General features: G+C 38.4%; 10 protein-coding genes across 22 annotated transcripts; 5 read left to right on the top strand and 5 right to left on the bottom strand.

The window, feature by feature from the left end:
• Nucleotides 1–52,309: 52,309 nt before the first annotated feature.
• On the bottom strand, nucleotides 52,310–55,918 carry LOC141907490 (uncharacterized). The gene is made up of 6 exons (XM_074797151.1): nucleotides 55,731–55,918; nucleotides 54,906–55,099; nucleotides 54,035–54,672; nucleotides 53,401–53,552; nucleotides 53,125–53,306; nucleotides 52,310–52,539 (listed from the first exon to the last, which is right to left on the bottom strand). The coding sequence occupies exons 1-6, from the start codon at nucleotides 55,847–55,849 to the stop codon at nucleotides 52,364–52,366; spliced, it is 1,461 nt and encodes a 486-aa protein (XP_074653252.1). The 5' UTR covers nucleotides 55,850–55,918; the 3' UTR covers nucleotides 52,310–52,363.
• A 9-nt stretch (nucleotides 55,919–55,927) lies between these two features.
• Nucleotides 55,928–63,390, top strand: LOC141907495 (putative oxidoreductase YjmC). The gene is made up of 12 exons (XM_074797159.1): nucleotides 55,928–56,131; nucleotides 56,819–56,926; nucleotides 57,015–57,095; nucleotides 57,217–57,278; nucleotides 57,733–57,786; nucleotides 58,175–58,273; nucleotides 58,394–58,459; nucleotides 58,531–58,600; nucleotides 58,679–58,797; nucleotides 61,593–61,688; nucleotides 62,167–62,280; nucleotides 62,368–63,390. The coding sequence occupies exons 1-12, from the start codon at nucleotides 55,960–55,962 to the stop codon at nucleotides 62,416–62,418; spliced, it is 1,092 nt and encodes a 363-aa protein (XP_074653260.1). The 5' UTR covers nucleotides 55,928–55,959; the 3' UTR covers nucleotides 62,419–63,390.
• On the bottom strand, nucleotides 59,278–60,699 carry LOC141907499 (angiopoietin-related protein 2-like). Its single transcript, XM_074797163.1, has 3 exons — nucleotides 60,663–60,699; nucleotides 60,226–60,468; nucleotides 59,278–59,748 (listed from the first exon to the last, which is right to left on the bottom strand). The coding sequence occupies exons 1-3, from the start codon at nucleotides 60,691–60,693 to the stop codon at nucleotides 59,414–59,416; spliced, it is 609 nt and encodes a 202-aa protein (XP_074653264.1). The 5' UTR covers nucleotides 60,694–60,699; the 3' UTR covers nucleotides 59,278–59,413.
• A 506-nt stretch (nucleotides 63,391–63,896) lies between the features above and the next one.
• On the bottom strand, nucleotides 63,897–68,012 carry LOC141907496 (protein lifeguard 3-like). The gene is made up of 11 exons (XM_074797160.1): nucleotides 67,857–68,012; nucleotides 67,562–67,732; nucleotides 67,279–67,412; nucleotides 67,134–67,198; nucleotides 67,002–67,055; nucleotides 66,854–66,904; nucleotides 66,714–66,753; nucleotides 66,289–66,414; nucleotides 65,953–66,057; nucleotides 65,635–65,682; nucleotides 63,897–65,540 (listed from the first exon to the last, which is right to left on the bottom strand). Exons 1-11 carry the CDS (start codon nucleotides 67,921–67,923, stop codon nucleotides 65,391–65,393), a joined length of 1,011 nt encoding a protein of 336 aa, XP_074653261.1. The 5' UTR covers nucleotides 67,924–68,012; the 3' UTR covers nucleotides 63,897–65,390.
• A 5,919-nt stretch (nucleotides 68,013–73,931) lies between these two features.
• LOC141906924 (uridine phosphorylase 1-like) lies at nucleotides 73,932–83,545 on the top strand. Of its 2 annotated transcripts, XM_074796417.1 has the most exons (9): nucleotides 73,932–74,315; nucleotides 74,733–74,847; nucleotides 75,213–75,374; nucleotides 76,467–76,581; nucleotides 78,662–78,732; nucleotides 78,924–79,062; nucleotides 79,153–79,299; nucleotides 79,912–80,118; nucleotides 81,273–81,411. In XM_074796417.1, exons 1-8 carry the CDS (start codon nucleotides 74,254–74,256, stop codon nucleotides 80,088–80,090), a joined length of 990 nt encoding a protein of 329 aa, XP_074652518.1. In that variant the 5' UTR covers nucleotides 73,932–74,253; the 3' UTR covers nucleotides 80,091–80,118; nucleotides 81,273–81,411. The 2 variants fall into 2 exon arrangements, with proteins under 2 accessions (XP_074652518.1, XP_074652519.1); XM_074796418.1 differs by lacking the exon at nucleotides 79,912–80,118 and having other exon boundaries at nucleotides 81,273–83,545.
• A 631-nt stretch (nucleotides 83,546–84,176) lies between these two features.
• On the bottom strand, nucleotides 84,177–88,875 carry LOC141906659 (KAT8 regulatory NSL complex subunit 2-like). 2 transcript variants are annotated; one of them, XM_074795934.1, is made up of 10 exons: nucleotides 88,745–88,875; nucleotides 87,600–87,902; nucleotides 86,827–87,038; nucleotides 86,635–86,752; nucleotides 86,161–86,324; nucleotides 85,881–85,972; nucleotides 85,539–85,692; nucleotides 84,907–85,064; nucleotides 84,412–84,534; nucleotides 84,177–84,320 (listed from the first exon to the last, which is right to left on the bottom strand). In XM_074795934.1, exons 2-10 carry the CDS (start codon nucleotides 87,881–87,883, stop codon nucleotides 84,288–84,290), a joined length of 1,338 nt encoding a protein of 445 aa, XP_074652035.1. In that variant the 5' UTR covers nucleotides 87,884–87,902; nucleotides 88,745–88,875; the 3' UTR covers nucleotides 84,177–84,287. The 2 variants fall into 2 exon arrangements, with proteins under 2 accessions (XP_074652035.1, XP_074652036.1); XM_074795935.1 differs by lacking the exon at nucleotides 88,745–88,875 and adding an exon at nucleotides 88,266–88,337.
• On the top strand, nucleotides 88,455–100,960 carry LOC141907222 (uncharacterized). The gene is made up of 9 exons (XM_074796802.1): nucleotides 88,455–88,597; nucleotides 89,151–89,232; nucleotides 89,871–89,999; nucleotides 90,560–90,620; nucleotides 91,335–91,397; nucleotides 92,618–92,663; nucleotides 93,851–93,941; nucleotides 94,725–94,880; nucleotides 95,334–100,960. Exons 1-9 carry the CDS (start codon nucleotides 88,455–88,457, stop codon nucleotides 97,503–97,505), a joined length of 2,943 nt encoding a protein of 980 aa, XP_074652903.1. The 3' UTR covers nucleotides 97,506–100,960.
• Nucleotides 100,961–102,909: 1,949 nt separating this feature from the next.
• LOC141906917 (TBC1 domain family member 5-like) lies at nucleotides 102,910–119,776 on the top strand. 7 transcript variants are annotated; one of them, XM_074796394.1, is made up of 23 exons: nucleotides 102,910–103,013; nucleotides 103,577–103,762; nucleotides 107,123–107,309; nucleotides 107,620–107,728; nucleotides 108,173–108,262; nucleotides 108,355–108,429; nucleotides 109,076–109,143; nucleotides 110,679–110,781; nucleotides 111,574–111,662; nucleotides 111,800–111,820; nucleotides 112,383–112,433; nucleotides 112,803–112,875; nucleotides 112,973–113,142; nucleotides 113,540–113,682; nucleotides 114,053–114,159; nucleotides 114,273–114,336; nucleotides 114,508–114,603; nucleotides 115,020–115,064; nucleotides 115,839–116,033; nucleotides 116,836–117,188; nucleotides 117,410–117,509; nucleotides 117,738–117,820; nucleotides 117,959–119,776. In XM_074796394.1, exons 2-23 carry the CDS (start codon nucleotides 103,651–103,653, stop codon nucleotides 118,388–118,390), a joined length of 2,766 nt encoding a protein of 921 aa, XP_074652495.1. In that variant the 5' UTR covers nucleotides 102,910–103,013; nucleotides 103,577–103,650; the 3' UTR covers nucleotides 118,391–119,776. The 7 variants fall into 7 exon arrangements, with proteins under 7 accessions (XP_074652495.1, XP_074652496.1, XP_074652497.1 ...); XM_074796395.1 differs by lacking the exon at nucleotides 111,800–111,820; XM_074796396.1 differs by lacking the exon at nucleotides 115,020–115,064.
• Nucleotides 119,777–122,842: 3,066 nt separating this feature from the next.
• Nucleotides 122,843–127,916, top strand: LOC141906918 (centrosomal AT-AC splicing factor-like). Of its 5 annotated transcripts, none has more exons than XM_074796405.1 (11): nucleotides 122,890–122,945; nucleotides 123,947–124,063; nucleotides 124,136–124,246; nucleotides 125,427–125,590; nucleotides 125,690–125,788; nucleotides 125,874–125,940; nucleotides 126,093–126,197; nucleotides 126,548–126,610; nucleotides 127,002–127,113; nucleotides 127,516–127,627; nucleotides 127,720–127,915. In XM_074796405.1, exons 3-11 carry the CDS (start codon nucleotides 124,223–124,225, stop codon nucleotides 127,874–127,876), a joined length of 903 nt encoding a protein of 300 aa, XP_074652506.1. In that variant the 5' UTR covers nucleotides 122,890–122,945; nucleotides 123,947–124,063; nucleotides 124,136–124,222; the 3' UTR covers nucleotides 127,877–127,915. The 5 variants fall into 5 exon arrangements, with proteins under 5 accessions (XP_074652505.1, XP_074652506.1, XP_074652507.1 ...); XM_074796406.1 differs by having other exon boundaries at nucleotides 122,895–122,917; XM_074796404.1 differs by having other exon boundaries at nucleotides 122,843–124,063.
• A 592-nt stretch (nucleotides 127,917–128,508) lies between these two features.
• Nucleotides 128,509–131,067, bottom strand: LOC141906915 (uncharacterized). Its single transcript, XM_074796393.1, has 2 exons — nucleotides 130,869–131,067; nucleotides 128,509–130,618 (listed from the first exon to the last, which is right to left on the bottom strand). Exons 1-2 carry the CDS (start codon nucleotides 130,953–130,955, stop codon nucleotides 129,848–129,850), a joined length of 858 nt encoding a protein of 285 aa, XP_074652494.1. The 5' UTR covers nucleotides 130,956–131,067; the 3' UTR covers nucleotides 128,509–129,847.
• Between the last annotated feature and the right edge of the window lie 6,669 nt (nucleotides 131,068–137,736).

The following is a 137,736-nucleotide window of genomic DNA, read 5'->3' as shown; positions in this document are numbered from 1 at the left end:
CGACGATTATCAGTCCCCCTATGATTTACTGTTTTCAATATTCCGTATGCACACCGAACCAGATGACAACTGGAAAAGGTTTTTGATTAAGAAGTTCAATAAACACATGAAGCAAAGAAATACATAACCACATAACCACGGCCGTTTGGCTTGGATAGTGTCCATAATTTATCACAAACGTACAGAAAAAAAAACTACCAGATCGTATTGATATCAGCAACGACAAATCACACCAGTTAAGCGTATAACGTATAGTAATATCATCATATATATTGAGTTCAATACGTGCATACAGGTTTTTGCCCTCTTCGAGTCAAAGAAAATTCATTCTTGAGAAAAAGAAATGTCGATCAGGTGACCTGCATAATTTTCGTAGGTTAATCTAGAGATTTACGAAGATGAACAACACGTGTATAAACAAAACGTGGCAGACCAGTTACCCGGCAGAGAGAGAGAGAGAGATAGATAGATTTTGAACATATGTAACCACTCGAATCAATAACTTGATTTATCAGTAACGGATATCAATTATAGATTAGTCACGTTTGCCTAAAAATCTGTCATTGAAATACTGGCGCGTCTAACGTCCTGACTTCAGTTTGGAAAATTGATGAAACTACTTGGTTGTTAGGGGTAAAAATGTCTAAATACCTAAAGGTGACGATAATCTCTACAAGACTGACAGATGTGACGGAACTAGTGGACTCAATATCATTCGTCAATCTTAGAGAGAGAGAGAGAGAGAGAGAGAGAGAGAGAGAGAGAGAGAGAGAGAGAGAGAGAGATGCACGTGTCCGTCCACTGGTCGGGGAATAAGTCCTCTAGCTTCAGTCATCACCTTATGGGAATACGCCCCCATCAGCCTTCATCACCGGCGGTGTATATTTCTTGTCTATTCCAGACAAATTGATCGAACTAAGTTTAGGTGAATTAGGACCTCAATATGTTCGAACGTAATGACGTGTGCCTACATCATTCTATATACACTACGTCATGTACAGAGTTGATAGGGAAGTCTTAATGAGTAGCTATCAAACCGCCAAGAACGGAAGGTGACATTATGTGTTCGTACGCCCGATGAATACTAATTTCGAGCGGAATCACATCAATTCTGTGTTTTGTGAGGACGGGGAATTGGCGAGCCGATCCGACCGTATCTGCTCTTACAAGGTTGACAGGATAAACAGACAGACAGGCAGACAGACAGACGACAGATGGATAGATTTCTGGAGATTCTCACGACATCTATACAGCGTGCATCAACGTCATTGTGTCCGCCGTGTGTTCATCGACATTTCTCGAATACCCCCGGTAACATACGTAACAATTTCAATTGTGTCTTGAACTCAAATATCAAACGAATACCAATAATATTGCACAATCTACCTTGAGGCACAAACAAAGATTATTATACCAGTCTTAAATAGATATGTGTACATGCGTAAGAGCATGTGACGCAACGATGTTCAGAAACCGTTTCAGTATTTGATGCGAATATGATTGGACGTAGTTCATAGGAACACGGGCCGTAAAAAGAGTAATTTAGAGTAAAATCGCCTGATTTCTATACGCATATAGCCTTGTCTTATTAGCAAACACGTTGTATTTCCGTCGAGGTATACAGCCGTAATCGACCAGCGCATACGGATTCACCCCGAAGCGTAAATCAGTGATGCCGCAAATTGGCCTGCCTTACTAGCTAATTACTCTTGCGATAGCGGGCGTGATGTCGGAAGACCTAAACCGTCCAATCATCTCATTTTGTCGGTTACAACATAGAGGCACCAGAAATGCGTTGAACGCGGCAAAAATCGTTTAGTACGTGCCGAGATGTTCCGGTATAATCTAAACCAGCGGAAATGTATAGATGGCTGTCGTATTCTTTCTTCAGAAATGTGTACGTTCATAACTTATAATCCGCGTTCTAATTCTATCTTAAGGCTAATCTGATAAAAGCCTTAAAACATACACCCTACTACAAAACGTGTGTCATTTTTACTGGATACGTATCATCCCGCAATGGGTTGAAACGGATGCACTACCGTAGGAAATCACCTTCGAAAGGCCAAGGTCGTACGGAATAATATCTCGAAGGTTTTGCCGTAAACGGGCGCTGTTCAAACACAAGAGGCTTAGAGAATAGAATTAGACATCGATGCGAAATGGGCAAATAAATCAAATTGGGTAACGTTATATAACATAATTCTATTCAGAATTTATGTACCTTGGTCTTGTTTGACGAACACGCTAAAGATTTAAGCGGTTTAAGTTTGAATGATTTTTCTCCTAATTGAAAACGCGAAAAAAATCAATAGCAGTTACACCAAAAATTGAGCTGTACTTTTTCATGGTATTTCAGTAAATAAGTTACTGCTCATTGTTTTAAGTAACGGTTGGTGCACTTCCGGAAAAGATTCGAACATGCGCAGATAAAGGTCACTAGGAGATGAACGGATTTCGCATCGAAAGAGAGAGAGAATCAAAGGAGCTAATTTGAAAAGCGCGCCCAAGATTTAGATTTTCCCGTTCGCTGCTTCCACACACGACAGGTTGATGCAGACTCGAAAGAAAAAAAATATCTTGAAGCGCATCTTCTCCCACGCGTAGGAATACACCATTGTCATATTTGTGCAGGTTCCATCAAAAGAGAGACGTACATCGTTGATATAGCGTAAGATAATCTCGTACCGAAATACCATCTTTGAAGTTAGGTCGTTACGTGATTCGGCGATGAAAACTGGGTAATGTCTATTGGCATTAATGTTTCCTAGGCCCGATACATTTTCAGCATTTTATTACTTCGAATTCACAAAGCAACGCTCTTAATTAGCCTCGTGCGTACCATAAAGCGAGCAGAATTTCCTCTAAGTGTTTGATGATAAACCCGTTTGATCGCAGACGGGCAACAATTGATATAATCAAATTGTGCGGTTTTCATTTCCTTGTGAAGGAAATTAATAAGAGGCATGCTACAATTATTATCCCCTTTATATGGGAAGAGTAGGGGCTGTCTGTTTGTGAGATACATAAGCCACATACGCCATTGCTGCGGACGCAAACACAAATTACGAAACTGAATGAAAATGTGCTCTAAAAACTGAAACACTTCGGCAGCACATTTGATTGCATTTGATGTAACAATATTGACAATGACATTCTTAATTCATTGAAAATCCACTTTCTGCCTGTTTGGATAAAACTTTAAGGGTTTAGATTTTAACGTTGTTAGATATTCTGTCAATATCACGTCGGCAAATCTGGAAAACACGCGCTTCGAGTCAGTGACACGTTTCTTTTTACGTTCGATATGTTTTAAATTGCATACGTAATGCCGCAGTTATACCATCGCCATGTTGCCTTCAGTTGTCTGTTTTCGTCGACGAACAAGCTCACCGTACCAAGAAAGTGTCGCCCTCGGGTTCGAGCGACTTCAAACGTGTTTGATTGAATTATGGTAAGACGATTCGTGGCCGGTAAACGCATGCGCAACAGGCTGTTTATGAGAACTGAGAGCCGACTCAAATTAGCCGCGTAAAACGCATTGAATATGACGTTTTTTAAGTGGTAAATTACGCAACTCGACTCTTATTGAAAATAAAAATCGCATTTTCGCGACAAACAATTCCCCCGGGCCACGGCGGTGCAAATCTTCACCTGCGCGGTGGGAGTAAAAAATGCGATTTTCTATAATTCAATAACGAGTTCTTGGAGACTTGGATGCTGTACGCGGTCTGATGGTGTCGCGCGTTTTTCACCTTAGCTTTGATTAAGTTTACATGGTAACGACTGTAGCGCGATGGGGATAAGCTATAGAACGGTTAGACGCACTGAGAGAGAGAGAACCACCCCGGTGGCTATCGAGGCATTAAATAAAACACGATTATACCGTAACGTAGTAACATTACCGTTGCGAGAGATGTGACACAAAATAAGCCATTTACCTCGCGTGACCATTCACTCTTAATTACTCGTATCAGTGTACAAAGAGCTTTTACATAACTCAAACCAATGGATACTGTTCGTGTCGCGGAATATTTTCTCCGTAGCGTTCTAAAGGGTTATTCCTTATGCTGTTCAATGACCGTTTCCGAGTGTCGTGTTCCAAATTAACGTGTTCTTTCTCATTGCATGCAGACGACAGTTTCTCGAGCCGTCTGTCTGTGATGAACCGCCGCCACACCGCCATCCGCGGTTCCGTATAAATCTCCCGGGGAACCACACGGAAAATAATCATGGAATAATTCCGTGCTTATCGACCTGGAACAACATTCCCGCACATTTCCCTGTGATCTCTACCGGCATACCTGAATCAAAATATGAATCTTCAAAATAAAAATGCCAAAAATAGATCAATGTGTAAGACTTTAGTGTTGGTCCAGATAAATAATATCGTATTTTCGCATCTCACATTTCTATGGCGGTGTCCCAAGATGGACAAAATAGTAATTCAGTCTCAAGAGCACAACCGTATCTTATCGACTGATGGGTTTCTCTTTCAATAAGCTGGTTCGAATAAGTCCCCGGGGTAGCGTGGTACTGATATGATGAGTAGCGAGTTTACAATCAATTTTCTGTCGCAGAAATAACAAATGACCCAGCTTGGCTCGATTGATCTCGTAAAAAATGGAGAAATCAACGAAGAGACATTGATCGGTTGTGTGGAAGGTGTCCCCAGCTACCTCACACACACACGCGCGCGCCTTCACGCTCAGCAAATCAATTATGTGTAGTAGTTGCTAGTGCCAGTTTATTCAAGGCGGGGACAAATTCGTTTCAGATGAGATATCGGTTCTTAAACACTGAAGCGATTGATGGCCTAATGATGCACCATGCAGATATATATATACGATATATAAGATTTACTCGCGTACATACGACACTGTGGTTAATATATACGGCATGTTTTATCAAACGTTCACAACAACGTATGAATAATGTGATGATAAAAAAGGGGAGCGAGCTTTAAAAATCAGACATCAGATCAAATGATCTTGTTCCTGTTGTCGGTAAACGGATATTCGTCATTTGTATGCGTGGCTTTGCCCGGCCTGGCTCAGAAGCAATGTCTTCACGAGTAATGTAAATAAATGGGCTACTTAGACAGAGGTTCGTCTGACATTTGTTGTTACAGGATTGTTTTTTTTTTCTCTTCCGAAGAATGATCCGAAAACCTGAAGGAAGTTGGAAGGTCGTTGGAAGAAATGGCTGACGCGTTTACAACTACGGAAAGAGTAACCCATAATGAAAGACTTGTAGATACGTGGATAGAAAAACGAAATCTTGGCTGATGCCATGAATGATTTAATCAGTATCAAAAATCAAAGCTGGTCGTTACGATCATCTTATACTATTTGTAAATTATGTAGCACTATGAGATGCAGAGCCTTGGATAAAGGGCCCGGAGCACTAGGATACGTGTTCCCCCTAAAAGTGTTATGAAAAAAGATCTAGACCAACAGTTTCAGCGCATTGTGTCTCAAAACATCACGATGCCTCTAAAATGCAACTAGTGGGCTTCATTTTTTAGAATTTTCTGAGGGAAGACCTCCGGACCTTCCTGTCCGACCAATGAAACTGGACCTTGACTTAATAAAGGAGTGTCCAGTTTCTAGGCCCCCATAAATCCACTCCTGGATCTAGAGCATTTTTACATAGGAATGTTTGTGATTTTTTTACGCCAGAAATGACAGTTATCGAATTAAATTCTCGACGCTGTTGTACACCATGACAACGAGAACAAAACCAGACAGTATCCACATTTTATTAGCTATTGTCTCTGCGTGCAGGTGAATTTGCGCACGCGGTTTCACGCTGACAATACGTCAGCCCAATCAGCCAAAGTTTATGATGTGTTGTTACGCATCATTCTACGAGATCATATAACGTATAAACTATAAAATCTATTCTTTAGTTTATACGTCCATCATTACGTATATTCGAAATGATTTCACTAGAACTACGGCAACGTTTGATTCATTTCTATCATGGAAGATAGTCTCTAGATCAGTCCCTATTCTATAAGAAAGCTAAGGAAAAAAGCAAAGCATATAAATTTCCCTAATTGACGCGATATGCTGTCGTAATGACGACTGCCAATCATCACGAGCGTTAGATAAAATGATAATTGAAATTGACGTTAGTTAAAATTCGATTGCTATTTCTTATTACAATCTGTCAGATCATATATCGTCGTATCTTACAATAAATACTAATCATATCGAAGTCTCGGTAACGTTTAGAATTTCTAACAGAATTATTCGATCGACCTGTCGTCCAATAAAGAGCTAAGACCGACTGCTCCGGGCTATTAAGAGTGGCAAATATTTTTGATGTTTGACACCAACTGCGTGTTTTAATAAGATATTTAGATATAACCGAGTACGATCTATTTACAATTCCAGTGGCTGAGTGCGTTTCAGTTGACATTACACCCCGTAACACTAAGTTTTTACTCTTTTGACCAAATTCAACTGCTAGTCAAATGACTTGCAATATTACGACCGCAAGCAACAGGACATACACTTTCATTTGATCAGCAGAAAATTTAAAACCCTGTTGAAATTACGATTTTTAGCAATTTCTACATGCGAGTCCATAACTCCACATAGCTTTCAACGTTACGTTATCTTTATGGGGGCCTTTTAACTTCACTAATATCCCGTAAATCCAAAGGTTCTGCATATGAATTGTCAAATAATTTTCAATAGGACCGCCACATTGTCCTGACGATTTTCCGTTGTTGATTGGAAGTTCTTGTGTATGTTTCGCTATAGCCGGTGATAGCCGTTGAGTTATGTACCAAATGCAAGATGCTGTTTCATATCATATTTAAAATGCCGTATGATATGATTTACGCGACTACTTTTCATACGATCGAGATATCGTATCGTGTACTTATGATGGCGTCGTCAGCGGTAGAGAACGACGTTCAGCGACTTAGGTACACGATTTGCTAATACTTCCATCGGTATCAATATGCGGCAACGGTACCTCTTCACATGCGAAGATACAGTAATAGGAAAATTGAATAAGCGCCTTCTCCGCGACTGGTATTACTACAAATTGTCAATTTATAGCGAAGCTATCTCAATCAGCCCCTGGACCGTTTGCCGCAGATAAAATTGGCATCTCGCTAAGGCGGACAAATCTGTTTCTGCGGTTTGACAGGACGAATTTGCGCTATCTGCCCGCCGAGTGCCTCCGGGGCGCGCAACGAGCAATTAATTTCAATTTATGCGTCTTATCATCAACCACCGATCCGATGGCCTTTAACGAACGTTCGAATTGATCTTTTTTAAACAATTCACCGATGAGAGAATTATTGTGAATTATTCAAAAGACGACGTTATTGCCGTGAAGTAAATCCACGCCCCGAGACTATGTGTCAAACAACATAAGCATTTCACCGGGAGAAAAATCAGGAGATAAAAAGATGGCTTGCATGAATACTGAGATCTTCTCGTTTTATCAAAAAGTGAAAGTTCAATGAATGCTGTTTTATGTTACGAAGAGCCCAAGTTAGCGAGTGAAACTTGGCCCGTTTCCGAGCCTTTTATCAATATTTGATACAAAATCACCGTGGCTTATATATGGGTTAAATCTAAATTCGGATCTAAAAATGGCCGTTCCCACCTGATGGAGTCTGACAAAGGCATGGATTCGTACCCTATGACAACGAGACTCGCCATGTCACGAACACTAGCCCGAGTGCGCGGGTACATGCGCAGCTTAGATGATGTCATCATTAGCCAATCATAAATCCCGATTTGTCTTAGCCCGACTTTATAAAAAATCAGGCGAGTTCGATTTAGAAATTGAATAAGAAACTCGAATACAATACTAAATAAAAACAAGAAAACAAACAAACAAGCACGCACTAACACAGCGCGATAGCTGTGCGCGAAGAGAAACCGATTAATATAAATGGCTCGTAAAATCTACTTTGATTTATGTCTGATTTGATAGGATTTAATGAAGCGTTTAAAGGTAAGATCAATAATGATAATAAAGTCTACTGACAATACCCTCAAAACGCTATTATACGTTAAACAACTGTGTCCTACATTCTAAATCTAGATTATTTGTCTCGCTCGTTTTTAATCTTACTGTTTTACACTTAATTTTGCAACTTCCTATTTGATAGATTGACTAGAGCAGCATCACTGATTCATGTTCAATTCCAATCAACGAATAATCATATATACTGTATGTGAATATTATATGAAAACGTCGACATATGTTTTGCAAAGGAGGAAAAATACTTTTAGAATAACATCAAACAGACTTTAGATCAACAATGAATTACAGTAATTCACACTTTCATATGAGTCGATTTTCGGAAAATACAATATCCACCTTTTTGATCTAAAAACTATTTCAAACACTGATTGGAATTAACGTAATGTAAATCAACTGCCTATCAGATTAAGTAGAGGATCGAAGGTAGTTTCGGGTTGAGATTTTTTTCCATGTCGCGCACGAGTCATTTTTCTGTTTCTCATCTCTCTGCTCTACGTGTTACCAGCCCTGGGACGAGCGCATACAGCTTCATCAATTAGTTAACGAGGCAACTTCATCACCGTCATGACGTGATTCTCATTTATATCTGTTTGATTCCCTCGGTGTATGGCTGATGGTGTTTTACAAGGGATACCGCCAAGTACGAGGAGTGTCCCTGGTTTAAGCATAGACTCTTCCGTGGTTAGTTTAACCACCGATGTTATGAAATATTGTCGGCTCGGTGGAGGCGCAAAGGGATAACATGTTTAGTCACATGGCTTTATATGTAGGTGTCATGTTTCCACAGTGACCTTTATCGCGAGAGACCTGTCTTGGAAATTATGTACACGTAGAGGCCGCTAGCATCCTCAAAGACGTTGCATCAAAGACCACATGAATTATTAAACATTTTTCCCATCTAGGAGCATAATAAGACATTACCGCTGTGTTAAAGGCTGGCAAATGCAAGTCAAGTTCCAGGATAGAATCGATGAATTCGCAACTTTATGGCTTAGAGAATGGGCAATTATTGTATTGGGACATACCAATTTGAAATTCTAAATAGCGTAGGCCTAGTCTTGCATGTATGCATCAGCCCTTTGAATGGGACTGGAAAAATATTCTTCAACGGTGCGTACTTCCGAATGTACTCTACAAGAAGCTCCTTCGAGAGAATGCAATAATTTGAGGACCCACGGTGTCTACAGCACCAAGGGCCGATATGTTTACAATTGAGACCAGTCTAACGACAATCTTTGCTATGTAGACAATCTCACAACCTAAGACCAGTCCTATAAGACAACTTTTAATCGGACTCAAGTTTCATCTGGCCCCGAGAGTCAGTTATTATATCAGATGAGCAATGCATTAGTGGTATAACGGTTAGAAAGTACTAGAAAAATAGGTATACCTTCTTCTTGAATGCTAGACTTCTTAAAATGCATACGTTTAATGTTTTATTTTTGTCGTCTTGTAACGTTAACGCTAACAAATTGATATCAATTTACTGTAACATACACCTATCGAAGAATACGACGTGTATTCCCATGGATTATAGATTTTGTTATTTCATTTCGTTTTGATCGACGGTCAATACTGATCATCAGTTTTGTGTTACCCGCAGATATACCGCGTCTCTTCACTTTGATCCGGTGCGCGTTTGTCTATTTCTGAACCGTAGCTAAACGTATCGGCAGATATGCATCTATAAGTTCGCCGTTTGCGACGAGATTTGTCGTTGTTTTCTGATTATGAACTAATACCCCGTAGCGCCATTGCCAGTGCTGTCATCAAGAAATATCTACGCACGTGATCTAACATGTTATAAAATAATGATCAATTGAATGCAATTCTTTGGATTTCTTTTTAAGAGCAGAAAAGAAAAGAAATGAATAATTTCTACGCACTAGCTATCTAACAATATCGGTGCAATTATCATCACTAATCACTCCTCTGGTTACATGGACATCGGGTGCTTGCATGGACCACTGTCCGGTTTCAAATTCTGAAGGGGTTGGCTCAAGCCGATTAAACATAATGCATAATGACACTTCTCAATGAAAGAGTTCTCAATGACAGTTTTTATGGAATTTTAACTTAATGTATGTAACAAGTTGATAGGATGTCACTAAAGGTGGTTGAAGAAATACGTAAGATAGAATATGTCAGGATAATAAGAATTTCGTCTTATCGATGTGTAACAAAAAAGCACGCACAGCTCAGCACTTAATTAAGAACCGTCAATCACACATAGAATCGTGTTCTACATGAATCAATCCATCATTAGTACAATGAATCGTCGCAGTCAACACCTACTTATATTTCATGAACTCGAAATGTTGTTTTTTTCCGATGAAAGCTGTCGCAGCCGAGGATAAAGACATTTTCAGAAAAATTGTGCAAACATGCCATATGTTGCATTTTAGTCCGAAAACGATTGTAGTAGATATGGAAAAATGTATTTTATCGCGTTATCAGGTTTTCAATGGGTTAACTCAATAGGTTCGACTCTAGGTTTGACCTGGCAACTTACTGACGTAGCCACACTCGTTAGTGAGAGAAGTGCTGTGATATGATACATATCTTAATCGAGATGAACAGCTGCTAAAAATGTGACGTCACATCCGGCAGGATCTCTGTTTCATTTCCGGATTTGATCGCGCATCAATCGTTGTCATCAGGTCACCGGTACGTGAATGTAGGCTTCGTGAAGGATGTTCTCCCGGTCGCTCAATGGCAACCTGCCATGTTTTAACAAAAACATAAAGTTTTTCTTCGACAACGATAGTCGTTAAACATAAGCCTCCCTGCTAAGGACTGATGGATAGTGATCGCTATCTCAGAAACTGCCAAAGCCAGCATATTTTGGAGACCAACAAGGGAAAATGGGTTTTCTTGGAATCTTGAAAATTGATAGCCATAAAACAAATGTTCACAAATTCTAGTTTATGAATCTACTATGCTACTCTAGACTCATCTTAACACGAATCGTTTTTTTAATAGTTGAGACACGTTGACAACTGGCGTGAGGCAACTCGTTCTAATGCTGTATTCCGTATATGAATTATGAAGGGATTCCGATATACCATCGACAGACACACGTGAATATTGTTTGGTTCGGATAGGAATTCATGATCACGCGAACAAAATAATAATACCCCACCCGCTCGAACTTATCTGGGTCACATTTAACGCAACTGCAAAAATCTTTAATATTTCATAATCGTCGGAAACAACAGCGTAAAACCGATTTAAAGATGTACGCGTAAGTCCAATATTCTGTCGTATTCGGTCGGGTTACAGAGTGCGTTGGAATACATCGGTCGCGAATTGATATTCAAATTTACCAGATAATCCGAATAAATTAAAATAAACGTAAAAAATTTCGTGGTTCATAAACGTGTGGATATACGTGTACCCGGATTGTCCTTAGCGAACTCAAAATCGACACAATTTGCATATTCAATTATCAACGAAAACCGATCAGACTCGAGAAAAAGAGAGGTTTTTTGTAGTATCGATCTTCATTTTTACGAATTATCTTACGCCACGACAAGTTGAAAGAAAAACGGGTGACAACGTCGTCGTATGAATACCGTCAGTGATATTGACAATTCATGAATAATTAAACATACGTAGACTGCTGTAAACTATCATAGATGAGCGGGATGATCGTATTGTATACATGTGATAAACGGGATATTTATTTGTTTGATATACTCTCGAACAGAAAGGTCCCCTTAATGGAAATCTTTCGTAATGTTTTCAAGGGCTACGTCCCAATAGTGAAATTTCCAAATTGCTGAATCCTCATCACAAAATGCTATGGCCGCCTAAAAGTTGGTTTATAATATGGACTTCAGTTTCCTGTGTCATGCAAAGTACAGACGACATTGAAAAAAGTAATAGATACATTTCTTAACCGTGATTATTAAAAAGTCAGATTGCAGCTGTGTGTGGCACCACGTGCCCAGAATCATTCTGAAGCACGTCTTTAATTTACGAGATTAAAACTTCGACGGTAATTCAGTATTCACGATTAGAATACGTTTAGGATTGGAATTTGCAAATTTAAATCATTTTTCTATCTTTCCAAACGATTTCTTATCGGAAACTTCAATGTCGTTATCGACTTCGAGAATAGAAGAAAGTGCGTATTGCATATTGAACGTTTCGACGACAAGTTTTGTTCGTGCATACACGTATTCGTATGTGATGATACATGTTATATTCTACATCGTTCTTTATCTTGATCAATAAGCTGAGACACGACATTCTTACAGATGCAAGAAAAACAATTACTAATTGTTACTGTGGTGATGAAGCCGTTGATATCAACTACCCGTTAGCCATGTGTATATATATTTGTAGATATTGCACAGGATGTATTCTCCTTCGATTTAGAAGTTCGACGATAGGTATTTTAGTCGATTCTCACAAAGAACAGCATGCATTTCACAGGGGAATTTAGTAGTCGCAAAAACATACCGGTAGTAGAAAATAGAAAGAACTTTTCAACCGCATGCAATTATTTAGTGTAACTTTATAAAGGTGCCAGTCACCGGCACAAAATCGTATATGATTCTTTTTTGAAGGGATAAACATAGAAAATGTGACGGTTACATGTCATTCTTAGAGTAATCATCTTCAGAATTATTACTGCAAGCATCAAGCATATACCATGCAGTTTCTACCTGTGAAAATGTCAAATGTATATTTTCAGTTACCCCCCTATATTATCAAAAACCCTCCAATTGCGAGTGTGTATACATATAATACAAAGTATGAAGTGTTAATATATACGCATATGTTGCATAATTCTGATACATTACTTATAATGCAGGCCTACCGCATAAATAAAACGAAGGATTCGTTAATCTGTTCTGAAATCAATGGTAGATAGTTGTATCCGTGAGACACCGCTAAGTGTTATGTTTGAGATTATGTTGTTTAGAACTGACATATACCTGTATGTAGCCGATTTCAGCGATCTATCGAATCTTCACCCAACGAAACTAACAAAACATTGCAACAGCAAATTAATTACTTATCGATTTATCGGATTGTATCGTCTGCGCAAAAAGTTGCCCATTACATCACCGGTCTTCGGCATAGGTCAATTAGCGATGGAGTCGATATCGCTAAATATATGAAAGGGGCAAAGAGTTTCGTTTCCAGTACAGATATGAGGCGGTGTCATGTTAGGCGTGTCCGTGATTTCGACATGAATTTCTAATTCATTTTCCCTGAATGCTAAATCTGGCAAAGCGTCACTCAATTCTGTTTTCAACGGGGGCCATTCATTCATTACGTATACGCATTAGGGGAGGAAAAGGGTAAGTGCAATTGCGTACTCTAATGCTGAATTTATATGAAAAATGGCCGATTTTGCGTATGGGGAAAGAGGGGGTTGAAAGACTCAAATTTTATGCGTACATAATAAATGAATGATCCACATCCTTTGAATCAGATATTTGCGCAGGTTTAGTTCTATACCAAGCTTATTTCATAAATTGGAATATAATTCCTTCGCAAATAATGAATAACGAATATTACTTTTTACAACTAACAATCTATTATTATGAAATTTACTCTGGCTTTAAAATGAATATTTCTAATAACAATCCTATATCTACGTGGTTGATATGATTCTATCGTAATATAAATCAGAGTTTAAAAAAAAAAAACATCCATCATAAACTGTACCAATACCATCTGACGCTATCTGAATCCGAGGTCGATTTTTCACTAGTTTCTAAATAGCAACGACCGCTTTGACTTACGACAAAGAAGCGCCGTCAAAACAAATGCCATTTTGAGCCGCGTTTAATGACGGTGAACTGGAAATTGCGATAAAACACAATCACCGTCAAACGTATCCGTCGGAATGCAAATTAGCAACTAGATTAAAAAACGTGCTTACCTTCTAAATTAGGTAATAACCGTCGCTGGTCTGGAGAGAAGTGTTATAGCGAAACGTTGTTGTAGATCCAGAATCAGAGAGAAAGAATGAACGAAGTTAACGCGGCCGGTGAAACCAGTCGTCGATTCTCACTCTAGTGTGTGAACTGAATATTGAGCCGGTGTAATATCCGTTCGGGACTTCGCTGAAAGAAAGGCGCAAAAACGTTTCTTTGCGACGGACGCGGTAAAGGTTTATTGAATGTTTTCTACGAGTGTTTGCGATGAGATTGAACGATTTTACGGATGTAGTTGTAGTGTGTGTGTGGCACCGATGTGTCGTTCGTTACTATAGAGCGGCGACGAATGAGATAGATAGATAGAGAGGCGGTTGAACAGACTAACCACCTGAGTTAAGCAGACGTTACCTGACGTCATGACAACAGCCGCTACAAATGTATATTTCAATTGTTACTGAAACGTAAAACTCAATTATTGAAAACAATAAAGCTAAATTATGTGATATTACGCCAGAATGTGCCTGTCTGTTTTATGCGAACAATAATGTGTATAATACGTAACCTGCCAAGGGTTAAATGCATGGACAGTTTTAATCAGCATCCATAACGAGCAATACGTGGCTTATATAGTTTATCAGTGTATACCGTTTTATTTATTCGGGCTTGATTTCAAGGTAACTGTCGCAACAAAATGATGAGCGACGGGCGTGTGTAACTTCGAAATATCTTAATAGAATATTACTCAGTCGACTACAACCTATCATGTGAAAACATATCTAAATGCTTTAAATGTATCGTTTCATTTCTCAAACATCTTCCGAGTACCGATGTTGAGTTGATCATTCATTAAAATTCTGATGAGCTCCGTTGTCGATAAGGGAAAATCGAACGGAATCGTAGCGGGGGCGGCGAGTGAAGCCCCTAAGTGAGTTAACGTTAGCCGTGTGCTAGGGTCCCTCGTCACTCAATCCGAGACGGAAGCGACTAATTGAAATTCGACTAATCGCAACCAATCGATGATTTATATTCTTGGCTTGTATAAACGGATCAAGGTAATTCGATTCATTATGTATACGTAAGGTACACATAGCTGATAGTTTACATAAGTTGCAATAGTTAATAACTCGAAAATGTACCTACACCTAAACCACCTCATCACTGAAATACACGTGGCGCCCGGTCACGACGTTGAAATTTGTGTCGGTTTCTTTGATATATACACCACAATAGCTGCCAGCAGTTTAATCGAATGGAGAGGAATCTAAAGCGATATTTCAATGGTATCTTTTTGTCGTGATATTTTTCTCAAACATGCTTCAAAAACGCTTCGAATTATTTGGGAGTGCCATGAACCGAGTTCGGTACGGTTGTATTCAGGGCGCTCTGCCGAATATCAGATCGTATATCTTTACGTGTCGCCCAAAGCGGCACAAAAGATTTGTTCCTCTTGAAGCTCTCCACCTCCGTGAATTATTGCGACGGCATGGTAATGGCCGTCGATCTCAGAAACCCATTAGGTAAGCATGTCGGAAATCTCCCCTATAAGTTGACTTAATAACTTACTCAATCATTGCTCAGTCGGTCATCCGTACTATAGTTATTCTCGTCAGTCAAAGTTAACGCGCAGATAATCGTTAACGGGACAGCTTATGACGCTGCATAATAGGAGACGGTCTCGTGGACTGAGTACGGGAGCCAGTTCATGATATATCCGACGTTTCCCCATCGGCCGGATATTATCTATCGATACGGTTACAGAAATTAGACACGCATCGCTGGCGGTAAGCCTTGCATCTTTGGCTTGATCCGTCACAGAGTCAGTCACTCGTACGATGAAGAATGGCCAGTGCTTATCGGTCATAGTGGCTGCGTTTATATACGTCGTGTATATACGCCGATAGATGCAAATGGCGTTTCTCCTAAAATATCTCATTTGCCGGCGATGTACGGAAGTTGCGGCATGGACAGCAGAAACAAGCGTGGAAGCGATTTTCTCAAAGGCCTCATAAATTCAAGATACGCTCATTTTTGCATTAGTGTAATGATAATGATGATGATGATGATATGAGAGAGAAAGAGAAAAATAATTCAAATATGTTTACGATATACATTAATTCGTCTCTTTGGAATAACTTGAGATAAATGCAAAGACTTGCGACACGGTAGTTGACAAGTAACGACGTTTTGTCTTATCGGGAGGAAATGTTACCGTCCTGAATATGTAAATGTTAGAGATTTAAGAACAAACTGATCTATTCCCCGTGACAAAGACTTACAGCAAAATATGCGAGAAAAAGAGAGACGGGATGCTTTCGCCAGTTCAATGGTGTGAAATATAATTCATAATTCATCGATAAAAAGCTGCGATGAATTATTTAGAAACTAGATAAATATTTTTTACACTTGGAACACGTCGAGAAAAAGTTTATCAGCCACTCGGGTTTTACGCCCGCGAAGAAGGCGCTGCTTAGAATGATCGATTTTTCGAGACGAATCATCTCTTCCAGAGATTTATGTCGGCAGAATTTTCTAGCTTGGCGACTGATCCCCGGTTCGTCGGTTCAACGTGTCAAATACAAGCCGATTCTAATTGAATTCTTGTTGAATCCCGTGTCGTATCTATTTATAGGAGGAAAGAATACCGGGTACAGCGTCGGTGCGAGTGTCTTGTCGGCGCGGATTACGGGGGCTTCGAATCGTCGAGCTAATAAATTTGAGATTTTATAACCACCGCATAGCTGAAGACACCTGCGGCCGAACCTGCACGTTCTGTGTATTTCCTGCATAGTACGTGCGCAATTTCTGTACTCAGGTGCTATTAGCTTACACCTTCCTATGAATATTTCACTAGTGGAAATCTGAGAGAATTTGCAAAATTTCGCTCGCTTTGAAAAGTATTTGCAAAACCAACGGTTTCTAAAAAAATATGGGCAAAACAGTCGGATTTGATGTAACCTAAATTTAAGTGTTAAGCTTTTTAGTAATGTGGATTTGCGCGTAATTTCGTATGTGAAAGTACGACGTTAACTCGAATTTGGTCAAATAAAAGCGTTTATGAACATATCGCAAAACAGCTTTCCCTATCTCCTCCGGGTTCTTCATTGAGCAAAAAACTCATAGCTATTCCGGACACAGTCGCGGCATAGTTTTCTATTAGGCTACTAGCCGCCAAAGATAGCGACTCGTAATTTCCATAATTGTATTTTGTGTAGTCTGCGATTCGTAGAACGAGAATGAAGGGCTCATCGGGAGCGACACTCTGATAGATCCACGGACACAAACTCGCACGTAATTTCACTGACTACAGCTATCAAGGGTATAATGAATTGTAGAAAATATGCTAATCGTAATTGTATTCTCAGTCCTGCGGGTCCATGATTAATGAAACTTAAATGTTCTTTGTATAATTAGGGATGCATTAATTCCCGTTTCTCCACATCGGAGATAATTTTACGAGTCGACAACCGAGCCGACCTAAAATAAGAATAAGGGTTAAAAATTAATTCAAGAGAAAAGTGCAAATGTGTGCAGTCGGCGTTCCGGAATGACACGGCGAGCTCTAATTAACACTGACGAGCTTCCACGAAAAGGAAATCTAACATCTTTAGCATGACATCATCGAAAATCGGTGAACTGACTGAACCATGGTTGCATACGCACTTAACCAAATACATCACAAAGTGCACCTAATGCACCACACTCCAATAAAAGCCAATCGCATATATTAGTCAAATTAGCAACGAACTTGTTAATCAAGATTCTGTCTCCGTGTTTATAATTAATAGCCGAAGATTTCAGTCAATCTATCCCGTTATTTCATGGAGTGACGTCACGTCACTGACCTGTCATTCAGTTGGATAGGTTCTCCATCTAATCAAGGTGTGAGGAATGGACAAAATCGATTCTAATTTGAAGGATTCCTCGAAAATGAGTGTATCGGTAGATTGATTTGGGAACACTATATCGTCTGCAGGTTTCTGCGATCACCTTGATATGAGATTTTCTCTGTCCTTGTACAGTCTCAGATTTTCTCTGTCATTTGATTATCAAACAGTTCATTTCACTCGTACTTCTGCTACATGACGTCTGTCGGTATGGTTGGCTGAAGAGAAGCCTCATACAGTCGGGTGTCATTGGGAGGTGAACGCTCGTTTTCTACCATATCTTATCTTACAAGTCAAACGAGAATGGAAGTGACACGCCGTTCGCGGAAACCGGTAAATAGATTTTCAGTGTTATTTTAGGCCGGGTAACGACGTTACCGTCAATTTGTCCGCCAAAAGATCAGCATCGCTATTGAAATGAACGCCTCGTTTGGTACGCGCTGCCATGAGCGCAATCCACCGTTATGCGCCGACAACATGACACCGGATGAAGCTTTTCAAAACGAAATGAAGTTCATCTCGAATTTGACAGCGTCCAAATAGCCGTATCGAAAGGCACCAGTCGAGCTTCACTAATATTACGCCTGTCAGGTCCATCTTGATATATATATTACCGTGTTGATGTGATGAAATTGTGTATCGTAGTATAAAGTTCTACAAACGAAAGAAAATGCAAATGCCTCTCATGGTAAATTCGTCAAGTAATAATGACAAACTGTGTTGATATGAAAAAAAAATCTTCGTGTTATTCTTCTATTACAGAAGAGGTTCTGTCGTCGTTATCCTTAGTCTGAAAATACTTTTTATTTCTACCTTTTTCTGCCCGTCTTATCGCCTCTACTCGCGTGGTATAAAAAAAGATCGTTATTTTTCAACGAATATCCATTACACAGAAAAGCCGTTGTTTGTTATAATTTCATTATTAAGTACCTCGTATCAAAGGCTCGACGAACATCAATCATGGGAAAGAAATGAAGTCGGTAAATACTGTCCTGTTGAAATTGCCATTACAGTCGTGTTCTGAACGTCCATCAGTGGGATCAGTATATTTGTCGACAGATGCACTCGTTCTCTTGACGGTTCGACGGTTCTTGCAACACGAATTCTATCCCGATATACGTCGCTGAGATCGCTGAGTGCAGGTTTGCAAAATTCGCATTCGAAAATTTGTTTCCAGTGAGAAACGTCATCGTTATTGATATCGTAGCAAAAATTGAAACGCATATTTCAAACTGATATATACAACGATAGATTTATCAGGACCCTGTGATCCGCAGAGTAATTAGAATGTACGCTTAATGGAAAATTTAATCCCCAAACTAGAACATCGTCACATCGTACAGTTTAACCCCTTCAAATATATCTCAATAAACTTAATTGGTTGATAATGATGTCTGTAAAAAGATATGAGATGAAACAAACGAAACTAATGAAATGTAAATAATCTCGTTTCAGTAAGGCTCCACAGACTAGATAATCAACCCGCAGGTTTAAGTTAGTGTCTGTATCGTTGTGGTTGCGTTCTCTTTTATCATCTCCGCAGTGAATAAATTGACTGTAGAGTTGACCATTTCGGCCCCTTGTTAATCGCCGGTTATCTGCAAATGTACGACCAGTTTATGACTTACTCGGGAAATAGAATGTATAAACCCCGACCGATTTTACAACGTATTTTCTCTCGGCATCGCTCTGTATGCCTCGAACATTTATTTATTTATGGGGTGATTGATTTATGGTGGTTTTTGCCACTGATGGATCGCGAAAAGTTACGATATACGGTTGGTTTGATTACGTTGTAGAATACTAAAGGTATAGGCCTTGAACCTCGGGTTAATATCTAAATCGTTGTACTATATACATAGTGTACTATTTTAGATAGCCATTGGGGAGTTTGTAATCAGGGCTATCGGGAAGTAAATCTTTCCGAATCATCCTATCCAAGCACGACCTTGGCCTGAGACCTATTAGCCAGACGATAGCTATTAGGGATAATTTGACTTGAGCATAATCGACGAAAGACTAATCTCGATATGGTCCGTCCCCGGAGAGATAAAAACATCAGTGTAGGTCCAATCGACTAATTACATGTTCAGCACAATGCGGTCGGTTACTGTTTTCGACGGAAAATCAGAGTTCCGTCCACTTATCGAGCTTCCATCTGTACGAGAGCAAACCATTGTTAAATCAGCATCGAAGCCGTAAACATTCGAATCCAAGTAGAGAATGGACAAAACTTCGTAATGCGCAAAAAGAAGTCTTACATATGTGTTTACGATTCGTATCACGTAAATGGACTAGCAAAAGATCGGGGTCAAAATAAATTGCATGATATGCAAACAGATGGAAATCAGGCCTTTCGCCTTCCAAGACCGTAAAATTCAATTTACGAGTAGTTCTATGCGCTGTCGAAGTCTCAGACGAACGAAGTCTGCAATGAAAGGTATGATGTATTATGAATACCGAATTCAGCTGTAAACCAAGCGCGTCTTGACGACTGTGACCTTGAATTTCGAAATAAGATCGCAGCGTTTCATTACTCGTCGTTTTTCCGAATCTTGCACGCGAACTATAGAATTAATTGGCTGCGAAAGCAGTTCCGTGGCAATTATACACACCGATCGCGTTCTTTTAAGGTTATTATGAAAAATGATTTAGACTGCATCGAATGAAAATTACATTCCGATGAAAAAGTCACTTGCGAATCACGCGACTCGTCTCGTGCATGAGCGCCGTGTTGTAGATGAATCTTAACTAACTCCGAAAATGAATAAGCCTTTCTGAATCATTTCTATATCTACAGTCAACCGGTGCAGAACAATTTTGGCGGTATAGAGCGTATGGCGGTATAGCGGGGATGTTTTATTATGTATTTCTATAGAGATGTACATTGAGAAAACCTGGCGGTAGGCGGGGGTGGCGGCTGTCGGGTGGTATATCGGGATTTGACTGTACGTATATTATCTTTATCTATAGATCACGGCGAATTGGTGAATATATAACTCGTATGATCAGGTGTTTATGAATACCCATAACCGTTTCGCTTTCTCACTAAAGTTGAGTCTTACACGATGTCTATAATGAATCATAGATCGGCATGCGAACATAAGATTTGATATAAACCACGTAATCTGGTGTTCTTACGCCATTAGAAATCTAACATCGTTGCTATCTGAGAAAGAATTTTCACTTGAGAGTATGATATTAGCGCGGGAATCGAGCCGGGCTGAAACGGCATATCGTTCTTAACTTCTTCGAAACTTTCACTCTCATGATTAGCTTTTGATTTATTTACTGGCGATAAAATTCCGACGATGATTCATAAAGAGCCAAAAGAATTTCATTGCATCTTTATCTATCGGTAGGTGTTTGGTTTCAGTTTACGCAAGGTCTGGGTCTGCGTCGGCGAAAATCGCTTCGTTTGAATTATTTGATTTAATATTAATCAGTAATATTATTATGATATTAACCTTTAAAGCTGCATTCACACCAACAATATACTATCAACAACTACTCAGATACTTTCATTGTATTCTACTTTTTTCCTACTATGGAATTTGGTCTGCCATCTTTGTACACTTAACATTTTCCTTTACACTTGGCAATGCATATAATACATTTCAAATGCTGTTTGCAAGTCAATTATGTAAGTTTAATGTACTGATGTAAATTATGGCAGATGAAGTTCTTGTTAAAAAAAAATGATCGACAACAGATTGACGGAAAACAATCTATGAAATGATTCATGGTCATCTTTTTCTCGTATTATCTCGTATTATGTAATGTTACGGTGTAAATGTTGTTTCGGGTTGATCAGAAGTGTGGCGGCAAATCGGCTTAATTCGCTTCGCGTCGTTGCTCCTTTGGCGTCTGACGAAAGAAAGTCGTGGTGTACATTGTAAACAAAGTCAACTCGGAGTGTAAAAAATGTAATCGAAAGTACCATAAAAGCCAGAATTCCTGTAACACCTGCTCGTTTTTCTGGGCTCGCTAAGAGCTTTTGGTCGCCTTCAAAGGAATTGTGTACGCGCGTACGTGGTAACATTTGTTTAACAAATCACTCAAATGCTTTACCTCTCAAACATAGCGCTCCGCAGCGACATTGTAATCTTGAGCAAATTGCTTTCAAGCTCTCTCGACATCGACGCAACGCGCTGTAAACGACAAGGTAAAACATTAGGCCGCGGGTAAAAGAAGGATTTCTGTTTGTCTCTGGCATATGACGCTATGGGGCTAGTCACCATTAACTCGCGACTACTCTATCTAAAAGGCGTATCCATTTTCCATCCATTTTCATCTTCGTTTCGGCACGAATCTTATCGACTTGCCTTCAAACCCAGACGCATGACGTGCTGCTCGGCGAGCCGGTGAACCGTTTCGGTTCGTTTTTAGGTGCCTTTTTCCGTCTGTTTCTAATAGCTCGAAACCTTCCGGCTTTGAATAAGCAGAAACATGACGGTCCATGAGACTGTGAGATCAGAGTTTTATCGTGACGTTCCGTTGATGGTGAACATCACGGAGTTTGCCGAGTCTATTCTAACACGGAGTAACGAGACGCGGCTAGCCAACGAAGCGTCAGTGCTGCAGGCACGAACCCGTATAAAATTGACTATTTTTGTCCGATACGTCAAAGAGTGAGTGATGAAAAGACTTCTTGACAGGATGAAGCTATTTTCAGCTGAAACCGCCATTATAATTAACAAGAGTGGAAATGTCATAGATGCCGGTCACAAACATCGTGATATAATAAAGGCAAAAATGTCGAAGCGCCAAAAGCGTCTACGAAATTTTCTATGAAAATAAGGTCAAAGTTGGAATTACCTGCAAAAACAAACTACTTGAAAAATTCTATGGCTAATTTCATTGCTAGATTTGAGAGTTTTCTCTGAGAAAGTGCGACGCTTTTTCCACACGAATTGGATTAGAGGGAATCAAAGAGGCCGCCAAGAATCATTAGGATCCGGCTTCCTTGGTCGCTCACAACATTAGTTTAACAAAAATCTAAAAATGGACTCTATCATAATAACGAGTAAAGACGCCGTAAAAACGGTTACGGTAATGTTTTTATACAACATCACTACTATGCGTTATTTGAGGGGTTATGTGTGAGTCAATGTGCAATACGTCATCAATGTCGGCGTTTCAAAATACAGTGTGAATTTGGGCGTTTATTTTTATGAACATATCTCATGGCTATTTTTTTATTCGATGTCTTTTTTGACTATTCATTTTCAGAGGACGTGCACTACGTCGTCAATATATCGGGGTTAGACTGGTTACCGCTCAATTCAATTCAAGTATCGGTATCGTTAAATTCCAAATAACTTTATTGATATTTTATCTATATTTCCAACACATCATCTATTGTCGACAATATTAAGCAATATATGCGCTATTTTTCAAGGCGTCAAAAAAAAACTTTCAAGTTAGTTTTCTTGTTTATCGTTCATCATCGTCAAAAAAATCGTTCGCAAAAGGAAAAGCCAATGATCCTGTTTGGTGACGACGGATCTCAACAAAATGCATTGGAAAAAATATAATTGAAATCTATTTGCACATCGTGGGTGTATAAACGGGATAGACAGCGCGATAATCGAGAAATTCCGCAAACAAAACCAGACGTAACGAGTTTAAGATAACGTCGAGAAATAAACATAAATCTGGCATTTATTCACTCTTTCAAATTACGACGTTGAAAACACGAATAGTAGTAAACTTTGGGAGATATTTCATTCCGAAAAATGAGTAAGCCTATTCGTTGAATTCCTCAGGCAAATAAGGCTGTTAGTCGATGATAACGGCTCCTGTCGAAACTTTTGACGAAGCCAGTTAAGCTCAATTCTATAACCAGACTAACAAATTGAAATATTCGATAGAACAAGAATCTAAATGAAATCCAATTTTCTGTTTGACTCTGAAGCAGAACAAATCATCAAGTTGCATGCTGTAAGCCAACATCCACCAATGATCGTTTATTTTAAGGCTACTTAATAGACAGACTAGGTGTTTTGAATCTGAAACATTTCAGTTCATGATTAGGAGCAGCTTTTCTCTTCGTATTAGTGTGGTAGTACGTTGGTTGAAAAAAAGCGAAAAACCATGGACGGCCTTTGGATGAACCCAGTATGCCTCCACGCGCAGAGAGGACCAATAAATGTGGACTTAAGTCGGGAGTTAATGAAAAAATCGGAAAAAAATCTTAGGCGAGGAAGACAAGAGAATCTTAGACAAGAAGTTGATATATGAAGGAAATCATTGAGTCTACAAGAACAAGAAAAACCAGAACATTTTCTTTCAGTGGCACATCTTCTTCCTAACTCCTGGACTATGCATTAATCCGAGGCACGATTGCATATTGCAGCAATATACATCTATGAAAATCAGATTAACATGTGCCGGAAAGCATTTTAACTGAATAAAAGAATCTAATCGTTTTAATATTACATAGGATGGAAGTAATATATACAGGTCCCGCGTGGTTAGTGCATGATGATGCACTATCTAAAAAATGTTTCTGGCACATAATCTTCAAAAGGGATCACATTTTGCCACACAATTTTCATATTTTGGAGCCGAGGTGGATTGAATATTTACGTAACTCAATAACGTTTCATAAAGATCAGAAAGAATGATGTATGTTTTCAGCTTTCTTAATGATATTCTTATTCAATATCGTCCTATCGTTTATTGTACAGATCACGATCCATGATGTGTCGACCATCTTAGATAATCGTTAATCGTTTTCAATCTCATAAAATGAGCACAGAAACAATAATAACCTTTCAGGGAGAACTTCTATGGAAATTTCGTAATCATGCTTTTTCGATGCTTCTATGAAATCTACTCGTATTTAGTGTGAAATTCATTACATTTTTTCTTACCTTATTTCTTATTGAAGTTCGCTTTTTGTTCTCTGGAAATCTTTGATATCCGATTACAGATTGAGCGTACGTAAGTGGACGAGAAGCCTCACCTCTATGCTGGCTATTGAAGCATTACCGGGAGAGACTGGCGCCTCGAGACACGGGGAGAAACCTCTTCCTCCAGTTTCCAATTGAATTTATTTACAATCTCGCGCGGAGAGTTAGTAAAAAACCCACGAGCAAATGGCAATAATGCAGAGAATGAGTATCATTCGGGAACGCTGTTGTTGATGATGGACCGCTAGTCAGCGAGACGTGACTAAACTGCTGGATAATTATTCCCTAGACACGAAATCAAATCCTTATAATGTAGTTAAACACAAGCGGCATGAGAGAGCTCGACCATACGCACTTCCCTAGATTCACCACCCGGTATAGTTAGCGAAGATTTCGGTTGAACGAAACGTTCGGCCTCACAGTGATAGCTATCTGCCAGAGAAACGTATCTTTCTCCGGGGTTTCTTGGCGATATACGAAAGGGGCGGAACGGATTAACACGTGTAGTACATATTAGAAGAGGGGAAACACTGATCGAGAGAGATCAGTGGTTCGGTTATCAATGTATCCAGACTAGACTACCGTCAATGTATCATATATTGCCGTATATATTGGCTAGGTTATTGGCATCGGCTTAGAATTTTAGAAATTAACGCGTGGTCAAAGATCCTATACAAGATGCTTTTGTTCCGCTCCGCAAAATGAAATAGAATCTTAGGCTGCAGTTAGTTGCTGTTTTAGAAATGGAAACTATGATGACGAGCATGTATCACAGGGAACCGGATGAGTAATTCGAGCTACTAGGTTTGCTGAATACAGAATCCATGTGCGTACGTTTTTCCTGTTGCAGAATGAAAGGCGACTTGAACGGCGAATTATTTACAACAAGGTTTAAATCCTCTGTCAAGAATGAGATCTTGAATGTTCGTGCATTTGTGAATAAAGAGCTTGCTCAAAATTTCTTAAGATATAAAGATGAAGTCCAGCATTTATAGATATAGGCATTGACTGGTCAAGCTTCCAAACAAAATCGACTAAATGATTTCTAAGAACTATGGGGCAATAATGGAATTGGATATTTGCCGTACACAAATAAATTGTAATCTCGATCGTCAGTCCGCGGGTTTTTCGTTATCAAAACTAAAATAAACCAAAAGGACGATGGAGTTATCTATTTGATTTACTAGTGCACATTAAAAGATCCACCCAGCGAAGTAATTTATTGCGCGTAACGATTATTACTGGGTTTACAGTAGTGATTATGGAACGGGTTTTACGTGAAACATTTAGCACTTTATACGACCGTTATCGTCGTTTCAGTAATCCCGACATCAAAAACTCAAACAAATTACACGCGATTTATCACTTTATTGTCTAGTCCGTTAACAGAGTTATATATTACTGTATATGTAACGACGTCGTTATGTATATTGCCGGATTACGTGGAAACTAGAAATCAGACCATGTAACACAAAAAATGTATCCAAAGAAAAAAGCAATATCGATGTGATAGGACTCTTCTTTTATTTTCATAATCATCTGGTCAGTAGTGATTAGGTTGCGTCGTGTTTGATTTAAGACAGTCCGTTAGTGAATAGTATATTTTGCTTGTAGGTAATAGTTTCTGGCATTTTGAGGAGAATGCCCGATACTACGTAAACCATCGATTTGATATCTAAAGACATCGTAGTCATTTGGCAGCGTGTCGTATCTAGAATAGCCGTCGTAGAGGGATATATAGACTCATCCTTGGAGATAAAGTTGTCCAACTGTGTTTTCTCGGACATTTGAAGCGAAGGCCCGCGGGCAACGACAGAGCTCAGCAGCTCGCGTTCATTAATAAAGCATATCTGATCTGTCCCTCTGGTCAGAAGTGACGGTGGCAATAGTGTAATGGTCGCTTACAGTAATGTGTAGGTATATGGTTCATTAATTCATATATAGAGAAGAACAACCCGAACGCCCGAGATATCTGTCAGTACACGAATCGGCCGGCAAGACAAAACACGATGAATTATTCAGCATCAACGGGATAAATTTGTGCATCCAATCATTGGAGAATGGAAACCTAATTGCCGGTGACCACGAGAATGTTGTCCCCGAAAGAAAAAACGCCGGCTCATGAGTGATTCATTTGGTTTGAGTCCTTTTTGCAAAGATCAAATTCGTTATAGATAGTAAAATGACGTCATCAGGGTATCCTATATTTGATTATTGCACGATGTTGTAGAATAATTCATATGAAGCCTTGTAAATTTATTAACCAGATTTTGAAATTTTGATATACAGAACAAACGTGGATTCATTCATTCGTATACGTAGTTTAAAATACGAAGCATGAAATTATGTGAACCACAATCGTGTGAATGGTAGAATTACTACATCACGTATGCAGTACCGAGTGTTGTTTCGTTTAAATTTTCCATCGATGAAATGCAACTGATGATCGACGTTCGATGCAACAATAAACACGAAGTCGCAATTTGTGAATGAAAATCAAATGGGTTTCTCTATACAAACTCTGTTCGCCGACTGGCAATTTTATTTTCCATTTTGCTGCGTCTGAATTGTGTGATTCACCGATAACTGAACGGATTTATAGTAAACGTCAAATAAACTAATGCGTCGTCGCTATCCAAAGTAAACTTAATTGATTTAATGCGTGTGTCGAATTAAGAGATTTATATCTCACTTTATACGATATAGGCTTACTCTGTTTACTTCATGCTTATTTGGTAAAAGAGAGCTAATCGTAAAAAATTATTCGTTCTTTGAAAAACTGGTATTGACGCCATATTAGCGAGGTACATCCTCCCTCTGCAGGGACTCGAACCTGATGGCATCGCTACACTCAGCCACGGCACGAACCCCTGCATCAGTAGACCGGGTGCGCAGGTACATGCGCAGCTTTCCGAACGAAAACTGGCGGCACCAATCAGATTGCTCGTTGTATAATCGTTGAGGCAAATTTCAAGGAAGAACTATAAATGGGAAAACCCGGGCTAACATAAAACGGGATTTCTGATTGGCTAAAAATCACATGATCTGAACTGCGCATGTATCTGCGCACACGGTCGATTATGGCAGGGTTTCGTGCCGTGGCAATCTTGATGCCATCAGGTTCGAATCCCTGCCGGGGGAGGATGAGCGAGGTATGGCATATTCGGGGTTTCTGTTTATCCTCGTAGCGACGGTGCGTATGCACCCTATAGGAACAGATATAATTGAATCGCAACATTTTTCGATGAGAAATCTGCTGCACACTTGGTCTGCGGCGGCGTATTACTATCATTATCTATGAATTGGGCAATTTTGCGGCGCATCGCTCGTGATTACCACGCGTTAATACTGCGGTTGTGATTCGAGAATTGGCCCGAAGGACCTATGGGATATCGTAGTAACCGCATTAACCGGGTATATCATATACGCTGAACCATCCGAATGAAGGACGACGAGCAATGATAGATGTAGCTGGAAGTATACATAGCGTTACTACACACTCGATATTTCACCAAGAACCTTAGTGCCTGATGTGGGTAAACTGGGATCATAGATCGGCGTAGATCGCTGTGGAAACAACCACTTCCAGGACTGGGTGAAACTCGATACACACGAATCTGTTCAATAGGTATCACGGAGAAAATAAAAGCTAAATTGAAAAATTTCTTGGATATATTTATGCCCCTATGACGGCTACTTTATGACGCTCTCCGTTAATTTTTTTTGTGGATAGGAAATTTGACAGATCGACTCTTTAGAATCGCCAAAATATCAACGCAACGTTTAACGTTCTCGCTTCTATGCATTCGAGCACTACGCCTCTAAACCTACGACCGTACCTCAGAATACATGACATTTCACAAATAGTTTCATCGTAGAAACTATTTATAATTTCTTCCTACGTGATTTTCCTCATGTTCGAATAATGCTGATCATTGACTCTTGGACGTGTTATTGAGTATGGGCGATTAAAAGAATGTGTCGGTGAAAAATTCAATCCGACAAGATTTGCCGAGGAATCTCGAGAATACGCGTGCGTATATTGATTAAACATGAGCGATAAAATCCGACTCTAAAAGTAGTAGAATCTTGCTTATTTTACCGACGATGGTGAACGTAAATCTCGATGCGCATTCCTGACGTTTTGCAGGTGTAAGGCGCTAGTTATCGTCTATTTACTGTTGCGTACTCTCTCGCCGTATCATCACAACATTTAAATTGCAACAAACAGGTGAATCGGCGGCAGTAGTAAGTTAGCATTAATACGTTGTACGCATCGTTGCGTCATAGTTATGTTACAAAATGAACAGAGTGACGTGTGTGTCTTATATCAGGTGATTCTCGTTCACTAAATCTTGACTAGGGCTACTCCCGTGACGGGATAATGGTGCTAATTGGTTTTTCAACAGAAAAAAAACCGATAATGTTAAAAACTCTGAAATTTGAAAAGAAATAAATTTCATATTCTTGTTGGAAATTTGGAGTTTTTAATATGTTTCTAAATGTGTGTAAATATGGAATTGTTTCGCGAAGTTCAGCGAGTAGAGTACAATCAGAAAGAAAATATAATTCATCTCCATTAACATTGTAAGTTGGACACGAATACGAATGTGGACACGATTACGATTACGATTACGATTACGATTACGATTACGATTTTATTTACACTTCAACCAATTCCATGGTTTATGGAGGAAAACTATTACACATGTATATACAAATATTTACAAAACAACACTGAAGTGATTAAAATTTTGAGAATGAAAACGTAACAAAATATATATACATCAACTATTTACAATACTATATATACTATTGGATACATATATATACATCTAAGCCGGTCTTAATGAATTTAGCTAATTGGACCGTTGGGTTTTTCAGAATATCAAGGTTATTAAAGGACACATTCACAACGAGTAGCGCCACCTGTTTCCGCATCGTGTTCTTCGTCTGCGCACAGTTCTTCAATGTTGTTGAAACGTATTTCAAGGTTATCGTGGATAAATCGTCCGACGAAATCTATGATCGTAAGCCGGCTCGTCAATCATCGATGCCTTACCGGAGCAATATAGAGAAGAGTATCGTTTATGGCTTGGGTTTATTGGCTGTATTATTGACCGTAAATATGCGTATAAACGGGCATTCTTTCGTTCCAATGAATCAGTTGGCTGCGTTTGAGGATAGAAACGATAAACCGAGACGGGCGTTTGCGAGAGAACATTTAAGATATAAACCGACATCAGAGCAAAGTAATGGATGTCCTGACCGTTAAAAACCCGTTATCCTCAGAATTATTCGATATAAAACGCCAATCAAATCTTCAGTTGCCGGATGAAGTTGTAAATATGTTGTCCCCCGTAAAGCGGGTATCTATCCATTCTCGTACGGAAATAGCAAAAGAAAATAGTGCGTCGTTTTCTTCTTTTTTTTTACACAAAAAAGCTATTTTCATTCTCTTGAAGCTCGTTCGAATGGACTCATCGTGATAAGCTGGTAACTTGTAATTTATTAGAGCACTCGATTATATCTGGATACTATTCTCGCTCTGTGGAGAAGAATAATGGACATACGCATGGAGAAAGAGAAAATGAACACTAGCTGAAACCCTTGAAGTGAAGATGGATGACCGAGAGTAAATATAAGATTGTATATTAACTAATGGATGGACGGTTGCCTCCGGTGTAAGCGCTTTGATAAACGTATCAAACTTAGCGCTAATTAGCCGAAACATTAACATCAAATCAGTAAGATCCTCGCCAACATTCGTTGCGTTATGCATGATCCGGATTCATCGAGCGGAACTGACTATCCACTCCGATGAATCGCTATTTTTCTCCGGGATGATTTATCTTTTGCAGTCTCTCTCACCTGTTTTCAATAAGCAGTTCGTGCGTGCGTGCGTGTGATGTCAATCACAATGACCATTAACCATTTCGATCTTTTATCAAAGTAGAATAAATTTCTTTTTAAATTTTCGTTACTCGAAACCGTCGTTCCAAACTTGTGTTCATTCCATGTATCGGTGCACTGAACCGATAGACCGGTTTTTACACCAACGATGCCCACCTCACGAGTATATAAATGACGAAGAAAGTTGTGATATATTATGAATACATTACTCGATATATTCTATTTTATCTTTAAACGCATCGAAACAATATTGCTTAATTACTGATATTGATCGGTCTAATTTCGAATACCTAAAAAAGAAAATGGGAGTATAACTGACTAAGCTATTCGCGATTCCATGGCATACGAAAAAATATACTTGCCCTATTTCGAAAACTTACTGGACAGAGCGGCTTCCTTTGCCACCTTCGCCGTGTCCTGTCGATTTTTTTAGCCCTGCGACATCATTAACTGCCTTTGCGGTTTAATTTGCATCATGAAGTTGTTTATGCTTGTCTTTGGCTGTCATTGCCATTTTAGCCGCTTCTGCGGCTTCCTTTTTCGATTGTGCATTTGCACTTATTCCATCGACGATCAATAAAACGACGATTACAACGGCCATGTTCTTTAAGTAATTTATTATTTTCATACCGATGGGATCGTGTCTGTAAATAATGGCAATTTGAATAAATATGTCGTTGATAATTTCTTTACGAAACACTTATATATTTATATTCTTAATGTATTGCAATAGACTGAAATCTCCGGTTTTGTATTTGATTTCCTTCACGCCTTAATCATCGTTTATACGGATTTTTCTCTGGCTTGTATCGCCACCTTGTTCCCATGGTACTACATTTCCTATGTAATCGTTTTTCTATTCTTTTCTTTTTCTAATGTTGTAATCATTTTCTGTTTGTACTGTTTCCCTGTAATGTCATTGCATGTATTCGTCCGATGAAAGCTTGTTTTATAAGGAGAAATCAAATTCAAGTTCAAGTTCGTGCAAAAATATATACAAAAGAAATTCAATACGCGGCCTTCAACGTGACAGGTGCACGTTGAACGATCAATAGCTTTCGATTTTAACGATTTTTCCACGCGGTTCCATTTACATAAAAATATCGTTGTGAACAATCGAGATCGATGGGCTACTCCAAAGTTTCAATCCGAGTTTCAAACACGTAGTTTTTATATAAAAAGGTTATCTTCCCACCCAACTAAATGTATAGCGTATTTTATTCTTTTTTTAGAGATGTTAAGACAGTTATTGATTCCTTTTCTGTTGAACATGTGCTCTCCTTTCTCACTGTACCATCTAACAACAGTTTGTGTCCACGTTTGCACTGCAATTTGACAGTCATCTGGGATGGGAGTACGCGTTGGAACTTTCATCGGCAGCTTGTGGTATCTTTTTGGCCTCAAAAAGTAAGTTTATATCTTATACAATATATTGGCCTACGCCTATAATTATATTTCTTTATAACCCCCCCCCCCCCCCTAGATCTCATGATCGCCCTAACCATCGTCTGACATTTACGTACATGTATTTGGAATAGAAGAGACACATTCGTACCAACCTGTCAAATTTATGATGAACAATTTATGCTGGCTAAAATGTAAAATAGATCGTATATTCGACCCGCTTTCTCCGTGTTCAGTTGGGACAAACGAATTTCCTTCTCACTATCATCGATTGAATAAACTCCAGGGAACGAGTTGAGAATGACAGGCAGTACAAATAAGTGACTGGCGCAGCTGCAACACACTTCACACTGGGAGATTTAAACAGCTGCTTGCGTTTCGACTTGCCGATTTTTTAATTCTATGAACATGTCCTAACTATGCATCTATTTTGTACCTGTTTTAATTATTTATTAGGATAAATCCAATGTTTCCCCTATTGCAAAGAATTGCAAAACCGCCATACACTGGATATTCAAAACGTATTTTCGATTCAGTTTCCCACATCCCGCTGTCCAAAACAGGGTATCGTTTTAACAAACAGGAGCCACCTCACAAACTATATGAACGATAAGAATTTTGTGATTTTTATAACTTTATACTTTATCTCATCTTGGACACATTGAATCGCTAATCAGATCCGCTCCCATCTTCAATTCCTTGATTTATATTAAGTATATTATCTTGCAATTCCATAATTGCGTCATTGACCTTACTTTGTATGTTCTTTCCAGTATCTTTAAAAGCTATTTTTATGTTTTTAACCTCTTCTTTCGCCTGCCGTGCGGCTTCCTTTTCAGCTAACTTTTTCAGCTTTTCAGCTTCTTTAGCTGCCTTGGCAGCTTCTTTTGCTGCTATCTTCGCCGCCTTTTCGGCTTCTTTTGCGGCTAACTTCTCGGCCTTTTCGGCTTCTTTTGCGGCTAACTTCTCGGCCTTTTCGGCTTCTTTTGCGGCTAACTTCTCGGCCTTTTCGGCTGCTTTAGCTGCCTTAGCGGCTTCTTTCGCGGCTAACTTTTCTAACTTTTCGATTTCTTTTGCTTCTTTTGCAGCTAACTTTGCCGCTTTCTTATCTACCTGGGCATCGGCATTTTTTTCATTGACGATCAACAAAACGACACAAATAACGGTCAAGATTTTGAAGCAATTCATTTTAGATTTGCAGCACTGCTAGAGAATTAATCGTATCTATATGGAGAAGTAAAACAAGAATACAAAAAAGCTTAAATCCAACATTGGACATTCTCTACTCGATAGATTTCCTCGATCACCACAGCGATTGTCAAAAATTTTCTTTAATAAATCTAAGATATATAAAATTGACATAACTTACCTAACTGATGCGTCGGATTAGAAGTGAATGTAATATCTGCTTGTGTGGGGCTTCTTTTATAGCGAAACTTTCACATATTGTATGGGTAACCATGCGTAGATAATCATCACAAATTTGGTAACAGTTGTACTTGATAATGTTTGCAAGACTGACTTATCTTAGTTTGTACCGTACACACTTATACATATACAGAATTTGTATAAACATATCATTTTGTAAGCGTTTATTTTCATTTATACAGCCAAATATTGCTTAATATATGATTTCCAGTGTTAGCGTCATAACAACATAATTGTGTATTCGTACAACATGTAAAATACACGATGCATTTCAAGAAACAGTGGCATGTGCACAGTGTGCGTTATAAAAATGTGCTTTATATACCTCGTCTCGTAATGAACTTTATCTATCAACAACTATTTACACATCAAATTCATTTGTTTATTAAAACCGTCGATGAATGGGAATCGCTCGTGAGCATCAAATGTTCAAATTTGTGCCGGGATCCCATTCAGCTCCAACCATGTTAATGACGGACCCATCCACGTATTCCCCACACTGCTGGCCTTAGTGTAATAAATATTACAGTAGATCATCTTTAATCATTTTTCTTCGTCCTTTAATTTCGCTCTGAACCGGATTATGTGAAACGGAAGAAAAGTCTGGTTAACTTCGATTAGATATTTCCATTAGTTTGGAAAACTCAAATCATCCGAATAACATTACATGTGTCGACTGTGTAACATCAGTTTATGATTTCAGCTCGAATAAACCGATTATTCTTTGCCTGAATTTTGCAGTTATATTTCAGTGGCAGTACTATTTCAAGAAAAAGGTTGCACTCACTTTTTTACAGTGACTAGGGGCACTTTCCTAAGGGCAGATCTCAGGTACTTGACTTTTTGAAGGGCATTTTAGGGGGTAGGTCACTGCCACCGAACTCCACCCCAGCCTGGGACACAATGGGCTGAATACTTAGAACGTTGCGATATATCTGCTGTAATCAACATTGCTTTATTTTGATTGCCTTTTTTGATTGAATGTGTAATCGTTACCCGCAATTTGTCACAAATTGCTGGAATTCGAATCAACCATTGGAAAAAAATAGGATAATAATTGATCGGTGGGGTATAGTTACTGATTCCTTTCTAGGGACAAATACTCGATTCCGCTCAGTATACGGCGTCGTATAGCGCATAGTACAAAAGAGAAACACCTGATTTTGTGCAGCTAAGTAGACAGAGAGATAATTATGGGCTTCCCGTCAACGTATTTGGTTTTCCTCCGAGGCTACTCAGTAAGCCATTAGCGAGTCAATTAATAAAATATGCACATCTCATCCGTTGTTGCGGATCACAGAATTACGTTGTACCTTATCACTTCGTCTTCACCATAACCAGACGAGGCTTACTGGTAAAAAAGAACATAAACTCCCCATCTTGTGAGTTTTATGGGCTTCGTATAATTCGTTAAACTGCTTGCGCGCTGTCCTGTTTTAATTCGCTAATGGGAATTGTGCGTCGTCTTGCCATCTTCGGCGGCTGTGCTGGAATTGAGACGATGCGATTTTCTCGTCTGCACAAATAGGAATTGTCAAGTTAGTTCACGAGCGAGCGAGCAGCACCGGGTTAATCAACGAATTGCCACGTCGATATTTTGTCTATAGGCCTCGCTAAACACTCATATTCCTGGCTACAAGGGTAAGAATGGTGATACAATATATGCATTTATCATCAAATGAATCCGATCAACGAATGGAGTTTGGATTACACCACGACGTTCGTTCGTTCGTCTCGAGCCTTCGTTTTCTAGCAACGTAATTCAACCAGAAACAACAAAAAATGAGACGCAACAGTAAATTGTCGACGGTAATAGATGTATTATTGCGTCGATACCGCTCGACTGGAATTTCCCTTTGAGGGGTTTTAATATCCTATACAATAAATCCCCCCCCCCCCAGTTCATTACGAACGGTATATCTACTCATTTAGCCCCGTCGACAATCGCCGACAACAACCGACAACCGCCGACAATCGCCGACAGCGAATTACGCGCAAGAATCCCGTTCCACGTCATTTATAGAATACCAAGACGGGTCATGGATACTGGAACATAGGTTTTTCATTGATGATTATCGCGGGGATAGTGGTTATGGCGTTGAACAGGAGAGTATTGAAATTAAAGTCATCACCAGCTGTTGTTGCAGGTTTTATCGAACTAATTGCACCGCTATGAATGAACAGATGAGTTTCCAGTTGCGACAATGACTTTGAACTGTTTTATACTTAAGTAAGCAGCCAATAAAGTTATTTCGATATTTGCTTTCTCCGTAGAACTGCGCTCAATGGCCCCGGTAGTTGCCCAGCATTCATTTTAACGAATCATTTGTCCCTGACAACGCGAGTCCTGATGGGATACTCGAGCAAGTCTGTACAACGCTACGATTAAGTGTCGAGGTATTCAATGCTGTATTATCCATAAATCTACCGTCAAGGCAATTTCCAAACATATCCTCGGGGATAAATATATTAATCGAAAGAAATTAAAAACATCCATTCCAGATTATACAAAGTCAAGCGTGTTATATAGACGATCAATCATTCGCACGTTATAGATCATATAGACAATTTCAAATATATGAAGTAGTTTCTATCGCCAGAAGGATTTTCTCAGAAGTCTCGGCATACAGGTTTAACTGAAAAAGAAATTTAAAGTAGATTTTGCGAAGCTCAAAATAAAAGGCGTTCATTTACCACCTGCCTAATCATCAACGCATGCAATGCGTGGACGAAAGGGCTATACAGAAGTCTATATTTTTTAATCCGGCCTCAATTAACTCTTATCTTGTAGGAACGTATACGTCTGTCATCTTGTCGATGTTTATTCAGGCTGTCTGTATACCCACAATTCCAAATATAGACTAGCCACCACCATTCAATCATCAGCAACGATTTCTAAAACGACTATTTAATGAAATGAGCAAACGTTGACTTATATATGCGCTGACACGACCATACGTGACATTCTGGACGATAATCCGCCCAGCTATCTTCAAATGGATGAAACATCCATATTTTGGAGTGGCTGCTGTCACTATTTCGATAAGCCTTGCCGAGTTATTAACTTAGGACATATCGATGAAACACCGTCGCATAAAAACGTAGAAAAAAACCTGCCACGCATGAGCCCGACTACGTATCTACACGCAATGATAGATATCGACGGTACCGTTGTTGTTACAGAACAAACAATATCCTCAATCTAGTTTGATGGACACAAAATCGTATATCTCATTATAAGCTCATCAAGCCGGTAATCACTGCTAACCATATAGCGCTCGTTAGTAACAAACGCGTCCTTCCTCTGTATGTTCCATGCGCGGCATAAAATCTCCGCTCGAAAGTTCAAAAAATTTCAATCGCACGACTTCGCGCGAAAATCATTAAAACCCAATACAAAATAAAAACGACAGGAACGATTTCATGGAGTACGCGGTTCCATTTGATTAACAACTTTTAGTTCGTCTTCGATATCCTGCATCTATCTTCTCAACAGCTGAACAGCGTATACCAACGTGCCAAGCATCTTCTTGCAGGTCATCCAACTCGCTCGGACGCAGCACCATTCTTACGGAACCGACTATAGACGTTGTCGTTATTACTGTCATTTCCGCCAGCGACGGACAGTTCATTTTCCGCGTTCGTAACGAATTCCCACAAATTTGACGTCGCGATGTCTTAAAGTAATTAGTTTATCAACGAATTGCATCTCGACTGCGACACTAACGATGTAATCATATTACTGTGTGTTGCTGAAACACTTTTTCATTGACATCACCACAATAACACGTACGTCCACTCAACGATATGTGCTAACCTTATAGTGGTTAGCCTGAAATCTTGCAAAAAAACTGAAACTATTTTCCATTAGTTATTTATTTAATTGTACGAAGTGTTTTGAACTTTTTCTGCGATGTCAATACAACAGTTTACAAACACATTCTATTATCATTCCGCAATTCAAACTATTTCTTCCTAGGAATGCATTTGAATTTTGCATAACGCATGGGATGTGCGCTTTGTGTAAAATCATCATTGTTTTTAAAGTTGAAGTTAACACTTTAAAAGCTCATACATAAGCTTTATTATGAAATGATTGCTCTCATATAGATATTTAACGGAGCCGGCGAAATATCAGCTGAATATGGATTCATTTGAATATTGCACGGGAAATGATTTGGGTCGTTCGATGAAACCAAGCAAAGAAATCACTAGCACAGAGATGCCGCCAGTTTCCGGAGCCTTTAACCAGCGTCGGCGCGCGTTTTTGTTTAATAAACAGGGTTCATTTCCTCGCGGGAATGGAATTCTTATCAAATCCTGCTAACCGGGAATTATAGGAGCCATAGAAACGATATACCGATCGGGTTTTTATGAAATGTCGCCGAGGATGCATGATATAATTTCCTCCAGTGTAGCGGTAGTCGATCCGGTGTCTCGATGAGGTACACAAATGTCTGATCTACACACGAACTTAAAAGGCTCACAGCCTCTCAAACAAAAGTTAAGCCTACATAGACGAAGGCCTGCACGAATGACGATCTATCAAGGTCAGATCTAAGAGGGGGATAGGGTACGTGAAAACTTGCCAAAATTTGTTCGTCCGTTGTTTTTCGAATTTTTACAGCGACTCGAAAAAAAGGGATAAATCAAATAAGAAACAACGTGTTGAATTAACCCCCATTGGACATGCTCCCTCTCCCCCCTCCCCCCGGGAGACCGCGCGAATGAATTATTGGCGATATATAGCGAGGAAAATTCTGTTTCCAGCGCTTCATCTATATTCAAATTTAATCGTCGCCTGACTGTGATTCCCAAGAGCTAGCAGCCAATTTGCCCGTTTCGCGGCGGATTCGCGTTCAATGTCGCATTGTTCGATTATGAGTTGTCAACTAATGTTTTGAGTGATTGCCTTTCGAAAGAAGTCAACACACCACATAGAACGCCTATGGTGCGTCGTCGGAGTTGGCAATATTTTATTCAATTCGATTATATCGAGACACGATTTTATTTTTCATTTTCAATGCAATTGAATTTTGCTTTGAAATCTGTTCTAGCTAGAGGATTCTTAAGGCCAGTAAACTATTCATTTTCAGCGGTCTGCCACCTCACTGTGTCAAGGTCGTTTGTCCTGCAATCCAATGCTCCAAATACGCCATGTTAACAAAAAAACAAAACAAACAAAAAACATATTTATGTCGAAAATTAAAACCCATATTTTTAATCTATAGATTAATCTCTTCCGGCGGTATCGATTTTGTAGATGATATAGACATTCTCCACAGTAGAATATTCACGTTTTAAAGTTTCGATCTGTTTACAAAACGTAAACGATAAGATATTCGCGCTTCATTCAGACCGATCCGTTATCGGTACAAAACCGTGATCGTGCATGCTTGAATTTTACTACGTGCAAAAGTGGGAAAATAGAACGAGCGTATAGTATCGAGTGGTGAGTATTTTTACTACGTCCGTGAAAAATGATCAGTTTTACGAGGTTGGTTTTATCGCAGCTTTGAGTGCTAAGCCGCCGCCGCCGCAAGACGTTCAGGCGACCGTTCTCCGATACATCAAAAACAAACAAGCAAACAATCTCGAGCGTGTTTCGGCTAAGTTTTTATCGCATTTTATCTCTACTACGTGCGGCGAATCGGAATTCCGCGGTTCAATCGAGTGAAAGTGATTTTGTAGCAGTTTTTCGTGTAACGTAAATGCCTATCGGTGTGCAGTTACACAAAAAACTGCGTGACGTATTTCCATCCTCGTCAGATCCCGTTGTGCAAGTACTGATCATTTTCATTCGCGCTCAAATATTTTAACGAAATCGGGTCTGATGTCATTACCGCCAATTGGGTCGAAAAAACCAACGAGTACAGGTATATATTTGACAGCTGGATTTCCCCTATTTCCAGGGGAAATTTTTTTATTTTTGCATATTTCCACGTATCGATTTAACAATAAAATGTCATATGATTCAATGTATATATATAACAATTTTATCGAGCATCTATCATTTAACCTGATTTAAATAAAAAACGTTACATTCGAAATGTTCTCTTGTAAATGTTCTCATTTTGCAACGATTGTTCTATGATTATTACCCAAACTAGCCTCATGCTGTCACAGCCTGGGAACGAAGATGATTATAGTAATAAATATGTAAAAGCGTTTTCTTAGCGAGGTACAGGAGATGTCTATGGTGGCTGATAAGGGCCATAGCGTAAAATTCCTGATATGTAAATGAGGGCGCCAGAACGCCAGAACGCCAAAACGAAGTTCGTTTTTTCGAAAAACGTCGAAATTTCTCTAAAAGTTCGTTTTGGCGCGCCAAAGTTGCTGACCTGTGGCGTATCGTCGTGTATCTCTTTTAGGTTTAACGTTTTTATGAAAAGAAACATTTGTTATGTACGTATATCGTTGTGAACAATCGAGACCGATGGGCTACTCCAAAGTTTCAATCCGAGTTTCAAACACGTAGTTTTTATATAAAAAGGTTATCTTCCCACCCAACTAAATGTATAGCGTATTTTATTCTTTTTTTAGAGATGTTAAGACAGTTATTGATTCCTTTTCTGTTGAACATGTGCTCTCCTTTCTCACTGTACCATCTAACAACAGTTTGTGTCCACGTTTGCACTGCAATTTGACAGTCATCTGGGATGGGAGTACGCGTTGGAACTTTCATCGGCAGCTTGTGGTATCTTTTTGGCCTCAAAAAGTAAGTTTATATCTTATACAATATATTGGCCTACGCCTATAATTATATTTCTTTATAACCCCCCCCCCCCTAGATCTCATGATCGCCCTAACCATCGTCTGACATTTACATACATGTATTTGGAATAGAAGAGACACATTCGTACCAACCTGTCAAATTTATGATGAACAATTTATGCTGGCTAAAATGTAAAATAGATCGTATATTCGACCCGCTTTCTCCGTGTTCAGTTGGGACAAACGAATTTCCTTCTATCATCGATTGAATAAACTCCAGGGAACGAGTTGAGAATGACAGGCAGTACAAATAAGTGACTGGCGCAGCTGCAACACACTTCACACTGGGAGATTTAAACAGCTGCTTGCGTTTCGACTTGCCGATTTATTAATTCTATGAACATGTCCTAACTATGCATCTATTTTGTACCTGTTTTAATTATTTATTAGGATAAATCCAATGTTTCCCCTATTGCAAAGAATTGCAAAACCGCCATACACTGGATATTCAAAACGTATTTTCGATTCAGTTTCCCACATCCCGCTGTCCAAAACAGGGTATCGTTTTAACAAACAGGAGCCACCTCACAAACTATATGAACGATAAGAATTTTGTGATTTTTATAACTTTATACTTTATCTCATCTTGGACACATTGAATCGCTAATCAGATCCGCTCCCATCTTCAATTCCTTGATTTATATTAAGTATATTATCTTGCAATTCCATAATTGCGTCATTGACCTTACTTTGTATGTTCTTTCCAGTATCTTTAAAAGCTATTTTTATGTTTTTAACCTCTTCTTTCGCCTGCCGTGCGGCTTCCTTTTCAGCTAACTTATTCAGCTTTTCAGCTTCTTTAGCTGCCTTGGCAGCTTCTTTTGCTGCTATCTTCGCCGCCTTTTCGGCTTCTTTTGCGGCTAACTTCTCGGCCTTTTCGGCTTCTTTTGCGGCTAACTTCTCGGCCTTTTCGGCTGCTTTAGCTGCCTTAGCGGCTTCTTTCGCGGCTAACTTTTCTAACTTTTCGATTTCTTTTGCTTCTTTTGCAGCTAACTTTGCCGCTTTCTTATCTACCTGGGCATCGGCATTTTTTTCATTGACGATCAACAAAACGACACAAATAACGGTCAAGATTTTGAAGCAATTCATTTTAGATTTGCAGCACTGCTAGAGAATTAATCGTATCTATATGGAGAAGTAAAACAAGAATACAAAAAAGCTTAAATCCAACATTGGACATTCTCTACTCGATAGATTTCCTCGATCACCACAGCGATTGTCAAAAATTTTCTTTAATAAATCTAAGATATATAAAATTGACATAACTTACCTAACTGATGCGTCGGATTAGAAGTGAATGTAATATCTGCTTGTGTGGGGCTTCTTTTATAGCGAAACTTTCACATATTGTATGGGTAACCATGCGTAGATAATCATCACAAATTTGGTAACAGTTGTACTTGATAATGTTTGCAAGACTGACTTATCTTAGTTTGTACCGTACAGACTTATACATATACAGGATTTGTATAAACATATCATTTTGTAAGCGTTTATTTTCATTTATACAGCCAAATATTGCTTAATACATGATTTCCAGTGTTAGCGTCATAACAACATAATTGTGTATTCGTACAACATGTAAAATACACGATGCATTTCAAGAAACAGTGGCATGTGCACAGTGTGCGTTATAAAAATGTGCTTTATATACCTCGTCTCGTAATGAACTTTATCTATCAACAACTATTTACACATCAAATTCATTTGTTTATTAAAACCGTCGATGAATGGGAATCGCTCGTGAGCATCAAATGTTCAAATTTGTGCCGGGATCCCATTCAGCTCCAACCATGTTAATGACGGACCCATCCACGTATTCCCCACACTGCTGGCCTTAGTGTAATAAATATTACAGTAGATCATCTTTAATCATTTTTCTTCGTCCTTTAATTTTGCTCTGAACCGGATTATGTGAAACGGAAGAAAAGTCTGGTTAACTTCGATTAGATATTTCCATTAGTTTGGAAAACTCAAATCATCCGAATAACATTACATGTGTCGACTGTGTAACAGATACGATAGTTTATGATTTCAGCTCGAATAAACCGATTATTCTTTGCCTGAATTTTGCAGTTATATTTCAGTGGCAGTACTATTTCAAGAAAAAGGTTGCACTCACTTTTTTACAGTGACTTGGGGCACTTTCCTAAGGGCAGATCTCAGGTACTTGACTTTTTGAAGGGCATTTTAGGGGGTAGGTCACTGCCACCGAACTCCACCCCAGCCTGGGACACAATGGGCTGAATACTTAGAACGTTGCGATATATCTGCTGTAATCAACATTGCTTTATTTTGATTGCCTTTTTTGATTGAATGTGTAATCGTTACCCGCAATTTGTCACAAATTGCTGGAATTCGAATCAACCATTGGAAAAAAATAGGATAATAATTGATCGGTGGGGTATAGTTACTGATTCCTTTCTAGGGACAAATACTCGATTCCGCTCAGTATACGGCGTCGTATAGCGCATAGTACAAAAGAGAAACACCTGATTTTGTGCAGCTAAGTAGACAGAGAGATAATTATGGGCTTCCCGTCAACGTATTTGGTTTTCCTCCGAGGCTACTCAGTAAGCCATTAGCGAGTCAATTAATAAAATATGCACATCTCATCCGTTGTTGCGGATCACAGAATTACGTTGTACCTTATCACTTCGTCTTCACCATAACCAGACGAGGCTTACTGGTAAAAAAGAACATAAACTCCCCATCTTGTGAGTTTTATGGGCTTCGTATAATTCGTTAAACTGCTTGCGCGCTGTCCTGTTTTAATTCGCTAATGGGAATTGTGCGTCGTCTTGCCATCTTCGGCGGCTGTGCTGGAATTGAGACGATGCGATTTTCTCGTCTGCACAAATAGGAATTGTCAAGTTAGTTCACGAGCGAGCGAGCAGCACCGGGTTAATCAACGAATTGCCACGTCGATATTTAGTCTATAGCTAGCTTCGCTAAACACTCATATTCCTGGCTACAAGGGTAAGAATGGTGATACAATATATGCATTTATCATCAAATGAATCCGATCAACGAATGGAGTTTGGATTACACGACGTTCGTTCGTTCGTCTCGAGCCTTCGTTTTCTAGCAACGTAATTCAACCAGAAACAACAAAAAATGAGACGCAACAGTAAATTGTCGACGGTAATAGATGTATTATTGCGTCGATACCGCTCGACTGGAATTTCCCTTTGAGGGGTTTTAATATCCTATACAATAAATTCCCCCCCCCCCCCCCCAGTTCATTACGAACGGTATATCTACTCATTTAGCCCCGTCGACAATCGCCGACAACAACCGACAACCGCCGACAATCGCCGACAGCGAATTACGCGCAAGAATCCCGTTCCACGTCATTTATAGAATACCAAGACGGGTCATGGATACTGGAACATAGGTTTTTCATTGATGATTATCGCGGGGATAGTGGTTATGGCGTTGAACAGGAGAGTATTGAAATTAAAGTCATCACCAGCTGTTGTTGCAGGTTTTATCGAACTAATTGCACCGCTATGAATGAACAGATGAGTTTCCAGTTGCGACAATGACTTTGAACTGTTTTATACTTAAGTAAGCAGCCAATAAAGTTATTTCGATATTTGCTTTCTCCGTAGAACTGCGCTCAATGGCCCCGGTAGTTGCCCAGCATTCATTTTAACGAATCATTTGTTCCTGACAACGCGAGTCCTGATGGGATACTCGAGCAAGTCAGTACAACGCTACGATTAAGTGTCGAGGTATTCAATGCTGTATTATCCATAAATCTACCGTCAAGGCAATTTCCAAACATATCCTGGGGGATAAATATATTAATCGAAAGAAATTAAAAACATCCATTCCAGATTATACAAAGTCAAGCGTGTTATATAGACGATCAATCATTCGCACGTTATAGATCATATAGACAATTTCAAATATATGAAGTAGTTTCTATCGCCAGACGGATTTTCTCAGAAGTCTCGGCATACAGGTTTAACTGAAAAAGAAATTTAAAGTAGATTTTGCGAAGCTCAAAATAAAAGGCGTTCATTTACCACCTGCCTAATCATCAACGCATGCAATGCGTGGACGAAAGGGCAATACAGAAGTCTATATTTTTTAATCCGGCCTCAATTAACTCTTATCTTGTAGGAACGTATACGTCTGTCATCTTGTCGATGTTTATTCAGGCTGTCTGTATACCCACAATTCCAAATATAGACTAGCCACCACCATTCAATCATCAGCAACGATTTCTAAAACGACTATTTAATGAAATGAGCAAACGTTGACTTATATATGCGCTGACACGACCATACGTGACATTCTGGACGATAATCCGCCCAGCTATCTTCAAATGGATGAAACATCCATATTTTGGAGTGGCTGCTGTCACTATTTCGATAAGCCTTGCCGAGTTATTAACTTAGGACATATCGATGAAACACCGTCGCATAAAAACGTAGAAAAAAACCTGCCACGCATGAGCCCGACTACGTATCTACACGCAATGATAGATATCGACGGCACCGTTGTTGTTACAGAACAAACAATATCCTCAATCTAGTTTGATGGACACAAAATCGTATATCTCATTATAAGCTCATCAAGCCGGTAATCACTGCTAACCATATAGCGCTCGTTAGTAACAAACGCGTCCTTCCTCTGTATGTTCCATGCGCGGCATAAAATCTCTGCTCGAAAGTTCAAAAAATTTCAATCGCACGACTTCGCGCGAAAATCATTAAAACCCAATACAAAATAAAAACGACAGGAACGATTTCATGGAGTACGCGGTTCCATTTGATTAACAACTTTTAGTTCGTCTTCGATATCCTGCATCTATCTTCTCAACAGCTGAACAGCGTATACCAACGTGCCAAGCATCTTCTTGCAGGTCATCCAACTCGCTCGGACGCAGCACCATTCTTACGGAACCGACTATAGACGTTGTCGTTATTACTGTCATTTCCGCCAGCGACGGACAGTTCATTTTCCGCGTTCGTAACGAATTCCCACAAATTTGACGTCGCGATGTCTTAAAGTAATTAGTTTATCAACGAATTGCATCTCGACTGCGACACTAACGATGTAATCATATTACTGTGTGTTGCTGAAACACTTTTTCATTGACATCACCACAATAACACGTACGTCCACTCAACGATATGTGCTAACCTTATAGTGGTAAGCCTGAAATCTTGCAAAAAAAACTGAAACCATTTTCCATTAGTTATTTATGTAATTGTACGAAGTGTTTTGAACTTTTTCTGCGATGTCAATACAACAGTTTACAAACACATTCTATTATCATTCCGCAATTCAAACTATTTCTTCCTAGGAATGCATTTGAATTTTGCATAACGCATTGGATGTGCGCTTTGTGTAAAATCATCATTGTTTCTAAAGTTGAAATTAACACTTTAAAAGCTCATACATAAGCTAAGCTTTATTATGAAATGATTGCTCTCATAGAGATATTTAACGGAGCCGGCGAAATATCAGCTGAATATGGATTCATTTGAATATTGCACGGGAAATGATTTGGGTCGTTCGATGAAACCAAGCAAAGAAATCACTAGCACAGAGATGCCGCCAGTTTCCGGAGCCTTTAACCAGCGTCGGCGCGCGTTTTTGTTTAATAAACAGGGTTCATTTCCTCGCGGGAATGGAATTCTTATCAAATCCTGCTAACCGGGAATTATAGGAGCCATAGAAACGATATGCCGATCGGGTTTTTATGAAATGTCGCCGAGGATGCATGATATAATTTCCTCCAGTGTAGCGGTAGTCGATCCGGTGTCTCGATGAGGTACACAAATGTCTGATCTACACACGAACTTAAAAGGCTCACAGCCTCTCAAACAAAAGTTAAGCCTACATAGACGAAGGCCTGCACGAATGACGATCTATCAGGGTCAGATCTAAGAGGGGGATAGGGTACGTGAAAACTTGCCAAAATTTGTTCGTCCGTTGTTTTTCGAATTTTTACAGCGACTCGAAAAAAGGAATAAATCAAATAAGAAACAACGTGTTGAATTAACCCCCATTGGACATGCTCCCTCTCCCCCCTCCCCCCGGGAGACCGCGCGAATGAATTATTGGCGATATATAGCGAGGAAAATTCTGTTTCCAGCGCTTCATCTATATTCAAATTTAATCGTCGCCTGACTGTGATTCCCAAGAGCTAGCAGCCAATTTGCCCGTTTCGCGGCGGATTCGCGTTCAATGTCGCATTGTTCGATTATGAGTTGTCAACTAATGTTTTGAGTGATTGCCTTTCGAAAGAAGTCAACACACCACATAGAACGCCTATGGTGCGTCGTCGGAGTTGGCAATATTTTATTCAATTCGATTATATCGAGACACGATTTTATTTTTCATTTTCAATGCAATTTTGCTTTGAAATCTGTTCTAGCTAGAGGATTTTTAAGGCCAGTAAACTATTCATTTTCAGCGGTCTGCCATCTCACTGTGTCAAGGTCGTTTGTCCTGCAATCCAATGCTCCAAATACGCCATGTTAACAAAAAAACAAAACAAAAAAAAAACATATTTATGTCGAAAATTAAAACCCATATTTTTAATCTATAGATTAATCTCTTCCGGCGGTATCGATTTTGTAGATGATATAGACATTCTCCACAGTAGAATATTCACGTTTTAAAGTTTCGATCTGTTTACAAAACGTAAACGATAAGATATTCGCGCTTCATTCAGACCGATCCGTTATCGGTACAAAACCGTGATCGTGCATGCTTGAATTTTACTACGTGCAAAAGTGGGAAAATAGAACGAGCGTATAGTATCGAGTGGTGAGTATTTTTACTACGTCCGTGAAAAATGATCAGTTTTACGAGGTTGGTTTTATCGCAGCTTTGAGTGCTAAGCCGCCGCCGCCGCAAGACGTTCAGGCGACCGTTCTCCGATACATCAAAAACAAACAAGCAAACAATCTCGAGCGTGTTTCGGCTAAGTTTTTATCGCATTTTATCTCTACTACGTGCGGCGAATCGGAATTCCGCGGTTCAATCGAGTGAAAGTGATTTTGTAGCAGTTTTTCGTGTAACGTAAATGCCTATCGGTGTGCAGTTACACAAAAAAACTGCGTGACGTATTTCCATCCTCGTCTGATCCCGTTGTGCAAGTACTGATCATTTTCATTCGCGCTCAAATATTTTAACGAAATCGGGTCTGATGTCATTACCGCCAATTGGGTCGAAAAAACCAACGAGTACAGATATATATTTGACAACTGGATTTCCCCTATTTCCACAAAGGATTGCCGTGAGAAAGCTTATTTTAGTCGTAAACCTTATTAAGAGTTAAATTTTATTACTTTATTGCATTACTATAAAATCCGTCACAATTTTCTGCAGGACTTTCCATCCTCTCTCCAGGTTTAACAAGTTCAGCGTATCAAGAATCATGGCGAATTATCATGCATATTTCCACGTAGCGATTTAACAATAAAATGTCATATGATTCAATGTATATATATAACAATTTTATCGAGCATCTATCATTTAACCTGATTTAAATAAAAAACGTTACATTCGAAATGTTCTCTTGTAAATGTTCTCATTTTGCAACGATTGTTCTATGATTATTACCCAAACTAGCCTCATGCTGTCACAGCCTGGGAACGAAGATGATTATAGTAATAAATATGTAAAAGCGTTTTCTTAGCGAGGTACAGGAGATGTCTATGGTGGCTGATAAGGGCCATAGCGTAAAATTCCTGGTATGTAAATGAGGGCGCCAGAACGCCAGAACGCCAAAACGAAAAAAACGTCCAATTTTCTCTGAAAGTTCGTTTTTTCGAAAAACGTCGAAATTTCTCTAAAAGTTCGTTTTGGCGCGCCAAAGTTGCTGACCTGTGGCGTATCGTCGTGTATCTCTTTTAGGTTTAACGTTTTTATGAAAAGAAACATTTGTTATGTACTATGATTTTACTTTTTTAACGTTCGTTCGTGAATGTTGTCGGAACGCGCTATCGTTCCTCGTATTGAGAAGTGAAAGGTCCGAAACGAGCCTTTTTCACATGACAAGTCTAGCCGTCGTCGATTGGTTCGTTTGCGCTTCGTACATAACATTCGACAGTCACACACGTTACAACGTCATGGCGCCACTGTACGTTTGCGACATTTTCATGTATTTGGAATAAAAAAGACATCCGTACCAACATGTCAAATTTATGATGAACAATTCATACTGGCTAAAATGTAAAATAAGATCGTATGGTCGACCCGCTTTCTCCGTGTTCGGTTGGGACAAACGAATTTCTTCTCACTATCATCAATTGAATAAACTCCAGGGAACTTCACACTGGAAGATTTACTCAGCTGCTTGCGTTTCGACTCACCGATTTTTTAAATTCTATGTTGATTACGTAATATATCCTAACTACGTATGCATCCATTCCTGTTTTGATTCTGTATTAGGATGAATCCAATATTTTCCCCATTACACTGCAGATATTTAAAACATATTTTCGATTAAGTTTCATCCTGCTGTCCAGAACAGTAGATCGTTTTCTTAACATTTGAACGAACAGTAGCCACCTCATAAACTATATACATGAGCAATAAGAATTTTGTGATATTCATGACTTAAGATTTTATTTCATCTTTGAAACATTGAATCGCTAATCAGATCCGCTTCCATCTTCATTTCCTTGATGTATTTCAATATATCATCTTGTTATTCCACGATAAAGTCTTTTACTGCGATTCGTATTCTTTTGCAGCTAACCTCTGCGCGTTTTTGGCTTCATCTGCTGCCTTGGTGGCATTTTTGAGCTAACTTCTCTGCTTTCTCAGCTTCTTTTGCGGCTAACTTCTCCGCCTTTTCGGCTTCTTTAGCTTCCTTGGTGGCATTTTTTTGAGCTAACCTCTCCGCTTTCTCAGCTTCTTTTTCGGCTAACTTCTCCGCCTTTTCGGCTTCTTTAGCTTCCTTGGTGGCATTTCTTTTCTTTAATAAATCAGGAATATATCAGATAGCCTACCTAACCTACCATAACCATACCCAACGACATAACCTACCTACCTACAGTACTGATGTGCTGGATGAGAAGTGATTGGTGCCTCTTTTATACATATTGCGAAATGTCGTATGCGTAACCATGCGTAATCATCACAAATTTGGTAACAGTTGCTTTCGATTGTGTTTGCAAGACTAACGACAAGAGACTTTGTATAAACATATCATTTTGTAAGCGTTTAGATTCATTTATACGGCAAAATATTGCTTAATACATGATTTCCAGTATTAGCGTCATTACGACATAATTGTGTATTCGTACAACATGTAAAATACATGTACAACATGATGTATTTCATGAAACAGTGGCATGAGAACAGTGTGCGTTATAGAAATATGCTTTATCAGATTCTACGAGAATTATACCTCGTCTTGTAATGAACTGTATCTATCACCTCATAATCAGATGCAAAATCTATATTATCTTAAATCCCTTTTGGGAAAGACGTTGTCGGCGTATGCAATTCAGTTCAAACGCAAGGTCCGTATAGCATCCCCCCCCCCCCCCCATTCGCACGCGCGCGCACATACACACGCATACACGCGTGCACACACGCATATATCAAATTGCTTTGTATTTTTGCCCATCTTCATACTTTCATATTTTACTTTAGTTCTGAACCGGATTATGTGAAACGGAAGAAAAGTCTGGTTAACTTCGATTAGATATTTCCATTAGTTTGGGAGAAAACTCAAATCATCCGAATAACAAAACATGTGTCGACTGTGTAACAGATACGATTTATCAGTTTATGATTTCAGTTTGAATAAACCGATTATTCTTTGCCTGAATGAATTTTGATGCCTATCAAAGCTGCTGCAAATTTGTACGTGGCGTCTTTCTTGGAGTCTACATTCACATTTGACAACTGTTCAGACGTCAGAATCATCAGATTTTCGGTGAAGGATCATAGAGTGACTTTGCGCCTAGCCCATCATGAGGAGGGGCGCTAGATTCATTTGTTAGAAAGTTGCCAAAAAGGGGCCCCTAAGATCATTTTATCTCTACTACGTCTGGCGAGTCGGAATTCCGCGGTTCAATCGAGTGAAAGTGATTTTGTAGCAGTTTTTCGTGTAACGTAAATGCCTATCGGTGTGCAGTTACACAAAAAACTGCGTGACGTATTTCCATCCTCGTCAGATCCCGTTGTGCAAGTACTGATCATTTTCATTCGCGCTCAAATATTTCAACGAAATCGAGTCTGATGTTTTCATTAACGCCAATTGGATCGAAAGAACCAACGAGTATAGGTATTTATTTAAAAGCTGGATTTCCCCTATTTCCACAAAGGATTGCCGTGAGAAAGCTTATTTAGTCGTAAAGGTTATTACCTTATTTTAAGAGTTAAACTGTATTACTTTATTGCATTACTATAAAATATTTCCTGTAAGACTCTCCATTCTCTCTCCAGGTTTACAACGTTCTGAGTATCGGGAATCATGGCGAATAACCATGCATATTTTCACGTATGGATTTAACAATGAAAGAGCATATAATTCAATGAGTACCGGTACATAACAATTTCGTAAATCATTTTTCATCTCGATGTGGAAACAATTTCAAAAAATCGTTACAATCGAAAAATCGTTACAATTCTCTTCAACATTTCGTAACGATTGTTCTATGATTATTACCCAAACTAGCCTCATGCTGTCACAGCCTGGGAACAAAGATGATCGGTATCGTAGAAACCACAGCAATTCTAACCAGTTCAGAGTAAAAACAACGACAATCAGGTGCTGCCTCTGCGTACATCGTTAACGGTGAATACGTGAACTATCTCAAACACACGATATTCCTACTGTGGAATGCGAGTAATAAATTAGTTCGCACATTTACCGTCAACGATGTGCATAGAGGCAGCACTTAACGGTTGAGATTTCACAGCGATCAGTATTCCTGCTATGGCATGCGAGTAATGTTATCATATATTTTTTAATTTCCCAAATTAACGTCGGGCTAAACAATTTGTTTGTTACCATTTTGCTTGAAAATTATGCTAAAGCTCTATTTGATATTAGTTAATTGTTATGGGTATCGAGCCACTTTTCGTAGAACCGTTTTATCCCAGCGACTCGGTCAATCACGCCGGCGAAGCGCGTCCTGGGTTCGAATCTTAAAGTTGTTGCGATCACGAAAGAATATTCCTTTAAATCTCGTCATGCTCATGGGAAATGGCTCCGTTACAAGTTTGCCAGATCACTCATGTATCTATATCCCTTTGAAATCTATAGTAAATAACATTGTATTTTGGAGCTACGATGAAAATATCTTACAATCGTTTCTTCTGCATACGTTGGCATGCAGAAGGAACGCATCATTGACATTGTATCGGGCCGGATTATCGGCGTTAGTCAAAACTTCTTCGTTGAATAAACAGAGACTTCACTCAAGTTAGATCCTTTGAGATCGTGAAAAAATTCCTGACCTAAGTATCTGAGTTAGCCATAGTTAGTTACCTAATCCTTGGTGGTAAGCTCATAATCCAATCGGATGTGGTTTGTGAAAATATCCGATCGTGAAACTAAACCACAGACAGGTTACTGGGCTTCAAACATCTAAAACTTCAAGGTTCAAGGTACAACCAGAGTAGATGTAGTTAGTAACCTGTCTGGTTGTTTTCACGATCGGATATTTTCGCAAACAACATATTAGGCTAAACAAAAATGATACCTTGTTTCTCCGCAGCGGCCGGGTCATTTTTGTAAAATATGATAAAATTTATAAACAGTTCATTTCGATAGCGGCCGGGTCTGTTATGGTAAAATTGATCACGATTTTAAAAAAAGTAATGTATAGGGTAGATAGGCGGCCGGCCGGGTCAACATTTAAGCTCAGCAGAGTGGAGAAACAAGGTATCAATTTTTTTTAGCCTTAGTATAATCCCATCCGATTATAAAAGCTTACCACCAAGGATTAGGTAACTAAGTTAGATGTCACATAGTCGATACAGTCTACTGCAATACGATAGGCACTCAGTTGGCAAAACAAAATTATTGAAAATTTAAAATTTCATGTATTTTGAATAACAAATTACATATGTACACGGTACATATAAAGCATAATGAATTGTTACATATATACTCCAAGAAAAACCTCAATTTTCACATGTCTTCAATCGACCATTTATACGCTTGTTCTCGATTGGCTTTTTTCTCGGCCTGTTTGGCGTAGAACGATTTCTCGAAGCCGTTTGATCTATTGACGCCGTCCCATCGATAACCGGGCATCATGTTAAATCTGTTCGGTGGTGGAGCTGGACCACTATACCGCGGAAACGCTGCAACACAATAACACAATATAGAAATCGGTAACATAAAATGAAAAAGGAATATTTCATTGTAATCTGTTATAAATTTCTTGATTTTCTTTCCATCAACCACCGTGTATGAATGAATGAATCTATTTTATATTTCAAAATTACTATATTACTATACATTGTATTTCAGTTTAAAACAACTTTTATCAATCAGATAATTGTGTACAATTTTAGGCATAACCAGTCTTAGACAGTCAAACTTGCATAAGTCCAGATCACAAGCAATCTCCATTTTGACTCCTAGAGTTAAGTCTATACGTCCATGATCATATACTTAATAATATCCTTGTATTCTTTTTATATAGTTTTGTTTGTAAAATATTGTTGAAATTTGATATCAAAAAATAAAGTTACTGTTACTATTATGATTACCGTATTACATGTTCGGGTATATATTTTAGAAGTGTAAGTCTCATTTGATTAAATCATCAAAAATGTAATAATGTTTTATTCTACATAGCAGGTGTGAGAAGGGACAAATTTCAAAATGTATATATGTATATATATATATATATATATATATATCAATCAAATTTTGAGCCGAACCTGGTTTTTTCGTTTTCGCCGACTTTTTCTTCTTCAGGAATGCTAACATCGGATCCCCGTCGCGTTCTTGGTTCTTTAACATTTCATCGAGGTCCGCGTCGTCTTTATAACGAGCTAACGGCTTCGACATTTCGTGTAGAGTATCCTGTACGTTCTGTTCTTTAAACTCGGTTTGTTTTAATCTGTATGAAAACGGCATTCATGAAACCAAAAAGTCATGAATCAATTTTCGAGTTCATGTTTTGTAGTTAGTCTCAAGAAACATGTCATACATACCCTTTTCCCCACTGATTGTATTTTTCAGCTTGTTTCGCTTTTTTTGCCTCTTCCTCAGCTTCTTCAGCGCGTTCCGCTTCTAAATTCCTACGCTTGCCAGATTTATCTCGTACGACCGTGGCAGCATTTTTTCCGAGAACTTCGTCATCGATCTGTGGATAACAATATTCTATCATTTTCACATATAAGCTATTTCAGGCATACGTCATCTACCTAGATGGTTCAAATTTCGTATTCAATTGAGATATTTTTACAATCAATCGAAAATAACCTGACAAATGAACTATAACTACTATTTTATAACTACACTTTCAAAATCTGATCATCGCCACTACACATCGTTCAGAACTTGAGACAATTCTAATCCAAAATGAACTACGAACACCAGATATCTTATCAGCATGCTTTCTAAAGCCGGGCGTAGGTCGACCTTGCGACGCGACGCGATTGTTGCGTCACAAGTGGGAGCGTAAGTCGGTTGCGGTCGCAGTGAGTCACGTCGCAGTGAGTCGCAAGCCGTCGCAAGGCCGACCTACGCCCGCCTTAAGTAAAGAGTGATCAGCAACAATGATACCAAACAGGAAATGCATGAGGCTGCCGGACAGGTACTATTTTGTTAATTAGTTCATCTCACCTTTGAAAATGCTTTATTTTCCCGGGTGCGCAGAGCCTCCAGTTCTTCCTTCATATCCTTCGCCGATTGTAAACCGGCTTTGGCACCAGCTAGAGTTTTTTTCATTTTTTCAGCCGACTTTTTACTTGTAGGCGGAGGTGACTCAGCCGGTTCGAAGCGGCTCCGCTTCACACGAGATTTCTGCGACAGTTTTTCTTTTCCACGCGAAGGATCCAAATCGGGACTGTAATCTGACCTTCGACGTCGCGATGAATTATCACTGTCTTTACGATCGGATTTCCTCGGTGGGGAATTGTCAGAATCCGTATCTTTTCTATGTGTTTTCGATTTTGCGGATGATCTACTACCATTTCTTGACTCTTCTTTACTCTTATTGGATGATGAAAAAGACTTTTTCCTAGGAGGTGACGCGCCGGAGTCAGAGTCATGCCTCTTTTTCCTAGGAGGTGACGCGTCGGAGTCAGAGTCATGCCTCTTTTTCCTAGGAGGTGAAGCGTCTGAGTCGGAGTCATGCCTCATTTTCCTAGGAGGGGAAGCATCCGAGTCAGAGTCATGCCTCTTTTTCCTAGGAGGTGAAGCGTCTGAGTCGGAGTCATGCCTAGTATTTCTTGGTCCTGAATTCTTCCCATTTTCATCGTCTATTTTGCAAATAACAAAAAATCAACTCTGAACAAAAATAATGAATATCATCAATAATCAAGCATCATTTTAATTCACAACGAACTAAATATTTGTAATCATACTTCCAAAATTTAGGAGGAAAACACAAGGCGGGCGGCAAATAATTAAAAGTTGACTGTATCAGAGATTGAAGCGCATCTAAAGGCCTAATCCTTGCATCAGTATAGTACCAGTATCACATTGAACTTACCTGAAATATTTTCCATAGTTTTCCACTTGTTGCTAGTGCGGTATTGTTCTAATTGTTTGATATGCTCCGGCCGCTCATCGATGACTTCAGCGATGGTCGGCGCCTGGTCGTCGTATAAATCTTCTTCTTTTGCATTGTCGATGTTTTCCGGTAAAAGCGAGTCGAAATCAACATCATCATCAACTATTCTCAGACTGAAAGGAAGTTTATAAAATTATGGTTGAACCAAGCCTAGTACCTAGCCGTCGTTCACAAAAAAAAAAGAACCCATAACAACGACTGGTTTTCAGACTAGTTGACAGTCTAGACCGTCTAGGGAGCGAATGCAGTTTAGGTGTCCCTAATGGTTATGTACCTAACCTTACCATAACACTATTCTTTCTAACACTAGCGCCACCCAGTGGATAGGTGACCCAAACTGCAGTCCTAGTACCTAGCCGGGTAAAGTGCAGATCTGCACCTCTCCGCGTAAATAAACGGTTCAATCAATTACATTAAATATCATTGTTTCAGATTCAAAATGTCATCAGCAATTTCATGCCATTGGTTAATTTCAAGATATCTTCACTAGAAAGATTTTAGCCTGGATGCTGTCATTCAGTAGATTGCGTCAATCACGAGAGGTGCGGATATGCACTTTTACCCCGAGCCGTCGTTCTACAACAAACAGCTAGGTTGTAGGGAACTGTATCAACGACTGGTATTCAGACTATGTACGTGTGTGTAGTCAAGTCGTAAGTAAAAGAATTAAAGATTTAAGTTTGTTTGCTTTAGTTTTTGCTTTCAATTTGTTTTTATCTGCAAGCCAGGATGAAATTAAATTACCCCGAAACTTTTTTCACATTTGGTGCTTTCAGTTTTTTCCTCTTCTTCTTTTGAGGTTTTTGATCAGCGTCTTCTGACATATAACGTTTTAAATACTCGGCTTTGCTGGAGGCTGCCATATTGAAATTCTAGTCAGGGGTTCGAATCCCATTCATACTACGCTTCAATTCAATTCAAATCTTTATTGTCCCCTTTAGGCGTCGATGTCACATGACCAGACCTGGACAAAATGGCGGACGACCAGCTAGAAGGAAAAATAATTCCAGTGAGTGACGTGAAGGCATTTGTCGAACGATGTATGGTAGCAGCCGGTAGTAAATCCGACCACGCTGAAGTCTTGGCTGAATTATTGGTAAAAGCTGATTACAGAGGGCATTTTAGCCATGGTCTCAACAGACTAGGTGAGGATTTACGTACCACGGTACCACACACAGGGGCTCGTATCAGCAGAGTTGTAGGTAATGTAAAAACGATAATCTGTTAATCCAATGTATATAGTATATATAAAATAACATATATACTATATAGATTGGATTAACAGATTATCGTTTTTACATTACCTACAACTCTGATACGAGCCCCTGTGTACACAACCATGGTCGATACACGACCATGTTCGTTGTTGACCACTTTAGACATTTAATAAATCGACCTTTTTGTGAAGTCGTCTCCTTTTTTGAATATTTTGAATTAATCTTCTTTTTGTACTGTTACTGCTTCTTAACAGCCAATTGTTTATCTTCTCAGCAAACACTGGACTATATATAGGCCTAGTATAAGCCAATCAGATGGGTGGTATTGATAGAGCAAATTTCCGGGTGAAACATAACAATGATTGGCTTAAAATACATAGACTTGTGGCCGCTGAGTGACAACTTGTCCCTGTGTAATAGACCAATGAAGAGTCTGTTGTCAGGGTTTGTGTTGTCTTGAGCTTTGAGGCATGATTCAAGTGAACAAGTATAATGAGTAAAACACTGGAGGCAAAACAAAAATTAATTGTCAAAAAAGTTAAGGCAAAAGAGTCAAATCGAAACGAGTTGTCTCTAATACATCAATCATTTTATGTGTAATATTCTTTGTTATAGATATGTACGTATTTGACATTGAATCTGGAACAACTGTAAGCGATGCTGAACCAGAAATCCTCAGTGAAACTCCTGCTTGCGCGTGGGTCGATGGAAAAAATATCCTTGGTCAGTAGTAGTTGGCCTAACAGGTCACCTGATATAATGAATTCATGTTAATTGGCTTTAACCTTTATTGGCGTGATTTCATTTGTAGGCCCGGTTGTTGGTAGGTTCTGCACTGACTTAGCTGTGAAGAAAGCAAAAGACATGGGAATCGGCTGGGTCGTCGCTAAAGGTACTTCATGATACTTGAACATTGTAGGCCCTATTTTAATTCAATATACAACAGTCATTCTTCTTAATGAGCTTAATCCACGTACGAAACATTTGCTAGAACTGTTAATGTTTATTGACAGGGTCAAATCATTTTGGTATTGCTGGTTGGTATAGCCTGCGAGCTATGGAACATGGAATGATAGTAAGTGTCCTTCAAATTCAATATTTTGACAATCATCATGGATAGATGTCACAGGTTCTTTATAAACTCCTTCAAAGCAGAAAATGCTTTTAAACGTGGTTAAAACTTCTTTACTTGAATGCCTTAGATTCCTTCAATTTTGAGGAAAAGGCAGTTAGAAATGTTTTTCGTTGTATAGTAGACTACCCCTAAATTGATACTGTAGGGACCTCGATTGATTTTTACCCAATTAGGCAGTTACCGAATATTAGAAACCAAGTTCTGGTAGTAGAGGATAAAATTTTGCTTACAAAATCAACAAATTGATAATGGTTTACCGAGATAAACAGTACCGATTAGGAGGAGTCTACTGTTATTGGGATATGTGTACGAAATTGACTCCTTTAAACTCCTTATATCCAGGGATGAATGATCTGTTGGGACCCTGCCTCAAATTTTAATTGATTCTCTCTAGGGTATGGCTTTTACAAACACGTCTCCACTTGTAGTGCCAACAAGATCTAAGCAGGTGAGGATATAATTACTGCAGGTTTAAGATCCAATTACAGGGCCGTCGGAACAGGGGCGGCAGCAGCGGCCTAAGCCCCCCCACTTTTTTGCTTAACAAAAATTTTTTCAAAAGCACGCTGTACCGCGTAGCAGCTCGTCATTCTCTGTACTAGGTGGTTGGCTCACGGCTTCTCATGCTTCTGTGAATGAGACCGTGAAATAGCCCCAAAACGCATCCCCGGCGATTGAATTTTCAAAATTTTTCTAGGGTTGGGCCCCCAGACCACCCTTCAGAAATAAGCCTCGCCACTGAAAAATTCCTTCCGACGGCTCTGAATTATATACCTTTTTTTGCAAAAAATAACTGATGTTGATTGAAAATGGATGTCATATTGCTATTTGACTAGGCAACTCTTGGAACAAACCCACTCACAGTAGCAGCCCCCGGTAAAGAGGGCGATAGTTTTGTGCTGGATATGGCAACATCGACTGCAGCGTTAGGGAAGGTATGTATTACACATTGCTGAAATAACTGATACAATCCATCTTGCAAAGTTCTAGGAGTTAGCTCCTAGTGCTGGTAGTAAACGTATACTTCTCTTAAAGATGATTGTCATGACTTTTAGGTTGAGTTCTGTGATCGCAAAAATACAGATGTGCCAAATGGTTGGGCAGTTGATTCAAAGGGACATGTAAGACATATGAAAGAAGAATGGATATAATCTGTAAAGAACAGCATTCATAGAATTGTATTTCCTTTTAGCAAACAAACAGCCCTAAGGAGATGTTAGCAGATGGTGGGTTAATGCCTCTCGGTGGCAGTGAAGAATGCGGTAAGCAATTTCAATAATCTTTACATGTTGTAATATTAAGAATCAATTTAGGTGCTAGAATTAATTGATCTCCTGCAGGTGGATATAAAGGTTATGGTTTGGGTATGATGGTTGAAGTGTTCTGCGGACTTTTGGCTGGATCTCAGTTCGGACCTAATATAAGAAAATGGCGTAGCACGCATGCGTTGGCTAATTTGGTAAGCACACAAAAAAACGATTTTATAAAAATGAGAAAATTGCAGTTGAATTCGAAATATTTTTATTTGACATCACGATGTGCCAGTGAATGGCAAATGCAGAATTGGACTAAAGGATAATAAAGCTCATCTAGTTGAATAGATGATAACCAATACAGTTAGGAAGGACACTCTAGATAGATGGCTATTCGCGTATATAGTTCATAATTCGCATATCTTATTTATGCACTTTTCAACAATAGACGTATTACAATAGAAATATGCATATTGTTTTAACCCTTTCCAGTAGCTTTGACCTCCAGCCAAGCATTTGTCACCTTAAGACAGAACTTCTAATGTAATCAGTTAACGCATTTAAGATAGAATATTTCATTTTCATGCAAAAAGAATAATTTTCTTTTGTCCAGTGTCGTATAGCACCGCAGCATTCAAATCAAACTAATTTGTCAAGTCGAAAATTTACCTGTGAGAAAACTGTACACAGTACTATAGGTGCAGGCTTTTCAATACACTGACTGTAAAAAAACTTTGTCTTTGAAGTTCACAAGCAGCCTTTTAAAATATAGCCCATACATGATACAACTACAAAGTGTTAACAGGGTTACCCATCGTGTTTCTAATTGGAAACGACTGGTTTGATTTTAAGCTCGATGTGCACTATTTTTCCTCTATTTTGATAAGCTTGATCCTGTTCCGGGCTCAATGCAAATTTTGCCCAGTGCGCATCCGGAAAAGGGGAGTGTAAATCATTGTAATAATTGTTAGCGGAATACCAGAATGCTGATTTTCGTAATCTTGCACGGTTGGCTTGAGGACCGCGATTAGGCGTTGAGAACTCGACTCCAGTTTGTTCAGGATCATCCCAACCAGCGATAGAACCGATCCGACGTTTTCCAATATTTATTCTGTAGTTGGTTCCTTCAGGTTCAATCTTGAAAGTTTCATAGATAGCTGCAAATAATGAATATTAATTTGGGTCATTTGTTAAGGTGGCATAGGCATTGGTTTCATTGCTACACCAAACCTCTGTTGGTAGGAAAATTCGGGGCTGACCACATAATTAGGGACAATCACTGAAATGTTTCGACTTCAAAATCCAAATTGAACCTACTTTCTATAAGGCTATCTATAGGACTACCTTCCTGGGAAAAACTAATGAATCAGGCAACTATGTGACGCTCTCAAGCCTTTGTCTTAGATGATGTCATTCTTAAACTTAAACTAGTTAAAACTTAAAGCTTTTGGGGATAAAATATATTTACTTAGACGAGTATCTGAAATAACTTAGACAAGTATCTAATTTATAAAATCTGGTTAAGGGAAAGATTTTTATAGGAAAATGAACTGGAAAATTTCTCCTGCCTTAAGGAAGTTCACTGTACAAACCAAAAATTGATGAAGGATATGAAATCCGAAAATAATACTTACTCATTTCTCCTTTGCCAAAACCATTTTCAAACTCAATGATCAATTGTAGCTGCATGACGCACTCGTTAGTGAGCTCATAGATCTTACTGTTGCCCAAATACCAGGATTTAGTATCACCAAATCCTTGCTTGTATTCCTTCCATTCGCGTTCAAACGACAGGTTATTCTGTACATCACGTTTCTCAATGATAACCCAGCCATCACTGTCATAACGTATATCAAATGAATATCTACGTTTGCTATCTGTATGAGAATACACGATAACGTTATTATCATTTTTCATGCAATTTAACTGATTTAGTTCAATGGTAAATTTTGCTTCAATTTTTTACGAAATGTCCACTATACTGGAAAATGACTTCAACGCATCAAATGATGTTGTGTTCTATAATCAATCTACTTTTCCAGTGGTTGTATAAAAGATATATTTTACTTACTGGGACAAGGTGATTTGCTGAGGCTTTCCATAGTAATCTATTGATTGTGAGAAATATCATGAAAAGGTTTAGCTTCTGCAGTTTTTGCATCAGTCACAGACTTTTTTTGTAAATGACTCACCGACTGGAGGATATAGATTTCCGATTTCATTTTTCCACGTTTCGTGTAGAGGAAATCCTCGTAAAGCGAGCATCGCTTCTTCTCTTCGTTGTACGTGACAAGTTTACACATTTCATTATTTCCACAATGCCCGACACATTGAATGAAATGAACGCCACTTATTCGATATAAATAGTCTGGATTGAGTTTGATTCTGACATCTCGGGGCTGCCAAAAATATCGTCGCGAATTAACTTCTCCTGTCTGACCGATGGCGACTAACCAGATCTTCATAAGAATCAGAAAATAGATTATCATTCGAGCCGTTGTTATCATCTTGATAACCAGTCAGCGATCTAAAACCGCTAATTCATCGCATCACATGTACAATTTATTGTTGCGCGTGTTTTTTGCTACAATTAATGCTGCATTGAGAGTCGCTTTCCTGGATTGGTTTGAAAAGCTTTCTAAATTGGCTGTTAATGTAATTTAAAAAGTCAGTCTCACTGATTTCGATATTACGCATAAATCCATTAAGATATGAATTATAATGTCGGTACTGCTTCCTGCAAATATACAAGTTTGAGTTCATCTGATATTTACCCTATTTTAGAAAAGCAAAAAATCTAGTTGAATTCGTTATTTAATCTGCACAACTATGAATTTCAAAAGCGAAAATGAGTTAATGGATTTTAGTTTTCAAATCTATGGTATCGAATGAACTCACCATCTATGTTTTCCATCTAATTTCAGTGAATGTTGAAACTGTTCCTGTGTGCTGCATTAATATATAGTTTACAATATTTGTGTATGTTTTGTTGTAATTTAAGGGTCAGTGTTTTGTGGCCATTAATCCAGCTATGTTCGCCCCTGGTTTTGAGGATCGAATGCAATCCTTGATCGATCATTGTAGAAATCTAGATATGGTAAGTGAAATACCTAGTTGTACCCATTATTACTTTCAGTGGTCAAGATTGATACAGAAAATGGATGGCTGCTTAAAAGACTGTGGATATGATTTGGGAAATATCATGCAAAATGTGTGAAAAATTCGAGAAAAGTGTCCCGTCAAAATAATTAGATCCCCTTTTTATGCCAGATATCGAGCTCAGAATTTCTGGACAAGCCATGTTAAAGCATAAAAGTAAATTTATTTTAATCTGTCTAGGTTGTGATCAGTAACAGCTTAATTCGGTATTGTAACTTAGTAAAGATGCGAATAATCCCGGTATTTCGTTGTGAAGTAAATTGTAAGGATTTAAAAGAATGTGAAAATTCTGGCGGTCCCCAATCTGACCCCTTGATTTTACTATTGAATTTCGGACTTACTTAGAAATATTATATATCAGATTTGTTGTGTATATGTCGAAATTTTTGATGTTTGTTTTCTTATTTTATTCATAGGCGGAAGGTGAAGATAAGCCTGTACTCGTACCAGGTGATCCGGAACGTCAGCACATCGACAAATGCGATAAACAAGGCGGAATCATGTATCATCCAAATCTCGTTCAACACATGGTACGAAAGATGTGTTCATTTTTCAGCAGCTCTGATGAATACTTTATAAATGCATCGCTCATTTATCATTCTGTGTTTGAATTACAGGAGGGTTTGGCAAAGAGGCTCGGCGTTTCACCGATGAAAGCTATCAATTAGAAAAAAAAACCTTATTCCACTTAAACTTACAAAGTACCCATGTTTTTATTCCAATAATAGGAATTATTTTTAGTGAAATTGTATTTCCTTTTACACATAATGATGACTTGTGGTAATGGATTATTCTGTAAATCTATTCCCTTTATCTATTGCGAAAATTGAGATTAGAACGTTCAATTATATTCATTTCGCTGGTTGAGTTTTTGTCATTTTTGAATTGAATGCGGTGCTACCATGACAGTTTGTATTATGCAAATATTCGGGTTCAGTCCATTCATTATTGAAATCAAGAAATTTGTGATAGATTTATACTATACAACATAAATCTCAGAGTAAATCTCTCTAGAGTATTTACGGAGAAAACTCATCAATCAATTTTGCAAACTCATCTTTTATGTAGTTCTTACACACTTTTCTCATGTCTATCATATTTAAGATAGGTTTGTCTGAAAATGATACATGTATTGTCTATCTAATGCTAAATAAAATTTGTTAAAAAGATTGACATGCATAAAATGTTACGATAATTCATTTTACAATGTGCTAATAATATGTATTGAAAATGCATACTACGTATGTGCCAATTCCAACTCCATTTTTTGGGTGATCTAAATCAACTCGGAGACTAATTATTTAAGATTTTTGAAATCAATTATAGAATATTGTTCACTTTAATCTATGCAGCTGGGTGAATTGTATTAGATTTACAATTAATTTACTAGCGGTCACATAGTACGTTTTCTATTAGGATTTTATCTCAGGAAATAAATACAAGAAATAATACTGGTACTTGTTGGTAAAATGTTATTCTTATCTTACAGTTTTGTAATAAAGGATTTAACTTTTCTCGTATTCTGATCTAAGATGAAATAACTCACCTAAACGTATATGTGAACATACATGTAAAGTCTACCTACTATTTTAGCTATTTGAATACTATTTTGTAGTTATTAGATTGTATTGAAAATATAGGCGAAACCTTTCCTTGAATTACATATTGTTTTCTCAGTCAATGTTCCTTGATTCCAATCTTCATGAATTTATCCAATTAGGCTGAACAAAAATGATACCTTGTTTCTCCCAATCGGCCACGTCATTTTGTAAACCGCAATAAAATCAGTTCATTACTAGCTGCCGAGTGTGTTACGGTAAAATTGATCATGATTTAAATAAAAGTAATGTACAGGGTAAGACCGGCAGCCAGCTCAACTTATAAGCCAAGCAGAAACGAGAAACAAGGTATTTCTTTAGCCTTACCTTGGACAATTTTACATGCATCCTCGGGTCACACTCGGCTGGGTTTCAAACCCGAGGGTACCGCGACTCCTTGTCGTGGGAGGATGCCTTCAGGGATTGAATACGTATACGTAGGATGACCCAGGAACTTGGAAAAAGTAAAACTGATATCTCTTATTTGCATGTTCTGAATGGTAAACGGGAAGCTGCATCACAAAATGAACAACTAAAATTATTGTACATACAGTTAAACAAACAAATATTTATTAGTAGACAAGCATGATCATAAAATCCCAATGTTTTATATATCAATATCGTCAATGATATATGTGTACAACACTGATTTAAATCCCTGATGTAACCCCCAATTATGGGAATGCTGAAAAAATGTAGCATCCAAACAAGTAAATGTATGAATTTGATTTTGATTCCCCAATTGAAGTGATTTCTGGAAGATTCAAGATCCTAAATGCCAATGAATTTCAGCATCCCCCCATGTAAAACTAATGTAGAAATGGTGACCAAATTTCATTAGGCCGTTCATATGAAGAACATACTCAAAATATAGATGGAGGAGCTGTGTTAGCCGTGTGTAGAATAAAAATACAACAAGATGATATTGAGTAGTACTATTTCATTTGACGCATGAGCTTTCTTTACTAATGTATAGTATCTTCAAATAAGATAATTAACCTATATAGCACTACTCATCTCATTGTATTTATACTCAAAATATACGGTACCTGAATTTCAAGCCTCCCATGAACATAATTCTACGCATTGGCACCGGGAGAAGTGATAAACCTTTTATGGATTAGTACGTATTTTGTGAATGGCCTTTTTAATCTCATTGTTAGATTTTTACATATTTTTATGAATCATATCAAAACAAAAACCAATACGAATTGCACGGACAGATAGAATACACTTTAGACAACACCAGTCCACACTAGACAATAGCTTAGTGTTACCAAATATTCACCTCTATCAATGTGGAATGCTTATAAGTGAATATTAGTCATGCCAATCCTTTATTGAAAGTGGATATGAATATTAAATGTAATTTTTATATGAAAGAAATACCTTAATTCTTAGGTCAATGCTTTTTCAATAATTATTCAGTATTACGTATACTCGTAGATAATTGATGAATAATTTGAACTTTGAACTTTGCTTTTTCACATGGAATTATCGCGCTATATAAATTTTATTATCAATATTATTATTATATCATAATTGAATAATGAATTATTAATAATATAATGGATACAAATATGCCTTGTTAGTACTGATGACCTGTACAATGACTTCATCAAAATCCTACACATCTAACAGTATTGATAACTCATTTCTGCAACAGTTTATGCTCAAATTCCATTTACTGAAAACAACTAACCAACATTCAATGCCAGAGGACCACACGGTAATACTTCAGAAGCTTCTTGAATGAATGGTCCTACGTATGTACATATATCATAACTTCAACAATAAATAAGTGGATTACGATATATTTCCAGCTAGAAAACCTCAAATATTATCAAATCGACACTAATGATAGAACAGCGATAATTAATTTCATCTATGACTCATGCATTATCATAACGATCAACATATAATGTGTATTGCGTACACGTACAAATTGGTGGTAGCAATCAATGCACAGAGTAACCTTATTGATTTTTGATTGAAGAACAAACTACTTAATATGGAAAATACTTTGTTTGACAGCGCAATTTTTAATTTTTTCCCGCTCCGACGAGCGAGAGCAACATGAGGAAAATATAAACGATGTCGAGATACAGTTGGAGCGCTCCAAATATGTATTCCTCCTCACTCAATTGGTACTTCTTTCCTCCGATCACCATCTGCGTGTCGAATGCCAGGAACTAAAATGCGATAGGAAATTAAATTTGATATAATTCATGATATCAATTGTAGGGCGAATCTTTCTCGAAATTGTTTGAGATTGAGAATGCTTACCAAACAGAAAAGCATTGCTGCTAAACCAGCATAGACGCAATTCAATATCTGTAAAATGTAAAAACATTGCTCACTATTCAGCTTACTGTATACTACACCTATTACCATGGACGTATAGACTAGACCTTAACACTAGTCTATGCGCCCATGATGACACTTATATATAACAGTACCCTTGTATTCTTTTATATAACTTTGTATGTATAATCGTGTTGTAATTCGAGGGAAAATAAAAGTTATTATTTATTATCTATTTTATCACGTTCAGTTATGAAGAAAATGCTGAAAGTAGAAATAACGTGATATCCGAGCACTTACGTGTGAATAACCAACCGTCATATAAACGATGAAACAAGCGATTCCGAAGAAGAACAATACCATACTGCAGGCAAACAGTAATCCAGCACACATCGTGAAATCGAACTAAAATATATACATTAATCAATTGATTCATACATTGATAATAATGATGACAATGATAATGTCTTAAAGCTGTCGGTGCGAGGCACATGCATGTTCAGTATCTGTAAAGTAAAGGGTTATCAGCTTCACCGAGCTATGATCAACCTAATTTACTTCAAAATTCAAGCTTTCAAATTTTGCTGAAGAACGAAAGAAATGAGTAAGTAAATACTGAGTTCTTACGATATTTACCTTTGTTTGAACGGCGAATAGAGTGATTGACAGGCAAACGAGACAAGTGATACCTGCAGCAATCAGGACGATTTCAGTATCATAGAAACTAGTGATCGTTGCCGTCATGTATGAAAAGGCAAACGTCTATAACAAATGAGAAAGAAACATTCCTGGGTATTGTAAACTAAGAGTTTATAAATTCTTAACAAGCCAGGGTCTGGTTGCTCAAAAATTGGTTGAATTTTTAAATCATTAACTATCGGTTTAGAGTTAAACCATTGGTTGAATTGGGTTGCTTAAAACTTTAAACACTGGTTACCAGTGGTTAGAATTAACTGACCCATGGAGTTATATTAAGTTCTTTACCATTGGGGAAGAACTTATCCACTGGTAAACTTAACCGACTTTTGAGAACTGGCCTGAAATTGGAACGCACTACTTACAAAGACAGCAAGGCAAATGAAGTTTCCTGGTGTTTTCCTCCTGAAATGTATATTCCATCAAAAATATGAAGGACGGGTGCCATTTCGAAAATATCTTTTTTAAAATTACCGACTGATCATTTTAATTACTGAGTTCGTACCTGACCGAAGGGCAGCAAATCAACGTGATGTAAGTAACCAGAAATGTGGCACTGAAAAAATACAAACATGACTCGTAAAGAGTTTTTTCATTTGACAATATGATGTAGAAAATGCTCAAGCTGAGGGATCCGTTACAGTGAAACTTACTACGACAAATAATAAAACCATGAATTACGCCTGACCCAATCTTTCAATGGTTGCCTGTAAATGATACGTTTGTACATTAGGAATAGATTCATATAAATTCTCATCGATCAATAGTGAAACAGTAACACTTACACAAATAGGAACAGAGCTATAAACGCAACTGTTACAGAAAGTTGTGCCGTCAAAATCAAATATACCTAAAATTTGTAAAAAATATATCACGAGTTATGATAAACGCATTGTAAACAGGCATCAGTTGTTATCAAATTAGACCCACCTTTCTTATAAAAGCGCGCCTAATTGCCTTGTCGCTAAGCGAGCGTCCAAAATTTTCACCAAAATCACTCTCGTCCTGCCCCTCACTGCTGGACACAGGTTGGGTGTTTACATCCGGTAACGGTTCACCATAACCTGAAAAATGATATCGACAAAAATCTTAAATGTTTTCTGTTGTTTCGCGCTGCAAAATATTTCCTGCCAGGGGAAGTCCTAACTCTAGCCTCTACCCTGAGATAATTGATCTTGCTTCTGCACTGATGAAAAATAATTTCACTGCTTACTTTGGTTGTCGTAATTTGTTTGACCACCGTACTGAGTGCCATAGCCGCTGGCGTTAGGAGGCTTGTAGCCGCCTTGTTGCGGAGGGTATCCACCAGCGTACCCACTGCCAGGAGGTAGAACTGCTGCCTGGCCGTATCCGGGTTGAGGTGGTGGAGCATAACCTCCGTATGCTGGAAAACAAACTTAATTCTATTACTACCTGTCAACCTACACGTACGGAATAAAAAATGACTAGAATTCTTATTTTTCAAATTTGTCTCGGTCTGTTTTCGGCAAACTTTTAGTCTCCCGTACCTGGTTGTTGTGGCTGTCCTTGGCCTGGATATCCAACAGCATCGTTGTAAGTTGGCGGAGCTGCCATCCTCACTAATTACTGGCTACTGGTCCTCAATCAAATAATCAAATTGTTCCTTGTCTATTTATTGGCAAATTGGGGAATCCCAGTCTCATATGACTTCTCCGGGTCATATTATTTATCAACCACTGCAATTCAATCCAAAAAAATATTTTATTGTTAAAATCCATTTTCTTCGAAGAATATAAGTGCCAGTCAATGGCAAGTGTACTAATATTAGCTCTCTGAACATCACCACAAAACTACAAATTTCAAAAAATTCTTTCCCCATGTACGGGTCGAACCCGATTATTACGGAGTTCCAATGGTCCAAGTGAACAAAAATTTGTCAAGACGTTCAGTCTACTTATAGAACGATAACCACACTCAAACGTGGTGAACGGATAATAGAATAAAAACCCACTATCTACAGATTAAAAGAATTTAAAAAACAAGAATTTCTTTATTCAATCTAAAGAATACACGGCGTTTCGATATCAGAGATTATTCTATACATTTTAGATTGAATAAATAAATTCTTGTTTTTTAAATTCTTTCAATCTGTAGATAGTGGGTTTTTATCTTGTTCAGTCTACTTCTTGAGTCCCAACAGAATGTTCATTGGCATCTCTGTGACGGGAGACCGCTCTGTGTTTCTATGTCATTTCGTCCGACTCACGACGCGCAACATCCTGAAGATAATTGCTACCATCGGCTGAGTGAATGGCGCGCTTTTGAAAAACTCTTACGCCGCAGTTTAGATATGAATACGACCGGGGCTCAGCATGCCACACCCACAATACGTAACCAATCCACGTATCCAGGATGAAATAAGAATTGCACCTGATACACGACAGAATTCTAATTTGTTAATTTGATCGTATAGCAACCGATTCATACCATTCAATAAAAATTATGAGATTCAAACATGATCTATAATTAATTGACGGAGGGTAACCGATTCTAAACCTGTGATCCTTGATGACTTAAAACCCAGTTATAAACACATACTTTACAAACGTCAAATTTTCAGAACAATTATTTCTAAAATTTATTTACACTTTTAAGAACTTATAACGTTGAACGTTGGTCACAAAACATCGAATACATGACAAGTGTATCTACAAATTTTACATTTTGACTTTAAAGTTTTTGGCAGTTTGAAATACTATGTTAGCACATTACTTAGATAATAAGTTATAAGTTATGATAAATTAAATTGTCAATATAGTTTTTTATAGTCACTATTCACATTTCACAATTCGGAGAGATAGCCGAGTGCGCTCCAGTCGAATGTATTCACATTGGTCTTGCTGTTATTAGCAACAACTGGCGGCTGCTGCTGCTGCTGCTGCGGCTGCTGCGCGGGTTGATAATAATTTTGTAAATCCATGTTGTTTGATGAATTTCCGAAATGGAACGTGGCGAAAGTTGCTGACTGCCACTGCTGCTGCTGCTGCTGTTGTTGGTGTTGCTGTCGCATCGGATATGTCATCGGGTGACTCGAGGAAGCACTATTGTCGTTGCTGAAATATCTTGACGCCCTGTTGTACGGGTGTTGGTTCTGACGAGCAACAGTAACATTAGGAGGCGCCGCTGCTGATGATTGTCGTTGAACGAACGGCGGTTGTTGTTGAGGCGGCAGGTCCTGATCGCTTGGAACCGGTGAAAGTCGACGACACGCGGCGACGATCTGCGATAGACTTTCGGACGGCGGAGGAGTTGGGCGCACAGGTGTCGAATTAGCGGCGTACGGATGATAAGCGATCGTCGAGCGTCCCGGGTAACTTTTCATCGGTACATACCCCCTTTCCGCCGCCGACATGCGATTAGCTCCGTAAGCGTAACGAGGTCTAGCCCGTCGTCTAGCGTTTCTTTTCCTGTAATCACCCCGAACAAACTCGTCGTAACACGCCGGATGGATGGCCCAGTAGTTGCCCTTACCAGTTTCTGATTTACCGGCTTTCACGAAACACTCGTTCAAAGATAGATTGTGTCGAATACTGTTTCTCCACGCTCGTTCTTTGTTATTGTAATACGGAAAATTGTCCATTACGTACTGGTAAATATCACCCAGTAACATACGACGCTCTGGGAGGCTCAAAATTGCTTTCGCAATCAGGGCGACGTACGAATGTTCAGGTTTTTTTAAGTCAACGCCCGCATCGATGCTATTATTCGAGTCGCGAATATCTTTTGACTCCAGATGCGTGGTAGCGGAAATTACGCTACTGGTAACACTTGAACACGGACTGGCGGCGGCCGCTGATGTGGTACTGTCCACGAAATCATTGATACCGAAATATCCTTCGTTCGCATAATCCCGAATGTTCTGCTGGTGATTTTCAACGGTGTAACTGCACTGAGAAATCGGCGACGTATTCGCGCTGCCTCCGGAGTTGCATATCGAATCGGCGCTGTTGTTGCTGATGATACTACCGGGCGTACTGCAGGTCGACCCGGTCGGTGACTGGAGCCACTCGAAATTTCTGTACTCGTCGATTTGCTCGAAACACAACGATGATGAAAGTTGGTCGAGCGTCGGTCTTACATCGTCCAGTTGTGTACATTCTGCAGCGGTGATTAAAGAGTCAAACGATATATCAGATAATTCCTCGAATAGCGACATTTCGGAGTTGTAGTTGTTGTTATTGGTTGTTCTTTCGAATAGCAAGTGATACCTCGAGGCAGGCATCTTCTGCTTATATACCCTAAATCGGAATAGCCACCAGTTTGAGTATTTCCTTGACCGATGAATTATCAATTATAGACACCATCCCGATTCGACCAATTAAATCGCGCGGTTGACATCGATGTATCGGTCGGGGCCAATTAAAGACGGCACGCGGTTGGAAGGCATTTTGATCGGTGCTATACGCGCACGCTATTAGACCATCTGAAGCCTCGGCTATTGTGTAATTTGTCACGTCAATTAAGTCGAGGAATCGTAATTGTAAATATATCCGCGTTACCTTCATGTTCACGCAATTACATGACTGCAAGAGGCAAATATTATAAAGGATTTCCATGAGAATTTTCCAATATACCGCTTAAAATGCCACCTATCACATTTCAAATTAATTTTCAGGTAATTTCTCAAATTCTTTACGACTAGTGCAACTTGATCAGATCAGAAATTCTTAGATATCCTCAAATGATTTTGTTCTATTTTCATTGATTCATTTGATGAAATTTTTAGTACATTTCCATTTAGCTTTTTCTAAATATCTTATATTTTTTAAATATTTTTTCTTGTACGAAGCCATTTCCATCGTCTGTATCACTTCATGCCATGCAGTCACGGCCAATTAGGCGCGCTACTTCTAACTAATAGTAAGACAGTTTGATAACGGCCCGACATGACCATTTAATTAGTCCTTATCAAAACCAATAATTGATATTATCAACGATATCAATTGCAACGTCCGTTAATTGATATTTCTTAAACCGTTAATTCCAGCGTCAAAATAATTACTGACAGCAAACACACCAATTAAAACGGATTGCGTATATACAGCCAAATTATTTTCACAAATTACCAAACATTACGGACGAAAAATGATCAGACAAAAGGATTAAGAAGTGAAAGATTGATATTTTTCTACGTCGCGGGAACTTTAATTCAAAAGTTGTTTCCACTGGGGAAAATGCAACGAAAAATTACTTAGCCGGTGTCGAATGTTTCACGTCAACTTCATAGTTATGATATAAGACCATTATCCCGCCGGTTTACCCTAGAATTGTCGGGTCGAAAACATATTCTCAGTCGTCCCCTTTTTTCCATTTCCAAGAAAAAAATGTATAAAACCAGTATATACACGAATGATATATTGTCAATGTGAATGATAGATCACCAAAAACCGCGACAGAATCAACAACAACATTATAAAAACTGGTTTGTTGAGAATAGAATTAATCTAACATGAGAGTTTTCATATTTCAAACGAGGTCGCTGCGTCGCTGAAGGACTGTTCTGATTTCAATGGCAATGACGTATTTTATACGTATGGATAAATTGACATTTTTCCAACTCGGTCATTTTTCATATGTAGTCAATACACAAAAAAGGCTGTATAAACGAGACTCAACTCTACTCAACTCATTCTTCCGAAGAATCTAACTGGATCAGTCCGTCACTTCTTTCAAATTCATAGCGATACGTCACCGAAAGAAAGGTAGGCACTTGTTTCTGAATTTAGTTACCATTGAATAAAGACGAATAACGTAATAATTTTTCAAAATTTTTGCGGTTGTGTAACAGTTTTTTGCGTGAAGGGGATGCCGGTTGCGTATTAAGTCATTTAAAACTCTGCCAACATATGAATTCTACAGGGAGAACTCGTCTCGACTTAGTTCTTTATATTAGAAAGGCTTAAAATACTTTTGAACTACTGTTATATTATTTCCATCTTGTTAAAAACAATTTTTGGTAAATTTGTGTTTAGCTCTACGCAAATTATTTTTGTTGGGCAATAGAATATGAATTAATTAGATTATATTTGGCACTTTGATTTTGAAGCCACCATTAATTGACTAATGATTAACTGTTTGTTAAGATTATGCCACGCAAGTCTCAACTGACCTGATTTAGGTCGGGGGCCGGGGTCGTCGCGATTACGGAAATTGTTAATTATTTTATACCGAATTAAATCAGCTTGACTTAAAGGTAATTGATTTCTATCAATTCATCTTTCAGATTCGACTATGGCGAAAAGCGTATGCCCCGAAGATTGCTCGAAACAAAATGAGCCTGCTCGGCCTGGCTATGCCCATGTCTGGTCGGGTAGATGCGCGAAAATTCAAATAGCAGGCTCCGTATTGCAATTTATAAACGCGATCATCAAAATCCCGTTTCAAGCTTACTTTTTCTTCGTCGGGATCGGCGTGTGGGGGTCAATAGTCTCGGCCGTGGCGGGATTGTTTGGTATTCGTTGCGCGCAGAATCGTTGCACTCGGCCGATGATCTCATGCCTGGTGCTGTCGATATTTGGAACTCAAATAGCGATTACACTGATCGGTATGCACGCATTCGCTATCGCCGTTGATTTCATGATGTACCGTTGTTATTTCCCTGTCGAAAAACCCATCAACGAGACTTTAATTTGCGCGGAGGGGGCAAAAATCGCCAATACGGTGGGATATACTCCGGCAATGGGTCGAAACGAACTCATCGTTAGACTAACCCTTCATGGAATAAGCATCGCAGTCGGAATTGGACTCTTCGTCGTGCATCTTATCCAGTGGATTATACAATGTAAAGCGTTTTGGGTTCCATCAGCCGATAGTGCGGAGGTCATCGATTCGAAGGGAAACACTACCAAGGACAAGGCTGAGGCCTCTAATTAAAAACCTTACTGTAATATTAGCTGTACGGGTTGATCGTCCGGGCTTATCGGTGAGACCGGACGCCGCACGATGGTTGCTCTGGATCAGTTTTATGCATAGAATTGGCAATTTAGTTTATTGTCAGACGTTAATTGGTGGCTTATTTTGAATAAAAGTTTAGTTTATTTTAAAAAATACTATATTTTGAGTCCATACCCTCGGGTTCCGGACTGGTGCGCACCCACGACGGCTTAGACGATCAAAACTCTTCGAGCTGTAACAGCTTTTCGTTATAATAAAATCCTCGAATCCCATGATTTTTCAATGTTGGAAATTTAAGTCACCGGGCGCTGTTAATTCGCTGATTTGACCCGTGGCCCTCACTGGTCGCACCTTTAAAATCAAGAATTGACCCGCGGCCGTCGCCTCCGGTGGTCGCGCCTTTAAAAGTCATGAAATGCCATGCCCAGAAATTACTATTCGAAATTTGCAGTTGTACCAAACTTTCATTTAGATCCGATCCAGGTTTGCTGCACGGCTTTCAAGTCGCAAGCGCCGGAAAACGCCGGGATTTGGCCCGCCTGGCATAGCCTCGAATATAACAAACCGTCTGGTTCTGCCACCTGCTGGAAATAAATCTATGAATGAAAGGCCGCGCCCTTGAATTGACGAATCAGGATGCGTGGTTATAGTGACGTCATACCAGGAAGTGAAACGGTTGTAAAAATTTATCAAAATTTCCCAAATTTGTTAACCTCAGATATCAGTAGTGTTTGAGTCTGCTATGCTATTCTAGAATTCGTCAAACTTGGAAAAAGTGATTGCTCTGTTACTCGTTATCTTCAAACACTGATCATCGAGTGAGCTCTGTGACTGTGTTGTGTTGTTGTTGGAGACTGATTATTGAGATTGACTGTGTGTGTGTCGTGTGTGACCTCGACTCTGACTTTCACTTTGTGATTTGATTGATTCAACTTCGTTCGTCGTGTTTAAGTCCTTAAATTATTATTAACGCGCGGATAGAACAAAGTCATGTCCGATCGTGCTATTAAACATAGTCGACGAGAAGATGGAACTGTGGTCGATGACGATGGGTAAGTGCATTAGACTATGATTAGTTCTTGTCTTCGGCGGCCCAAATGTAAAAATCTTTTGACACATGGAAACTGACAACACTAATTTTGGGCACACAAAATCCAATTGTTGGTATAACGTGTAGGCGGTTAAGTCTCAGAGTTGGATGTTTTCATGTTAGTATAGGCAAGCCGATTATACAAGCTTAAAATACCACCAACGATTACGAGGCTATTAATAAGAATTAAGATCCCTACCTAGACCTTCGTGATGAATAATTCAGTGATCAGAGATGAAAGTATTTTTGAAGTGGGTATGAAAGTGCAATAGCGTCGTAAATCAAGTCTGCCAAGTCTTGTTTAGCGTGTAACTTTTTTCTTAAAAACACAACCCACATTACTGGTAAAGGTATCTTTTAGAATTTATTCATATTTCAGATATTCAACGTTTGTAAAGAATCCGCATATTGCTGGGATGGAGGAAGATGTCTTGTACCATTTTGCATTGAGTACCGGTACACATGACCTGAGAGCCATGTTCGGCGATGTGAAAGTAAGTTTTCATAACAAACTTAATACGAAGTGGCTATTCGGGTAGCCCTATCTGGATCGAAGTCTTCACTATTCTGACAGGCATATTCAAGCACAGAAAATTAGGGATTAAGGTCTAGAGGGTAGGGTTAAGATAAGGGTTAAGGGTTAAGCCCCTCTTGTGCACCGGCAGTGGGTAATTCCTATAAAGAAAAGTTTGTGTTAAATTTATTGTGGTGAGGCGGTCCCTAGGCTACTAAGTAGTAAAAAGTGTAAGGCTAGCATCTGGTATTAGTTGGCTTAAGTATGAGAATAGTTCGGACTAGTTGTGACGCACGTAACTTTATGTTTTCATCTTTCATTCTTGACATGTTGATTTGATTTCAGTTTGTGTGTATCGGTGGTAGTCCTCGTCGTATGGAAAAACTTGCTCATTTTCTCGTCGACGAGCTGGAATATTGTTTACCCGCCGGTCAAACTTTGACTGATATAGCTGGCGCCACTGATCGATACGCGATGTATAAAGTTGGACCCGTATTGTCGGTCAGCGTAAGTATCAGTAAATGACCGTATTCTTGTTCTCTTTGTCTCTAATATTTTGGAGGGTGACATTTAAGCAAGTGATTCTAAATTAAGGCTTTGTCTGAGTGGATACTTCATTCACCAGTATTCAAGAGCTGGAATGGAATTATAGTTGAATAAACCCCCAGATTTAAGATAATAGGCCTACATTTCTTTAAAAAAAAAAGATTTTTAAGTTTAGTTCTATGCTGGCAAACAATTGTAAAAAGGTTATTGTCAGTGAGTTTCATTTATTCTTAGTTCTACGGAGACTGATTATCCATGAATATTGGTATATTTCCCATCTGACGGTTTTGAAAACACTTATATCATTCAAACAAACTAATAAGAATAAACGCTATAATTAAGTGTAGTTATTAGTATGATAGATAAGAAGATGAAAACCCACTATCTACAGATTAAAAGAATTTAAAAACAAGAATTTATTTATTCAATCTAAAATAACGTTTCGATCTCACCCTAGAGTCCCACATCTGACGATGATCTCTAGGATGAGATTAAAACGTTGTGTATTCTATATATAAATTATTGTTTTTAAATTCTTTTAGTCTGTAGATAGTGGGTTTTTATCTTATTATCCGTTCACCACATTTAAGTGTGGTTATCGTTCTAGTATGATAGATAATGGAATGTTATATGATTGAAATATTCTGGTGCTACACCAGTAGCTGTGGCTTTGATAGAAAAAAAGATTTTAATCAACGTGTGATTACACGTATTACCGGTACTTATACATCACAATACTACTGCGCTACATTACTATCGCTATCTCACTTATCAGACAGCTAGAAAATCAATATTGTTTTCTGATGGCAATATAGTTCGCACAAAGTGCAGAAAATCTTATAAATAATCCTGCAATGATGTCGCAGCCCATATGATGCATGTACTTCTAAAGCGTACGCACGCCAACGAGTCCAGATAGTGTTCATGTAAACCGATTGCGACGATATCACCGTGATTTATTATTAATTTGAATTTCAAAACTATATCATCGATGTTTTAATGTGTTTTCGTACAACAAGGTTTTATTTGCGATGATTGTTTATATATTTGCAGCATGGTATGGGTATACCATCGGTGTCTATAATGCTACACGAACTGATTAAATTGGTGTATCACGCTGGTTGTGAGGATGTGACGTTTTTCCGTATTGGTACTTGCGGCGGTTTAGGTAATCATTTCACGTCCGTCAGAGTCCCACTCATCATTTCCTGAAATATCGTCTTTCTTCGCATCCAAAAAGTGTTAATTTTCTGTTTTAGTTATGAGGTAAAAGTGTAATCTAAAAACTCTTTGACATCAGGGAGCAAAACTTTGTCAGAAATTACAATAGCTGATTGTATGTACACGATATATATATACGTACTTTCAGTAGAACCTGCTTAATCTGGATCATTTGAAAAATAAAATCAACCTAGGCCCTGATTCATAGAACGGGTATCAAAGTTAGTCTGAGGGACAAATCCTTATCTAAATGAAATCCTGATCAAACATTGTATTTTACACACAATGTCAATTGTATCGAGCCTCTACTAGTCCATATTATAATTCGATGTAGAAATAAATCACTCAACCAGTTTATGGTCATGTTAGCAATTCTAGACATGAATTTTGTTTTAAATGTGAACATTTTTAGTCGTACCTCTTGACCTGAAATGCTGATTCATGTCGGCTTAGTTGTTATGAACATCGAACATCGTCATAACATTACAGAAAACATCGGTCTAGACATGTGTAAGTTCAGGTCAAGGAGAAATAATGAAGTTCAGTAGTTCAAACAATGAATAAATATCATTATCATCTACATGCTTGAGAATACTTCTCAAGATTCCAGTTTATATGGTAGTATCAGATAATCTGTTATCACTATTTTTTAACATTGGTCAGTAAAGATGATAGCTTGGTCAAGATTGCGATTTCAAATGGCGTAAGTCATTCAAAGGTTTTCTCGGACGCGACATTCAGAACCGACATTCAAAATCTCTTTTCAGGCTGTATGTGAAGTAAAAAATGCGTAATTTCATAACTGGGTTTCATCTTGTTGACGTCATTGATTTTCTGAAAATTTGTCATGTTCATTAGTTTAAGTTTACTCTACTTTCCATTTGAAGAGATTCTGAGAATATTGCTGATTAAATTTAGATACAGCTTAGGAAAGGTTTCATTTCAATTGAAACAAAACGAACAATTAAATTTATGCTGTATAAAGATTAGTGTCCTTTTTTGGCTTCTTGATGCTTTGACACAAACACACGTCATGGTTCTCACAGTTCCGGGAAATCTTGAAAAACTTTGGAATTTTTAAATTCCCGGTATATTTCTCATTATGGAAACATTTGGGAATTTGATAGATTTTCTTCTTTTGCAGGAAATATTTGGGAAATTAATTTTACACTTCACTTAGTAGAGTTCTGAGATTTCAATTACTTGCCCAAGGGCAACTTGGCAATTTTTATCAAACAGTCACCACTAAAACGTTGACATTGTTGTAGTACGATGGTATGTTCACTTCAATGAAAGCCCTATTTCCGTTTAGGGAAAATTGAAAAACCACCTATGAAATACTTGGGAATTATTGGGAATTTTGGATTCATGTAACTGTATAAACAATTAACATGATAGATCAACATTTGTTGTTTCTAATCAAATTTTCCGTTCATTCCTTGCACTTTTTAATGAAATTCTGATGAAAATTTATCTTTACTACGTATTACAAGGTATCTTCACCCGCGTGAGAGTTGCACCGGTAATTCGTAGCTTTTCTCTGGCTGTCTCGTCTGAAAAGAAGAAATCGACAGTAATATCGGTTGCTAGGAGACAATTACGTCCTGCGTTCATAGTGTATGTCTGGAGTAGGCATTTTGGTTTTATGGCCATTCAAATTTACATGGTATTATCTACTCGCTTAGACAGCTTATCAGTGAATCAGATTACGATTCCTGTTGGGTATTGTCCAATTGTCCAACACTTACAGAAATACCTTTCAACAATAGTAAACCAATTAAGAGGATTAATTTCAGGATGCTGTCTTTTCAAAACAAGAATATAAAGACTAATCCAAAAAAGCATATTTCTCAATCATAGTCAAAGTTACCATAGCCCAACCTTTGACTAACTAATATGCGAGTGGATTGCCAGTTAAAATCTAATTTGGCCCTATCTAACTTGTTGTAGTTTGATTTTCATCTTAGAGAAAATTAATCCAAAAACCCTCAAGCAATAAAATGAATTCCTTTATTCTAATTTCTTAGGTTTGGAACCAGGTACAGTAGTGGTTAGTGATTCTACATGTGATGGTTTGTTCAACCCTTATCTGGAGCTGGTGAGTCATAAGTGATGTGCTATCTATTACATGTATGACCAGCTGGCTGTTGTTCATAAGTCTTATCTAAATAACATTCGTGAAGACATTATTTCTTATCTAGAGGATATAAAATGATTCAATGTAGACCTTAAGTCCTGCATTTTTGCAACTCTGGAAATCGTAATTTTTCTAAACATTATATTATTCAGCATGTTTTGGGTAAAACTCTGCAACGACCTGGAACTTTAGATAAACAGATAGCTGAAGCATTGCTCGAGTGCTCTGACCCGAGCGATGATTTCCGTACAATTACAGGCAAAACGATGTGTACACTGGACTTCTACGAAGGTTCGTCGTTATTGAATAGTTTTTTCTCATGGTCAGATGACGACCCTACTCACCTAAAACCTAATTAGTTCAAATATTTTTCCTCATCAGGTCAAGGACGTTTAGATGGTGCGTTCTGTGACTACACCGATGAAGATAAGATGGTATTTCTACGAAAGGCGTACAATCACGGCGTTCGCAACATTGAAATGGAATCTCTTTGTTTTGCTGCGATGACACACCACGCCGGCATCAAAGGTATAAGTCCCTCATTAGAAGCAAAAACGTTTAGGTATTCAAATATATGCTTGTTGCTTAGTGCTGCTAATCAGTACTGTATTTATTTGCTATAATTTCAAGAACAATCTTTTCGATCAGCCTTACAAGTCATAAATTAAATGTCATAGTTATTTCCGTGTTGTCATTAATGACCGGTGTCACTAGGTACGTATGGGTCAGTGACACATGCTTTTTCCAGTTGGTTGGATTTGTGTTATTTGTCATGAATTATCTCTACACACATCATCGCCAAAATATTCACATAAGCCGCATTCACGCTATGTTATTTAAAACGGATCAAGCGTTCGCACTTTTAAATTCTAGACAGCGTGTGAATAGCAATTTGGCTTTTAATTACTGTCAATCACGGTGTTGCGTCTAGCTGGACCAGTGATAACAGCCGATTTAAAAACGAGTGTGAATGCACAACATTGATTTCGCCAAAATCCCCTCCTGTTAAATGAAAATGAACTGATCCAAGATTGTCGATGTATGCATTTTTTTCTTATATCAAGCACAATATAGTGTAAAATGCTTTGCTTTACGTTATTGTACTAATCATATCCGTGATCGTGCTTCATATAATTCTAGGCGCAGTTGTATGTGTCAGCTTACTAGATCGTTTAAAAGGGGACCAGGTGTCGACGCCGCATGACGTATTATCTGCATGGCAGGAACGACCAGTAAAGATAGTTACGCGTTACCTCAGAAATTTATTAGGATTGCCCGTTAGGGACGAGAGCTCGAGCGAAAATATTTTCTTCCCATAATTTTATCCAGAAAATGTTTATGATAAGGGTAATTTTTATATAGCATATAGTACATGCACTTGTGTGTTCTCTGATGGCTGCACGTTTTTGTTCATTTTCTTTCCTAAACTTTCCCCTTTTAAATGACCGAAAATTATTTGTTTGAGATTTCTTTCATTTGAAGGAATTCACTACTCTGCTTAAGTCAGATATTTTTGGCCCAAACACTTTGTCTAAGTCTTCACAGTGCAATATCCGAGTTGGATGTTATGTACTGTACCAATTTATTCATTTAGGGTCACAAAAGTATTTTAACAAATATCTGACTTGAGCGAACTTAGTCTACTGGTTATTGGTTTCACCATGAATATGGTTCGGTAAAATGCAAATGGTAGAGCTATTACGATGATTTTCAGCTGTTATTTACAACTTTTTCAGTACTGTACATTGTGTAATGATGCCACTGATATAGTCTCTTGTTTGTTTGGTTGTGGTGTCCCTTACAGTGCAAACCCACCACACCTGCCAGGAACAGAACAGGAGGCTTAGATATTGAAATCGGAGTACAACATATAGACCTTATTCACAGAATTCATATGTGTTGTTCACATGTGTCACATGACGGTCAACCAATAGCTTCAGTTAGCTGCTTGCCCTTGACTGAAAATGTTACAACGCGCTATGACGTTATGTGACTAAGGTTAAAGAAGATCGAATTTACAGAATTTGTTATTTAAATTTGAATAAATAATTGGTTCTGGTTTGGTTAAACAATCTGCCATCCACAAGATTCGTACTATTTCTACTTGACCCTTTCAGTGCTGACTAATTGATACCCTTAAGCGCTAGAGATAATGTGAAAATTTTTGAAAAATTCCGCCCCGGTGCATTAAATAACAGGCATATCGCAAATAATGCATCTATACCGCTCTGCTTGGTATTGCTGCTATTACTGATACTTAACTGTGTTTGACGGGTGCTGTCATCTATCATTAGAGATAAAAACTATTTACCAATTACATCAATGCACTGTGGTGCGGTGTATTTGCAAAATTCGATTACCGATTTAAACATTGCACTGCCGCGTAAATGCACTGAAAGGGTTGACTATTTGTTGGATATGGGTGCAGTTTCAACATTCTCTACAAGTGTCATTGCTCTTCAAATAAACAAACTCGAATAATGCAATGTTTTTGATTGCAGGTGCAGTAGTTTGCGTTACTCTTCTGGATAGACTGCTCGGGGACCAGGTCTCTACACCGCATCACCTATTAGAACAATGGCAACAGCGTTCTCAAATACTCGTCGCTCGTTACATTCGCCAATTACTTTTCAAAGAAGACAATCACTAGTTATCTAGGAGCGTAGCATCAATATGTAGCTAATGCTTTATCTTTATTGGTCAGTGGTGTGTGTACTCTGTATGTCCTAATTCTACTAATATCAATTATTATTAGTGAAAAAATGATGACACACAATTCCAAAGTTGTCATAAGGCATCAATGTGTAAAAAAAGTGATAAAAATTCTCTAAGCGTCTCATGTTCTCATATTCTCGTGTATGAGAAGGTATGACGCGCCGAGCTCTGTTAAAAACAATGTTGTTTTAGATAGACAACTATTTTACTATAGTAAATGTATATATTATGAACAAGATAATGATCTCATATTCTCAAGGATTCTGGCTTCTTGCCTTGTCCGATATTGGTAAATGTGGATTATGTACAAGAATAGTGCAATGCGCACATGTATTACGGTGAAGTACATGGTTTTTGTTTAAATCAAAATTGGAATTGCTATATTGGTTTTTTCTGACTATCATATGATATATCAAGACATTTCAGTGTATAACCTATTGCATTTATTTGACATATTCAGGACGTTGATGCATTCTTTGTATTACATACCGCAGATTTCTTATCTGTAAAATTGGTTGAGATGTTGGAACAAAAATAACCTCTAAGGCTAAAAAAAATTGATACCTTGTTTCTCCGCTCTGCTGAGCTTAAATGTTGACCCGGCCGGCCGCCTATCTACCCTATACATTACTTTTTTTAAAATCGTGATCAATTTTACCATAACAGACCCGGTCGCTATAGAAATGAAGTTTACAAATTTTTAAATTTTACAAAAATGACCCGGCCGCTGCGGAGAAACAAGGTATCATTTTTGATTAGCCTAACCTCTTCGGTTTTAACTCTCAACCCTGTGACAATTAAAACAACATGACTCAAAGATTTCTTTTAAATCAATTCAATGCATTTTGAGTTTAACGCATCGTTTTTGGTTCCATTCCTAAACATGATTAATGTATTCCAAAAGATGTTTTGTTTTTTGTAAAATTATTTCCTTGTCTTGTAAACTTTTATTATTTTTATCGTTGATCATATACGATCATATACAATGATTTTTATTCAAGTCTATAATCGTTATCAATGCTGTACGACTGACAAATTGTGCTTTTTTGACTATTCATATGTGCTAATAGTTTGATACCTGCTTCATCAGTAACTGGACTGACGTTTTGAAGAAACAGTAAATCATGCGTAAGGTCGGATGTTTTTGGGATGGGAAGGTTTTCTAAAAAAAAAACGGGTTCATTCATTCATTTATCACGTATGCGGAGGAGGGCTCAGTGCGTATTGTAATGCTTAATGTATTGAAAATATGGTCGATTTTGCGTGTAAGCAGAGTGGGGTAAAAAATTCAAATTTTATGCGTACGTAATGAATGAGTGAATCCCAACTTTGAGAAAATCGTTGTTTCAAGCATCAGAATGAAAATTGTGGCTTTGGAAACAGAGCGTATGTTATAAGTTCTGCTTCAGTATCTTTCGGCTTCCGACAGTCATAAACGTACTACCCTTTACATCCTATATCTACACAATCAATGTACTCAAAACAATTAAAATATACTTACATTTGAATGACATTGTATGTGTTTTGTGATATGATGTGATAAGTATAAACATAAGTATTTTGACAAGCTTAACTTAGTTCATTGTAAGCTTAATGTATTTATACCAACCACCTGAACTACTTACTATACAGGTTATCAAAGATAATTTGGAGGTTAATTAATGACCATTATTACCAGCAAAATCGGGTATGTTAACTTCCAGGAAATTAGAGTATTTGTAAAATCAAAATCTACCTTTATTATATGTAATGTATATCATATCAATCTGCTGTTATTAAGTCTCCCATTTTATCAGTTTAAGATGTCAAATATTTGCTCGCAAAGTAACCGTATAATTCATTGTCTGTAGTGCACTGAGTGAAGTTTCGTTGTTACCCTGTGACTTTGTGTAGTTTACCGAAATCTGGCATCAATACACCTGTAATCGGGAACACATGTGCAGATTTAATTTCTATAAATCAATCAATGATGTATTTAGTAATGTGTTAGTAATCAATGGCTAGTCCTCATATTGACATAATGTATATTCTAATCAATGCAAATATATCTTATACACAACCAGCTGCTATCTTGGGGCTTCTGCAAGAATTGAATCTTTTGTCATCCAGTGACTTCTAACTCGAGTGGATCAGGAAACGTAATTCATTTGACGTAACTGACACAGGATTCCACGAGCTGGTTTCCTTTTGAGTGGAAACACTTTTTAGTGAATTACTCATGTTTGACCAACAGACCCCAGATCTTTTCATGAATACTTCATCAGCGTCTTTGTGATTTGGAAGATGGTTTCAATAAGCTATTTAGATTTGTGGACCGGATTCCGCTAAATTCTAAGACTCTTAAAAGCACTGAAACAACTCAACCGGCAAAATAATCATACATATAGTTTTATGAGTAAATTTGTATAGAGGTACAGGGATTTCACTAGCCAAGGGGACAAGTGATAATGAGAACCTACTTGCCCTGATGAGAATATACTTGTCCCGGGCAATCGTGCACAAGTGCTTAAGATCGGACCCTGGGCACAGGGATTTGTATACTTGTTGGGGAGAGAGCAACTGGTGTTTGTACCGGATTTTCAACTCACAAAAATATGAAAAAGTCAAATTTCATGCGTACGTAATAAATGAATGATCCCAATGCTTTCGATGAATGATATCATTCAAAATGTTACAACAACAAAACTATGTCAGTCAGATAACATTTTATTTGCTCTAAATATAAAACAAAATTTAAATACGATCGTAACACTTCCTGCTGTCAGTCAACTATGATTCAAGCGTTGAAAATTGTACGTAGATCACTTTAGTAACGAAGAAAGTCCCAAATCCATCTGGAAAACCAAAGAGCAGAAATAACTCAACCTGTGGAGACCTTAGAAAGAACATTACAACAGTATCTTATCTGACCAGTCAAAAACTTACCGATATTTGACTGCTCCCTAAATTGATGTAATCTGTTGAATCTTGTTCCAATTCCCGCGCCAACGGAGGGAGTGCTTGATCATCCATCGGGTCGACAATCTGATCTTCTAAGCTATCTTGTTCCTGAAAGAATTATAACGGTATAACGTTTAAAGCAAAGGTTAAAATTACCTCCATGTAGTAAAGGGCTCAATTTAAGCTGCATCCCAGTATGCATCGAGTATTAGATTAATGGTTGGAATGAAATTGAGATTAAGCTACAAGATACAAGAAATTTCCGATTGCATCATTCGAAGATGTTTGATTTAATTCTTTCCTGTGTTTTCTCGATAAGAAACTCAAATCAAAGATAAACTGGCACACCAAGCTTCGACATGGTAAAACACTGACAATGAAAGATCTCGTATCGAAAGAAGACGCTTTCTAGATTTGCATAAATCGAGCCTTATTGTTTGCAAATAATTCAGAGCGTACAACATGAATTCAAGTACTGACCGCTGTTTGTTGCGATTGTAATCGTTTTTCCATAGCGACTAATGGTGTATGTAGATCACAACGCGGATTATCAGTAACAGCAGCTATTGATTTGCCACAAGCTCCATTACCATACGTACACGGTTGATATAACACTTGCTGCGGATCTTGTAGAATATCTACACAAATGAGTTAAGTTCATTTCATGCACAGAATATAATCGTTTATGTTTATACCCATCATACCCCCTCAGAGACTGACTGAAATCTGACAAAATATACTGTGTAAACTGAAGAACTCACTTAATTCACTAGGAACTACCTAGTTTCATTGTATAAATTAAACTCCAAATTAATAATAATAAGTTACTTGATTCCAGGGTTAAATGGATCAAATATTTCATCCCAATTAAGGGAAAATGCGGATTAAGCGAGTTCTATTTTATTTGTAATAATGCAGTACTGGCAATCAATCTGCTGTCTAGGCCCTGCAGCCTAAGAAATTTGATACTATTCATACTCTATCAATCATCGTTCTTTCAAGGGCTTCAACTACAACTTCAATTTTTCACTAAATTGATAGAAATTTCATCAGTAACATCTTCACACAGTTATTGTCAAGAGAATTCACACTTAAGGATAATCAAAGGATACGTTTCAGACAATACTTGGATAAAGGAATGGCTTTAGCATCGCACTGATCATCATTAACAGAATGTATACACAGTTGATACTGCGGCGGTTGATAATTTATTCCTTCAGTCTGCGCCATTCTTCTCTCTTTCATCTGCTGGTGTAATAACGCTTCCTGTTGATGTGAACATTCATCAAATCGATGTATAAATATATTTTCCGGCAAAAATACATCTCTGTATGTACTTATGGTACCGGGTATAGAGTTCTTGCACGTTGATGTCATGTTTTCCAATCAGTGCTGGAGACTTGCCATATATAACAACATAACAGGGAGATTTACATAACTTCCAAATGCCTTACCTTGCCATATCTACGATGATATCTTTTAATCGCCATATATTTCGCTAATTTCGCGTTCATAACCGGATCGTCATCGCTAGTTTGAATCGGACCTGTTTAAATGAGAAATACTATCTATTAATCAGAAATGAACGCGAAACACGGATATGATCTATTTTACCTGAATAATCCTACATTGTTGGTAAATCATAGTTTATCTATCCGACAGTTTCGAGATTTATCTAAATCCCATTTTTTGAGATGCGCAAATGTCATCTTGAAATTGAAAGATAAAATTTACCTAATGTCTCTAACTCCAAATCAGCAGTTGCTTTGTATTTGCGACGTTTTTCTCGTAAGACGTGTTGTAAACGTTTGAATTGATCGATATAAAGAGATTGCAATCGAATCAGTTTGTCGCGGGTGATAAGGGCTACTTCTTCAGCCGTGTAAACACCAGCATGTCTAAAAAATAATTCATTCACAACTAATAAAACCGGGATTCTAATTCAATTGGTTTCATTGAAATGGATGCGACCTGAACATGGATGTGACCTTATAAACTTTCTACTTAGTCTTTGCCTTGTGTCTGTTTTATTCAGCACAGTGCCGATACATTTTAGGTTAACGCCTGTAGGGCTACAATACTGAGCCTCTTAATTTTATGATTTTATGTTCAGTGCTTAAGTCTGATCGGATTTTAAGGTTAGCATTAAGATGATAATGATAAATAATTCATCTATTATTACCATACATATTTATTTGACGTGCTTACTTCAACAAATCTTCATTTTCACTGTCTATACTCTCTGCATCACTATCTTGTTCACCTTTCCACGCTTGTTCGACTAACATCGCCTCGGTATCCGATTCTTCCGAACTCGTCAGGGTATCTATCGATAAAAAAAAGTCGACGATCAAAAATATTCCCGATATTTCACGCGGCGGAAATCATCTTAAAACTAACCTAAGATACGAGAGGCCTCGAGACCAATTCTATGTTTGCGTGAAAACTGTTTCGACGATGCATCGCCCGCGCCTCGTAACGAAGTCTCCGGCATCGGTTTGATATAATGTTCAAGGTCCTCTAGTAGTGTTTCAGCTGTATGTTTCGGTGCTGTTTTCTTGTTCGCCTTGCGACGCATGAGATTCATCTTTCTTGCATGTTCCGGGCAGTAGCTTTAAAAACAAGGTGCTTATGATTTGAATTTCAATAGGGATATGTAGTTATTAAGCTTATTTCACCAATTAAGTATCTGTATCTGTATTTATACGTTGATATAATTACTTCTGGCATTAATTGTCAATGGGGAGAGAGGGCGAAAAATGTCTATTGAGAGGACGACCAGATGAGTTCTTGGAACTCGGCTGCTGAAAATCCTGACTTAACAATGCGGTTTTCCAGGTGGTGCTACTGGAGTGCAGTCCTAATGAAAAGGAGTTTTACACTGTTTATTGTTTGTACACGGGACAACGAATCCACGGGTGATTTTTACACTGTATCTTTCCACCAAGCTACAGATCAATATACGAATCCATATGATTTGAAGTACCTTAAGGAATGTGGATTACCTGGTAATATTACATGTGACTGCCTAGAAGAGGCCAGCATAGCTCTAAATTGCTAGGTTACACAATTATTTAAATGGATAAATTTTCTTCTAAACTTAAAATTTTTATGCCTTAAATAAACTGACATTCAAAAGTATTCAACCACTTTGTTCTAAAACTAAAACATACCCATCTTTCCTTTCAACTCGAGGTACCGCATTTGGACAGCGTTTCGCCGACTTTCCGGATGTGAAGCTGCATTGTTTGAACGGACATTTTTTATCCTCTAGAATATGTCTGATACAGAACTCATAGTTTTCGATACGGTCCTGCATACACGGTCTATGCGAGTAGTTGCAGAAGTTTCCGCTAGTTTTAGATCCCGCCGCTTGCTGCGATGACGTATTGCGCGAGGTTTTATTCGACGATGAAAATTTCGTAGTTGAACTCGGCTTCATTTTCATAAACGACATTGTGACCACCAGTGCAAAACTACAATAGAGAATTCAGAATAAACATTTAATTCAGAGATAAAACGTCATAAATTTTTCATATCAAAAAGTAATCTATTGAGTGATTTCGAATTTTAGAAATTGCAACTTAAGCTATTAGTATTAATTCAATTACGAACAATATAATAAGGATGGTGCATTAGAAATTATGCAAAGCATTTTTGAAAGAAAATTGAAATTTCCCAAGAATTTTACAGCCTACTGACAACTGTATGTAATGTAGTCTATACTAGTAAAAATCAATTAGCACGGCATTATCAAAATCTATTCAATTATTCAAAGCAATGCATGATTGATGCAAGCGCTACTCAATGTCAATTAGAAACCGTTTAGAATTAATTACTTCCGTTACAAATACGTCTAAAACGGAAAAATTGCCACTGCAAAAACGACCAGAGAAACCAATGATGAAAAGGCACGTGCTTTTATTTACATCGAATATTTCCACCAATCAGGAGCGTTCTAGGTCGTTAGCCCGATCCGATGACGTCATTGTGCGCGTGCGCACCGACCGTTTCTCAGTAGTGATTAAATGGCGGGGGAACGATGGATATTTACTACGGCCCAACTTCAAAACACCCCCAGCCGAAAAGCGGGCATCGACGCCGAAAAAGAACTGACCTACCGACAACAAGGGGGTCAGTTAATACAAGACATGGGCCAACGACTTCACGTGTATCCTTTATCGGCGGAATATTCCGATCTAAAATACCGCTCAGCACGTCGCCATTTTCGAGTCGTGAGTAGAAATCACACCCCGATTAAAACCGACCGATTGCGGCTTTAAAATCGCTCGTTTCGTTCGAAACGCGGCGCTATTACCTTCTCTCTGCCGTTCGATAAACGGTGTCGATATTTTCGGCGGGTCCGGAGCTCGGTGTAATCCGCTAGTCGGTAGTTTATATTCCGTCAGTTGACTGTCGTCGATTCACGTGCGTCGACAACATGGAGTCGATTAATAAACTCGGGTCAAGGTCGATCAGTGCTGCTACATAATGGTGGCTGCAACTAGAAGTATTCGAACTAGATTTATTCAAGTTTTCTCTTCGTTGTCGCTTCTTTATAATACAACCATATTGAGGATTAATTTTCAGGTCATAAATGCAATTCTAGAAATTGTTTTCAACAACACAAATTAAACTTGTGAGGTTGTTGAAGGTGACAAAAAATTTTCAAAAAATATCTTCACTCCACAGAAAAAGTGTATTTCCTTAACGGTAGATTCCAGAACGCAATTATGTATCAATACTGCTATAGTGTATCTGCATCGATTTTATATGTTCCATTCCTTCACGAAATTCCACCGCAATGTAAGTATTGATTTGAAAATATGAACAGGGGGTCGTTCATAAAATAGGCGCGCATTCATCAATTCTGAAAAAGGCATCCTCCCTCGGCAGGGATTCGAACCTGATGGCATCGCTATACTCGGCCTCGTCACGAACCGTACCGATGCCATTAGATACGAATCCCTGCCGATGGAGGATGGAATAAGGGGGTGTTGTAGTGGTGTGTTCCATGCAGATCGGAAGGGGCTTCAAAATCTAACTTATTCTCCCTAAGCCTACAAAATCTTAATACGTGTACGTATTCGATGAATGGTCCCGATTAATAATAAAACTTTATAACCCGGTTTTGACGATGGATGATCAATAGAGAATCTGACGATAATCGTGGAAAAAAAGCCAGGTGTAAAATATGCCATCGAAGTTTCAGTATTTATTAGTAACATGGGAGAAGCTTACATTTCTGTATCAAATATATTTCAGTATTTTGATATAATACATTTAATAGTCGAAGTCAGTTAATTGTGATCTATTATTGTCAATTTGTTAAACGAATCGGGTCATTGAATTGGGCGCAAAAAGGTGCTCGAAAGACATGGAAATGAGACTGGTCATGGAGACTATGAACCCTGAAATGGATTTTTGATCGTGTATGATTTCAGGATTTGGCGCCGGCTTGCTTGTTTTTGGCGGCCAAAGTGGAAGAGCAGCCTCGTAAATTAGAGCACGTCGTCAGTATCGCTCATCGGTGTTTGAATCGCGATGAACCGGCGTTAGATACTAAAAGTGAGGTAAGTATCACGTTACAATCCTCCAGTGTTTTCAATAAGAGCCAGGTCCCAGACCTGTCTGTCATTTGTAAAGGACCCGCCTGTTTTTTCAAACCAGCTTTCCTTTCAGGGACTGTGACTTATTATGGGACCCTCCTGTTTTTCAAAGCGACCTGGCTGGTTAATTTCTTATTGTCCTCCCTCGACCAACGCTTTCCCAACCGATTCGAGAGGAAATTTAAAAATTTTGAAAATTCCACCTATATTTCCGCTATATTACCTCTCCTGCAATGCAGTAGTTGCAAATATTTCAGAATGTTTGATGGGTGTTGCCATCTCTCAATAGACTTCTAACCTAATAGCTATTTAATGGATACACTGCACCACCGGGCAAAAACAATATAGGTTAGCTAACAATATGGGTTGGGTGGGTTTTTATACACCGCATAGCGGGGTAAGGTACTGAAAGGGTTGCACGATATTTCAGTAACTTTTCAAAGGAGCACGTTAAACTCATTTCAATAGTTACTTGAGATATTTTGCTGTGTGTGTAATAAAGATGGTCATGTATTTGATTGTAGAAATATTTGGAGAAGGCTCAAGAACTGGTTGTGAATGAAAACATTTTACTACAGACTTTAGGTAAGTAATCATTCGATCATAATACAGATATTCAATTCAATAAACTCTTTATTATACTGATTACACCCTTTCGGGTCGAGATGTACAGAGTGGTATTTACAAGTAGTATTTACAAGACAAAAAACATTTTACAATTAATATAACATATGAACCTTTGCTCGCAAGTTTAAGGGCAAATGCCATCAAAATTGTACTTTCCTCGATTTCTTAACCAGAAGAAACTTTAGTATACCTATAACGACCTGAGATGTGACTTATTGAAAAAAGGAGCACGAATTAGCCGTAATAGTTAGCGGAATAGTCATCTATTTATCCTTCACTCCGTGCGTATAGTTCATATTCAACCCACGGGTGGCGCTATTTATGATGTTAACTACGACAATCAACACAAGCACGTGCGCGCGCTAGTACGCGTAGCCTATGTATAATCGATAAAATAAACACCATTTGAAAATGAATTTTACATAATATTCTATTTTGATGGCATCTTTAAGGTAAGGTTTTCTCTCCGATATGGAGTTTGCGGTCTGCTGCGGCAATCGAGGATATGCATAATTCGTGATGCGGTAGTCGGAGAAAATATCTGGACGAAAGTTATCTAAATTTTCATTGAGTCTTGCTGTAGTTATTTCCCTTATCTAGCAGGATAGCCGAATGTAGCACGGGACTAGTCATTGAATGAGAGAATTTTTATTATTATTTTTTTTTCTTCAGGATTTGAAATCACTGTTGATCATCCTCATACTCATGTAATCAAAACGTGTCAACTCGTACGCTGTAAGTATTCTATATCGGATCATCGCGGTGGTCGGATCAACGTATCGATCCGAAATTCAACTAACCGACCGACATTTCTGCGGATAATTGCTGTACATATTTCGCTGAAGTTTTCTCAAATTCAAACAGCGCCGTGAACGTAGAAAACTGTTCCTCGTCCGTCGATGGATTGTGTGAAAACTGCAGAACTTCAACTATCGACAAAAGCCCTATGTAACTGATATTGCATTTTAGGTTGTAATGATGTGATCTTGCTTCAACATCGGTTTAAGACATCATTGATGCTCCTCTAACTGTTTGAATTGATTTTTATGAAGATGGCATGAGTTCATTCATGTTTTTAACCTGTTCTGAATAAGGTTTTTCGTTGTTGACCATTGGAAAAAGTTCTGCTTAAATAAAAGGCCAAGGTTTCAGATGTCTTAAACGTATGTTGAAATGTGCTCGATGCTATTTTTGGTTTGGTGGAAGTATCTAGTGTACTATTGGCATGACCTGGTTGCCTTTTAGTGACATGGAACTATCCACTCTACATGGTTTTGACAATAAGACCCTCCCAAGTCCCTTGTACTTGAAAAGTTGTTACGAATATATCTTAAGAAGAAAAAGATAAGTACAATGGACGACCAGGTTTTTGCGCATTGAAAGTGTAAATTTTTCTTAGTCTGTAAAATGTTAATTTTACGTAAGGGTTATAATCATCAGGGGTGCTGCTTATCAGTGGAAGGAAAGTTGTCCATTTTGCTTAGCATCCACCAAACAACTACAAACACATATTATTCGTCCATGGTCTTATTTCCATCAACAAAACTCATTTTCTCTGGTGAGAAAAGGTCCGTCCCTTCAGCTGTAGAGGTTGCTATTAGCTTAAATACGGTTAACTCGGAAAAATATTTACTATTTCATTAAAGAGTAGTGCCTATTTCGCATGATAAGAAAATCAATTTTTTGAAACTTTTGGTCTGTATTCCCGAAAAGGGCAGTCCCCTTAGCTGAAAAGGTTTCCCTTTTCTTCACCACACGATGAGTTTGCGAAGATGTGAGATCAGTGTAGTTAAATTCCCACTTGTACAAATGTTCTTTGTGTTTTATGGCCGTATATATATATATATATATATTTATGATACACCTGCGGTCAGCCGAATGACTAATGAGGTGTTTATTTCCTTCCATTTCTTCAATCTCCCTGATGTTGATTGACGTGTACGTCCGAAATACAGCAAGCAAGGATCTCACGCAGACTTCTTACTTCCTGGCTACAAACAGGTGCGGACACTTTCCTCCTCCCTCCAGGGGGCGCAGTCGGCATTGCATTGGGGTCAGGGGGATTAGTAAGTGCACGCTGCTGTGAGGTTCAGTTCGTGTGGTTTTTGGAAAGAGATGGGCGTTGTATTTAGAAGCTGGAAAATAAATACTTTTTCCACTGAACGTATATTCAAAATTTTTCCTTCGTAATTGTATTTTTAACGAGGTAAGTCCGTTGTCCGTTGAACCATCTCTCTCCAAACAAGACCACTAGAGAGTTTCGAGCAGGTGAGGTCAAGAAAATATGAATTCCAAAACGCTGATCAGTAAATTTTGGAATGATTTCATTTGATGTTCCGTTTGGAATTCTGATTTCGTTTATGTATGGTTATTCGCACGGATTAGTCTTTGTTAAGCCATGTATAACACTTTTGAAGGTTAGTATGTTAAATGTTGAAGATATGTTGAGAATTAGGAAATTTGAATTAGTAGTATTTTGAACTAGCGAATCAAGCAATTTTGAATTTACATAGAAATGTAGTCGTCGTGGTATCAAAATGGTATATCCGTTATAAAGGTGAGTGTGTTTTGTTAATAATCTGTGTTCCCTTGGAAGTAAAAAGCAAATAAATCATGAATTTAGGTAAATCTTTAAACTGAAAATTTTACTTCGTAAGGATTCGCAGCGTCGTGTGGTAGTATCACTTTAACTAACCTTAAACCCAACGTGTCGTAAATTTATTCCTGGAATCGTAAGAGATGAAATCTATTTTCGGTGGACCTGAAAAGAAGATTTCTCTTGAATACCGGGTGTTATTTTGCACGCTGGGTCCAGTTCCACAGTTCTGAGTTAAGATTTGACCCTGGGTTAAAACATTGAAAATGAACTAACTTTTACTCAGAGTTAACTCCAACTCACAACTGTTGAACTGGGTCCTGGTTTTTAACGCACACAGTAAAGTCTAACCGAAATCATCGTCGCGGTCAATTTACACGTGAATCGTATGTAGTAGCCTTAATGTGAAAATCCTTAAACCTGCGTGTACGATAACAAAAACATTGATCTACTCTCTAATCGTCTAATGAACTTCAGAAGTTCTCAGTGATATATGCTATGGTATATACGGTAGGATTGATTGGTTGTTGTTTATTGATGCGACTCTCGATTCATTTTCACGTCGGTTTTTTTCTGCGTTTGTAATTTACAGCTTACACCTGACTACGATGTGTTTGCAGTATAAGCCGACGGTAGTGTGCTGTGTAGCTATACATCTCGCCTGCAAATGGTCATCATGGGAGGTAAGTGTTGAATGATACATTATATTAATCGAATGTGTTGTTTCTGATAGCTTCATTCCGTCGTGATGACCAGTATGCCTGGATATCTTAGTGCGGTTTCAACATTTCAGTTCTTGACGATCGCTAGAATCATTTTAATCGTAAAGATAAGATTGATATTATAGAGGAACCTCGTTACAGCGAACTTCGCGGGACCAGAAAATATGTTCGTTATATCTAGTTTGAAATGAATCAAATTTTCTTACTTGGGACAGAATTCTATATTTCTTATATCCGATGAATGGTTGTATCCGAGTTCGTTGTAACGAGGCTCCACTGTATTAATAGGGGCTGGTTGACGTAAGTCGTAAAGTTGTCTTAAGTCTTTTAAGTTATTCGATAGACCTAAGTTGGCCCCAGAGGTATGTAATTCAGAAAAAGATCTGGGAAATTTCAATATATATTAGCCGTGCTGTTGGGACCAGGATTTCTTTACCCGATTAGGACCGAATTAGAAACTGAGTTTAATAGTGTGTAGGATATACGTTGCTTACAAAACCACCGAATTAAATGGTTTTACTGAGAAATACTTTACTAATTTAGGAGTCCATAGTAATTGGGATGAGTGATGCATGTACACTCCTTGAAATTTGAATCTTTTTCCATAGAAATTGGAAAACTCCTTATATTCCAGGAAAGACTGATTTGTAGGGACTCTGTCACTTACATGGGCTTAATACGAAGCTACAGCATGCTTGTAATTGAATTATGGTCGTATATTTACATTAGTTGTTAATGTTTCAGTTTCCTCAGTCAAGTGAAGGACATCAGTGGTGGTGGTACGTCGACAAAACTGTTACCGAAGAATTACTCGAACAACTCGTACAAGAATTTCTCAACATCATTGATAAGTGTCCCACGAAATTGAAACAGAAGATTCTTACCTACAAGGGCGATAAGGTAAAATATGTATACCGGTACTGGAACTGAGTTATGGAGGTTCAGTTCACACATACTCAACTTTTGGAAAATTCAAAGGGTCGTCACTTACCTGGATCCAGTTCCACAGTCGTGAGTTAGAGTTAATTCTGGGTTAAAATTAGTTCATTTTCAATGAGTTAACCCAGAGTCAAATCGTAACTCAGAACTGTGGAACTGGGTCCAGGAAGGAAAAGTCAGGGACGTTTCTTTTCTTTAAAAAGGGCATTGAATTTTGTAAGAAAGCTAGAAGTTAGGGAAACTTATTGGGATTGCTAGATCGTGCATCAGATAGTTTCCATCTATGTCTTCCATATTCAAACGGTTAATTGATTAAATTCTAAATGTTACATATCAGGGAATAGTCGGGGAAAAAAAAGTAAAAAAGGGCCACCTTGATTCAGGATTAATTAGATGGAGTTAATTTCTTCGTAGGACTCGAAGGTAGAGCACGGTGACACTCATTCAGGCTCCTCGAGACACGCCCCGAAACGAGCAGACCCGTCGGCAGCTTTGGGTAAACAGCCGGGAGATGCCGGTACAATGAAACCACCGGCCGCAGGTAGCATTCCGGTCCACACGCAGCAGCAGCAGCAGCAACAATCAGCAACGGCTGCAGCCGGTATGAGACGATGCAAGTCGGATGCACATTTACCCAGTATGCAGGCGTTGACGTATAAGGAATATAAAGAGCGTAAGGAACTGATGAAACAGGGCCAGTTAGACAAGAAAGTGCCCGTTCCTGAATTACACGCCGCCAGTCGGACGAATACCGACAGCCGATCGCGTCAGTTAGGCACATTAAGCGAAGTACCGGTAAAAGATAGCTCCTCACGTGGACACGCACAAAATGAAATAGGACGTACATCGCACCACGCCGCACCCACTGAGAGTTCTTCGTCGCAACGCGCGAGCGATAGTCGCGGTCAACACGGCGACAATCGTAAACGCGCGTCGGATACGACTCGAACTCCGGAAATGACGTTGAAACAACGCGCGATTCATCACGCGCCTAACGACAATCAGGCGTTACATAGACCGATACCTAGCGACGGCAGTCGTTCGCACCACGGGACGCCTAATGCGCATCCGTCGACATCGGTCGCGAAATCCAAGCCGATGCATCACCAGTCGGCGCCGGTTCAAAACGACGTTTCGAATAAATCGAAGGCGATGAACGCGGAACAAAAGGCGGCCGCTCAGAGACACGAACATTATAAAGATCGTCGCGCTACTAGAGACGGTTCAACGTCGGAGTTAGCTGCGGCGGGTGAGGCACGTCATCGACACCCGCGTGTCGATCATCATCATCACCATCGATATCGCAGCAGCGGTGAAACTTTACCCGACGCGACGCTAACTAAAGTTGACGTCGTTGAACGCCATCGAGATTCGTTATCCATCAAATCGGACGGCAAACAAGAGCAGAACGTCGGCGGCGGCGGCACCGGTTCGAGACATGTCGTAACAGGCGATTCGAGTTTAAATAAACCGGACGCTATTACGAAATCGAGTAAACGCAAATCTCCGTTAGAACCTGATTGGATTAAAGAACAACGGCCCGATTATAAACCGGAGCATCATTCTTCTTCGTTCGTATCTCTTCCGACTGCTTCGTCTTCACCTCCACCGGCGCCCTCATCGCAACCACCGGCGCCGTCTCAACTGAAATTAACTTTACGCATTCCACCGCCTCCTCCTCCTCCGGTCGAACTAGAACCGGGCGAGATACTATCATCTTCTCCTACGACGCCGTCGAAAGTTCCCGTCGTCAAACTCGAGCGTTTAACCGAAAGCCAAATCACCGCTCACCGGCCGAAAGAGGAACCGCATCAGTCGTCGTCGCACAAACATTCTCGCTCGAAATCCGACTCGCATCGGAAAGAAGATCGGCATAAAACCAGCAGCAGCGGCGGTCACGCGGGACCGACGCCTCGTATCGAACCGCTCCGTTTAAAATTCGGTTCCGGCGGCGAGGTGAAAAAATCTGAACAAAAGGTCGAAAAGCTTCTTATAAAGTTACCGGCGGCGAATGCGGTCGGTTCATCGGCGGCTGAACGCCATTTCACCGACTCGATCAAAGAGAAAGAACGTCGAGAACGAAAACACCACGAGCACCACTCATCGCATCGGTCGACGACAGACAGCGGCATCGACAACAAACACGACGATTTACGCATCTCGTCCGCCGGCTCGGATGTTTTAAAATTGAGGATTCCGAAATCGCGACTGCAATCGCCGTCCGGCGGTGGAGGCGGCGACGAAAAACCGCGTAAGTCGTCGAAGCATCATTCGTCTTCGCGAAAACGTCATCATAGTCCCGGCAAAGCGGAGTCCGGCTCGCACAACGCGGCGAAGCAATCGCGTCGAGACGGGAATTCGCAGTCGATGTTTTCACCGCCGCAACCGCAGATGAACATATTGCAAGCGGTCGCCGAGTCGCTCGAGTCTAACGGTGATAAAAACAACAAGAACGAATCACCGGCGTTGATCGTCGTAGATACGTCATTGTCGTCGGAGCAGACGTCGTCGTCGGCGCGACATAAACATAAAAAATCGAAGCACCATTCGCCAGTAGCTGCAGCGGCAGCAGCTAATCGACCGTAATCAGTTGATTCGAATAGAAGCAGGGGTGGATCTAGGGGGCTGGCTCAGTGGTCCAAACCCTTGCCTTATCCTAGAGGTTGCCTTTTTCAGGGTTTTTACGGGTTACGGAAAGCTTTGGAAAATGGGAATTTCGTTGTTTTTTTTTTTTTTTTTGTTACAGCAATGGAAAATTAGAAAATGGTCTGAAAACTGAATTTTCCGTCTCACTACACATTTAATTACAGACTCTGTGAAAGCAGATTGTGGATAGTATTAATAAATGGCACTAATGTAAAATGAAATTGGAAAACTCGTAAGAACCCTGCTTTTTGGTCAAGGCTGAGATCTTTGAAACCTGCAAATTAGACAATCAAATAATGCATCTTTTCCGATGGATTGCTTATACGATAAGGGCAACGGTGGAACTCTGATCGTGGCTTTTGGCTTCGCTGCTTACGTACGGCAATGAAAACCCTTCTTTATGTAGACCCTGCCTTCCAATTGTTCTAGATCCGCCCCTGTGAAATAACACGTCGTTAGGGGGGAATTGATTAATACGACACATGAGTCAGTATGCAGCACTTGTTTATTCTCAGGGAATCGATTTCTACTCGACTTAAGCCATTATTCGGTGCGTTTCGCTCCACACAATCCCCGGAGACCAGTCGCACAGATCGAAAAATATTTTAAAACCTGTTATTTCGTAAAATAATATACTACTTCTTGCCGATGAATTGAGAATACCTGGGAATTTGCTGATTTGTACTTATATGACTGGAACAGGCGGTTATTATTTCAACTGATTCTCATCTACAGTCATCGGCGACGTTCATCGTTCCAGATATTTATAAAAACGGGTTTCGGCTCGACTATACGCCGGCCTGCTCAATGCACGTAGCTTTTGTTCTCAGAAATTTTTCACATTTTATGATTTATTATTAAAACGCCGAATGCATTTATCTAGTTAAATATTTCAAACTCCTCAATTAAGATTGTTATTGTATGCGTGATTTGGGGTTGTAATTGCGTTTGTAATGAATTTCGACTGATGATGAATGACTATTGTATGAATATTGGTAGCTTTGTTACTTTCCAAAAGATTTGTTTATTTTACCGTTGCTTTATATCTATAACTGAAAGAGTGACATTCATTCTTTATTGTATTACTGCACAAAAAAGCAACTAATGTAGACTTTTGCCTTGCTCCGTGAAGGTTTGACTGTAAATAGTGTATATTCTACTGAACTGGCCTGACATCCATTTGAGGATCAGGGAAATTTGAAATCTTTCCGAGGAAACGATTACTTACCAATTCACTGACTTTTTCTCGAGTTGATTGGAACAAATGAAGAATGAGGCTACTGTAGTATCTTAAATGTGCAAAATGACCAAAAAAAAAGAGTCTCAAGCTCATGCAATGATGTTGTAGATACTGATACTGTGGATGTCATATATTTACGGAGGCTTCATTAGTGTTATCAAGAATATCCAAAAAAAAGTGTAAGTGTAAAAGAAAATCCATAAAAATCTGAAGCAGTTCATTGCGCTGCTCACTATAGGCCTCGTATATGTAGGTGTGCCAAAACACGGGTGTATTGGTAGGGTTGAATGCAGTTCGAATGGTTATAGGGGTTGAGTAGAAGTTAAGTTATCTGCTCTGTCAAAAAGATGTATTTAATTGCGTGTCTGCGTATAATGAATGCGAAATGAATCATGATTTTGTAAAATTGTGTATAATTCTTGTCGTGCGTTAGTAATAGTAACATAGAACAATGATAGTCTGGTTCGATTGTGGTACACGGGCGCGCGAGGCATGCCGGCGCATTCGTTCGGCTATGAAATAGATCGCGGGTGCTTCAAAATAAAATACAACTTATCCCTCGAAAAAATATTATATATATTTAAAACAAAAAAAGATGAATTGCTGTAAATTGTAAATAGATTTCTATTTTCATACGAGATGTAATTTCAATGATATTTGTTCTTTTTTTGACACGCTTTTTAATTTTGAACGACAGTTTTTTCCGAGAGGTAAAGAACATGTTGCACTAAGTTTTTGTATTTCGTTGTACTTGTATTCGTACAGCTAGGCGCGTGTCCTGAACGGGCTTCGGAAAATAATTGCGTGTGTTCAGTTTATTTCTAGAAAATGTATCTCGCTTTCATTTTCTCATTTCGTCGATTTATACGTAACATTCTGCATAATTTTACCAGGGCTATTTTAACATTTAGATGAATTCTCACGTGGTGTGGCGCAAGCGAGCGTATAAGTAGAAAATTCACGCAGCCCATTCCAGTAATTAACGTACCGATTTCCTGACTTCTTAGCATATCAATGGATAATCACTTAAAAAGAAGAGCAATAGGGTCGTCTTGTGTCGAGGAAGGTCTAGATGTTGATTTGATACTCAGGATTCTGCGGTAATATTTAGGATTCTGTCAAAAATGACGCTCATGTTATGTTCCGAGTCTTTAGGATATGATCCATAATTCCGTATTAAAACTAAATACGGCGATGATGATAATTCTGTCGAGCTATTATCATAATAAATATTGTGATGACATTTATATGGAATATTTTTTCTCTTTCATGATAATCATGTTGTAATTGAATTTCCTGTATAAAGCGCGTAGAAGTACATAGTACGTGTATTATCTGATTTTTATACTGTCTGACTGTTTATGTATTAATCATTGACTAGAGCCTGCTTGAAACAATCAATTCGTAAAAACTGCCCATTCTGACTCCTTCACCCCGCACCCCCCACGCTGCAGCTGTGAATCCGTGTTACAGGAATTTGTGTGTTCTATAGCTAATTCGAACTGAATTTCAGGGATATATAAAATTCAAAGGTTAGATATCTAATATAAACTTTGAATAATATTGTGTAGATAGGGTTCCGACGGAGCATGAGTTGTTTCTTAGAAGAAATTATACGGGAGAAATGTTTCTTAGTTTATAGATGAAAACATGAAATCGAATAGCAGGGAAGTTAATCATGAAATGAAAAAAAGAAGTACTGATCGTTCTGTTCTGCTTTATCTTAGGGGTTCGTCGATTTTATGTTTTAACTATTGCTGTGTTTAATAAAGCGAAATACTGAGTTACTGCTGTGAAAATAATATACCTGTTTTCAATTTAAAAAGGTGTGCGTCTAAGTGTAGGTTTCTATTGAACGAAAATAAAAAAACGTTTATGAAACTTACTGAGATACGATAGATTGTGACCGAAATGTGTTTATAGATTATCTCACGACTGGCGAACAAATGATGAATAGAACAAATTTCTCTTTATCATCAGTCCGTCGACATTTGGTGGAAATGTAATGTAATAATAATTGTTCATATTTTATGGAAGAGTTTTGTAAAGAATATGAAGAAAGGCAAGTACGAAGCTGCAATTTCGCCCGAGGTCAATGTTGTTAATTTATATAGTAGGAAAATCTTGTTAAACTCTTGAAACTATTAAAGGCCAGAATTATTGTGATAAAATACATTTGTTTTTGTTCCTTTGGATTTGGCGCGTCCATTTTGTCATTGAATTCATCAGGAGAATGGTTAGTGTTAAACAAGTCACTGATCAGTTAGAGATTTAGGCAAAAAACAATTGGTACCTTGTTTCTCTGCCTGCTGTGATTAAAAGTCGACCGGCCGCCTATCGACCCTGTACATTACTTTTTATAGATCATACTACACTTAGCTACATAATATGTATTCATTCTGAACTATTCATAGAATTCTGTGGTTTCTACGGTACGGTACCACTGGTTGTTTTCATATGTCACTTGTTCTGTTTACATTTATTCCGACACATCGCTTTTGTTTATGTCCTGTAAGTAACAGCCGAAACGTGGTTTCGTTTTAATGAATTAATTCGAATTGTGGGACTTCTTCGATTAATGACGTATTAGTTACGATAAAGGTGGATAGATGGCGACTGCAGAAGGTTGAAAGCTTGGTCGATTTTGACAGATCCAAAATGTCGGCTTTTTGAATCGTAGTTAGGCCTGCTGTACTTCTGGCTGGTCACACTAATTAGCGTCAACAACTGTCAACGGGTTAGTGAAACGTGCAATGTCGTATTGGTTTTGCCATTGATATAATTGATTGTCGCATAAATAAAAGCTTGTCGGTAGACCATTTGGTGGGACTATTTTTTGGGTTGAAAAAACGAAGTAGACGAGTTTCAAAACACAGGAGTTTCATAAAAAGGTAACTCTTTAATCGATTTAATTTCATTAATTCAGTTTATCTTAAATCGATTTAGGCCTTTATCCAGGAGTTGCTATATTAAACTTAACTAAACGAATGACACATTTTAAAATCAATCATATTTATTCTCATACAACAATTATATAAAATGCCAGGAGTGCTCGAGGAATTAATGTAAGCTCCTCAAACATGTGGACTTTCAAAAACAACGAGTCCAACCACCGTAGGCGTATAAACTATAAACAAGAGTTTATAAACCTGTGGTCCAACCATAGACTCAATAGTCCATGGCCCCCGCACTAAAACCAGAGATAAACCTGGCCAAATACTCGGGAAAGCGTAGGATTAAGTAATCAATCTGATTTATATTTTTACATCATTTTATTTTCACATATCAAATTATTAACTTTTAGCTTATTTTCTCAAATTTTAATAGCAATTTTATTTCTATTACTATGTATGAAATTGTACTAACTTTAAAATCACAAAAGTTACATGTTAGGTATTAATAAGTCTTTATACATGATACATTTCCACTACAGTTGATTCATACAATTTGCATCAATAGGAAAATAACAAAAATACACAAAGAGTTGTAAACTTTGATCCATAAAACACCGAAAAAAGGACTAGTGCCGGTGCCGGTTTCAACAACTCTGAAAAACCGCAATTGTGTCTCCCTTTGTTGAATGGAGTTTCCACTGCCGGCTGAACACTGAATATCATGGAACTTAAACAAGGCATGACTTGGATTCCCAACTCCTCCTCTCGAATTTAGCCACGCGATGTTTTTTTTTCTTAAGATTTTAGAATAATTTCAACTAGCGACCGGTAGCTCTTCAGTTAAAAATTCACATGGTCATCTACTTTTTTTCTGCAAAGCATTGTAAACACTCCGCGCGAATAGGATCCGGGCGACGGAATAAGAGGAATTACCACAAATCGGGATGTTTGATGAAACCTTGGAGTAATCAGTATGATTACTCCAAGATGAAACTATCCAACTAAGATATCACACAAGTCAGTCACGCTTTACGGTCCCAAGATCCGACTCCAGTGGAGTCAATCCAATATTTCAAGTTTAAAAGTAAAGCCGCAAGAACAGTCGACGCTATTCATATTTCCTCCATAGCAATCGATTTTCATTTTATTTTCACCACACGGCGTTGTGTGCCGTGACGAGGCTTCGGGGCTTGTGACGCCACATGCAGCACGTCTTAAGAATGTCCTATAGTAGGTGAATTTCGCTTGTCAAAAATTGGATTCGGAATTATAAGATTGTGGTCAATCGAGAGCAGAAAAACCGCTTAAACAGTGGTATGTGTTATCAGCGAATTGAACGTTGTTATTTGGTTGAAGATTGTGTCACAAGTTATTTTCCGTATGGTCGTAAATAATCCGAATCGGCGGCCTGCATATAAAAATTCCAATGATTTTGTTGACATGTTATGTTTAATATTTTAATTATTGGGCCCACCCCCCTTGCCCTTGGCGGCCCTTCATTCAATCTGCCCAGGAACTGAGATTTCTTGGTTAGATGTTAAACCATAGCCCTAGTTGATATCCACTTGTCATCTCTTCCTTTAAATAAAAGCCAGCAACTTGAAGAAAAAGAGAACCCTTACCTACCAACCAGGCCTTCGGCACCGGCAGCAGGTCAGGATTCTTGTGGACCTAGTTAGTAACCTAATCGTAGGCGGTAGGCCTAACCTTTCCATAATCAGATGGGATTATTCTAATATGTGGTTTGCGAAAATATCCACTCGTGAAACTAAACCACAGGCAGGTTACTGACTAGTGGACCCTGCCCTGGTCGTTGCTGTGGTGGACCTCTACAACCCAAATGAATTTCTATGTACTTCATTTTCTCGACGTTTTAGGTGCAATGTATTTCACAACAATTAATGCTGTTGAAGAAAAGAAGAATTAGAAGAAAGTTAATTTTTACGAAAAAATGTCTGGTAGAATTGGCTTCCAACGCAAACAGGTGAACCAGCACCATGTTGTCGAACCAGCACCAACCAAGGAAGATATATTGACTACATTAGATCAGTTCGGAGGAAATGGTAAGAAATAGAGATCGGCCGTCGAGGGTGTTGACTGATCAACCCTTTGAAACGGATCCAGAGTATTACCGTAGGTCCTACCAGAAAATAAACATAAAAATCATGAGGACCCGCAGTGCTACATGTGGCAGGCATCGATCTACCAGGTGTCGCTAGTAGATAGTTGGTCGTTTGCGTTCGATTTCTTCTACATTTCAATTAAATCTGAATGAACTTTTCTCTGTTTCCAATTTTCTATACGGGTACCAATTTATCTTTAATCAAACGATTTGAAATCAATCGACTTTGATTAGGCCTTTTTATGTTTATGTCAAATTCACCTAGGCCTACTAATCAATGAGTTGAATTGATTCAATTTCGAGAAAAGGAGTTTGTCTTTCTCTCCAAACAATGCGTAAACCTAGCTACAACAATGACAAAACACTGATGAGGAAAGCGCGACAGGCTCTCATCACCAGCCTATCACATCCTCCCCAGGCAGGGATTCGAACCTGATGGCATCGCTACACTCAGCCACGGCACGAACCCCTGCCACAGTAGACCAGGTGCGCAGGTACATTCGCAGCTGTGCCGCATGAAAACTTGCTGCACCAATCAGATTGCTCGTATAATAGTATATATCGCTGAGGCAAATACTACAGAAGAACTATGAATGGGAAACCTGAGCTAAAATAAAATGGGATTTCGGATTGGCTGATACAATGACATCATCTAAACTGCGCGTAAATCTGCGCACTCGGTCTAGTGTGGCAGGGATTCGTACCGCGGTAATCTCGATGCCATCAGGTTCGAATCCCTGCCGGGGGAGGATGGCGTATCACTGTGATCCTTCAGTGTTGATAATGATTTATAATTTTTCGGATATATTTATATTTAAATCAAAATTATGTTTGTTTGTGGATTTCGTAGGTTATCACTGATACCTGAGACTGAATTGAAGCTTATAATATGGTAAATCTTGGCAACTGTTTGAATTGATTTGAGGTTAAATTGATGGTTTCTGGAGTAAGATCCAATATGGTCTACTTTATTTTTTCATACACACACGTGTATTTCATGCCACATGCCTCAGTTTTCCCGCATATATCACAGCTGTGGAAATAGTAAACAACTGAATTAGTTCAATGCCTGTGAATCCCACTTATTGAAATCCAGGGCCCGGTTTTACGAACTCGGATTAAGCCCCTAATCCTGGTTATCGGCTAATAATTCGAATTAGAATTTTGAGGTTGATTTTTGATGCCCGATTCACAAACGCGAATTAACTTTAATTCAAATTCGTTTAACCTGGAAATTTATCCATGCTACGAATCGGGATATAATCAGCTAATTCAAATTAGGCCTATTTATTTCAAAATAGGCTATTGCACTGTTTTTGGAGCCAGACTCCCAACGGAAAAGATTTCATATTAATTTAGATTTTCAGTTATGAAGATATACATAGACCTATAAATTCAAAACAAAAAACGAAAAGGAGATAGTTAATCTTTTGCTCGTTTGCATTTGTGAACAGATTGATTTAGGTCTAATCATTGATGAATTAACTAACCCTGATAAAGCATTTCTAATTCCAATTAAAAGTTAACCAACGTTTGAATGACTGGCCTCGGATCGTTTGGTACCAGTTCCATGGGAAATGTAGATCATTTCCAACATAACAGTCACCTTTCCTTAAAAAGATCTCTGATAGTATCATAGCCTGATGGGATTTATATAAAAGCTCTACATCTTTTCTAGAAGGTGATGCTGTCTATAAGGGGAGGGATGATTGTGTCAGTTATGGATAATTCAATGACAAATTTATGGAAAGTTTCGACTTTTGTTTTGCGTAGGCGAAAACGCATTTTTTGCGCATAGATTTCAATGTAGTTGTTATGAATAGTATTGTCAGGCAGGTGTATGTAAGTACTTCGTTGTCGATATGGTCGAACACTCTGAATTTCCAGGTTAATATTGATTTTCAGTCAGTCGCGTCATTACGAACGACAGTTTGTCGCATTGTCAATCTGAATATCGATATCGCGCGCAGTGAAACCAGTTGCGACTATGCTCGTTTTAAGTAGGGGTATAAATTCGACTGTTTCATATAGATAACTATTGCCCATAGCCGAGCGGTGGCTCGAAGTCCATTGAGCCAACTGTTCATTTTTCACTGACGATAATATATGGTGGGCCCCACTTAACAAGAAATCAGGGAAAAGTCTAGGATTTTTCCTTTCTTTAGAAATGTCAGGGAATTTTGTAAAAATGCTGAAAATCAGGGAAATTTGTTAAGATTGCTATATGACGCATATAATCAAATAGTTACCATCCACCACATATGTTTTGATTGATTGGATTCTTAGCAGATCAAGCCAGGGAAAACAACTTACATGTCAGGTTATAGTCAGGGAAAAAGCAAGTCGAATTATAAAAGTGGCTACCCTTTTCATCTATTTTCATCTACTATTAAATCCTTGAAATACGTAAGATACCAATTACCCGTTAGTTTGTTGTGTTGTTTCAAACGGTTAGATGATTTGACTTGTATCCCTGTTAACCTTATAACTGAAACACCAGGGTCAAGTGTAAATAGATAAATTACCCAAACATCAGAAACACAAATTGATCAATTTTGGTCAATTTTCTATAGATTTGTGGGTTAATTTATGCTGTATAATAAGTGTACTGTGAACTATAGAGGCCTGTTGTTCGTTAGGAATACATACAGTAAGAACTTCGGTAACATCGACGCCGAAACTACGGAATTCAACGTTCATCCTAAAAAGGCTCTTCCGATGATATTTAGAAAAATCGTATTTGGATCTAGTGATTATCAGCGGTTATCATAGAATTCATGTAGCGAACAGGCGACGAAATTACCAGTTCGTTCCTTCGTAGATTAGCGCGTTTCTCTACTCGAGACACGTTCGCGAAAAGCGAAAATTGAATTCGACGATATCCGCCCGATTCCACGAAACGTTGAATAACGATTTTAACGAAGTTTAATTGTTAGATTAATCGTTTTAGACGCGGGAGCTCGCGAGTCTTGCTGAAAACGTGTGGCGTTTGTTTCATGACGACTAGTCAATACTATTGCATTAATAGCCAGTATGTTTCCTACATACGTATGTGTGTGTATGATCGGGTGATCGGGTGATTGTCAGTGTCAAATGTATCGGATCGAAATATTCTCTGGTGAAAAAATACTAATCACCGCCGGTCGTCCCGGCCGGATTAGTTTTATTTCTAATCTATAATGAATTAATAGTTAAAGTGGACGTCGTCGTCGTTTTTATATCCGATCTATGGCAACGCAAATACTGGAATTAACGTGTTGCGCTCGTCGACGACGAGTAATTCTCACATCTCTGATAACAGGTACGACCGCCGCCGCAGGAGAGGGAGGCAGAGGAGCAGCAGTCGGAGCAGCCGGAGGAGGAGGAGGTAAAAGCGATACAGAATCGAGCGTAGCCACGGATTCACCGTTGAGTGACACCGGCCTCGCTCCTTCCAATCATAACGCTAATGGTTTCTCGAGGAGTACTAGTTTCTCAAACTCCTACTGGTAAGTAAAGTTGACAGTGAATGCAGGATTTTATTTTGTTGTGTGCGCTAGAAATGATTGGGGGAATTTTTTATGCGACAATTGAAAAGTAGATTCAAGACGATCTGATTGCGACTCAAAGTATTGGGTAGGGGGGCAACTATGATGCCTTACATAGATGTCGTGCGGCTAAAAAGATAAACTCGAAACGATTAACTCATTCCATACAGATTGGCGACGCAGTATCTACGAGGAGTGAGTGGTACTATTTGATTATCTGTTAATGCTGTTATTATCACCTAAAGTTGATTGTTTTTTGTTCGTTTTACAGCGATGAATGGGAACGATTGTTCAACTGCTCGGATTACCTTCGTAATCTCAGATCGCTGGGAATGGACGGAATGCTGCGTAGCTGTCGGTTCCGTAGTATTTGCTGGCGGGTACGTGACAATGTGTACGCTGAACGGCATAGTAACTGCAGGGGTCGGGCTGAGGCGAAAAATCATCAGTATTTTTGAAAATTCTAGAAAAATGTCTTGCAAAAAATATTCTTATCTCTTTCTTACCAATCCCCATGTACTATGGAGCTCACAATTTAGGCACAACTGCTGACAATGTTATTGTACCTGTCCAGATTGTGATCAGCAGGTCTAACTGCTGACAATGTTATTGTACCTGGGCGTGAAAAATGTGGAAAAACTATGTGAAAAGTCCTCGCATTTCTGTGTGAAAAAATGTGTGAATTCCTCAGTTAATCAATCTGACCCTTGAGAAAGTAAATCCTTAGATTGAAAGCATGTCGAAAAAGTAACAGTTTCTTCTCAGTTTTTGCGTATATCCGTTTTTCACTAAATTGTTTATCAATTCGATTCCGGTTTTAACAGGTTTACTTAGAAGTTTTACCGGAAGATCGCGACGAATGGATTAAAAAGACGCTGGATAATCGTAAGATATACACGGACCTGAAAGACGAGGTACGGAGCCTTATATTCAATAGACTTGTATTTATTCATTTATTACATAACTGTATTGTATAATAATAATATGACGCTGTTTGTTTTTTCAGTTGATCGTGAATCCACATAAATTGCCGGAAAATATTGATTTATCTCGTAATAATCCTCTATCGCAGGAAGACGAGGTAAGATGCTCGATTTTTTCAAATAATCTCTCTATACAACTTGTGTATTGATTGTTGAATATTTTAATGATTTTTCACACTCTACAGTTTCCATAAACTCTACGTACTGGTGCGAAGCATTTTTAGCTATTGTACTTTAAGCTCTGATGAAGGGGTCGATCAGTCTAGTCAGCGATACAGCTGACAGGCTCAGACTGCTTCTCCGTACCTAAATTCATTTTCTCTGTTGAGTGCAAGTTACGATTATGCAATTACTCGCCGAAAACCCATGGAATAAACAAATATTTATGACCGAGGATCCAGTTCCACATTTCCAAGTTAAGATTTAACTTACAAGAAAATGAACTTATTTCAACTCAGAGTTACCGGTAACTGTAACTCACAACTGTTGAACCGGGCCCAGAACTTTTATTGAACATGATATAGTTTATTTGGCTATATATGTACAAAATTTTTATGATTGTTTATTTGACATCACTGATACATGTACACATGTACATAAAAAATGCTCATTCAATTGAACAGAATAAAAGCTTCCATCGGTACTCTATAATCTATAAGTCATTGATAGATCTTAAGATATTACCAAAACCCATTCAAAATATCCAGATGTAAATCACGTCTTGGTTGTGTTTTTCACTTCTAGAGTCCGTGGAACCAGTATTTTCAAGATAATGAATTACGTTTGACAATCAAACAGGATGTTATCAGAACGTAAGTATCAAAACGGGTTCTCACTGTTTGAAATATCACAAATAAAACGAAGATTACTCGGTTCAGGTTTTGAAAATGAGTGATTTGATGAACTGCAACTGTTTCAAAGAATTTCGTCATCATAGTCAAACCGATAAATCAATACATGGCGAAATCTCTTCAAATTCTGAGATAATAACTATTAAGATATTATAGAAGTATCTACATTTGAACTGAAGTTAGGTATGAGAAATATTTGATCTGATTTCTTCATTTATGGGATTTATCACTATTCTGAGCGGTTGAAACAATGATTATTAATATAACGGGTGATTTTTGTCTGATTTTTTTTCTACGTAGCTATCCAAAGTTGGACTTTTTTCATACGGATACGATGCATTCAATCATGGTTGATTCACTGTTTATCTATGCTAAATTGTTTCCCGATCTATCCTATAGACAGGTACTATAGGTGTAGCCTCTCTTTAACTCGACATGACCTCGCCTGCCAGGGCTTGATTCACTGTAACACTTGCCCTGGTAAGCTAGGCTGTCTTAAACGTTTATGTGTGTAACATTTATCCAAGAACCAATTTTCTCCTTAAATACATTGATTTCAGAAAAAAGATTGGGAATCTACTTGGAAAATATGTTACTAAATATTATATTACACAATAATTGATGTAGTGATTGTTTAACCTTTCGTTTTTCTTTGTTGTTTAATTAGTTTTTTATCATTATCTATTGTGTGAAATGCAGCATTCAACCTTTGTTATACAAATATCCAGGGCCCGGTGTTTCATCACAAAGTAATAAGACTCTCTTAACTTTTAACAAATCAGCGCGGGCACAACATTAAAGTCAACTTTGCATCGAGTCTCAACTGACGTGGAACTAGGGTCCTGGATCCATATCCATCAATGGCAGTTAAGTTTGACCCTTGCGAGTAAGAAATCATTTAATCTCCATTGATTTGAGTCAGAATGTAGCGAGTCTTAGGATTTAAACACAGGCACAACATTGAACATTGAAGCGAAAGGAAAATGTCTCCATTCTGAATACACCCCGGGATAGACCCTTACATAGTATATATGTATACATCATCCCACGGCAGGGATTCGAACCTGATGGCATCGCTATACTCAGCCACGGCACGAACCCCTGCCACAGTAGACCGGGTGCGCAGGTACATGCGCAGCTTTGTCGCACGAAAACTTGCGGCACCAATCAGATTGCTCGTTGTACAATTGCTGAGTTAAATTTAACGGAAGAACTATAAATGGGAAAACCCAGGCTAAAATAAAACAGGATATCTGATTGGCTGATAATGACATCATCTAAGCTGCGCACTCGGTCTAGTGTGGCAGGGTTTCGTACCGCGGCAATCTCGATGCCATCAGGTTCGAATCCCTGCCGAGGGAGGATGATATGTATATCACCAGCTAGTATCCAATCCCACTTCATTATTACTGTAGTTTTTATGTACACACATACGATACTATGTATTCTACTATGAATTTTTGTTTCCTTTTTTTTCTTTTCTTCGTCTCGTTTAGTTTCCCGGAACTGGAATTTTTCCAAAGTTCATCGCTACGAGATCGTATGGTTGATTTACTGTTTTGTTACGCTCGTCAGCACTGCCGTCTGTCCTATCGTCAGGTTTGACCCTAAAATTACTTCTGCTCCCACCCGCCTGTGCTTATTCATTCGTGCACCCGATTTCTTCCTAGGGCTGGAGATATTCAAATATTTCTGTATTAAGTATAATGGTATTTTATGGCAGTGAATCGCATAAAAAGCCACTTCACTTTCTGATCAATTTTCTATTATGATAGAGATTTTGCTTTGTATGATGTAGTATTTTCTAGTCTATTATCCAATGATATTCTATTTGGACGTTTAGTTTAAAAACGATTTGCTTTGGTGACAGGTGGCATTGATGGTGTATGGTCTACATATTGTAGGTATAAACAAATGTCAAGCTGGGTTCATGCAGTGGAGTAATAATCTCACCTTGGCATTGTGATATTTGCAATACCTAAGACTATTGTTCGAGTGAGTTCTTTGACCAAAGAGATACTCTTAGACGATAGGCATAGAATTTGAACCCAGCTTTGCATTGACGATAACTGGCTTTGCCTAATACAACCTACATGTTCAGGGGCGGATCTAGGAATGGTTTGCTGGTCCAGATCCTTGCATTCTCATTGGAGTTGCCCGTGAACCCCATTTGCTGCCTTTGGCGTGGCTGCTTTGTCTGAGGAATACCCTTTCTTGGACCCCCATCATCCAGTTTACCTAGATCCACCCTGCATGTTTTTCTAAAAGACTAATCTTAATGATATTTCTGCGGTTATTACTATAATCAGTGCCATGTTCAAGAAAAAGTGCAATATTTTAAACTTGCTATACCCAGTGATTTGCCTAATAGTTTTTTTCTCGAATTCTCAGGGCATGCATGAATTGTTGGCTCCGTTGATATTTGTTCTGCATTGCGACCACCAAGCATTTCTACATGCGTGTGAACTGGAGACAGTCGAGTAAGTACCACTGCTGTAGGCCTATATATCTTCTCATTCAACAGGCTTCGGTGGTTTTAACACATTGATTATTCGTAGAAACAAAGGGAAATAAGGCTAACCGCTCCTGAGTTCATGTTTATATGTTGTATTTTCAGTTTGATAGAACATCATGAAAGGTGTGATGCATATATATTCATAGTCTCTGTTTTACTTATAATAATCTTAATGAATGACGTGTAATTTTTAAATGGCTTTGTCTTTAATCGAAGAGTAACCTTCAGTAGCATGTCGTAAAATCAATTTCGAAAATACTGCGGTGTGAGAGTTTCAGAGTGGTGTAGCCTCATTGAAACATCAAGTGTGATCTATATTCTATCGACCTGATCTGGGTGTTTTTAATTCGGAATCAAAATGGAGTAAATTTCTGTTGATTTTGAGGCAGTCGATTTACGCCCGGCGCTGGATTCATCCTATGCTGAATCTGTTTGCTCTGTCACTTCTATACGGTTACCCTGGTTCTAATCATTTATTCGCAAAATAAAACCCAGCTTCAGGAGTACTTCAATAGCGACTTGTGATCTCGCACGGCAGTAGGTTGCTGCGTGCTTCATCTAGTTTCTATTCTCTGTCGGTGTCCTGCAAGATACGTAATCACTCATACTGAATGTATTGATGGGTTGATAGTGCATGAAATCAACGTTGATTTCCGTTGATTTAACAAATTTTTTCCATTTCTAGGAATGTTGTTAAAGAGTTGCTGGATCCTGAATACTTGGAACACGATGCGTAGTAAGTGTGTACGACAGACAGTCAAAATTACCTCATTTTAGTTATTCCCATTCGAATATTCTTATTGAACCTATAGCAAATAATTCTCAGTTGACGTTCACGGTTCGATTTATGCATTGAATCTCTCGGGATATGAGATCAACCATTGTCGGTATCTTTGGTCAAAATTCGGTATCCCATTTGCTTTTGACTTTTATCATTTATCAAGAAGACAGAACAAATTTAATCAAACGTCTCCGAACTGTGAAATCAGAAATTTCTTTTATCCTGTCGGGAAAGTTTCATTTTCCAAAGGAGCCTAACAACATATAGTACCCTCAGGATAGTGTCAAAATTCAGCCCTGAAATTGTATTTCATTTATTCTGTAGCGCTATGTTTTGTCAAGTAATGGATTCCGTAGAACCGTGGTACCAGGCGAGAGAAATAACACCACCGAGCAAGGTATGTAAATTCTACCCGCCAACGATGGTAGCTCATAATCGATTAATCAGTTATGAATAACGAGGATATACGATATGATATGATATGATATTTGTAGCTTCAAGCTCTCGCCGCTGCCCAACCGTTCGCTCGACCGCAAGATATGCAGCCTTCGAACGTGATCGTCAATAAACTAACGCGTATTCAAGATTACGTACTCAAAAAACATGACCTCGAACTGCACATGCACATGGAACGATTGGACATTGCTCCACAGATTTATGGCATGTGAGTTGAATTGAAGCATTTACAAGTCATTCATTAATTCAGTGATAACTCTGCAAATCAATCTTTGCTGTTTTCTAATCGGTGAATCAACTGGCACATGTTAAATATTATTGTCCAATTTCACGCGATGTGGTTCTTCCACTGAATAGATTCAGCAAAAAGTATCAGGGTGGAGGTTGTCTTATCAATATAAGACAATATCACTTACATGGATATCAGGGTGTCTTATCAATATAAGACACTATCACACATGTTTATCAGAGAAAAATCGGGGAATTTTTTTTTCTTTGAAAAAATCAGGGTAGAGTCAGAGAAATAATAGTGAAATAATCATGTGATCATTTGATTGGTGAATCTGTTTTCGATTCAAATTTGCAGTATTTGTGTCTGTTTACAGTCGTTGGTTACGTCTGCTATTCGGACGGGAATTCCCGATGCAGGATCTGCTCGTTATTTGGGACGCCATTTTTGCCGACGGAATCAGTTTCGATCTTGTCGACTACATATTCGTGGCTATGTTACTGTATATAAGAGATATTTGTAAGTATATAAAATGTCTTATTTCAGTGATTACTGTTCAGACTCTGTTTAACCCTCTCAGTGCGCCTACACTGCAGTGCAGTGTATAAATCAGTGATAGATTTTGCTAGTACACCGCACTGCGGTGTATAGATGTTATTAGTAATTATCTCTCTTGAAAAATGGCAGCACGTGTCAAACATAGTGAAATACTAGTTAGTAACTAACGATACACCGCACCGCAGTGTAGACGCACTATAGTGGTAATCCCGTTGTTCAACACACTAGGGTGGAATTCTTTAGAATTTTCAAATTATCTTCACCACTATAAGGTATTGATTAGTCAGCACTGAAAGGGTTAACCCGAAGTTGGTAATTCGTTATTTTGTAGTATTGAGTAGTGATTATCCGACGTGTCTCGGCGTATTGATGAGATATCCACCGGTGGGAGATGTGCATTATTTAATTGATCGAGCTCTGTACCTACGCGATCCACATGTAAGTATCGACAGACGCTACTAATGAGTAGTTGATTTGCAGTTCGTCCAACAACCCGGTATGATTCTCATGTCAACTATGGCTAACTGTGTCGTACATGCGCTTAATTGCAGATTTATCCGAGACCGCCAAATTACACGTACCAAAAGGCACCGCATTCCGGCAATAAGAATAAAAGTGAGTTCATGCATATATTACGTATTACCATAAATCTCTGCCATTCGAATTGTTGTGTCGTTAAACGCAGATTGTAAACAGATTAGTATTTTTTCCTCCGTCTGAGCGATAATAGTAAATCGAATCCAGGCTCGATGATTTCTGAATTGTTGAGTCGTAATGAATATTTAGATTGGCCGAATATATATGGAAAACACGATTGGATCAAGATCGGACCCGTAGTTCAGCCTGTTGTTGATACTCAGAAGACTCGACTGAATATTAAAGGTTTTATTTCAGTTGAACTCGATCTGTATTTAACCAAGACAAATCAACAAATCTTCCCGTATGTCTCCTAGTATTCGAATTTTTTGGTTCTAGTAAGATTCTAAAACCTAGATGAACGACGAACAACTGGAAATTCATTCATTTGATTCTCTGTTTCGATATCTATAACCATATGATCTTTTTATTAATCTTTCATAGACATCCCATACCCTATTATTGTATATTCCAAAAACAAAAATTGATTCGCTCAACCTTACCACAAAGTTGTTACTGCAAAGACAAGGCCTGATTTGGCCAAACATTTTCCTCGTTGACAAAAATTCCCTGATTTCCTCATTAAACAATGATAGTGTTTATTGTTTGTGAGATGTAGTGCTCACTATATGCTATATTAACTGTATCATTCTAACTGACAGTGACCGACAAGAAGCGATTTCTACGAATTCCCAATCTACCTTACGGTATGACTATAGCCTCTTAGTACAGCGTACATACATGATTATTTCAAAAAAGTTTTCTCTCTCAAAATTGACCACGGATAAGATCGATGATTTCATCATTAAACTTTTATGAAAAGTACCGTGTTATTCCGCTTGATTTGCGCATGAATTAAACAAGTAAACCGGTGATAAACAGGCAGTATTGGTAGTGTACGGCATTATCACGCTTTCCCAGATATCACCGATTCCACAAGATAATACGTTTACTCAATCTTATGTGAAGGTTGCACTGTGAAAAATGTGAGAATCCTAGCTTTTGAAAACCCGCGTGCATCCAAATTGTGTTGGAAGCCCTTCCCCAGCTAAGAGTAGGGCCTACCCTAGTTTAGGGTGAAATAATTCGACTGATTGATAGTGAAAACTTTGAAGGTTGTTCTTTAGGTTGCATTTTATCATGATCTATCCATTTACAATCAACAAAATTCCTCAAATCAACTAATTCCTATCACAAAAGTCGGATAACCGCATTAATTTGTTTTCATATTCAGTGATTGACAAAAATTCTGCGCTGAAAATTTGTCGAGAAATGTCTTACACATGATGTAAGCAAAAACATTGTTGTCTCAGTTCATAAACTTACGAAGACTATTTCTCGTAAATTTTCAGTGTGGTGCTTTTCATTTATCCTATTTTGAAGTATAAATTTGGACATTATGTGCCTTTTAAGATTATGAAATCCGTCAAAATGAATCGATTTAACCTCGGTAACGATGATTTTCCTGCTCCTCCTCACAGGACACCATTCCCTCACCATGGACCAGGTCGCCAATAAATTGAAAGCAACGACACTATCGGGGTTCAATTCGCTGAGTCGTAAAATCACTTCGTCGTCATCCGGACGACCTCGTAGTCTGATTCTAGATTCATCATCCGGTTTACTACCGAAATCAACCAGTGAACCAATGAGTTTACTCACCGATAAATCACCAGGTATCGTAGACTTTTTTTGTAGAAAAACTGCCGTTGAATTGCTACGTATGTAGAACAGAAGAAGAAACCCACAATTTAAAACTAACAGAGGATTTTTACTCTCAAAACGTTTTGAAAATAAGCGGTTGCAATTGAGCGTAAATATCAAAAACCTGTATTGATTTTACTTTGTAATTGTGGGTTTTTCTTCAATGGAATTAGATAGTTGCTTTTCTATGGAAACCAACAAAGAGAGCTCTTATCTACCATACCCTGATAAGATATATTCATAGACCTTGTGACCTCACTTGTAATCATTGAAATAAAGATTAAAAAACTGATCTGATAAATCTGATAAAAATCAGATAAGTTCATTCATGACTTGCAGTTGAGTGGAATCTTGTTATAACGAATTCTGATAACTTCTCATTGTGGATACAACAAACTTAGAGGTAGGGGAATTTGATTCATATCCTGCTAGATAAGACAAACCATCAGTTATAACTAACTGATATTCTTGGTTTCTGAAGTTCGTTGTAATGAGGTTCCACTATAAAATTAAAGAAACAGGGTGGCCACTGACCTGGAAAACTCAGGGAGAATCAGAAAAAAACCCATAGAATTTCGTGTGCTTTAGCAAAAATCTGGAAATCTCAAGGAATTACTTGATTCTATGAAAAATGAATGAATGGTAACATTTTAAACCTAGAAATTTCACTCGCATGGAAAAATCAGGGAAACTGTTAGTGGGCAGAAAGTGGCCACCCTGTAAAACTAGTTGGTGTAATCTCAAAGTGTCGTAATTTGTGTTAATTTATTTCAGGTTCTGAGCCGCCAACTCGTGGTTTCCATCGACGACAAGGTTCCTCGTCTAGTCTTTCCAAAGTCGAACAATGCTCGTCGAAGATCGAATACGACACGAGCATAAAACCGGTGGTGTCCTCATCTAGTCTGGCTCGACTTGATTCGTCTTCGAATCCTCGCACGCCGGAAACAGCGGTGAACTCGTGGCGAGCCGACCGATTCACGTTGAACAGCAGCGGCAGCTCGTCGAACAGAATCGAACAGTTTATGCCGGAAGATCAAAATTACTCGAAATCTAGTCGCAACGGAGGAGGATTATTCAAAACGCGACGTAACCAATCTAAAGCATCAACGATGTCGCAACCGACGTCTGTGAGTAACGGGTTTTCAATTCAAATTCCCTTCGGATCATTTGAATTCAGATTTTGCTCTAATTCAGATATCGTGACGGTCCCTATATATGAAGTATGTAAAATACGATGTTTAATACGGATTTCTGATAAACTGGATGAACTTTGTTAGTCCAAACTGATCCCATGAAGTAAATAGATAGTCAACATTCATTTCATTGATTTATTTGTTTACTTGTATAGGATCCACGTTTATCTGCTGATTTAGCATTCCTTCAAGGAAGAATGAATGATGTTGAAGCGATGTGTCGATATTGTGCCAGTAAAATGGACATTCATATAGGTATAACCCTAATTTTACCTTTGTTTTGTTTGGCAATATATCTTATGCCCTGGGGCCAGTTGCACTGTCATGGCTTAGAATTAGGAGACCAGTCTAGGACCATCTTAGTTCTACAGCCAATGTAACAACCTAAGACCAGTCTGAAGATTTAAGACCGTATTTTGGACTGTGCAACCGGCCTCTCAAGTGTCAACTTATCAATGGGATTTTATATCATATTCATTATAGAAAAACTACAGAATGAAATGTTACATCAGCCAAACTTACAACACGAAGATGAAATATTCATTGCTTTAGCCGGTTTAAAGCAGGTATGTATGATATCGACCTGCTACAATTTACTTGCAGACAATTGCATGATATACATTTGTATCTAGCAATAAATTAAATGTGATATAAAAGTTTGAATGTTGAGAAAGAAGAATTCAGATTTTTCTTTTGTCGTTTAGGTTCGTGATATTCTGAAGGGTACATTGAAATTCTCTCACAACATGCTCGACGTCGACTTGGACGAGATTTGTATAAACGACAACCACTATCGAGCGGAGATGACGTCGAGTAATCATAGCGACCGTTCCTCGACGGGAGCCCGCGGCGCGGGCGCGGGCAGCAGGTTCTACATCCATTCCGACAGTCATTCCAACACCCCGAGCGAATCGGAGGTCGATTTCGATATGGATCAGGAAATAAATAACATGACGACGAAAATTCAAGCGTTAACGTCGGCGGACTCTGATTTCGAGGATATCGACAGTAACGACGATACTGTATATCACTCGCCGCAGTCAGCTTCATCTAGTCGTAAACAATCAGCTCCATCTACTGGCGATAAATCTGAATTAACTTCCAGTGGAATATTCAGTTTTTTCAACAAAAATTAGAAACGTTTGTTTCGATGATTATGAAGAGTTGATGGCTGTGTTATGGCTGTGTTATAATTTGGTGATGTGTAGACTGCGATTACCACGGAGCTGAGTGCCTCGGATTATTGCATGTTCAAAAAAATGTCATGTGTAAAACGAGGTTCTGGTGGCACAAACCAGAGAGCATCGTAACAATACACTTTAGTAATGCAAATTAGTTCATTTTCAAAGAAATTTGAAATGGATTTTTAAAGCTTCCGAATCCGAATATTATCAAACGAGTCTCCAAAGACGTATGATTCACTCTCTCACTCAGTGTATGGGATAGATTTCTCTTTCAATTGATTTTCTGATAAGAATAGTTGATACGAATTTGAAGCGCGGTCACCTAGTAACCACTGGTGAATTTGGCGAATCCTCGCCGCAGTAGTGGTACCTCATATCATACTTCGATTCATTTGAGGATGAACGATCATTGCTTCGATTGCCCCAGAATTTTCGGTCCTGTGATCTGAGGCAAAAGCAGTCGACTATATATACCTATTGAACGAATTGATATAACCTTCTGCGAGTGAAAATAACGGAATGTCTGTAAACTGTTACTGATTATATTGTTTACTCTTCAATGGGTGCAGAAATATTAGCGAACAAATTATGCCAAACTTAAAAATCCCAAACGAGGAATTGTGGTGGAGTTAAGTTTATAAAATTGTTATTATTATGTATACATATATTATATATGTTAGTTTATCCCGAGATATTGTTATTATGTCCTTAAAAAGTCAAGATTACCATGAAGCATATTCACCAGCGGGGAAAGTAAAATGAAGGTTTAACCTGGTGGGCCTGTGATGCATGTTATAACGTACCCGGTATGCTTATTAGGGTCATACATATAGACGTGTAGGTAACATGCACATGTATAGTGTTGTACTGAATATAATGTGTAGTGTAGTTGTTATTGTATTCGACTTAAAATATTAACTTATGATTTAATACGTTTATTTACTGCCAACCTGCTAATTATAAGTAAAATGCTACCAAAATGCTTATCTAGTCTATTCAGCTTATAAGTCAATAAGAAATTCAAATAATATAAGCGGTTTCTTTTATGTTGAAGAAACATTGCATGCGCAGTTCTGTGATCTCTCGTAGAACTAGGTCTATTGTTTAATCATCCTGTTGTATTTATCTGAAGTTATCTGCAATATACCCTGGTAAGTGAATTGTGTGAAATGTTGTAACTGTGATCAATGTATTATTGACTGAGATGATGTCATTTATGTATAGAATATCTATTTATTATATTGTATATGATGATATTAAATTCAGTATGTAAAATTTGTATAGAATTATCTGCAATTTATGTTGGAGAAAAATAATGTATAATAAAATTATATATGATTATATTAATGATGATGTAAAAACAACTTTCAAGGGTTCTTTATTTGTCGAATGCGCTTTTAAGCTCTAGTAGGGTCCCTAAAGTGATGCAGCATAAGAAGAATTAAACAAGCCACACCTTGCATGCATCAATTGGCCACCCATGCCACCGAGCTCTCCGTGAGATATAGTTAATAAATTTGGGGGACAAGGATGAAGTCTGATTTATTAAAGAGGGCTGATGTTTCGGGGACTGAGTCGCTTCAAATCGGGGCAGGGCTTTCATTCTTCGATTCGGTTATTTTTGTATACGGAACTAATGAAATAATTTCGACAAAAATCTATTCATTATCCCGTCGTGTAGCCCGACGCCGGAATCCTGTCAGACATTAACCGGTAAGTGCTGCCCCTACGTATAACGATAGCGGTAACGTTACTGACTATTGCATATTCCTTGCTCTGGCATGTGAGTGTTGGATTATACTCCGTAATCCTTGCTTGCCAGAGTTGACTAACGTTAACTGTTAACTGTTTATTTGCAGCTTTCTGAAAAGAATTAAAGAACATCAATGATACATGCTTGGAGTGATATGATTCTTTACAAACGTCAAATTTGAACCCGAAAATAAGTTTTTACATCATTTTATTTAATCCCATCCATCAGAGTCAGTCAAGTTGTATTAAATTCAATTCAATTTTGTTTCATGAATATTTGTTTCGAGTCTCGAATGAAGCAAAGGAATGGAAATTCTATGAGACATCGAGGGTAGATATATATTTGTCATTACTGCAGTTAATTTTTAACTTAGATTGTTTTAATGCAGAAATAGAAATAATTTCCTTTCCTTATTCAATTTTGTAGATGCTTGAACGAATTTACAGAATCAAATGAAATTTTACTTTTCAATGAAGAATAATTGAGTTGTTATTTAATAAAAAGAATATTAAATGATATAATTGAGAATACAAATAAATGATTTAAGAAAAAATCAATGATATTTTGGTATTGAACTGAGATTTGACCTTGAATCAAATGATTGAGATATTTAAGATCAGTAAAATTATACATTTGAGGTATTGAAAACTCGATATTTTTGTGATTAGTTTTTGAGATTAAGTATTAAAATAATTGAACTTTCAAGTAACTGGTGTATTCAAATGAATAAAGATATTACCTGAATAGAATTGGGTAAGTATTTAGCAGTTTAGATATTTGAGATTTGTGCTAAATTGTTGTGTATTGAATATTTGAGGTAACCGAGATAAGTAATTGAGATAGTTGAGGCTTAATAACTGAGATAAGGTAATGAATAAAAACTTACTGATGATACAAAACAGGTCGAGGGACCCGCTGTTCTTCACCGCCTCGACCTGTACCGCCCGCAAGATTTCAAAAACAAATGTGTACGACATTTTTCAAATTCTATCTTAATCTTCTTCTTCTGCTGCTGTATGTGTGTTGTTGGTCGTCGTTATTTTGATTTCTGGTGCTGCTGTTGATGATACTGATATCTGCTGCTGTTGCGTAATGGATGCTGCTGCAATATTAATAAAAGAATCATTAATACCAAGATATTAGATAATCAATCAAGAAACATTTCATCAACAACAAAAAAATCAAATGGACGTAGCACAACTTACCTGAAAATGGCCGAACTGGAAATAGTGACCCCGTGACCGGCCTTATATACCGACACCGGCGTGACGTCATATTGCACAAGACTGACCAATGACTAGTAATGATATTCCCGCCGAGAAGTAATGAATGGGATTGTTGCCACCAAAATGCCGTTAGATTCGAATCCTGTAATGGTTCGCGATACTATTTCTTATTAGGGGTGCCTCCACGTAGGAAAGCGCCGATGCCCATGTGCCAGTTGCACAGTCATTAAACACTAGTCTAAAACCGACTTTAGTTATGTGGCCAATTTACCAACGTTATATGTGGTCAACTGACTAAGACTATATAGTCTTAAAATGTAAGATTACTAATGGACTTAAGAACGACTGATACAGCTGGCCCTTAAACTGAGCGTTGTATTGGACAGGGATTTTCTAATTTGACAGGAGCGATTTTTTGTTCAACGCTTAACTTGAGTGATGACAAAACGTAATACATTGGAGATGAAAAATATGCAGTGTGATCTTATTGGAAATTAGCATTTAAATTCCGACATTCCGACTGTAGTTGTGTCGGTAAATTGTAAACTGTGTAAACTTTGATTGTAGTTATTCGTTTTTCTAATCATAAAACAGGCTTATTAGAATAACATAGGACCTTCGGTGAATTCATCTCCTTCCTGCCCATTGGCTCTTTGATAATTCGTCTCGGGTAGATGTATCATTGTCATTCACTTAACCTTCTACCTTGCACGTTCGCCTGATCTTTTTGAGGTCAATGCATCACCATCGAGGACTAATCGCCATTTTGTCGTTAATAGAAATACTAACGTAATAAAATCTTAAACGGTCCTAAACTTTTTGTTCTGGCATATATGGGTTTAGTTATCTATTGAATGAGACCATAATACGAATTTCGATGAACAGGCTACACTTGAGCTTGAAGAGGAGGTCCTAAACTTTGGAATCAAATTAGTCACACTATAAAATACAGTTAAAGTTTGAATATTTTCAAATCGAGGATGAAACGCCATTATTTACTTATTAATTTATAATCCTCTTTGAAATCCATTCCAAACTGTCATATTCATGTAGCATATTGAGTGTGTTGTATTTCCATAATCCAAATATTTATCGTAGTTATATTTTTAACTTAGTTCTTTATTAACCAACTACTACATTTATTCTAACATTCCTTTTTCGTCAGTCACCGACAAGCCTTGCCTTTTTCTGAAACTCACTCTTATTTTACAACATACAAATTGTTTCTAAAATAAATGAACAATGAATAATTTGTTTTAAATTGTTTTGACTATGGGCTAAGCCTGTCCTGGACGGCAGCCACCTCTTATACCTTCCAAGGACCGGCGCGACTCAGTGAAACGAGCCGGCGATGCGAGACTCAAGTTCCCGAGTCCAATGTCCATGATTTATTCATTGTAATTCCATGTTGTGTGATTTAGTGTTACGGGATTCCGGGGTTTCCCGAAGAATGTAAAATCAAACAAGCAACAATTTTGGTTGATGTTGGCCGGGATTCAAGTACTGCGTCATAGTATACCCAGATCTAGTCAGTAACCTGTCTGTGGTTTAGTTTCACGATCGGATATTTTCACAAACCACAGTCAGGAATGGGAAGGTCATTTTTGTATGAAATCTTCGTCAGCCAATTTGACTGACGAGTAATTTGCCTGGCATTTCATTGTCTCTTAAGATATCCGTCAAATTTTTGTTGTAATCGACACACAACAGATTCGTAGTTTGTCTGATACCTATAACACCTCACCTGACGATCTTAATCCATGTGCAAATCGGCCGTAAAGTGAGAGTAAATTTCCGTAGAGTCAACAGCTGCCATTTTGAAAATTACTGGAGGTGCTGGCACCTGTGGACTGAGGCCAGGACTACAGCACAAACTAACGAAGCGAAACGACGAAATTGAAAAATATTAAGAAATCAACACTTATTCACATTTTTCTTTTACCAGAATTTATTATTTCATTATTTATAATGGAAAACACGAAGATTTGAAATATAGGTTGGAAAACCATCAAAAATAAAAATTGTCGTTTCGTCTTGAAAGTTTTATCTAAATCCTTGTAGGTCCCCTTGTCTTATCATGCCACATGTGCAATACAGAGAAATGGCGGCCAATGGCGAAATTTGTAAGGAAATTAATTAATTTCTCAAAATAATGTTGATTAATCACTCGAAACATACATAGAATTGGATTATTTCGAAAGGTACCTGTGTTAGTTTGTGAATTAAGCCATTTATTGTGGACTGAAGTGGATAGAAAGTATATTTTTGAAGTGTTACTTTTTTCAACCGTGTTTTGGTCCTTGTCATCCCTAACGTTGGTATAAGCCCATCCGATTATAAAAAGCTTACCACCAACGATTAGGTAACTAACTAACCCAGATCTATTCTGATTAGAGGCATCAGTCGCGAAAAACATGGTTATTCTATAACTGGGTACCGAACCCATATATATAGAATAGAAATAGAAATCGTATGAATATTAATCGCCGAAATCGATAGCAATAAAATGTTCAATAAAGTCTTCATTAGAATTTGAGTGGGTACGAGAGACAGGTACAGAGACGGACTGGGTACTAGCGGACACATGACGTCTCCGTATACTGTTGTTTAATTCTCAACACCACCACCTCGAGGCAGCACGTACCGGTAAAGATTTATTTTTAATTTCCGGGTTCTGAAAAAATGGATAAATCCAGCTCAAATACGAGTTTTGTGCAGTTCCAGCGATGCGTACTCTGTCGTAGGAATCACAATCAAGGCAAGAAGCACGTATACTCGAAACACCACCAGGAGACATTGAAAAGAATGCTGAGAAAATTTGAAATAAAGGTATTGAACTGTAACCTAACTGTCTGAAAACGAAGAAAGCACACGACAGCTTCACCAAGAACCTTAGTGTCTGATGTACCACAGAGGTAAAAGTGCAGATCCGCACCTCTCGTGATTGACGCAATCTGCTGAATGACACTGACAGAATCCTGTCTAAAATCTTTCTACTCTCTCTAAGTGAAGATATCTTAAAATTAACCAATGGCAATGTAGGCTACTGAATTGCTGATGACATTTTGAATCTGAAACAATGATATTGAACATAATTGATTGAACCGTTTACGCGGAGAGGTGCGGATATGCACTTTAACCACCAAAGACACTAAGATGCGAACGAAATTTTCTCGATACTTTTAGATCACTGCAGCTTTAAACCACCAGAAATCCAGTTTCACTAAACCGATTGTGAAAAATAAACTCTCTTTACAAACCTCAAACATTCAGTTTTCTTATTATTATATTCATTCGGAGGTTCCTTCATCATAGTCTGTGCTTGATGCGATATAAATACAGAAATAGCAAAAATGACTCCATTTTTTCACTTTGAAACTAGGCATTGTAACACGTAGTTCGTTAGCAACAAGACAACTTGAGCGATGCGTGTCTCATCGCTAAACAGCGCATCATTTTTGTAATCGTACTAAAATCGGCTTTATCCTCAAACAAATATAATGAACAAACACAAAACGTCATAAGGTTAGTGTAGATAGTTTATTTATCAAAATCGGTTGTTTATTTGCTGAGATATCGCAGTTTAAACACAGGCAAAAATGCTGACAGTAGTTCTGTCGGCAAAAGTCATACGAATTTGAATGAACGTGTCTGGGTGGGTGGTTACACAGGATCGTAGAGCAACGTAGATACACTGTGGAGACAGCCACACTGCCAGGACTGAGTGAAACGACAGCCAGCCACAGGGGCTTGTATTTGAAGTTTTAAGTTTGGGGGTGAACTGTAGCTTAGATCATCCAATATCCAAGGTACTTTATATATCTTTTTTATAGTACCTTGGATATTGGATGATCTAAGCAACATTTCACCCCAAACTACAAATACGAGAAAGACAAGAACAGAGTCAGAGGCGCAGCTAAAACTGTGGAGCGACAAAGAAAGTGACCTCGTAATGATAATCGATCCTTCAAGACAGATTACATATAGTATATGTATTGCATATTTTAAGGTAAATGAAGCATTGAAGACGCTGGACAGACCGATCATCGAGGATTTATGTTGGGGGAACGGCGTCAAGTTTTGGTGTTACTTTTGTCAGGAGGAATTTGAAGTTCATTTGAAGATGTTGACATCGACAGTGAGATACGGGAACCTACTGGAACATCTGAAGAGGTATTTCACTCTTCACGTATTAAAGGTTTATTCGAGTCTGATCATTTTGTTTGTTTTATTTTGTCAAAATGAATTGAACATTTTCTTTCTATTTTGAAGTTCAGGTCATGTTAGTTCTACTGATGGATTCTGGGGCGCTAATAAGCTGCATGTAACCGAAAAAAAGATTTTCATACTATCTGAAGAAGAATATGAATCGTAGGTTTATTTTTCATTTTTCAAGTCGTAGAAGCCCCAGATGAAAGATTATGATTATTTGATGGACATTATTTCTTTCCACCAGTTTTCAAGTAGCCGCTATGAAAGCTGTCCAGCGTTATGAAACAGCTAAATATCAAAGTTTACAACAGGTAGGTTTCAGTGGATAATGAAAACATTGACATATATGCACTGTTCTGAAAAAGATGACTCCCTCTGTTAAATATGACCCTGTATCTGATGATACAGTCTGCAGAGTAATAATACCTTGAGTTTTCCTTATTCAATCAGTGCTTCCTTTCAGGATGGGGCTAAAATAATCGAAACAGAGCAGCATCAACAATCAGTGATTCATACAGCTCTACATCAACAGGTTGCTGCTGCTGCTACTGCTGCTTCTGCTGCTGAGGTTCGTGTCTCAAAAATGTATCCAACCTCAGAAATTCAATTCATGAATTTATCATTTCATACTTATCATATCTTATACCGAACTAAATTTCATGAGCCTAGAATCAGTAAGATCACAATAACCGTGATGAAACCCCACAGTTATTGAAAGTCTTTAACAGTTTATTTGGAATACTAGAAATATTTTATTAAACAAACTTTCAAAAATTATGGGATAAAACATTTAAAATTTTGTTTCGTTTGTAAAACATAATTTTTCTACCATTTTGTGAAATGTTTGTTGGCTACATCATTCATGAATTAGCCAGTATACTTTTCATGTTACTATGTTGATTTTTCCTGAATTGTTAGTCACAAAATAATATCCCGAATGGTCGAACGGAAGAAAGACTGATGACTTTTTCGAATCCACAGGTATGTACTTATGATGTTCTGGCTCGGGATTCGTCTTACAATTCAGAGAATTCCCGAGTTATTTTTCCCTGCAGGGAATTCCGACTCCTTTCTTGAAAATTAGGTAAAAGCAGGTTCCACAGATGTGAGTTAGAGTTAACTCTACTCTGAGTTAAAAGTTAGTTGATTTTCAATAAGTTGACTCTAGAGTTGAATTTAACTCAGAATTGTGGAACTGGGTCCAGGGTACAAAGAATGGCTGTAAAAAGAGCCCCTACTGGATTTAATCAGGAATGTCTGGTCAAGTCAACGAATTTTGGATTTTCTAATCTAAGAGGCCAGCTGATGCAGTTGTTCATTTGAATGAGTATTCATTCCAACTATTTTATGTACCAATCGTTTGACATTTTAGCCTTCTTGTTCGAATGGTGTCACGTCTTCATCTAGTTTTTCATTGACGGCAGCTGTAGATGATGGAATCTCAACTGAAATGCGTCCAAATATTGATGACTACTATGAGCAGGGTAAATAAGAATTTCATACTAGAGGAAACATTTTCTATCTCTTGACTGTCATAGGGAGTTACTTCCGAGAACTGTTAACCTTATAAAACAGGGTTCTATACAGATCAGGGAATTCCGGATTTAGTCTTGCCTGCTGGGAGAATCAGGAAAATTAAGACTCTTTCCCTAAAGATCATGGACCCAGTTTCACAGATGTGAGTTAGAGTTAACTCTGAGTTAAAATTAGTTCATTTTCAATGAGTTAACTCAGGGTCAAATTTTAACTCCGAACTGTGGAACTGAACCATTGAGAAGTCAAAAGTATTTTAATTTTTGGTGTCTCGTTCCTGCACACTTGTGACGATCTTATCTGAATGAATCCTTTATTATGATATGTGTACACATTTTTCACTCAACTTTTAGCTGAAAGAAACAGAAGTAAAAAGAATGATGCTAAAACCTGTCCTCGTGTCGATAAACCCTCATTTATGCCGATGTTAGAAAGGGTTTGGAATAAAAATGATGGCATCAAAAGGTAATGAGCAAAACATCGAATGACTTTATGTCTATGAAACCGGGCCATGAGCAGAGTTCCAGGCTGTAGAATTTTGTCGATATTTATTGCAGGAAAGCCTTCAAGAATCAAATCAAGCGCGACATAAAGAACCTGAAGATTCCCGAATTAAAGCGAACATCAGTGAAACAATTAGCAGCAGAAACTGGTGTCAATCTATCAACACATTTACCTATTCATAACAGACGACCTTACAATCATCTGACGTAGCTTTTTAATCTTGAAATTTTCCAATAAAATTGATTTATTTTCTTAAGTCGATATTCTTTTTCATGTAAGTGTACTTGGAAATGGTTCATCTTGTCCTCGCATACAGTGGCAGGGAATCATACTGTTAGATGCTGCAGTGGAATCTCGTTTAAATCTATCACTACAAGCAACCGCTTTGAGGTATAATTCCCCCTCACTGGTTGCAGTTCAGGGACCACTGTTGAGGGTAGCACACTTTGCGTAAAAGGGCATGATCCATGACAAATAAGGGATTTCTGAGGGTCTTCCCTCACAGAAAGTTTCAAAGATTTACTGCTTTTTGGTACAATTTCCTGTGCAAAGTGCTTTCTAGAAAATTAACTGCTTTGAGACGTGGTTTCCAGGCAATAAAGACAGGACTCTGAAAAATGGTGTTGCCTTTCAGTTGAAAATGATCTGCCTCATCTAGTAACTGATTTTTACATCACCTGAAGTTCATTGTAACAAGATTCCATTCTACAACCATAGAAATTCACCCAAGTCCACAATATTGTCGTACATATTTCTTCATCTATTTTATTCATTCATTACAAGTTCTAAATTATAAAAACTTTCATTGTAAGAATTACAATTACAATGTGTGTAATAAAATGATCAAAATAATATCTACTATACAATATCATTAAACAGATTAACTATCATTAGATATATTCATTGTTCAGTCTACTTTAAACATATGTATCAATTTATGTACATTCATTCTATTTTTGCCAGTATTTGCAAAATTTGGTTATTAGCTGCCAGGAAAAACGGTTCCACTGCAACAAGAATAATTCACTCATAATTTTGGAGAACACAATATTGCGATCCACAATTGAATAGTTCAGTCAAATAAGTAACAAATGCGAAGATAGCAGAAATTCATTCCAAAGAAACAGTACATTCCAGGATTGTTCTATTTCCAAAACCTTATTCATAGTATTAATTATAGCTAATGAGGTTAATAAGATTTTTACATAAGTGATAGCTGGAGATTACAAGCGTTCCATCTGATATTGGAGATGGTGGAGATTCCGAAGTAAGAATCGGCCTCCTCGGTTCCTGAAGCGATGAATATTGAGGTGAATATGAAGGAAATAATCATCAACACGACACTTAACTAAAACTAAATTTTGTTTTGATCGCTAGGCGTGATGGCTTGTTTGTGTGAATACTAAAATAATTTACAAAAACAGCAGCTTGAATTAAATACTAACAGGCATTCACAATTATATACATTGTAGATGATATCAGTGTCTTCACTTCCTAAGTATTGATTTAATATTAACACTTTTCAGAGTCCATGAACTTCCTCAGTTTTTGATTCTGATTCTGAAGTCTAGACACTGCCATCATCTACTGGAGCCCAGCACCAGTTTCACATTTCAAGACGAAATCAATATAAATCTTGAAAAATAATGCATTAAGATTTTTCCATAAAAGCACGATAAAATACTTTCCTCGCTATAAACTATAAACTAACTACTAAACTCGCCATACTAAATGTTTGAATGTCCTCATTATGGTTCTATATAAGACGAGAAGAAAACCAAAATAGAGCTTAAAATGAACACAAAGAGTAGACTAAAAATATTTCAAATCAAGAAAATAAAATCCATAGAAAGAAGTCATACAAAGAGAAATCTTGAAGATTGCGGTTATTGTTCTATTCCACAGTGTCTGACTGTAACACAGGTTTCCGATTACGGAATAACTTCATAAAAGCCGGTCGCAAGTTTTTAATCCAGATTTCCTTTACACCTCATGAATTGCTATTATTCCTGAAAAGCAAATCCGTTCAATCAAAACCAGCTGAATCATAAATTATTCGGGGTAATAAGGGAATCGAGACTCCAGACGCATTTCTTGAAAATCGGGGCCAGTTGCTCGTAAGTTGGTTGAAGCTGTAAGAACACTAATTATTGCTTCAAAATAAGACTCGTTAATTACTCGTCAGTATCGTGCGCTGCGATGATCTCGTGAACGTCTGCTCGACGACGCTGAATATGAGGACGATCGCTCGTGTCGACTATACGGCGTCTGTTCGTTACCCCCGCGATGATTACCGTGATTACGCCGATGTGACTCGTTATTACCGCCGTGTCTCGACGGCATCGGTTGAATTCGATCGTAAACGCGTAGTTTATCGAGGAAACTATTCGGCACCGGTTGAGGAGAATACGGTTGTCCGTTGTACGACGGCGGGAATTGCGCGGGGAAATTATTCGGAATCAGAAAACCCGGAGCCGCAGATAACATATTCAACGGTAATCCCGGGCACGATAGAGACCGATTCGTCATCGAGTTCGAATACGGCTGCCCAGATGGCGCCATCATCTGTACGATCGGTTGTTGTGGTAGCTCGAGAAGCCTCAGTTTTTCCTGATGTCCGTTTTCCCTCGCCGGTATAGAAATGTTCGTATTTTGAACACTTCCTCGTTTAGAGTTCGTATTCGACTGCTGTTCTCGTACGGCTTTAGGAGGTATGACACCGGTGCCGACGTTCGGATGAGGCAACAATCCCAAACCCGGACTGTGCAGCTGGCTGTGGGATGCTCCACTTTTCGTTCGCAGATCGAGAGGATTGTCGAACAGTTTAACACCTTTTAAAATGTTTATCGCGTATGGCACGGACGCCGCGTGTTTGAAATTGACGAATGCGAATCGCTTTTTTTTGCCACTTTCTCTGTCGATAGGAATGTGGACTTTTTCTAATGGCCCTGCCTGAAAGTGAAAAAAAAACAAATGTAACGCAGTATATTGCTTGTTTCAGTTTAGCTGTTGTTTACCTCGTAAGTTAGTCAGTAACCTGTCTGTGGTTTAGTTTCACGATCGGATATTTTCACAAACCACCACATCCGTTGGTGGTAAGCCCATCCGACTATAAAAAGCTTACCACCACCAACGATTAGTAGGCCTATACTAATAATACAGTAGGTAACTAACTAATAGAGTCTGAATTATTTTTACCTACCTGTAGAAACAATTCGTATAAAAGTTCTTCAGTAGTATCGTCCGGAACATTGCCAACAAACAAACACTTCTCTTTTTCATTCATCATAATTTTTCGTTACACATTTATATGCCCAAGATGATTTATTTCAAGTTTCTTTTTCTCGTATGAGTTAAACTGCAGCGTCCCGTGAGATGATACGGGCCTGTGACGGGACGTGGGTCCTCACGGGACAAATGTAGAATTCTTACATGAAACGTCGATTCCACTGCTAGCGTTTTCGAGTCCCAATATTCTTATGTATTCTGCACTTGTACGATTATAAATAAATAAATTCAACTATCAATTGTAATTATTACATTTTCCATTTTGATTTCATCTACAAATAGATAAAGGCCTCTACCGATAAATTCTTATTTACTGCAGGGCCAGGGGGGGCAATAGGGATAAAAAAAATTCACCATGCAGGTATTGGACCCGCGCCGGCGATTCAATTGACAGTCCCGTGAGACTAGGACCCGATTTAACTTACTGTCCCGTGAGAAGACCCGACTCGAACACACTGTCCCATGAGAGGACCCGATTCTAAATAATGTCCCGTGAGAGGACCCGATTCAACACATTGTTTCGTGTGAGGGAACCCGGTTCAACACACTGTCCCGTGAGAAGACCCGACTCAACACACTGTCCCGTGAGATGACCCGATTCAACACACTGTCCCGTGAGAGGCCCCGTTCGACACACTGTCCCGTGAGAGGACCCCGATTCAACTTACTGTCCCGTGAGAGGACCCGACTCAACACACTGTCCCGTGAGAAGACCCGACTCAACACACTGTCCCGTGAGATGACCCGACTCAACACACTGTCCCGTGAGAGGACCCGACTCAACACACTGTCGCGTGAGAGGACCCGACTCAACACAATGTCCCGTGAGAGGACCCGATTCAACACACTGTCCCGTGAGAGAGCCCCGTTCGACACACTGTCCCGTGAGAGGACCCGACTCAACACACTGTCCCGTGAGAGGACCAGACTCAACACACTGTCCCGTGAGAGGACCCGACTCAACACAATGTCCCGTGAAAGAGCCCCGTTCGACACACTGTCCCGTGAGAGGACCCGACTCAACACACTGTCCCGTGAGAGGACCCGGTTCAACACACTGTCCCGTGAGGACCAGACTCAACACACTGTCCCGTGAGAGGACCCGACTCAACACAATGTCCCGTGAGAGAGCCCCGTTCGACACACTGTCCCGTAAGAGGACCCGACTCAACACACTGTCCCGCGAGAGGACCCGACTCAACACACTGTCCCGTGAGAGGACTCGCGAGAGGACCCGATTCAACTTACTGCCCCGTGAGATGACCCGATTTTTAATACTTTCCTTTGAGAGCACCCGATTTTTGATACTGTCCCGTGAGAGGACCCCGTTCAACACACTGTCCCGTGAGAGGACCCGACTCAACACACTGTCCCGTGAGAGGACCCGATTCAACATACTGCCCCTTGAAAGGACCCGATTTCTAATACTTTCCTTTGAGAAGACCCGATTTTTAATACTGTCTCGTGAGAGGCTATCGGTATGAGTCCCCTTAAAGCATGAACAAATCGTATATATTATGTGAAATGATGCTCAGTTATTTATTTATCAAAATCTGTAAACCATATTACATTCGAAGACTATTATTTATATTTAAACATAAACAACATACGTAGGAATTCGAAATCATTAATTGAGCGTTTTAGATTACTAAATCTTTGTCACCAAACTAAATTATTACTTATCATTTTATTATTAATTATTACTTTACACGGTAAAAAAAGGTTATCATCTTTCAACTCTTTCATATTTCCCCTTTTACACTTCCGCAACATTTCCAATTCTGGAAAATGTATTATGTAGCTTTGAACCAAAAATTATCAATTTCCTATTGGATGAGAGAAAACGCCTTGTATGTAAAGACACCATAGAAAGAAAAACATTTAATGAAAATAGTATTTTATGAACCATTGATGAGCACCACAATAAAAAAGTTGCAATACACGTAACTAAACAATTGAACAGTTTTAACATGAATGACGAACATGCCTGTCGTTTTATTCTTGCACAACAATTATACCCTGGTGGCTTAATGAGTTATTTCAAAATAGTTCAAAATAAAAACATTAAACCTACAAATTCACTCACACTCTGGAAAGCGTAAGGTAAACTAATTAATCTTAATTATTACTAGAAAACTAAAAACATTGCCAAATTTTCCTTGTCTTAAGAGATTTCTTCAAACATTATCAACTACTTTTTTCACAAATTTTACATTTGAAACAAAGCAGGGTCTGATCTAAGCACTAGTCCAATTGCGCGGGACAAGTATATTTTCATTAGGGCATGAAGGTTATCATCATCACTCATCCACCGGGCTTGTGTAATTCTGTCTCAAAGCTTTTATCCCACTCGATGCAAGGGATTATTGTGTCACAATCGGACTATTCATGTAGGACAAGGTGATTTTTGAGGGGGCAAGTGATATAACATATATGCTTGCCCCAAGGTCAAGTGGCATTTATTCCTTAGATCAAACCCTGCAAACTATCATAAAGGTTTTTCTTCATGATAATTCAAGATAAAGCGAGTATCTTCAAACAAATATGGTTTGACTGACGAAGCTATGGTAACTTCTTAATTATATTATTCAACTTGATAGTAGATATAAATACAACTCTATATAAAGATCAGAAATTCTTATTGTCCCGATATTACAGGCCCCACACAGACGCGGTTAAACTGATATTCAAAACAAAGCTAGGTCAATTATTCTATGCTCCTGCTATTTTCGACAGGGCCTTGATTAGATCAGTATTTTATGAACCACTGAAAAGCACCAAAGTGAAATTTTTGCTATAAAACTTAACAACTGAAAAGTTTCAACATGAATGATGAAAATGTACATCGTTTTATTCACCCAACAATAATATCTTAACCGAGGAATCGTCATGCAAGTTCCTAATTTACACACACTGGAACTGTGTTACAATAACCGTCTCCAACATAAAAGCATTAAAACTGGAGATGAGAAACTCAGATTCACTCTGGAACTCTTAGTATCAATCAATCATTACTTTCACTAGAAAACTAGAATTCTGCCAATTTTGCCTTGTCTTAAAGTTGGATTCTAGTTGGTCTCATCTGTGCACTGTTCCAGTTGGTCGATTTTGGACGAGTTGTTGATCTCAAGCTGAGTTTTTCTTGAAGTTGCAATTTAGCTGCAATGATTAAAAGAAGATATCCTGTAATGACAAAATATTTCATTTAGAATTTAACATAATAATTTCCATAAAAAATCAACTTACATTTCAAGTTTGCTGGGTTCAGTATCGGTTAGAACAATTGTTTGATGCATTTGATTCAAGCTTGGATTGTTCAGTGGGCGGAGCTTATCTGTAGATATTTGATGAGTCGTTGATTTTAAGCTGGGCAGTTTCATATAGATAGGATTTAGCTGAAATGAGCAAACAAAGATATCCTGTAATGAAAAAATATTTCATTTAGAATTTATCGACATAATTCCACACATATCAAGTTACCTTTTATGATCGCTGGTTGACCTTTCATTATCGGCGATTATCTTATTAATTGGTTAGTTAATGCGTTGATTCTAGTTGGCCTCATCTGTGCACTGTTCCAGTTGGTCGATTTTGGACGAGTAGTTGATCTCAAGCTGGGTTTTTTCTTATAGTTGAAATTTAGCTGCAATGATTAAAAGAAGATATCTTGTAATAAAAAAATATTTCAATTAGAATTTATCGAAATAATTTCATGTATATCAAGTTACCTTTTATGATTGCTTGGTTATATGCGATAATCCTATTAGTATAGCTGTATAGTATAGCTAAACGACCGGCGCGCGTTGCATCATGGGTAAATTTAATTTTTAAATGGGTAAATTTATTATAAAACATGGCGGATCTATTAAAGTAGGATTAACGTATCGCTGGTAAATTATCAAATATTTATCCATTATCAAAGCCCATATTCAAGTGCCTGTGATGTGAGGTAGTTATCTCGGGGTGCATGAACTGTCCGTGACTTCACCCAGCACTGGCAGTGGTTGTCTCCACCAGTGATCTCCGTCGCTCTACACGATCCTACATCAGACACTAAGGTTCTTGGTGAATCCGTGACTAATAAACTAATTTCATTAGTAAATGTTTACGCGGTTTCTATGATAGGAAGACCTGTGTTGGTGTGAATCTGAACTGGAAGTGCTATCGGTCGGTATAATTTATAAATTATTCTAGAATTTAAGAAAAAAAAAACAGGCGGATGCTTATAAATTCGGAAGTAGCTGTTGGGAATCAAGTAATTTCATGGCCTTATTAAACTTCCTCCACTATATTGTTCAGCTGACTACTGGCGCGTACTCAACCCGGCGGTGGAACCTCATAATGTAAATCCATTCAACAATAGAGACACAATTGCGGGTTTTCAGAGTTGTTGATATCATTCTGACACGCGCTATTGAATACGTCACCGGCTGACCACGGTGTACACAAGCATAGACCATTCACCTCAGCTTACTCACACTGTGAACATGCTACCGTGGATTCTCCTCCTGGCGATTTTCGCTGCGCTCCCGTTCCTGCTCCTGTTCCTGCTTCCTGAGGAACGACGTCTTAATGTTTTATGTGTTACTGTTTGTCTCTGTGCTGTCCTGTACTGTTCTGTGTTAATTAATCCGTTCTATTTTTCAGCAATTAACCCGTTTTGTTTTTCAGGGCCGATTTCTCTGTCGAATTTCAACGTTTGCTGGAACAAAACTAATGTCCGAAAGCGTCAGCTCTCCTTCGCCGGTCATGTGTCGAGGATGTCAGACAAAGAGTCGGTCAGGAAATTCTGCCCTCTACACGCCCTCATACGGAACACGAAAACCAGGATGATGAGGCCTCACTGCCCCCACCTATCTACAAAGTGTGCTGAGTGATGTCAATGACGGACATATCTGCGGGATTGCGCGGGATACAAATGGAGCGGTTATACTGGATTGTCACGCTACTAGCATTCATTGGTCCTTGTGACCGCCCGGATGAGGGATGATTCTACTGTCACGCTCTTTGTTTCTGGTATTCTGAGTCGGCTGAGGGATGATTCTACTGTCACGCTCTTTGATTTCTAGTTTGAGTGCTAGTTTTCATTGTGTCCTTGTGACAACCCCGGTCAGTGGATGAAGTCTCTTGTCGGCTTGTGAGTGCTAGTTTCATTGTGTCCTTGTGACAACCTCGGTCAGTGGATGAAGTCTCTTGTCACGCTTTTGAGTGCTAGTTGAGATCCTGAATCTCAACCCGGTCAAGCTGGTTGTACTGTGCTATTTGTGTTTCGTGCAATTTTACAGGTTTGTCAGTTACTGACGTCGCCCAGTACATCCTGCAGTGAGATGGGGAATGTGAGGCGTTGTCATTCTGGTTTTCGCGTTCTGTGTGAGGGCGTGTAGAGGGCAGTATATTCCTGGCTGGCTCATTGTCTGGTGTTCTCGGCATGTGACCAGCGATGGAGAGCTGAAAAGCTTTCGAACATTAGTTTTGTTCCGTACCAGGTTTTCATCGCTCTTCTCTTTATTTTTCATTTCAGGACTCCCAAGAAGTTGAAGAAGATGCTGAAGGTGACTACAATGAAGACGATGCCAAAAAAGAACACTGAACTCAGCAATATTGAAAGTTAAGTTGATACACATGTAAATTACGATGCGTGATACGGAAAGGATTGTGTAACTACAGAATATCGTTCTTTCACTCATTTCAGGTTAATCCGGAAAGGCCCATCTAAAATCTGCCCACCAGAAGTGCCTACAAAAGACTCCACCTTGAAGTACCACCAAACACCTGTCGCAAAGACCTGTCGCAACCGAACCTGGCAGTCTTGCATGGCTCATCCTGCATGGCAACAGGAAAACATACATACATAAAGCTAAGTTGATTTTTCATATCTGGGGTAGAATGCATAGGCACTGGTCAAGCTCACCATCTCCACACTACTTTATTGAGGCTCTGTGGCCGGTAGTAAATTGAAATATAGCTAGGCAATGATTGCTTGAATATTTACAATATTAGACAAAATGATTGAGTGAGGTCCTTTAAATATTCTTTGGTCTGATAATTAAAATGTAGATTGGTCAGTTATTGATTAAAAGATTTTGTAAGTACGTACAATTAAGGTAAATTCAATATCTTATGTGACATTTGAAATTATTCGAATGTACCGTAGATATTTCAGGCCTCATATGACTATTGTTTAACTGACAATCAAGATCTAGATAGGACAATTTTTACTAAAAGATATATCAATTAAACTTTATCGTTGGTTGATAGATTTTTCTTTACAAATAATATATTGATAAATTTATTACCATTGAGGCCATACTTTACGATATATATTATGTGCTGCCTCACACATAACAGTTATGAATTTCATAAGATAGTGTCTAGGGATCGAGGTCTGGTGTTATATGGGGAAAACTATGGACTACAGGTCTTTATGAAACAGTGATTTGGTCTCAACACTTTGATAAATCCAGAATAAACCAAAGCTTTAATTGATTTAATTCATTCCTGAAACACTGCGTCTTGTTTTGGGCGACGCATGATAATTGTTGTTTGACTGACAATTAGCATACAGCCAGGAAAAATGGCTTAGATATTCACAATTAAGATGAATTCAATATTTGATGTTAGATCAAAAACTTTTTATATCATAAATATTTATTGAAATATAGCTGAAATATATATTATATTTGAGCACATCTATAAGTGAATCAGTCTCATTGACTGATCAGTTCTGTATCGCCAACTGCCGCGCTTACGACGACTAGCCATGCTTTTCATTATTGGCGAAA

The sequence above is a fragment of the Tubulanus polymorphus genome, chromosome 6, assembly GCF_964204645.1.
Source record: "Tubulanus polymorphus chromosome 6, tnTubPoly1.2, whole genome shotgun sequence".
NCBI lineage: Eukaryota > Metazoa > Nemertea > Palaeonemertea > Tubulaniformes > Tubulanidae > Tubulanus > Tubulanus polymorphus.
This window is presented reverse-complemented; position numbering and strand designations above follow the sequence as displayed.

Excerpts from the sequence above, each read along its gene's own strand:
- LOC141906918 (XM_074796402.1), top strand. The coding sequence starts at position 124,100 with ATGGATAAATCCAGCTCAAATACGAGTTTTGTGCAGTTCCAGCGATGC. Across the intron at positions 125,941-126,092 it reads AATATCAAAGTTTACAACAG|GATGGGGCTAAAATAATCGA; the intron begins GTAGGTTTCAGT and ends GCTTCCTTTCAG. Across the intron at positions 127,628-127,719 it reads AAAAATGATGGCATCAAAAG|GAAAGCCTTCAAGAATCAAA; the intron begins GTAATGAGCAAA and ends TATTTATTGCAG.
- LOC141907499 (XM_074797163.1), bottom strand. The coding sequence starts at position 60,693 with ATGGAAAGCCTCAGCAAATCACCTTGTCCCA. Across the intron at positions 60,469-60,662 it reads CAGCAAATCACCTTGTCCCA|ATAGCAAACGTAGATATTCA; the intron begins GTAAGTAAAATA and ends ATTCTCATACAG. Across the intron at positions 59,749-60,225 it reads TTTTGGCAAAGGAGAAATGA|CTATCTATGAAACTTTCAAG; the intron begins GTAAGTATTATT and ends CATTATTTGCAG.
- LOC141907495 (XM_074797159.1), top strand. The coding sequence starts at position 55,960 with ATGGCGGACGACCAGCTAGAAGGAAAAATAATTCCAGTGAGTGACGTG. Across the intron at positions 56,927-57,014 it reads CGATGGAAAAAATATCCTTG|GCCCGGTTGTTGGTAGGTTC; the intron begins GTCAGTAGTAGT and ends TTTCATTTGTAG. Across the intron at positions 57,787-58,174 it reads TGCCAACAAGATCTAAGCAG|GCAACTCTTGGAACAAACCC; the intron begins GTGAGGATATAA and ends CTATTTGACTAG.
- LOC141906915 (XM_074796393.1), bottom strand. The coding sequence starts at position 130,955 with ATGATGAATGAAAAAGAGAAGTGTTTGTTTGTTGGCAATGTTCCGGAC. Across the intron at positions 130,619-130,868 it reads TATACGAATTGTTTCTACAG|GCAGGGCCATTAGAAAAAGT; the intron begins GTAGGTAAAAAT and ends TTTCACTTTCAG.
- LOC141906924 (XM_074796417.1), top strand. The coding sequence starts at position 74,254 with ATGTCCGATCGTGCTATTAAACATAGTCGACGAGAAGATGGAACTGTG. Across the intron at positions 76,582-78,661 it reads TGGTACTTGCGGCGGTTTAG|GTTTGGAACCAGGTACAGTA; the intron begins GTAATCATTTCA and ends CTAATTTCTTAG. Across the intron at positions 79,063-79,152 it reads TACACTGGACTTCTACGAAG|GTCAAGGACGTTTAGATGGT; the intron begins GTTCGTCGTTAT and ends TTTCCTCATCAG.
- LOC141906659 (XM_074795934.1), bottom strand. The coding sequence starts at position 87,883 with ATGTCGTTTATGAAAATGAAGCCGAGTTCAACTACGAAATTTTCATCG. Across the intron at positions 85,973-86,160 it reads TTTGGAGTTAGAGACATTAG|GTCCGATTCAAACTAGCGAT; the intron begins GTAAATTTTATC and ends TCATTTAAACAG. Across the intron at positions 84,321-84,411 it reads TAGGGAGCAGTCAAATATCG|ATGGATTTGGGACTTTCTTC; the intron begins GTAAGTTTTTGA and ends TTGGTTTTCCAG.
- LOC141907490 (XM_074797151.1), bottom strand. The coding sequence starts at position 55,849 with ATGGCAGCCTCCAGCAAAGCCGAGTATTTAAAACGTTATATGTCAGAA. Across the intron at positions 53,553-54,034 it reads AAAATAAAGCATTTTCAAAG|ATCGATGACGAAGTTCTCGG; the intron begins GTGAGATGAACT and ends TGTTATCCACAG. Across the intron at positions 53,307-53,400 it reads TACAATCAGTGGGGAAAAGG|ATTAAAACAAACCGAGTTTA; the intron begins GTATGTATGACA and ends GTTTTCATACAG.
- LOC141907222 (XM_074796802.1), top strand. The coding sequence starts at position 88,455 with ATGGCGGGGGAACGATGGATATTTACTACGGCCCAACTTCAAAACACC. Across the intron at positions 91,398-92,617 it reads AACGTGTCAACTCGTACGCT|CAAGCAAGGATCTCACGCAG; the intron begins GTAAGTATTCTA and ends TCCGAAATACAG. Across the intron at positions 93,942-94,724 it reads GCAAATGGTCATCATGGGAG|TTTCCTCAGTCAAGTGAAGG; the intron begins GTAAGTGTTGAA and ends TTAATGTTTCAG.
- LOC141906917 (XM_074796394.1), top strand. The coding sequence starts at position 103,651 with ATGTCTGGTAGAATTGGCTTCCAACGCAAACAGGTGAACCAGCACCAT. Across the intron at positions 113,683-114,052 it reads ACTGTATATAAGAGATATTT|TATTGAGTAGTGATTATCCG; the intron begins GTAAGTATATAA and ends GTTATTTTGTAG. Across the intron at positions 117,189-117,409 it reads CGATGTCGCAACCGACGTCT|GATCCACGTTTATCTGCTGA; the intron begins GTGAGTAACGGG and ends TTACTTGTATAG.
- LOC141907496 (XM_074797160.1), bottom strand. The coding sequence starts at position 67,923 with ATGGCAGCTCCGCCAACTTACAACGATGCTGTTGGATATCCAGGCCAA. Across the intron at positions 67,199-67,278 it reads GGCGCGCTTTTATAAGAAAG|GTATATTTGATTTTGACGGC; the intron begins GTGGGTCTAATT and ends TACAAATTTTAG. Across the intron at positions 66,415-66,713 it reads TCATTTGCCTTGCTGTCTTT|ACGTTTGCCTTTTCATACAT; the intron begins GTAAGTAGTGCG and ends CATTTGTTATAG.